The 144,179-nt window shown below is 38.5% G+C and overlaps 10 protein-coding genes and 1 long non-coding RNA gene across 11 annotated transcripts in view; 3 read left to right on the forward strand and 8 right to left on the reverse strand.

Annotated features, from left to right (window-relative positions):
• Positions 1–14,078: 14,078 nt before the first annotated feature.
• On the reverse strand, positions 14,079–75,342 carry tyw1 (tRNA-yW synthesizing protein 1 homolog (S. cerevisiae)). The gene is made up of 16 exons (XM_041995166.1): positions 75,125–75,342; positions 74,748–74,875; positions 74,401–74,532; positions 73,679–73,780; positions 72,651–72,845; positions 72,234–72,509; positions 70,501–70,623; positions 58,267–58,399; positions 53,516–53,568; positions 53,307–53,425; positions 51,269–51,378; positions 45,223–45,400; positions 41,303–41,438; positions 36,173–36,283; positions 25,278–25,445; positions 14,079–15,111 (listed from the first exon to the last, which is right to left on the reverse strand). The coding sequence occupies exons 1-16, from the start codon at positions 75,210–75,212 to the stop codon at positions 14,890–14,892; spliced, it is 2,274 nt and encodes a 757-aa protein (XP_041851100.1). The 5' UTR covers positions 75,213–75,342; the 3' UTR covers positions 14,079–14,889.
• A 1,811-nt stretch (positions 75,343–77,153) lies between these two features.
• Positions 77,154–80,215, forward strand: sbds (SBDS ribosome maturation factor). The gene is made up of 5 exons (XM_041995244.1): positions 77,154–77,393; positions 77,561–77,690; positions 77,772–77,972; positions 78,955–79,119; positions 79,308–80,215. The coding sequence occupies exons 1-5, from the start codon at positions 77,266–77,268 to the stop codon at positions 79,431–79,433; spliced, it is 750 nt and encodes a 249-aa protein (XP_041851178.1). The 5' UTR covers positions 77,154–77,265; the 3' UTR covers positions 79,434–80,215.
• LOC121646326 lies at positions 79,148–82,073 on the reverse strand. Its single transcript, XR_006011602.1, has 3 exons — positions 81,864–82,073; positions 79,275–79,396; positions 79,148–79,161 (listed from the first exon to the last, which is right to left on the reverse strand). It is a non-coding gene; the product is annotated as an uncharacterized LOC121646326 (long non-coding RNA).
• A 1,194-nt stretch (positions 82,074–83,267) lies between these two features.
• cldnj (claudin j) lies at positions 83,268–84,830 on the reverse strand. The gene has a single exon (XM_041995245.1). The coding sequence runs from the start codon at positions 84,818–84,820 to the stop codon at positions 84,185–84,187; it is 636 nt and encodes a 211-aa protein (XP_041851179.1). The 5' UTR covers positions 84,821–84,830; the 3' UTR covers positions 83,268–84,184.
• Positions 84,831–86,494: 1,664 nt separating this feature from the next.
• Positions 86,495–92,869, reverse strand: LOC121646397 (claudin-4-like). The gene is made up of 2 exons (XM_041995336.1): positions 92,296–92,869; positions 86,495–87,929 (listed from the first exon to the last, which is right to left on the reverse strand). Exons 1-2 carry the CDS (start codon positions 92,769–92,771, stop codon positions 87,254–87,256), a joined length of 1,152 nt encoding a protein of 383 aa, XP_041851270.1. The 5' UTR covers positions 92,772–92,869; the 3' UTR covers positions 86,495–87,253.
• Positions 92,870–93,627: 758 nt separating this feature from the next.
• LOC121646447 (claudin-3-like) lies at positions 93,628–103,251 on the reverse strand. The gene is made up of 2 exons (XM_041995406.1): positions 102,734–103,251; positions 93,628–94,810 (listed from the first exon to the last, which is right to left on the reverse strand). Exons 1-2 carry the CDS (start codon positions 103,201–103,203, stop codon positions 94,051–94,053), a joined length of 1,230 nt encoding a protein of 409 aa, XP_041851340.1. The 5' UTR covers positions 103,204–103,251; the 3' UTR covers positions 93,628–94,050.
• A 1,747-nt stretch (positions 103,252–104,998) lies between these two features.
• On the reverse strand, positions 104,999–106,175 carry LOC121646643 (claudin-4-like). Its single transcript, XM_041995762.1, has one exon. It carries the CDS (start codon positions 106,071–106,073, stop codon positions 105,450–105,452), a length of 624 nt encoding a protein of 207 aa, XP_041851696.1. The 5' UTR covers positions 106,074–106,175; the 3' UTR covers positions 104,999–105,449.
• A 6,880-nt stretch (positions 106,176–113,055) lies between these two features.
• LOC121645540 (claudin-3-like) lies at positions 113,056–117,019 on the forward strand. The gene is made up of 2 exons (XM_041994031.1): positions 113,056–113,635; positions 116,058–117,019. The coding sequence occupies exons 1-2, from the start codon at positions 113,056–113,058 to the stop codon at positions 116,744–116,746; spliced, it is 1,269 nt and encodes a 422-aa protein (XP_041849965.1). The 3' UTR covers positions 116,747–117,019.
• A 2,363-nt stretch (positions 117,020–119,382) lies between these two features.
• Positions 119,383–120,835, forward strand: LOC121646626 (claudin-3-like). Its single transcript, XM_041995733.1, has one exon. It carries the CDS (start codon positions 119,545–119,547, stop codon positions 120,190–120,192), a length of 648 nt encoding a protein of 215 aa, XP_041851667.1. The 5' UTR covers positions 119,383–119,544; the 3' UTR covers positions 120,193–120,835.
• Positions 120,836–127,061: 6,226 nt separating this feature from the next.
• Positions 127,062–132,532, reverse strand: LOC121646515 (THAP domain-containing protein 5-like). The gene is made up of 5 exons (XM_041995541.1): positions 132,325–132,532; positions 129,075–129,258; positions 128,015–128,826; positions 127,657–127,843; positions 127,062–127,530 (listed from the first exon to the last, which is right to left on the reverse strand). Exons 1-5 carry the CDS (start codon positions 132,396–132,398, stop codon positions 127,411–127,413), a joined length of 1,377 nt encoding a protein of 458 aa, XP_041851475.1. The 5' UTR covers positions 132,399–132,532; the 3' UTR covers positions 127,062–127,410.
• A 3,148-nt stretch (positions 132,533–135,680) lies between these two features.
• Positions 135,681–144,179, reverse strand: part of ppp5c (protein phosphatase 5, catalytic subunit) — a 10,034-nt gene continuing 1,535 nt past the window's right edge. The window contains exons 2-13 of the mRNA XM_041995365.1: positions 143,195–143,436; positions 142,760–142,907; positions 140,965–141,086; positions 140,820–140,885; positions 140,615–140,713; positions 140,353–140,458; positions 139,976–140,118; positions 139,285–139,372; positions 139,152–139,192; positions 138,883–139,061; positions 137,543–137,624; positions 135,681–136,390 (exon numbers count right to left, since the gene is read on the reverse strand). Coding sequence (XP_041851299.1) covers positions 136,328–136,390; positions 137,543–137,624; positions 138,883–139,061; positions 139,152–139,192; positions 139,285–139,372; positions 139,976–140,118; positions 140,353–140,458; positions 140,615–140,713; positions 140,820–140,885; positions 140,965–141,086; positions 142,760–142,907; positions 143,195–143,436 — 1,379 coding nt within the window. The 3' untranslated portion in view covers positions 135,681–136,327. The remainder of the gene's footprint in view (positions 136,391–137,542; positions 137,625–138,882; positions 139,062–139,151; positions 139,193–139,284; positions 139,373–139,975; positions 140,119–140,352; positions 140,459–140,614; positions 140,714–140,819; positions 140,886–140,964; positions 141,087–142,759; positions 142,908–143,194; positions 143,437–144,179) is intronic.

The raw sequence follows: 144,179 nt of genomic DNA on the forward strand, positions 1-144,179 counted from the left end.
AGTCTGCACATTAAGTCCCCAGATGGAACCAGGAACCTTTTTTCTGTGAACTAAACACCACACCACCGAGCAGCCTGTTACAGGTCACAATCACTGCTCTGCAGATTGATGCAACCAGGATGTTATTTTACACTGTTTTACTTTCAGCAGAATAAACCAGGAGAGAATTTAAAGCTCATAGTGAAATCTGACAAGATGGGAATGCAGAAAAGGATAAAACTCTGTATTTACTTCTCATAAATTCCAACCTTATCTGGTCTGCCTTTACCTTCATTATAGCCAAAGAAAAAGATGAAATGTTCTGCTTCTATGAACCAAATCTATTTGTTAGCAGGTGTTCAGCATCATTTGTCTGGTCCTGTTGCTTTCTTACCTTAATCAAATCCACTAGTTGAAGAAGTTGCTTCTTCTGTGGATCAGTTTGGTCTCTTTCTCCAAATATCTGCGTCAACTTCTCACATGGATCTCCGTGTCCTCTCTAATGGAAAGGTTAACATCATTTTAGCTGTTTATTTACTTGAATAAAAGAACTCCACATTTTTAAAGGTCAGACTTCCTGTTAAGTCCTTCAGGCTCACCTTCTCAACAGATGTCTCCATCTTCTTTCTCCTCTCATTGTGCCAGTATCTTGAGCCACTCCCCTTTATGCTTCCAAGCAGCCAGACTTTTATGTCATTTTTAAAAATAGTCTTTAGCAAAAGTTCTCCAAGCTTTCTGAAGGACTTTCAGTTTATTTCTTTGTTACTTAACACTAATGTCAAAGGAGTCTAACTCAAGGATAAATACCTTCCACCTCTGCAGACAGATTGGATCTTTGGTCATGTCATGGCCAGCCTGTTGCAAAGACACATTTGTTGCCATTTATTTGGTTGTCATAACGTCCTGCAGAAATGGGAAGAAATCCAGTAAAGATCTGACACAAGACCTGAGAGATGCACCTGTATCTTATCATAAATCATCTCCATGGAAACATAGCTGTCAAGAAGCCATTTTTAAGGAGGGGAAAGAGATGGAAAAGGCTGAGGTATGTCACATGACACAAGACCTGGACTGAAAATCAGTAGCGACAGGTCTGACAAAGGATGAATCCTCCCCAGAACTCAGATCTCAATATTATAAAAGCAGCGTGGAATCATCTGGACAGAGAACAGAACAAAAGACAGAAACACCCAAAGAAGAGCTTTGGAAAGTCTTGCACCATGTTTGGAGAACTATTGTTGAAAATTCCTTAAAGAAATGACATAAAGGGGTCAGACTGTGTTGAAGAATAAAGCTGTTCAGACCAAAAAATGGACTTTCAAGCTCATTAGGAGGTGGACAAATTCTGTTTTTGCTTCATATACTGTGTTTATATTTAACCTTTGTAGATTCCTGTTTTCAGAAATGAGGGATTATTTTACAAACCTGCAGCCAACTCAGGGCTATATTCCTTTTAGTGGTTGATTGCTCCTTTCATTCATTCATATCCTCCCAAGATATTATGCAAAGTAAAACAAGTCATATTTGCAAAAGTTTAGTTTTTCATTCATCTTCATAACAGAGGACCAGCTGAAATCTGCACTGGAAATTTTCTGTCATCATTGGTATTTCAGGGCATTTCACAGAACACTTCCAGTGCACTTCAGTCATTCATTCATCAGTTATTCCAAAGATTATCTGTTCAATTTCTCTACAGAGCAACGGGCTAATTTGTCATGAAGTCTGATTTTTTTCCCCACTTCTGAAATGATTCTGACTCTATTTCTTGCATCAATGACCAGTTTCATAAACTCAATGAGATGCAGTTTATCAAAGCTGTGTGTGTAACATGTATTTTTTAACTAAATGCAGCCCTTCATCACTCAAATTTTTTCTGTAGCTTTTGTTTGGAATTTGATTTAAAAAAATTTTGCTACACAAAATCTATAAAAAAGCAAAAAAAGTTTCCACAATAACAGATAAAAAGTGTTTTGGATGATCTGTACTAAAGATAAGAAAAGAAAAATCAGTAGAAGAGATTTTCTTGAAGAAATCAGTGTTCAATTTCGCCTGTGAGGCTGATGGCAGAGCAATTCCTGCACACCCACTCTCTTTCTGTATTCTTACTCCTGTCAGTTCAATCAAATGAAGGCTTTTGTAGGTGAGTATTTTACATTTAACAGTACTATTATAGACTCAAGGTAATGTGCCCACTAGGAATGCGAGCAGACAAAATCCTTGCCAAAAACACCTCCTACATCAGTAGGTCTTGGTTTCAGTCATGGTTATAACAGTTATTTTCCCCATTTTTGGCATTTAGATAGTTTACACTCAGAGCAAGTTATTGTGAGTCAACAGGTAGACAGTGTGGTTATTGTATACACACACACTGGACATATTACATGCAGTAACAAAAGTACCTACACATCACAAAACCACCTTTTGACACAGCTGTTTCACTACATGAGATTACCAGGATTAGTTTACCAGGAACTTCAGGAGTTAATAAACTTCTATAAACAATTTGTCAACAGCAACATACTGAAAGTGCAACAGAAAACAAAGAAACAGAAACAACTCTCCAGACGGGGAGTAAAACCCAAAAGGAAACAGAGACATCTCCTGAACTTCAAAGGCGATTATATAATGTGCTGTATGTAATGTAAAGAAACGTTTAATCCACCAATTATATTTTTACAGAGTAGCGCTGCAATCAGAGCACACAGAAAAAAAAGCTCTCTGATTCACCTGATTGTAGGTTCTAGTCTACAATTTCTCTTATTTACAAGCTGACTGACCCTCATGTTGTCCTGGCAGCACAGTAGGACAGCCTGGTAGTCCAAACTAGCGTGTTGTTGGGGGCAAACTTTCATTTAAAGATAACATGATGATCACTGGCTGAGATTCTCCATGAGCCCTTTCATTTAGCTGTAATAATGAGCTGGGAGGACACTACCTCCTGTCTAAACTTCATTCTATTTGAAATGTTGCACTGGTTTGTTGTTTTATTATTAAACTACATCATCCCAAACACACAACTACACATGGATATGCTACCGTTTATATACACTAGCTCATATTTGGGGTTTCCTGGTAAAACCTCAATAAAATAAAATAATTAGTTAATTGTTTGTGTTGTTTTAAACTGACAGATGGATATTTTGATACTTTGGCTGCTTGGCTATAACAGTCTGTCCACATTTACTGTCCACATCTGTCCCTGTCCACATATACTGTCCACATCTGTTCCTGTAAAACAGACAAGTAGTTGCACAGCTGTGAGAGTGAAGAACATTTCATTAGTCCAGGTTAAATGCTGATGAACAATTTTTCACTGTTTTCACTGTTATGAATTCACTTGTTTTACGTCATGAAATATTTGGTGGGTTCTGCTGAAGCAAACATGGCTCTACAAGTGGGCTGAAAAAGTTTGGGAACCCTTGATGAGGTTGGACAGTGTCTTATCTTTTTAAGTTGAATCAACTTTTCATTACAAAGTAGCGTGTTACAGTAGCGTGTTACAGTAACGTGTTACAGTAACAAAATTACTTTACTGGACTACAGTAACGTGTCTTTCTGCGTTACTCGAGCCGTGTTTGCCTGTGTGTTCTGATCTGTTTTAAGTGCTGCTGCCTGTGTGTGTGCTTACCTGGGCACGTTGCCATAGAGATCGATTTGCATGAAGTAGCTGATTGTGTGCCAACTAAAGAGAAAGAAAAATGAAGCTGTAGAGTCGGAGATACAGGCTTTTGGTCAGTGTCAGGAGACGTGCTCCCTCTGTCGACTATTGAATCGCCCAGGTTTAGAAAAATACTGGATAAAATGATTATGAGACAAGTGTGCCCATTTCTTCCCACAGACAGGGATGTTGTTTTTGTGGTTTTAAAGCCATTTAGTTTACAATATACAATAAACACTCTGCAGACAGGCGGTGACGCTTCGGCTGTGATGTTTGTCCATGTCTACACGGTGGATTAAGAAATGGTAAAGTAATAAGTAGTGACGTTATTTTTCAAATGCAGTAATTTATTACAATTTACAGATGCAATGAGTAACTAGTAACTATTTTTTTTTTTAGAGTAACTACCCCAACACTGCAAGTAAGTTTGTGTCTGGATGAATTCGGCAGGAAGTTAGAAAATAAATTCAGAAAATCAGAGCTTAAGCTATTTAGAGGAACCTTCAAATAAAATGCAGCAGCTACAGTTTCAGTAGGTTCTCATGTAAGAGTCAGAGTAAGCTTCTCTGATACTTCGTCTAACAGATCTTCACACAAATACACACACACACACACACACACACTACCACACACACACACACCATCTATCACATATCCAATCTGTGCTCAGTTCCTACAGCAGTCCAGCCTCAGAGAGCTCATCACCATGAGGTGTGTGTATTGCATGTGTGAGTGTGACTGCATGTCTGAGCATCTGAGTATGCATGTACTGCATGTGTGTGTTCTTGACAGAATGAGTCACAACGTCTCTGCTCCTCCTACGGCTTCATCCAACTTTTTTAAATTTGAATCCAGTGCATCTGTACCTTTTTTCTGCAACAAAATTAAAATCCTGGCTCAAACCAGCTGCTGAGAATCACAAAGTTTCTGGAAGCTGGAGAAGTTTAAGCTTATTAAAACAACCAAAGGCAAAGTTTAGTTCATTGTTATGCTGGGTTGTGACTCAGAAGTAAAAGGAGAAGATCATAAAAGAAAACAAAGGTAGCAGGTAAGCAGGAGTCATGGAGGTAAAAGCATTTTCCAGCATGCATCATCAACAGTAGGGGCACCCGGGACAAGCTGCAGGTCCATCACAGCCAGCCAGTTCAACACATTCACACTGAGATTCACACCTCTAGGTAGTTAAAAGTGTTTCCAGTTTCCACCAGGTCCAGAAACAGAATCTGAAGACTGGCTCTACACTGATTCTTTCTCTGAGGAAGCAGGAGGAATAAAAATGAGTAAATCCAAACCAGTCAGAAAAGAACTTGGTTATTTTAGTAGTTTGCTCATGAATGTTGTTTGTGAAAAACTTTTGTGAACACTGAGCGGTCCACTGATTCTGTCCAAAGTTTTGTCAGACGTTTTGGAGAGCTTACTGCTTTTACAAAGATTTTATGTTGAGCTTTTCACTTATTTTGTTTCCTGGCTGTCATTTCTGGGCTAGACCAGGAGAATAATCAGCCACAGCAGATCAGCAGTAGGATTCAGATTAAATGCATTTTCAAAGAATAAGTCCTTTAAAATAACTGATGAATATGGAGGCAATTGTTCATTATTACACTCAAGACTCACACCTTCTCTACTTCAGATATTAATTACATTTATTGGACTAGATCAAGTCCTCACACTTTGATTTTGAGTTTCAAACCATCACAACGCCAGTTTAAGAGATCAGCTTAATTTTGCTGGTCCTCCAGGAAAGAAAATAACACAATCCAACTTTTATGTTACAAAACAAACTCATCCATTTCTCCACAGGGGAACAAAAGGGAATTACTTACCTCCACCACCTATTCAGAAATAATCAATTTATATAATTTCCCATACTGATACAGACATATGAGATCAACAGAAATCAGTTTCTCTATTAATCAATTAACAACTGAAGTTCAAAATTAAAGAAGAGATTAGCATAAACCATAACAACTTTCATCAGGGGTGTCCAAGTCCAGTCCTCAAGAGCTACTATCCTGCAACTTTTAGATGCATCCCTTCTCCAACACACCTGAATCCAATGGCTGAATTCCCTCATCCACACATCATTCAGCTCTGCAGAGGCTTCCAAATAAAGATGAAAACATCCTCAATATTTCCAACTACAACTTCCTGGTGTCAAGCATAGCACATAGTATAACATATGTTAACTATCTGGTCATGTTTAACAGTACTCCTTTTGTCACATCTACCTCGTCCACCTGTCCATTTTTTTATTTTTATCTGGCCCCCCACCCGTGTTTGTTCCTGTTTAAAAGAATCAAAATAACGTGAATATATCTTCTTTGCCATTTGCCATTCCTCCAAAAGGGGAAGAAAAAAAAACGAATGGAAATGCGTCGTCAGTCAGTCAAGAGTTGGCAAGAGTTACGTTTCCTGCTGCTGAATCAGCTGTTTAATCCAAGTGTTTAAATTTCTTGCCACAGTATTTCTCACATTTCACAAAGTTCATGAACTTACTGCCAAAGATTTATTGTCTTTTATACATTTAAACTCTATACTTCTGTTGAACTTATTATTACTCACTAAGTCACTCTCAAATGACACTATCACCTTCTTTCAGTGGAAAAAATGTCTTGATTCAACATTTAAATTAGAGATGTTTCATTGACATACAAAAGTGTTTTCTTTTTTTTTCTCCATGCTACAACAATCATGATCATCGTCAGTAGATTTTTAGTAGATTTCTTAGATTTCCTTCACTTTGAGCATCCTTTGGCTGTGTGCTCAGAATTTCACAGTCATCTTGCACCTATATTTGGTCAGTCATGTTTCTGCCAGCTCTCATCACAGACGTAACGCTTACAGTACGCTCAGTTTCTCCGAACAACCAAATGTGAGGCATCTGTGTTCTGTGACTGGTCATGTGTTCAATGTGACCATGTGCAAGGAAAGGGGCTTCATAGCCCATCTAAGCACTCCCACTAAAGCTCATATAGATTTGTTTTTTTCTTTTATCCAAATAAATCTATTTAGCAATCCATTTTTAATACAATAACACATACTGCCAGTTTAATTGGCTCAGTGGAATATTTGCCTCAAAATCTATAGTAGCAGTGTTATTCCCAAATATTGAGGAGGAGAAATGATGTGCAATGCAGCAACAAAGAAAAAGATGCAGGTAACGCGCAGCAGAGGAGATGAAGATTAAAGAGTTGTTTGATTCACTTTGCTGCTGCTCTGCTCCCACAGCACTGAAATAAATACCCATATAGGCTCACTAATGACTGTTTGGAGATTAACAGCTGTTCTCTATTCACCAAGTTTGAAGCTGGCTTCTTCAGTAGATAAAGATTTCAGTTCACTTTGTTTCCTTTCTGCACATCATTACTGTATCCTACCTGGATCAGGTTTAGTTGTGTTTTCTGCTTTCTCCCTCTTACAGCAGACTGATTTATGCATTAAGTGTATGTAGATAGTTTTCCAGTTTGAATAAAAGTCTTCCACTGACATGTGCAGGACAGCGGTTATGCACCAAAATAAGGTGGGATGCAAAATTATGCATATTTTAAGTTGCATCAATAGTTCAAGTAAATTAAGTTTAAATTCATATTTCTAGACAATCTATAAGCAAGCCTTCTTTATTTAGTTATTTTTGGCAAGGCCTGGCTTACTCTTTGGCAAACTGTCAGGCTACTTAGTGATGTAAAGTGGCTGTGTGACAACACTCTGAGGAAATTAAGGAGTAAAAAAACTGAAACCCTGAGGTACTTTGTGAAAAGGCAACACAAAGAGCCCAACAAAATGAAGTAAGAATGCTGTATGAAATGTGTATTTATGGTTAGATGCTGAAAACATCACACTTGTGCATACTGCAGTATGACAGATATACAACCAGCAGCTGTCAACTTTAGTCAGCTGAACAAATTCAGGCTCTGAACTGATTTGAGTGTCTTTATTCCAATATGTTTGTGTGATGGATAATAATCAGGTTAGTGTGATTCTGCTCACAGAGTCAACTGGCTTCTCGCCCACTGACCTGCCCGCGGTTCATTCATCAATCAAACTCTGAGCACACAAGCATAAAGCTGCCCACAAGACTTAAAGGTTACAAACACTCGATACTTGCCAGAGGTTTCTGTCTTCTGTGTCCACATGGTCATGCTGTCCAAGGGAAAGTCGATCCCACAGGGACTTCACAGTTGTTTCCATCTTTGTTTTATCTTTTACTCACCTTTTGGCATGTTTTATTGCATCCGCCAGATTTATAAATCATTGTTTTCTGTTTTAAAATGTTTTGAATCCATAAATATGGCGAATATGATTCAAGGACAATCATCATCATCATTTACTGCTGCAAAAAATATTTTTAAACATTTGTAACCATGCATGATTTAGATCTTTAGTGAACATTTTCATGACGATTACTTTAAAGCAAAAGTAATCATATAAATCGACTGAATAACCTGTGCAATTATGCATGGGAATGTGTGAGCATAAACATGAGCAGCTGTACTTTGATGCAGACTGATTATCTGTGCAACAACATCTCTCGCTCTTTAACATAATGATCTAATTGACAAATGATGGTTGGCATTGTGTAGCTCTGTATGTACACAAAATCATAATTGCTGCTCTCGTGTTTGGCAGTGTGCATCTAATTAATTCTTAAATTAATGATAAGGAGAAAATACAGAGGAAATCTGCATCTTCAGGTGGTTTGATTTTAACAATTTATTATTGAAAGATTTATTTCAGTGAGGTCATTGCGAGGTTATCATCTAAATGAGCTTTTTTTAAGCTTCTAATTTTATTTTTCAAATAAGCATGATATTGTTTAAAAAAATAAAAATGTTTGGTATTTTCAGTGATCTTAGTAATAGTTATATATCTGAATGTACCTGGTAAATCCAGATAAAGGACAAAAGAAAAAGGGCTTGACCTTCAAAGTGATCTTTTAATTGCTTCCAAAGGGACAGAAATGGTGTAATATTTCTGCATGGCATGTTCCCCTTTATGCAATGAGTTGTGAAATAGACCATATGACACATGAGCCTGAGGAAAGAAAGAATGATTCAGGACACACAGCAGGCAATTAGCACATCTCTCTCCCCTAATCTCTCTACACCCCTCCCGCATTTCAACACTGGTTTTAGGGACAGATTTTTTATGATTCATCAGATGTAGATGTGATTTACCACCGCTTAGTTTTCAGGAAAGAAAACTCAATCCACCACAAGAATACAAACACTTCTTAGAAAACAAAGCATGGGAAGGTGACACCTTCATTAGACGGTCATTTGGTTAATAGAGTTGCTTTGCTTGAAGAGGATTAGCAAATGAGCTAATCAAGGTCATTTAACACAGCTCTTCTTTCACAGCTTTGGAGCAAAAAAAGAAAAAACATGTTGCAGCCTGACACTTGTGGAGGGAAATGTCAGTATCGAGGCTGTTGCATGAGCTAAAGCAAGTGAGAGCAAAATTCATTTAGCCAACATCCACAAAAAAGGCGGTCAAGTGTGTTTATCTATCTACAGAACATCAATGTTGATAGTTTTTCATTAAGTGTTGAGCTCCTCTAACAGTTCAAGTGATGTGAAAATCATACAGAAAGAAGCACTGGCTCAGATTAAAAAGAAAAGTTCAGGTGACAGAGAATCAGTGCTTTCCTGCTGAATTCTGCTCTGTAGGTCATTCAGAACGTGCAGAAATTTTTTTCTGCATTTACATTAGGACGTTTGAACAAATTGCTGCACATCTTTTTGTTTGTTTTCCTGCTAAAATAATAAAAATTGCTTGATTGTTTTAAAAAAAATTAACAATAATATATAGATGAATGCTTTAGCTGTTTCATGATATAATAGAGGAGAATCTAAAGGTATTCATAGGAGAAGGATTATTAAACCACATTAAATGCAGCATCCTGTGAATCTGTTGGAAATGAAATAATGAGTGCTGTCTCTGCAATGACACACATTTGTTTTGTTGCAGACATCATTTTCAATCATTTCCTCTCTGGCTGAGAGCAGCTCAACATTTGGCTCCTGTTCCAATCAAATTTGTTGGTCTGAAAGTGAGCATAAAATTAAGCTGTAGATGTCGAAGGCATTTTGTACGGACAGCCAGTAAAGCCATGCTCATTCACAGATGCACCTGACTGCACAGGAACAGACAGAAACACAGCTGGGTGCATGCAGGTTTATAGGTCACTCTTTCCAGAAATTTCAGACTACAGATATCTGAACACTTGAGCAAAAACTTAATTTGAACAGGTTGAGATTAAATCACATGAACATGCACACAAAGATGCCTCTTACTGTTTTTGTTGATCCATTAAAGAGAAACTGGTGAGCATGCATGATATTATAAAGATTAATACCATAATATTGATGAGAAAAAACAAAAATCAGTAAAAGGTAATTTAAATTGCATATAAAAATTCAGCCGTTTGCTAGAATTAAGTTTTACAAAAGAAAACAGCACAGAATCAAAACCATAACTTCAATTTCAAATAAAGGAAATCTTGTAAGCAATCAATCGATTGTTCCCCAGAATTTACATAATATTAATTAACAATAAAACTGATTTAGTAAGATTTGTTGACAGTGAATGCATTGAAGGCTGGTTACAGAGATTATCCACAACACCTGCTGAATAAAGGAGAGATTACAGATGGATACTGACTGTCAGCAGTGGAAGGAAGGATTGTCCTCCTCACCACAAATTACACAGATATCCCCCAAAACATTTACACCCATCTACAGGAACCATTATCACTTTCACACCTTGAGTCTAATGCACATTAGGAACGTGTGCAGACACACAACTCAAAACACCACTTTCACGTATATTAATTTATATTTTGGTCAAACTGGTGAGTGGAGATTGCAAGGCAGAATGACACATAACACAAACTTATTACAGCTTCACAATCACTGGTTACCTTCATCCTGTTTACACCAGTGAAAGCAAAAAAAAAAAAGAAAATAAAAAAAGGGTTGGAGGACAAAAAAGAGAAAAATAAGTGTATGGATATTGATGTGTCTCAGCAGACTGCTGTTCTAATGATAAGATCAGATCAGATGAACCTTTACTGTTTTGGCTTCTGTTGTGTAAGCCTGCAAAGCTGGAGAAATTCTAAACAGAGATCAGCTTTTCCAGATTCTTTGTGCCCTTGTCTTTAAATAAAACCTTATCTGCATCAAAGTGGCTGAAAGAGCGGCCTCATATTTTGGACGAACTGACTACACGGAAGACGTGTCGGTAGGAGTGAGAAGGGCTTCAAAGTATTCCCTCCACCGATCCACAATCTCCCAAGTCGAGGTCAGCAGCCCCCCATCCCCACTGTACACAGTGTTGATGGAGCACTGCTCCGCCCTCCTGAGCCGCTCGACATGGTTGAAGCTCTGCCGGATATGGGAGTTGAAATTCTTCCTGACAGGGGACTCAGCCAGATGTTCCCAGCTGACCCTCACAACACGTTTGGGTATTCCAGGTCTGACCGGCATCCTCCCCCCACCATCTGAGCCAATTCACCACCAGTCAGTGATCAGTTGACAGCTCCACCCCTCTCCACCCCTATCATCGGATTTGTGGCTGCAAGTCCGATAAGAAGGGCGGAGAGGCCTAGAGTGTCCTGGTGCCAAGTGCACATGTGGACACTGTTATCCCTGGTACATGGTGTTCGTTATGAACAAACCATGACGAGCACAGAAGTCCAATAACAAAACTTCACTCGGATTCAGATCAGCGGGGCTGTTCTTCCCAATCATGCCCCTCCAGGTATCACTGTCATTGCCCAGGTGAGCATTGAAACCCCCTAGTAAAACAAGGGAGTCCTCGGAAGGAGTGCTCTCCAATAACCCCTCCAAGGACTATAAAAAGGGCGGGTACTCTGAACTGTCAGGACCCGTCCCCCCACCTAAAGGCGGAGGGAGGCTACCCTCTTTTCCACTGGGGTAAACCCCAATATACAGGTGATGAGTTGAGTGGCGATGAGTATGCTCACACCTGCTTGGCACCTCTCACCGGGAGCAAATCCAGAATGGAAGAGGGTCCAGCACTTCTCAAGGACAGTGGTTCCAGAGCCCAAACCGTGCATCAAGGTGAGTCCAACTATATCTAACCCCAACTTCTTAATTGTGCCCACCAGCTTAGGGCTCAGGCACCTCTCCCCAACAGAGAGGTGATGTTCCACGTCTAAAGAGCTAGCTTCTGTATGCGAGGATCAGATCACCAGGGTCCCTGCTTTTGGATGCCTCCCAGCTCACTGCACCCAACTCCTACGGCCCGTCCTCCAAGTGATGAGGCCACAGGAAGCAATTTGTCACAAACTGGGGAAATGTGGCCATTTCACATCCTTGTGTGAGACTGCTTTAGTTCTGGGTATTAAGATGTGGAAATGAAAAATTAGGGGGGAAACGAATAAAACTTACAGAAGTATGTAGGGTGTGTGTCTAAAAGTCAAAAGCTATCAAAAACATTTCCAAATTGTATCTTTTATCTTCTTTTTGTTCGTATTTCAATTTTTAGCCACAAAACATGCACATTTTTTCTTAAAAAAAAAAATAAAGAAAAAGTTCATTCTAAACATTACCTCTAGAGGATGGCTGTTTTAGGTCAATAAAAATATGTACCATTCATCACTGGATTTCTTCCCATAAATTTGTCTCATACTTTTGGGATCTGCTCACTGTACCTTCTAAAATGTTTGGAATACAAAACTGAAGTCTGTATCATGTTAAAATGGAAGAACTAAGAAGACAATGTTTTAAGCAAAGCACTTTTAATTGTCTTGTATATGAAATGTGCTATTTACCTTGCCTAATCAGACAAAGTGCATGCGTTATTGTACAGTGTTTTTTTGCTCATCTTTTTTTCTGTTCCTTCTTGTTCAAGCCTATTATTGTAAAGCTTAAACTTTCAATAGTAACTGCAATATTTACAACAATCATCCGGAATTCATTAGGTTAACATAGTGTAGAGCTTTCTGACTTCAGCTGGTGATGGGAGACTGATCACCAGAGAAGCTTTTAAATGGACGAGTTTAATACATCATAAGAGCACCAAACATCCTTATGATATAAATGAGCAGATGCCAAGCATTCATCAAGTATTCAAGTGTGGGCAGGATGACATATTTTGAAATAAATATATATGTTCCTTATTTGATTAGTTTTTTCATAATCACATAAGAGGCAGAATAGCAGGAAACAAGTTTTTCTCTGTTGGTTTCATTTAGTAAACATGCTGCATCTGTCCAAATAAAAGATATGACAGAAATTCACACTTATCTTTGCAGGTTTAAATTAGAAGACCTACAGAATTCAGTGGGGTGTATCAGTGACGGACAAGAAGCTGAGAACAGGAAACTGGTTAATAGTCTTGTGATATGGTGCAGAAACAATCACCTCAGATTCAACACAAACAAAACGAAAGAGAAGATAATGGATTTTAGGAGGAACAGGATTAAACAAAGCACTGGGAGCAGAGTTAGAGGTGGTGCACGATTACAAATACTGGGAGTTCAGCTAGACAACAAACTAGACATATTATTTCTCCTTGTATAGATTTCATGTTTTTATTATACTATTAGAAACAGTTTTAGTAGCAGCTGCTGTGATTTTGTCATGCACCAAAGTATGATGACAATAAAGTATTCTGGTTAGGATGCAGATTCTGGCAACACTGAGGCCGTCTACAGGAAAGGACAGAGCAGACTCTCCTGGTTAAGAAAGCCAAGATCCATCAGTATCTGCTCCAAGATGTTTCATATCTTCTACAAGTCTTGTAGAAGATATGAACTTTCTTGTTGTGGGAAGTTCAATCTGCTTTGCAGCTACCAGTTGAGGCAGCAGCATGAGAACCAGAGACTTAAAGAAATGGAACAAACTGATCCAGAAGTAATGGAGACTGGTCTAAAGCTCCTGGAGCTGATTGCTGGAGAACAATGCTGCAGAAGCTGCTGCACATGATGGACAATTCTTTACATCCTCTACACAACACAGTGTGTTTGGTCAGAGACTTCTTCAGATCTGCTGTAAAACAGAAATATGTGGGAGGTCATCTTTGCTAGCAGGCATTGCCCTGGACTAAAAAAAGGACTAATTTAGTTTTTCTTGACAACTAAAGATTTATGATTAAAAAACATAACTGCAACATTAGAATTTTCATTGAAAAGAAATGATCTATTTTTAATATTTAATTTATTTTATTAAAAGAAAATAGTAATAAATTAAATCAAAAGTATGTAGCAGAAAATACTGTATTTATTTCACATCTTTCTCCACGAGTTTAGTTAGTACCTCTCTACTGGTCTCCAAGTGCACTCTAGAAAGTTGTTTCCTCAATTTTATTGCTTTAAAATGCCTTTTCCTTTATTATTGATACAAAAAGGACAAAATACTTTTCTGAAAATGTCAGAAAGTAGGTTCTGAATGAAATCCAGCTGGGACAAATGAAACTATTGAAATAAATTTATTACAGTGAAACATGCACAGCCTATCTCCAACAGAGTCCTTGCAACTAGACCTTTGAAAACAAATGAAAATGCACTTAAACATTTACAATTACTAAATTTACAATTTCTAAAATTATAAAGGTGTTAAGATTTACATCAAGACAATCAGCACTGCTTGTTTCAGTGACAAACCCATTCAGTTGATCCTTGTCCTTCCTGTTGGACTGATATTCAAACATCAATAAACTGACCAGTTAAACCAAATAAAACTGACATTAATAAGAAACAATTAAACTCATGAGAGCATCACAAAGAGAAGCACAGCCTTGATTCTAATTAGAAACAACCACTGGCCAAACAGGAGGAAGCACAAAGGAGCCTGGGAAAAATGTGCTGCTCCCACCGATGACAGGAGAAATAAAGGTGCCTTTTCTCACACTCTTATCATATCCGTTGCTGTGCAGTTGTAACATGGATTTAAAAAATGTGCAGATAATTATCTGCTGCCAGATAATCATGGAGATCAAATACATTATGACCCATTTAAATTGTGGAAGGCATCAAATATCTATTTTACATGCAAAGCAAAAAAAGCACTTTATGTGAGGGGAATGTCTACAAAATAGTTTTAGGATAATCAACAATGAAAATATTGGAAATATGAAAAGGCGGAGAAAGAGTCCACATGAGGATGAGAGAAGCTGTGGATACCAAGAAGGGAATTTTCATAACTACAAGAAAAAATACATTCTTTAGCATTTTCTTCAACTTCTATTCACCCGAACCCTTTGTCCATTTTTGTTTGTGATTTCCAGTATCAGCATCCAGAGATATCTTTGGTTTTGTTGCGTCGCTGGAAGCGAGTGTCAGCAGGGTCAAAGCCTTGCTCGTGTGCTCCGAACAGAGCCCAACTGGGTGTCTTGGCAACATAGTCCAAGGCTGAGAAGCTCTGCTGTCCCCCACTCTCCTCATGAGCCTGGACCAGCTCCTGAAAACGCTCATAGTTGATCCACGTCCACCACTCACCGTCCACCTTGAACTGGAAACAAATAAAAAGACAGAATAGGTGATCGATGAGGATAAGTAAATAAATAAAAACTATTACAACTCATCCTCATTTAACCAAAAAAACTTTGAATACAAACAGAACCACGGTAAACATATGATGCTGAGAATTCACATCAAAGTCATAGTTTTCTTTCAGTGAGTCACATAAGGCAAGGCAAGTTTATTTGTGTAGCACATTTCATGTACAGGACAATTCAAAGTGCTTTACATAAAACAAAGACATTACAGATATTTAGAAATAGTAAAAGGTATCAACACATAATCACAATAAAATAATAAATTACATTAAAATGATTAAAAGCAAGATAAGTTAAAAAAGTTACCGTGCAGATTTCATGCATAGCCGCATGAGAAAAGAAATGTTTTTAACCTGGATTTAAAAATGTCTACATTTGGTGAAAGTTTAATCTCCACTGGCAGTTTGTTCCACTTGTTTGCAGCATAGCAGCTAAATGCTGCTTCTCCATGTTTAGTCTGGAATCTGGTCTGGACTAGTTGACCAGAGTCTTTGGATCTAAGAGCTCTGCTAGGTTTATATTCTCTGAACATATCACAGATGTATTCTGGGCCTAAACCATTCTGGGATTTGTAAACAAGCAGAAGGGTTTTAAATTATATTCTGTGACTGACAAGAAGCCAGTGTAAAGATTTTAAAACTGGTGTGATGTGTTCAGATCTCTTAGTCCTGGTTAAAACTCTAGCAGCAGCGTTCTGGATGAGCTGCAGATGTTTAATGCTCTTTTTAGGAAGTCCTGTTAAAAGACCATTACAGTAATCCAGCCTACTGGAGATGAATGCATGGATGAGTTTCTCTTGGTCTTTCTGGGAAACTAAACTTTTAATTCTGTTGATGTTTCTGAGCTGTTAAAAAGCTTCTTAGTGAAGCTTTGATGTGGTTGCTGAAAGTCAGGTCTGAGTCTATCAACACTCCAAGGTTACGAACTTGGTTGGTGATTTTAAGAGCCCGAGTCTCCAGGTGTTTACCAATGCTGACCCTCTTCTCTTTGCTACCAAACAGAATAATCTCAGTTTTGTCTTCATTTAATTGTAGGAAATTCTAAAAAGCCAAAAAAGTATCATGTGGATGGGTAAAACGTACCATATATAAGCATATACCATATATGCCGTATAATTTCCTGCCGGTTTGTGCAGGTCCTTATGGAGGACACTTTGTTTGTTTTGTGTATTTGTTCACCTGAAAAAGGACACTTTCAGTTGAGTATTTGTAAATAGTTTTATTTTTGTAACTAAAAAGTTGATTATTTTACTTCTATTTCCGGCTCGTTTGTGTTACAAAACCCTTTCCTCCCCTAGGCTAGAAGGGGTTTGTAACAGATGTATTGAACTTAGAGTAAGAATCATTTTTAGCTCTCCTGGCTTCACAGTGTTCACAGAGGCTGCAGCAGGACCACAACTGAGAATAAAATGTGGCAGAGAACATTTAGTATGTTTTTTACACATTTATTTGGCTCAGGCGCTGTGAAAAGCAATAGTAGAAAATGATGGATTCTGAAAGTTCGGTCAGTGAATGACTTCTTTAATAAGTGCAAAATCAGTCAAAAGCCAAACTCTGCTCTTTGTTCTATCTGTTGATTTGGATGGATGCAGCTCAGAAATGTTACAACCCCGGGCCGATGTTTACCATCATTAACTTTACTATGTTCTCTTTAATATGTAAAAACCAGTGTTTCTACAACTGGTCTGACTGGTTCAGGGCCCAGTCATTACAAAGGCACTTTTAGCTCTCCTCGACCGTTCTGCCTGCCTCCAACAACAACTGATTGGTCGATGTCCAGCCCTCCCAGCAAATCACAACATCTCCCGTTTAAAAGGGCTGTCAGCCTGGTGGCTGTGAACTGGTGTGTGCAGCTCGGCTGGTTATGCTTAAACTCTTAAGCAACAACTTCTTGTTTGGTACTTGTTTGCTGAGATTAAATGCTACTGAGCTTGTCTTTAAAATCCCTCAGCAGAGTTTCACTTTTGTTGTGACGTTTTATTAGAAAACAGTTTTCTTTTTATTAGCTCAAAGTTAGAGCCCCTTAATGTTTTGATACTTTAGTTAGTTAGTTGCCATTTGTTTTCTTTGTGCTTTGCCCAGTGCAGGCAATAAATCTATGAGAACTCCTCTTATACATCTTGGCATTTTTATGCATTTATTTTATTTTTTTATGTTACTACACACAGACCCCAGCAGAGCGGGGTTGCAACACTTGAACCGTGTTAAAAGTAAAAAGTAAATACTACTAGTTTCCAACAAGACAGTCATCGAGCATGTTAACATGACACTAGGAAAAAAAAAAGAATAGACCAAAACTAAATTGTATAAATTCAAAGCTCTCCGAACTGGACTAATGCACCCAGATAACGAAGTTGGGATGGAATAATTCCTTCTCGTTTGACTCGGATGGGCTGAGTTATCCTGCATGTGCTCCAAGTTCAACCTTTTTGCATCTTTTATAAAACCAGTAAAACATAATTGTAAATTAATTCACCTAAATTCCAGACAAAGCTGCACTCCTCCACATATTTTTGTTTATTTTGTCACACAAAACAAGTTAAATGAATCAGAAATTGTGCTGAAATGATGCCCATTAAGATTACATATTAAATATGAAATATGTTTGGATGGAAAAAGCAAATAGAAAGAAAAACCCTTCAGGAAAGTAACTCAAAACAGAGGTGTTCTGGATGTTGAACTTCACATTGAAGAATCTACCATAGTAAAACTCACAATAAACAAACAGCTTATTGCTTGAGTAGCTATTAATTTAGTCTTTTATGTGGTCCACCTTCTCCTTTTTCCTTTTATCTTCTATTTTATTAATCACTGCCTCTCATTTCAACAAATCCACCATCCATCTTACTATAAAGAGAGAAATTTAAAGAGATAAATGGACTGAGGAGCGTGCAGCCTAAAGAGTGTGTTTAATGAGAGAGGGTGAGCAGCTTGGTGTCTGATGGTGAGGAAAAAGACATTAACCTGCCTGAGTCTGGTTGACCCAGCTTTCCCAGCATGCAGAAGTGTTAATACAGGATTATGATTCCTCTGTTATCAGGGAAGCTGGGAAGAGCTGAGAGGAATCAGACAGAAGGGACGGCAGCAAATGTGTTAAATAAAATATTCACCAGGAGTTTAGTGCTGTTCATGGCACTGAGTTCATACTTCCCAGTCCAACCACTGACAGTTGTGTCTGAGTCATGAGTGGGATCAACGCTGCTGTCAAGCTGCATGCTACAACAAATTTATTTCATGCAGCACATCACTTTAAAAATCTAAAACAGATCAGTTAGCTGTTAAAAGCAGGTGTGCTAGTTTAAAATACCATAAAATGTAGGTGTTTGTGTCTGGGGGGAGGATAGGGAAGACTGATCACCTTTATCACAGAAATCAAGGTGCAGGAAATGTGTTTATCTTGAAACAGAGGAACAACTTGGCCAGGTTTGATCTGTAGTGCCCAAAGTAGACCTTGGTGACTTAAACTTAGTCCTGGGTACAGTTTGAACCCTTTTATAAAATATAAATGGAGGTAAAATGCTGCAATGTTGTCACTGGGGACAACTGTTGTGCTTTAATTTCTCAGTATTTGACATTTAAAAGTGCCTTTTGGTTCATGGCTGCTTTGGCCGAACCCAAATACATTGACCTTTGTTTCTTTACCATTTACAGACTTGCAACAAAATGCTTCCGCAGCTAGAAAACAGAAGTTACTATTCAAAAGACTGAAAAACAAAACCAAACCAGCACATTGTGTTTTGTTGTCTCTCCATTTTCTTTTTTAGAAACAGCAATTAAAAACAATTCTAAATGTATTCATGAAGGACTAACACTTATTTGCACAAATAAAGACCTTCCTGCAGAAGATGACTCACTGGGGGAGCAACAACATGAGGAGTTTGAGAGGAGATACTTTGTGTTTGCCTTGGCCATTACAGGAAAACTGTCTGCTGCATTGCTAATGAGGCTTGAGAAGGGGAAGGAAAAAAACCTTTAAAGTAGCACCTATTGGGAGTTAATGTTTCTGGTAATGAGAAAGGATGATATTTATTCAGCCAGCATCTTGGAAACCATTTTGAGTCTGAGTAACAAAGCAAAGCTGAGCTGTCTGGGAAAAGGACAAGATGGCCGGTCTTTGTCTTTGTAGAGGTTCATGGCAAAGATTTAGGATGGCTTTTTCACCCAGTTTCAAAAGATAAGTCTAAACGTACAACTCAGTTTCCAGTGTTTAAACATCAGTGTGTGTGTACGAATACTAGAAAAATATGAATAATAGTATCAGAACCAACAGAGACTTTTACCACATTCAAATCAATCAATGTTTTTTTCTTTCTGCTGAACAACAGTGGAAATGGTCTGTTATTGCTAAATAAACACTGTGTGCACGTTCAGTTATCAGTATAATGTACCCAGAATGGACTAAAAGAACACTTCTGCTGGATCCTTGAGGATATTTTTGTTCCTAACAGTAATGATGAATTTTAATAAATGTACAGCAACGGCACACATTTTTTTTTTAGAAGATCTGGAAGAATTGTGTCTTCACTGCTGATTTCACTGCACCATTATCTTAGAAAAGTGAAAGAAAAAAGACAGGGGGATGGGAAGGAAAGAAGAACGAGGAGAGATGAAAGGGGAAGAGACTGCCAGAGAGGGTAGAATAACGAATGAGAGAGAAATGGCTACCAGTGGCTGAAAGGGATCTGATGATGATGATGCACCAACGCAGCCACATGCTAGAGACACACGTGCATACCCATACTCACACTGCATGCACAGCTGCACACGCAAAAACAGGCTGTGATGTATAGTGAACTCTGCTGTTACATAAGTTACAACAACTTATTGTGCCTCGCTGTTCCGGTTAGCAAATGTGTTCATGAGACAGCAAACAACTTTAACTTGTCACACACAAACTCTACTTTCTCTTCACCTTTAGTTCAAAGATGTGGCCAGGTCGAGTCAAAAAAGATTAATTGGGAATCATGACTCAAGTGAGACCTCTGTTGACAGAGCAGAAGTTTCTACATGTACTTAAAAAACACCCCAAATCCCGGTATAATGTGCAACGCTCAACCACCCTTCTGAACTGACAAACTATGTCATCTTGAGCAGGTGCACACTGAATGTTCTGGGCAACATTTAGAAGTCAGCTTTATGGTCTGTCATGTCCACACGGAGGCAAGTTTAGGTGTATCCACTATAGTTTTTAATCATTTGGACATTTTATCTTCATGGAGCCAGAGTTTTGGGAATTTTTGTAATTTTTTAAACTGGGGGGAAAAAAAAAAAAAAAAAAAAAATCTGAAAACACCACAGTTTGATTTTTGTGTTTACAACCCATGCACATTATTCCTGAACCATTTCTCCCTTAAAGTAGCACCGTGTAGATTTCTGACCTTAAAAATACACATTTAGGACATGTTTTGATTGCACAATGAGATTTATGTACACTTCTGGAGCCGTCACTGCCCAGCAGAGTCCCAACGCAGAGAAACTGCACAGCTTTTTCCTCTGGGACATCACATTACAGCTGAGCTTCACTTTGCATACTGCGTCACACGCTAGCAAATGGATGTCAACACATTGGCCATTTTGAACGTGCTCCCTGGTTGATTCATTAAAGAAAAGCAAGATGACATTATTGGAGTAAGTTACAGTGTTGCTTTCATGCTGTACAAGAGTAATGAAGACATGCCATGAAGGACCTTTAAACTCCAGTTTAAACTCCATGGATAGCTGCTTAAAGGACATTAAACACAGGCTCTCTCAAAACGTCCTCCACCTAAATGATGACAAAACCAAATGGATTTTGTTTGATGCCTACAATAAGCCAGATACTGCTGTTCCCAGTCTAGGTCTTTCAGCCCCCCACTTCAATCAGGTGGTTAAAAATCTGGGGTAAAACTGGTCTGTCACTTGAAATTGAACAATCAGGTTGATGCTGTTGTGAAAAGTTTCTTTCAGCTTCGTCTGTTGTCCAAAGTAAAGCCTTTCCTCAGTCGCAATGATCTGGAGAAGGCCATCCATGCCTTTGTGAGCTCCAGACTTGACTACTGCAATGCTTTATATGTTGGTAGCAATCAATCTTAAATCTCCCATTTACAGCTTGTACAAAATTCTGCCGCTGGTCTCCTAACCAGCACTCAGGAGCATGAACATATCACTCATATCCTGTTAGCTCTGTACTGGCCCCCGGCTCAGTTCAGGATACAGTATAAGTAGTTGCTGTTTGCCCCCCCCCCCCCCCCCCCCCCCCCCCCCCTTAATTATCATAATTGTTGTAAAACTACCAGCTCAGCAGAGATTTATGGTCAAAATCTGGTAGAGGTGCTTGGTCCATGTGCAAGAAATTTGGGGGGATTGGTCCTTTTCAGTGTGAGGTCCAACATTTTGGAATACTTTTCTCCACGAGCTAGCAAATCTATGGTGAGGTTAGCTGTTAACACTCACAAGAAGGCAGCTGGAGGGTAAGGTTAGGTGAGCAAGAGGCGAAAGCCAATGAGATGTAGCCAATGGGTTCGGGGGAAGCAGAAAAGGAAAATAAGGGAACATAAAACAACCATAACCAAGCGTGTGGTAAAGAAACTATGGTAAACTCAGGAAACTAAGCAGAATTTAGTTAAACGTGGGCATGAACACATACTGTTCCTTGACATTTCCTGTACCCATTATCATGACAGACTCAAGAGAGAGAAGCTGTGGAGAGAAAGTGCCAGTTTTCCCTCAACAACCATGCGAACAAAACAGATGAAATCACAAGCCTCTTGTATCAAATTGTTAAATGTCAAGTAGGCAACTTGTCTGCAAAACAGCTGGAGCTGCTTGATAAAGTCAACTTGGGGTTCAGTGCGTGAAAAAATATTTTAGTGTATGACCCCATGTTGGAGAACACTGATGCAGTGTGAACCCACCAGGACTGGAACACAGAATAAAATCTTTCATTGTGAACTTGACTTAAATTAACGTATTCCAGAGAAGTAAAGAACCTGAGTCTGTGAAAACATTGTCAACATACCAAGTGGCATCACCTGAGCATGTTGATCAGTGCAACAAGACAGAACTACACTAGAAAACAAGTTCTTTTCCCTTCAGCATTCAGCTTTTCCCTGCAGACTGGGACAATGCCAAAGCAATTACTGATGCTGCAGGGGTGTTTGTCGATTTGAATATGTAACTACATTCTGCCCCTCGTGTGCTTTCATACCCTGACTGAGGAGGTAAAATGAAGTTCACATAATCCAGTACAGAATAATAACAAAGTCTGAGTAATACTTTGCATTAAAGTAACAAAAACAGTAAAACATATGGAAATAAAGAGTCAGGTAATTTATTCCTTTAGTTTAAAATGAAGACATGATAGGATATGTAAAACTGCAAAGAGACAGTGGCAGAATTTTCTTTATATCAACATCCTCCTTGGCAGGAAGCCAGTCTGTATTTTATTCAGATTTTTTAAGCTTAAATTTATTTATGTACACAACAGAAGACAAAGATGCAAAGATCTGTATTAGGTGCAGCAGATCCACAGACATTGGAGTACGCAGTGGATGGGTTGTAACTCAAGCTGCAGTAAGAGAAAATCTAAAGCTTCCATCCTTCCAGAAACCTGGCTCCATCACAGCTTGATGGGCGGACTGTGTTCTGGGCTGATAGAGCGCAGGACTCCAGATTACGAGATGTAAAAATACACAACATGTAGCAAACACCATCCATCATCCCCAGCTACAACTGAGCACCAAGCATCACTGGTGTTTCACATCAGCAATGTCTCCCTGACTACTTGTTCAAATGCATGAACATATGCAGAAAAACACATATAAAGGCAGTAGGGGAAGGAAAAAAAGAAGCTTAATTGGAAGAAAAGTATGTGCTACAAATCTCCCTCTAAAGACATAAATAAATAAAGCAAAAAGTGCAGTTATTTTTTGTCATGGTGACACAGACAGAGCTCTTATTCAACAGACTTCAGAGCAATCAGCACTACAACCACAATCTGATGACAGAGCGAGACAGCAGGGAGCAGAAAGGGGGCAAGCAAATGTGTTTGAGGGTGCATACTAGGCCATTCTGACAGCTGAAAGCGAGGAGGTGCATATGAACTGAGGTGTGCACAAATGGCTACTGTTATATTTCTGATGCAAAGCTGAAGGTAGAAATTAATTTGGTGAAATATTGAGCTCATGTTTAAGAAAAGAATAAATTAAGAGATACAGCAGTTTGAAACCTTGTTTTTTGTCCTATTTCCTATCCTGTGTGATCACTAAAACTATTCTAAACAGCATTGATACCATTTACTGTCTTGTATAGCAGCTTAACTGTACAAATCAAAACTGCAGTTCCAAATTACACAACAAATACCTTAAAGAATATGTTTGTTTGGCCCTTTTTTTTTAAATTAGCATTAGCAATGATAACAGTGGCAGCCAACAAATGATGCTGCTACTATAAATTAAAAAACAGACTTATCACAATAATCAAGCACTTTCAAGGATGTATTAAAATAATGAATGTTGTTACCTTTTAAATGTAGTTTAGTTCATTCTGTTGATTATGGATCTTTAAATCACCTTTAAATAATTTGTATTTCTATGTTTTAGGGCAAAAAGGGGACAGTAATTTGTTTTCCTACTTACAACAAGCAGATGGGTGATCAAAGAAAAGTTCTGATCCCTTCAGTAAGGCTATCTTGTGGCATGGTTTATAACCATCTGTCCTCTTACAGGTAATTCATACTTTCCGCATCAGCCCCTGCCTGCGTGATGTTATTTTCATCGTCTGTACAAGTCTGCGAGGGTCTACTGAGCCCTTCTGCAGCTGACAGCACACCACCCAAAAATCTGGAACCATGCAGACTGAGCATGCCAACTGTGCATGCTCCAAGATCAATGTCACGTACAGAACAAAAAACAGAACATGGATGCTTGTTCAGAAGAGAGATTTTGCAGGTGAATCTGGATCATCAACATCTTTACAATGAACTGCAGACTAACCTCATACCCATGCATGAAAAGCTTCAGTGTACCTGACCTGAAAAGTAGTATGAATACATTTGTTTGCATGTCTGCAGAGTGGTGTGGAAACGATGCAGCAATCATGAGAAAATAAATCAGAGGAAACAGGAAATGAGATTAGGCACTTGAATAAAGTGTGATAATTCATAAAGCCCAGTAAAGAGTTCATGTGCATGTGCTGGTGAGATGGGGAGGTGTGGGTGCCTAACTGGCTTGCTTGAATTTCTACTTTTTCGGATGTAACCCAGACGGCAATTAATCATCATTAATTATTGACAGACAGTTGCCTTAGCAGAGCACTGACTGATATTTTACTGGGCAGTGTGCTTCAGCCAGAGTAAAACCACTCTTACTGCTGCACTTTGCCAAAAAAAAAGGGCTGACATGAGGTTATATTAAATTAATGATCAAACAAGACAACTAACAATTTAAAAACTTAAGAACCTGCAGTGAACTTCTAAGCTGTCTGGAGAGATCATTTCAAAGAGAAACGTGTCTAAAATAATTAACGACTGAACTGAAGAGTGTGCCAGCAGTATAATATTCAGTTAACCTTGTCAAGAATTTCAAATTTTAAAAAACAAACTAAGAAAAATTTGCAAAAAAATCAATAATTTATAATGAAAGCTGAGGGTTTAACCTCTCATTTCTTCTGACAAGGAGCAACAAAAGGTTTTAATAGATAGGTTCCAATTTCCTGAAAATTCCCCAGTTTTAAGAATATTGTTGGTCTTCTTTTTTATTTGTCTGAATGAGTTTAAGTCTTTACTTAATTATACACTGCAGCTGATCTGACACTGGCTAAGGGACCAGTTGTTGTTGTCCAGGTTAGTACAAACTTTGAAGATCTACACTAAAACTACAGAGCAAATTGACCCTTTCAAGCCATGATAATTGCAACTATGAACTCTTGGGATAGTTTTAAAGACAGCTCTGTGTGCACACGCAAGTAGTTACAACAAATTTTCCACCTCTTAAGGTAAAAAGTGCAGAAATATTCAAGACCCATAGTCTGTGTCTAAACTTGTTTTCAACATGTGCAGATGTTACAATTTATGTTTAGTTGGGGTGTGATGCAAATGTTGTGTACTATTAACATAAATATGAGTTTCACAGCTGTGTTCTTACCTTAGTGTGTGCAATGAGCAAACAGTTTGAGTGCTCGTGCTCACAGGCAATCTCATACTGAGGCAACATGTCAGCCAGCTGCTGGACGAAGGCGACCACCTCCTGGTGCCAGGGAACGTTTGCCATGGTCAGACTACTGGCAGAGCTTTCACCACAGTACGTCACACCCTGGACATATATAAGCACATAGTCATAAAACAAGCACAGGAAAAGGCAGAGCTTTTTAATATAGTGACCAACAGAAACAGCAAGCACACAAGAAACTACACCTGAGTCATCTGTTGGTGTATTTAACATCAACAGAGCAGATATTTGTCTTCAAAACTTTTAACTTTTCAAAAAGATAGAAAGAATTAATTTAATATGTTTAAGAACCACATTTACAAACATAAATTATGCAAAAAAACAAACAAACAAACAAAAAACAAACAAACCCCAAAAAACAAACAAACAAACAAAAAAAAACCACAGGTTTAATTACTCATCACCATTTACTTTGGGTGTCAGCCAACGTACACTCCAGACTATGGCTACCCCATTAAAGTGTCACCTTTAATTGGCGTAGGTTTAGGGTTGTGAATTGCAAAGGTTCTAAAATGAGTTTATAGTATTACTGTAAGTGCATCATAGTAGCTCTCTAGCATCATCTCTGCTCGATAATGTGGCTCAAAAGTGCAAAACTTTAGATATTAAAAGGTAACAATCAGTGGTGTGTATAATCGAAGCATCCAAGCCTGATTTATAAAGAAACTAGATATAAAATATTATGTTTGAATTATATTTATGACTCTACAGCAAGTTCAGAAAATTCTCGAGATGCAAACATACATTTACCCTTGTCCACAATTCAAAATGGCCACATAACCATAATTTCAGAAGATAAATCACAAACTGGAAGATGTACATGTTGTATTTTGATTTGATATGTCTCTGTGTAATAGACTGGCGACCTGTCCAGGGTTTACCCCACCTCTCGCCTGCTAAATGCAGGGTTAGACTCCAGCTTCTACCTGAGCCTGAACTGGAATAAGCGGTAAAGAAAATCAATGGATAGACGGTGGTTTACGTGGCTGCTGCAACACATTTCCTTTTAAAGGATCAGTAAAGTTTCTATATTATCTTATGAACCACTAGTAGCTTAAAAAAAGTGGAATGCTCCACCAAAGTTATTTATTTATAAATAAATAAATAAAGTTTGGAACATGACTGTGCAGACTGTTTAAATAAAAACACCCTTGATCAAAATGATGAAAAAGTAAAAAGGAAAGTCTGGAGAAAAACAAGGAAACAACATCAAAAATAGCTGATGACCCCAAAGCAAAGTCCTGTTTGAATTTTATCCCTCGACACTGGCTCTGGCCACTTCATACATACTCATTTACTTGATGAAGGAATGGATGTAGAGACACGCAGGAGTATTTTACGCTCTTAGATTCAGACAAATGAAGCAAATTCAACTAATTTAGATTAAATATAATTCAGCAGAGTAATAATCCTAAACATACAGCCTTAACAACCAAAGCTTTGCATGTTAAAGAAATGAAATATCTTTGTGTGTGTGTGTGTGTGTGTGTGTAATAGCTGAAGCCTGAAAGCAAACAGGTCCAACAACAGATAATAGCTGAAGGCAGGTGGAGTAAAGGGTGGGTGATGTTTATCGACTGAGGACTTCAGACAACCAACATTACATACAAAATATGATTTTTTTTTTCTTTAATACCTCTATAATGCCAAAATGGAAATAATATATTGTTGCAGTATAAATAATCAAGTTATATCCATTAGTTATAAACAACAGTGTTTCTCGATCCTGGTACTAAGGACCTACTGCCCTTCGAGTTTTAGATGTTTTCTTCCTCCAACACACTGGATTCAGATTAATGGACCTCCTCGTGTTCATAGCAGTTCTGTTATTGAACCACTTATTTCAGCCAGGTGTGTTAATGTTGGGAATCTGAGGACCAGAACTGAGAAACACTGATAAACAGATAGTGGGTTGGGTTATGGCTGTACCATTCTTCATTATAGCAGAGACGAAGAAGCCTCTGACTGAAACTGCTGTTTAATCAGTATGAGTTTTTTTTTAAGAGTTGTGTTAATCATGTTAAGCAGGTGCGACATACTTTCTTGGCTTCCTGGTCATAACAGGAGTCCCCAACACAGAACCAGCTTTCTTTCATCATTGTTCAGTTTCTTTGAGCTCTGATGCTGCTGCCCCCAAAAGATGGCTGAAAAGCAAAGTACTCTCTCCACCACAGATCTATAGAAGATCTGCAACATCTTGCCATGAACAAGAAAAGGCTGCAAATTTCTCAATAAGTACACAGCAAAAACTTCTGGTTATTGCCATCAAAACTGGATGCTGACAAACTACAATTCTGCAGTAAGAGAAAAAACATTGGAGTAATAAAGCATCTGGCCTTGGCCACAAAAATCAATCAAAAACAGCAGGCTGAATGTCTGATCAATAGAAGCAGAGGGTCTGAGAAAAGAACATGAGCCCCCCATGACAGAGACAAACGACTGATTAGTCCGGCTGAGAGCAGAGAGGAGACGCTTGCTGCAAACTGATACCACTGGATTCAAGAATTTACTCAGCAATTAGATTAATTATGAATTACTTTAAAGCCTGAAATCAAATAGTTTTAGGAGCTAGAATCAGGTCCTTAAATGATCATATAAGCAAAGGTGCTGTGGTTAACTGTTTTTTGTATTTCCATGTGAACATGGAAAAAGAAAGTTAATTAAACTACAATTAAAATTTGTTAGTAACTTGCTTTTCTTGAATTATATACCAAAACGTCATGACGTTACAGATACACCAGATTTACAATATTTCTAAGTTGTATAGGTTTATATTGAATGGATTTCTAAATATCAGTGCTGGGTAAGCCTCACTTCTAATGAAGCCGAAAAGAGATTTTTTAAGAGCGGATTTTGATGACGATAAAGGCCATAAATCAGAAAGTTTGACAAATGGTTCATCTTATAGGATTAAAGATGTTCCCTGAAACTAATTTTTGGTAGAAATGGTTGTATAAAATGAGTTTAAAACAAGAGGGCAAACTAAATATGTATCCCTGAAAAATGTTTCCACAGATGAAAGCACTGATGTTTGCATGGCATGGAGGACTCTCAAATTCAAGGATTATTTACAACCAAACCAGTTTGGCTCAAAATTCAATCACAACAGGACAGTGGTTGGTTTGGACATGCTTTCATTTTGGCTCAAACATCATCTAAATATGCATTCTTGTAGCCCCTTACACTGACCATATCCACAACAACAAACATGCTCAACTCTTAACTACAGAAATATTTGTTTAAACTCAAATTCTGTCTAAAACCTCCTGGAAACGAACCTTTGTAGGAAGATAGATCTCCACTTATAGCTTTACACCTCCAATGCTGCAGCATGTTCCTGTGAGTCCTGTCAAGAATAATAGTTTTCTTTGAGCTTTGGAAACCTGTAAAATTAATTTAATTACCTGATAATTTAAGACTCAGGACCCACAAACGTGAATAACATAAATATTACTGAGATATTTAGTTGTATGTCTACTTCACAATAAAAGTCACAACTAGACACGACTGCAAATGTTAATGAGTCCAGAGAGAAACGTAGAATTTCTGAGCAGATTTGCTATACAATGTTCCAAAAATCAAAAGCTTATAGCAAGTTGTTTGTAGCAAACTTTACCACAGTATAATTCAATCTCACTCTGAAAGTCTGACTGTAAGGATTACATGCTCAAGGAAGATAAAAATGTACTATCTAAAAATATACAGTACATATGGAAATAACGCCAATACGATGGTTGGAGATAACTCCCCAAGTACAACAAGCGGAAATTTCTAAAAATGGAGGCATTTAGTTGATTTCTCTTGTGGCAGACTGAACAATAGCCAATCTTACAACTGATCCCTTTCTCCTATGTGCCGTCTATTCAAAGAGCACCATTTATATCTATTCTTTGCTACCCACTTGGGGACTGTGGAAAGTAACCACATAAGTCTTGTAGAGCTGCTTGCAAATCCACGGCACAAGCAAAATGAAATCAAACAGAAAGTGAAGTGTATCATTAGGGGTTGTGTTTGCAGAGACTATACGGGGGTGGCTGGGGGCAAGGCGGGGCAAGAACACTGCACAGAATTGATGACAGACCTTGGAGTTATCAGCCTTGCCTGGAGGCCCGCTGAATAAAGATCAACTATCCAGGACTCAGTATAAATCAGCAGGAATAGCCCAGGAAGAGGGGGAGAGAGCAATAAGAGAGATGAAATCTTTCAAATATATGGAAGGAATTAATGTACTGTATCCACTGAGGAAGTGTGTGGGAGAGGACATATCAAAGACTGACAGCCCTTCACCTGTTCCAATAATCTATTTCTTCCCCCTATAGTGAGAATCATAAATGTTGATCTTCAAAGCCCCACTCACTGTGGATAACAAACTTCTTTTCACTAAATTTATCTCTGCACATTTACAACCTTGCCCAGTGCTTACCACCCTCTCTTTCTGCAATCCATTTCCTCAATCAAGTGAGGGACCAGTATCAGGTAAGGGGTATTAATGCTGCTCTGAGCCAATAAATCAGTCATTGGTTAACAACTGAACAGTGGACGGTAAACTGTGCAAACCGAATGTGTTGCATAAAATGATAAACTAATAACTAATGGGTCGATAACAAAGGTCTTGCCACTGGAAATGGTGGACAAGCACATACCAATAAATCATTTTTACAGGCCAATACTTAGGTTGATAAAAATAATGCTCAACACTTGCATCTATATAAACAGATTGCTTACAACTTAAAAAGGACACACCTGAATAATGAGGCGCACACTTAGGAAATCTGGAGAGATTTCTCTTTCCTGGTTTGGCTCTGCTTATCTTTCCTTTTCTGCAAATAGGTGCACGCTTTATTGTCTTTTTTTTATGTTTATGACTTTTTTAGCTGATTTTTTACCTAAAACACCTCAATGTCTCTTTTGTTGTGATCTCAGAGTTTGTGTAATGTGACTTAAGATTTATTGCTCTGCTGGACCCAAATATCTGGAATGAATTCTTGAGGATAATTTTCTTTTGACTTAGTGGTCAACTTGTCTGTTCATAGATATTACACTATGTCTGGCACTGATGATAACACTGTTCTATATAACAATCTGAAAACAAGTAAACGTCCACATCCTTAAAACTATTAAGGTAATTCCGAGTAAACTGGGTAATGTAAAAACCTAGTTCTCCCATCAGTCAGTAGTGACGGCTAATTTAAGTTTCTTATCTGATAGAGTAACTCCCTCTATCATACTGTCACCAGTCCATTGTTGGATCCACTAATTACTGGGCTCATGATGCTGAAGTCGATAGTTTGCTCACAGCTCAGCAGCCAGACAGTTTTTATCTGTTCAGAAAGAAACAATATAGTGCTCATAGGCAGGAAGCGAGAAAGTAAGGGGGCAGAAAGATAAGAGGAGAAAGAGGAGATAATTACGTAAAAAGAGACATGAGAGAGATTAAGAGTGAGAGTTCACCCTGACTGTGACCCTGGACCTGCAGCACTGAGACTGGCTTCAATAATTGATTGTCAGGATGTGGTTAAGATTTTACAGTTATTTTTACTCTTCTGAAGGTCACACATAATGAAATACTTACAATTTATGCCAATAAAAAAATGTTGCAAACACCTTGGAATAAAAGAGGAGCTGTTCTGGAGCTGGATGATGGACAAATGATGGGCCAAAATCAAATATGACAATTAAAACCACAGTTAAACCACAAACTTTGGGTTCAAACTAATTTTCTATCTGTTTTCTTTGTAAAAAACACAAAAAAAGTAAAAGAAAAAGACTTGCCATTGTTTAATTACCTCTCTTAGTTTGATAAAGGAAAGCAGTGCATGTAAGAGTGAGGGGTTTGATTCCTTTAAACATCTCGGTTCTTGTGTGTAGTTGAACAGCCACATTTATTGAGATGATCTGAGTGCCAATCCACTGCACTCCTCCCAGCTGTCTTGTTAGTGCTGTGCTCACTCTGATAACAAAGTGACATGTTGTGGCAGATCAATACACACAGCTACCATACGAGAAAGGTCAGTACAAAGGCTGCTCTCAGCAGATAACTTGAACTAAGAAGCTCATTTATAAAGCCAGAGACTTATATGATGACATATATCAGGACCCACTGTCCTTCATGTTTTAGATATGATCCTACTCCAACACACCTGATGCAGATTAATGAAATTCCTGATCAAGTTCTTTGCAAACCTGTCAACGAGCCATTCATTTAAGTCACGTGTGTTAAAGTAGTGGCAGGGGTTCCTTAGGTCCCAGATAAAGAAACACTGACATATATGATGAACTCTCTTCTGCAGGCTGGAAAATGGCCATGGCACACACATGTCCATGTCAAGCATTGTTGATCATGAATATTTTATTTCTATCTTGATTAATTCACTCGAGACGCATAGCAACGACATCCAGCAGCACTCAATAAGATATCAATGTAAGACATTTTAATGGTAGAAAGAAAACTATCAACAGTTGTAGATCCTTTATTATTTTCTCTGCATGCGTAAATTTACTGAAGCTCATCTGAAAATATTTGATAACTTTTTTTTTTTTTTTTGCATATAGTTAATTGAAAATAGAATAAGCATCTGGTATGTTGAAGGAATTAAAAGGTGAAACTACTTCCTCTATCTGCCAAACCATTGTCTGTATGATTCAAAGTGTATTTCTGAACATTTATACTGTGGGGTTATATGGTCTAACAGCCTGTGCTGTAGTACTGCTGTAGAGGACAATAGTTTAGACAGCTCATGCAGCAGAAGTTCTGTGTCAGACTGTGTTCTTTACAAGAACAAAGTCTTCCTCTGTTTTGGTAATAAATTTTTAGGTACCACTTAGTGCTCTCAACAAGCCTTTGAGAGCCTAATGTTCTAAACCAACATGCGTCACCCGGCCTATCAAGAGAAAAAGACACCAGAGGAATAACAGAAGTTTGTTCTTGGTTGCTTTAAGACAGCACTTTGCTTGCAGGCAAGCTATGAGCAAAGAAACAAATTTTCTCACATTCAACACCTGCACATACAGATTATTGATGCCAGTTGTCCTGTGAGAAAGTTATCTGCTGTCAAACCTCATGATTTGACTTTCGAATCCCTCACTGTGACACCAGATCCTTCATTTTATCTATTAAAATATTTTCCTTCGCAGTAAATATTAACACATAATGCAATATGTCTGTTCAAGTGAATGGTTGGGATGAGAAAGTGAAAAAGATTGTGATGCCACACAATCACCACATCTGAACTGAAGAGCAAAGTCTAGCCCATTTATCAAAACAGACAATGAAAATTGTCTCAAGGTCCATTACGATGTTGTTCTTCATTTTAATTTGTCACTGATGTGCATCAGAGATTTAAAACTGATGCTGGTTGATGGTATCAGCAAAATGCATTTTCTTCTGCCCTTCCTTTCTCTCCATGGAAAAGCGTGAAATTCTTTTTTTTGAGAATAAACAAAATACTTCAAGGAAATGTTTGAAAAAGCAGTAATAAATTAGATTTAATTTATGAGAAACAGAATTCATGAAAAGAAAAAAATTCCCAGCAGCACTCATATAAATAGTGAATCATTTTATGTGACATGTTACTGCTTCAGAGTTCTGTGTGGTGAAGGTTATAATGAATTTTCATTGTTGTGATTAAGGATGTAGTTTGTGCATGGCATCACAAACTACATCCTCTGATGACACAAGTCATGTTTTTCTAGCATAGTGAGGTGGCTTTCATGCAGGTGAAGAGACTGGACGTCCCCATCTCATCTGTACCAAATAACCTGGTTGTATATGTCGCTGATATTAGGCAGGAGAAAGATGTCATCTGGGATTTGGCTTTAAGTTGGGATGTAGCAGCCAGAGCTATGTGAGACTGCTAAGAGATGGTGGTTAACTCCATGCAGTCACGTCAATACTTCCATCTGCTGCAGTTTTCAGGACTTCGGTGTCTGAGACCACATGGCCAATTGTGACAGAGCTGAAAAATCTGGTTTTTGGTCTTGTTTACCAATCAAGTAGTGAACAACCACCCTTTTATCTCGTAATTGTTTGGTAATTGTTTAATACGCTATGCCCAGATTTACATAGTATGAATATGTAGGCAGTTTTTAGCTGATACCAGTAATTCAGTAGCACACCAGCTTAATGCTTATTGCACCACAAATTCCTGTCTTTGTTTAATTTGTCGTAACTCTTGTCTTTTCCTGGTCTCCCTGACACCCAATAATAAGGCTGTGGTCTACTTAGTGCATGTACATTTACACGTTTATATTCTTCAGCATCAACACTCTTTTGTGGATCGTAAATTTCTTAAATTTCATGAGCTGCTTTGGAGTAAGTTCTGAAACTAAAACAGCTCAAAATCTTCTTGTAGTTCACAGACAGTTTTTCAAAGATTTGATTCTCGATTCATCTTTGTATGCTTTTAGACACTAAATACTCTTAAGTCTAAGATACTACAGAACTGTCTGACAGATGGTTGCTGTGTACCAGATGTAGTTAAGTGTAACAGGAACCAGGCTGCTGCTGAAAAAGACCATTCAATTCAGCAAGCTGTGCCTAGATAAATGAAGGTTAAACAAAGTAACAGCAGCAGTAGCTGAGAGCAAATGGATCCCTGTGGGGAGTGTCCAGTGGTAGAACTCTGTAAAGTAGCCCAGATATGAAATATGCACTGGATTATGAATGAGATGATGTAGGGAGGTATTCCCGTCTGGGGCTCTGTGTGGAATAAGATACTTCACGGGTTCTAACTCTGTCTGTGGGAAGCCTTTTACCTGTTAGTTTGCCTTTTTATCAGGACTTTTAGGATGATAGATGCATGAAATGAGACTCACAAGGGGATATGAGTTGTGCCTTGATGTGCGTAATCTTGTGCAAAGGCACAAAGGCTCAAAAATGACCTGTTCAAACCAACTGGGTAACACCTGCACAGTGAAATTAAAATAGAATAACATTAAATATTAACTTTGGTTGACTTCAAAGATCATGTCTCTCTCTGATCTCTACTAATCGAAGTAGGGACAACTAATTATGCTGTACTAACTGCCATAAAATGTAGGTAGTTTTCAAAAGGAGGGAAAAGGTCAACATACTAAAACTGTATTTTCTTCTTATTTTCTTATAGTTGAAGAAACAAAACCTTTTTTGAGCGATGTTCACCTGATTCTCTTATGTCACTGTATGATTCTTTGAACAAACAAGGTGAGAACTTTGTGCCAAGACAAATGAATACAAAGAAAAATAGTTCAGCCGAACATATTACTGTGTTTCAGTAAAACACTTTGCAGCTCTGATGACTGGTTTATTACCAAAGTCATTACTTCATGGAAAAAAAAGTAGCTATGTCAGTGGTGTCATGGATGTACATTTTGCAGTTTTAACATTCTGAGTCTTAAATTATTATTCAAAATATCAGGCATGCATTTTGATAAGCACGATGATAAGGAAAAATCAGCAGGACAAAATAATTAGAACCCCCTTACATCACATCCGGAAAAGGAGCTTTTAACCTTTACATTAAAGAAATTATTTTTAGATTCTGCTGAAAATGAAAGAAAAGCTTTACTAACTCAATCTTTTGCTTCTTCCTCTGTTTCTACAGGAATCACACCTTGATGTGATGCAATGAATAATGAACTCAGGCTCAGGCACATTCGTCACTATGACAACGGTAGTTCAGGCTGCCACCAGGTGCCACCTCCAACACTATTAATACCATGCACACCGAATGACCAGGATGAGGTCAATGTGGTTCACAGCCCACCCCTCATGTGAATTATCCCACTTATGTTGAAATGTAGGATTGTGCAAAAGGTTTTGGCACCTTAAATTCTTAAATTCACACAGCTATGATTAAAGAGTCATGGCGGAGTGGATATCAGTATAAAACATAGAAAAGAATGAAGCAAACAGTTTTATATCTAAGGAAAAAATTAAAAAGACAAAAACAACAACAAAGAAAAACTAAATTATCATTTGTTTAATTGAGGTGACCAGTATGAATATTAAATACCATCTACATTAATACAGCTGCAGCTTTGTCTGTTGTGATCTTGACATTAATCAAATAATAACCTCTTTTATTATCTCCATGTTCAGTGTTTACATTTTGTAAATCCATGTTTGTGTTTCCAAGTAGAATCTTGCATTATTAAGTGTAATACACAGGTATGGGAAACATTACAACAGCGGAGATGGTTTATACATGATTGCCAGCTTACAAAAGCAACTACAGTATATTTTTAGCCTCCTTGTCCCCTTTGTCCTCTAACTCCATAGTGCAGCCTGATCGCAGGTGAATAAAGTAAATACGATGCGACACAGACTGCAGCAGTAGGAAATCAAAGACCGCTTTGCTGCGTCCTTACAGACCTGGCTCCATCACAGTTTGATGCATGGGACATGTTCTGAGTTGACAGACCATGAAACTCCAGTAAGAGGAGCAGGAAAGCTTTAACATTTTATATCACAGATGCTTGCCACTCAGACGAGGTCGTGATGATAGATGGTTGTTGAGTTTGTTTTTTTTTTTTTTTTTCTTCACATTAGTATGTTAACCATGTTGTTTCCAGAGTATTCCAACAGTATATTTCTTCCTGCGGTTTACCTCCCCCCCAAAAGTGAAATTTACTAAAACTTTACTAATTTACTGTCCATGAAAACAATTCACTCTTTACTGAAACCAGCCAAGACCTGGTGCTGCTGTTTAATTGGTTCAAAAAAAGCTTATGCAGCTCATTATCCAAGCTCTTGAGTGAAAAGTAATAGAAGCACGTTCAACTAAGAAACATGTAAACGAAAAACTGGGTCTATAAGTGTTGCTTAGACCTACCTTGACCTCAATAAAGTCAGGCTGTCCCAAAGCAATGAGCTCGGCGTAGGCCTGCATCTCCTCCACATTCCAGGCCTTCACAAGCGTCAGTCTGTACACCGTCCTCTGTCTCTGGATGGACAGATCAAGAATATGAGAATGATGAATACGTAAACAAGTGAGGGCATATAAAACCCCTTCCTCCCAAAAATGTGATACAAGATCACTACAGAAATTAACAAATCCTCCCTGACAAAGATCACATGCACGTGCTGCTTCAAAACCTCTATTAGCTCAAAAACCTGCCTCCACAAACGTTTAAGTTTAACACGTTGTGTTAATTAGTGCACTGCTTTAGTAATTAGTATGAGTTGTTTTTTATACATGTTTTATGGTGATTTCCAATACAGAATTTTATGTGTCTATAATTTAGAGCTTAATCAGCACCTAAGATCACTCATTTTTAGTTTTTAATCTTGCCCTTTGCAGTTTTAAGAAGCACACTTCATTTAGTGTTCTACAAGTGTAAGTTTGCAGGACTTTCTTCATTCAGATGCTGAAGTAAAATAGTCCAAATGATACAAATGATTATTTACATAAAGACATTCATTCATTCATTTATTTTCTATAGCGCTGGAGAAGCTGGAGCCTATCCCAGCAATTAGCAGGCAGGAGGCGGGGTACATCATGGACAGGTCACCAGTTTATCATAGGGCTGCATACGTAAAGACAGAAAACTTATAAAATGCCTTAAGCCTGTTTAAACAACATCAGGTGTTGATTTTAAGTCCTTTTATGTTGTTTGCAATGCACAGCTGTTTTCTAGTTAAAATGAAAATAAATGATATAAATGTGCTAGATTTCATTTAATTTAGAAAACTCTTTAAGATTAACTGTATCTGCAGCTTTGGATGGAGCTCAAAGAAAAGAAAATCTGACCTACACCTTGTGGCAAGTTAACTTTTTCTGGATGAATAAAAGAGATGAAAAGGGCTATGTGCAGGAATGTGAATTACGCTGTCATTGCTAGCAACAGAAAGTGGAGTATTGGCAGTGTGATGAAGAGGAGAATAAGCTAAGAAAGACAAACGTAAGATGAAGGAAAAAAGAAATAGAAATAAACAACATGACAAATGGTTAATACATAGAAACAAGAGAAGGACATTGGGAGACGAAATTGCACTGAAAGGTTATCAGTAACACAAGGTCCTTTCAGCCCAGTAGGGGAGGGATAATTGGCCAGTGGCAGCAGGGAGGTGAGGTATTTCAAGCTGCCACTACTCCAAAATCTGACACATAGGCACAACTCTTTCACTTCCCAGTGCAGTGTCAGGGAGGCCAGGTGGAGGAGAGGGGGGAAGCTGTCAAACACACAGCAGAGAGGGAAAAGTGCTATGTATGTTAGCATAGATGGAGATGGAGTGCACCATGAAATGGTGAAGCAGCCAGAGAATATTGAGCCGAATGAGAAATATGGTGATCGCAAATGACACTGATTATTTTTGGAGGAACAAAGAAAAATCACATCATCATACTGAGGTGCACGAACACAACTATAGTACTTCGCATAATAGTATGGATCTGTACTCGAGTGTGCCACAGGCCAAACCACGGCTCACATTTTGTTATGGTGCTGCAGTCAGGGACAGTCCCATGGACGGATCAAAAGCAAACACTATAGTACAAAAAATAGCTCTTAAAGAGCACACATAAACATGCTGATACATAATATTTTTATGTTAAAAGTTTATTCAGAGAAAAAATGGAAACTCTTCCCATGGTAAATGTTTAAGTCTGTGTAAATTTCATAATGAAGACTTAATTTATTTGACATTGAGCCTCACTTGGAAGCAAATTTACATGAAAACAGGGTTTTTGTGAACTTTGAATGTTTACAGCACAACCATCAAGTTGTTGGCATTATGGGCTGTAAGACTCAATAACTAAATCGCACAATTAGAGATATTTAAGTTAACTGTTATAATAACAGAACGAATGTCACAGCGGTCTTTATTCACTTGTATAATAAAAATGGGTAAAACTGTCATATTTCTACACAGTTGTCTAGCATTCAATACAGATGCCAAAGCTATAGAGTCAGTGTTCTTTATATGCCATCATCTCATTGCATGCCTGCCTCCTGCTGACACATAATTATACGCCAAATACAAATTTTGTTGAGAAAGCCTAAAAGAAGAAAAAACAAACAAATGTTTATGTATTTATTTTTAATTTATAGCCGTTACTCTTTAAAAGAAGCATAAGAAACATTAAGCTAAATAAGTCTTAGTAGGCTTAAAGTATAATAGTGACAAAATACTAAACAGACACAAATTGTTAATTACAATTATTTGAATGTTAAAGAAAAAATTCTTCTACTAAAATTTCTGAATATTGACAAGCCCTTTTACCACCTGGAGTTTCTGAGATAACCAACTTAATAAGGATGTCCCCTGTTTTGATGAGATTTTTTATCCATGCCTTCTGTCTCATCATGCTCACACACTTGTAACTTAGGCTAGTGGTCATAAAATATCTGAGTGAGCGGGTGTCCTCCAACCAGAAGTTCAGTTAATCGATCTCCAGCTCTTCTATGTCATTGGGCCAGACACTGAATCTCATTTTACCTGCGATATGCTCATCAATGTGTGGCTGTAGAGAGTGCAAACAGAGTGCAAATATAAAATAAGAAGTGCTATATGAGTGTTTGTGCAAATGAGAAGCACATTATAAAATGGCTTTGCAGAAACTAAGAAGGTTGAAAAGACAATATATGGCTGTGGACCATTTACACAGAATGCATAAACACACTGTATCACAACTAGTTAAAGTAAATATATTACTGTTATTACTAACAATGGATGTCAGTGGCGAAAATCTTTCTAGACATGAACATGTTTTCATCTGTGAGTGGATCCAGTGGCCTCAGGTGCAGGCCACTGGTCAAATATGGCAGCTGCCACGTATGTAAGCCCACTACTACTTGAGTAAAAACATGTTTTGGTAAAGTGATTAGATACCAATAGAAACCGTTTTTTTATATGTTAAATTTTTTTGTCATTGACTTTTGATTTTGTTACACACTGCACCTTTAAGGAGTACTCGCCTGTTTCATCAGCACTCATTAAAAGCAACATCTTACCAGGACCGTTTATAGGAGTCTGTACTTTCTGTATGTTTCCATGTGTAAATTATACATTATATATATCAAATAAAATTTATGATATACACATATTATATCATATATAAATAAAATAGTTCTTATATATAGTTTACAGTATTGTATTTATTTTCATAATCAAGAGTTAAGATTTATGCAAACAGTTCAGTGGTGTTCGGTGTCACAGCGCAGAACATTGAGCATCTTAATTGTAAGGATGTTGATTTTTTAAAATCCAGGATATTTCTGGTTCTACATTCATTTAGCAGAAGCGCTTAACCCAAGTAGAACACAGAAAAGGCAGTGTGGAGTTTCATACCTTGCTCAAGGACATCTGCAACATGCAAACCGGGGAAGTTAGGAATATAACTTGTGAGGTTATGGTTGAAGAATGACTACCTGAGCTGTTGAAGTTACCCCATGTTAATATTTCCCTGTTAGAGTACAGTAGAAATGATGATCTAACTGCAGTTAGAGTGCATGATCTATTCCCTAATATTTGCCTTAAAGTTCCATTTAAAAACACCTCCAGCAGAGTAATGAGCTTGTCCACTGCTTTCTAAAGCACTAAAGGTGGGGGAGCTCATCACAGAGGCTTTTAAATGAGGACCCCTCAGAGATTTTACAGCTCATATCTTTCTGATGGTCATTTGATGGTTCACCAAAGCACAAATGTTTTTTCTTGGCTTTGAATTTTTACAAAACACACTAACTGAGTGAAGTGATTAACGCCTGATGGCTAAAGAAGATGAAGCCTGTAAAGGTACCGGATGCACTTTCTAAGCTGTGTAAACGCAGAAATAGACTTGAAGTCAACCTGTGAGCTGAATGAGCTCAGAAAAGTAAAATTGACTTACTCATATCATATGTCCACCAGTCTGAAAGTGAGTTGGTATTAAAAGACCAATGCTGTTAAAATTGGTTGTTCAGTAAGTCATATGAGGAAAGAGAAGATAATAATCAGTAAGGTGCAGTAATGAAATGGTGAAATTTGAAGATTGCATTGCTGCAAAAGAGAACCATGGTTTTATCTAGCTTATATGGTTGTCATGATTGTTTGAGGCCAAGAGCATATTTAAAAGACAAACAAATTAGAAAAAAACCCAAAATCAATTAAATGTAGAATGAAAGTACAAACAGTGAGGTAATAACAACAGGAGTCAAAACACTAATGATTTCCAGGGGAGAGTTCATTCCAAATGTAATTATAGACTGAAGAGCTGCATTGTTTTGCAGGAGATAATCTAATCATGTCGGCACTATCGAATATCCAAAGCTAGGTAAGACACTTCATTAAAACTGATATAAAAATCTATTCTGAGCTGGGACAGCACAAAGCTGCTTAATGAGTGCTAAAATATTTAGTTAACTTTAATAATACAGACAACAAAAGTGCTTCATCATCTATTCATTAAATCTTTACTATTCACTGACAGTTTAAAACTGATAATTATAACTTCTGCTTCATATTGACAGGAGCATGTGCAACAACACACTGATCTCATAGGGAGATGTGTTTTGTGCCAGGCTTTAGCAAAACTACTGATTTCCACCGGCAGTCCCTGAACAGGAAAAATGTAGATTAAGATAAAATAAAATAACATTAACATGAAAACATCTTGAAGTTTGTGCACAAGATGAATTCTGTTGGAAGTGAGTTCACCAGACCTCGGGTCTATAAGAGCAAGAATATAGGCGAAATGAGGTTTTATATCTACGAACACTGAAACCAGCTGATTTTAACTTGTCATTGGGGATTAACACAAAGCAGCCAAAGAACACCAAGTTTGATGATAATAGTGAAAATACCACCACCAGACTGGGAGTGTCGGCATTAATGTAGCGCTTAAGCCTTTTACAACTGTAAACCAGTGGACTTTTCTTCTTTTATCTAGCTAAACGTGTGTGAACAGATATGCCTTTTAGCAGCTAAAACCCTTACTGGTATGATCGCATGGGTGAAATCCAATTTAGTGAAGTGGGGAGCTTACCTTCTCTCCCAGGGCCCTGAGGCTGTTCAGGAAGCGGGACCAGAAGTCCTTGAAAAGTGGCCGGTCAATCTTCTTTAGACTATCTTTGGTGCTGGCATCCACACTGACATACAACTGAGTAACTGGCATCAGGCCTCTGGAAATGAGAAGAGAGGAGAGTAAGAATGATCTATTCTGAGAAGAACGCTTGAGGAGAAAGGCAGAGCAAAGTCTAGTCAGGCATTTGGAGAAAATATACATGTACATAAATTAATTAAAATCAAATAAACATTTTTTAACTGATTTTCTTAAGCCCAGATCTCCCTAAATATCATCTCTTACGTGACCACTCCACAGCTCTGTTCAGACACAACAGTAGAACATATACAGTTTCATCAAACAGCATTCAGTCATTAGGCTTCATTTACAGAAACATACTGTATGTCATGTAGAACAGGAAAAGCTTTTCATCTGAGGATAGTTTCAATACTTTCATCAATATTAAGGAAAGTGTAGCTTAACTGGTAACTTCAGTAAGAGCAGCATGATTCAATGCAGTAGCAAAGAGAGCAATACAAGTGTAAAAGATTTATGTGGCTAAAAGTTAAACAGTACCTTGTTTTTGTGTCTTTAATGGGAAACAGCTGCTATGCAAAAAACCAAATTAAAAATAATTAATCTCTTTCTAATCATCCATTCACTAGAAGCTAATTTTGACAGATGCCTGAACATAAAAGTGAGCATTCCCCCTTCAGAATAACTTATTAAACATCAACAGCTTATTTCTCCTCAGGCTGCTCTAGAAGACTGGAAAAAAATGGTTAATGACTGGTCTCACCTTGCCTTCACCTTGCTGGATGAGCAGGTGATAAGTAAGAGGAGAGAGACTAGTTACTGATGTGTTTATGTCAGGGTATGATTACTCCTGACAACATGGAAGAGGCTCAGGATTAAGAGGCCAAAGGACCCAAAGTCTTTTTATAAACCATATAAACATCTAAAATGTTCTATTTATTGTAACATTAGTCAAAAAGTTGGACACCACTTATTCAAAATGAATGGCCTGTGTGCAAACTTAATTGGTACTGTATGCTGTAAGCACAATGGCCCTTCAAAAAGTTTTATTCAAATAATTTGTTTTTGGGATCTGAAAAATGCTCCTTCATGAGGCAAGTGTGGTTTAAAGTAACTCAAATATTAAAATCTGGTATAATATACACTGTCTAGATCAGGACAACTCAATCTGGTCCCATGAAGGCTGCAGTCCAGCAGGTTTTTAATGTATTCCCGTTTTAGCAAACCTGAATCAAATCAATGGATCTAACAGTCTATCACAATGGCTCATTAATTTGAGTCAGGTGTGTTGGAGCAGGGATACATGGAAAACTTGCTGAATCGTGTCCCTCATAGGACCGAATTGAGTAGCTTAGGTCTAGATATTAAGAACTGATATGAATTAACAAATATTTATTTTTGAAATTTTTATCTCTTGGAAGTCAACAAGTAAACAAAACTGTCCATCCTTCTTATGATAAATTTATCCTTGAGTAAAACATAACCGTAAATATAACTTTTGTTTAACATTTTTAGAAATACCACAGCATGATGTTTCAGTATATATGATGGTGTCCTAAGAACACTGGTTTTATTGTTTAACTGATTAATTAAAATACTTATTTAATTGACTTATTCTTGTACTTATCTTTATTCTCATTGTTTGGTTTTGATGTTTTTTCTGTCTGTGGGTGTGTTGGGTTGACTTGTTGACATATCCAATCCTTTTTTGTTTTGTTTTTAATTTTGTTCGGTACTTTGAGCTACACAATGTATGAAAAGTGCTATATAAATAAATATTAATTGATTGAAGGATGGTATATAATCACTTCAGTGCGTTTTCTCCTCAGAAACAACAAGCATCCTGTCTTTGAGTTGCACTAAGTGTTATATTGCATCTTGTATGAGGCTCACTCCTCTTCCATCTTCCCAGTATCATTAAAAATTGCAGCCCCGTTCCAACTGAAAAAGTTATGATTTCTGGAGCTCTGGACAGATGAGCTGATTGAAGTGGCACAACATGTACTGAGGCCGAAACTCCTTATTGCAGCCGACTGGGTTTTGGGCCCCAACCTGTAGTGCTTTCACGGCATGTCACTTCAGCACATCATATTATCATTACAATTAAAATTGTTTACCTTTTGGCTTAGGGGATACCAAGATTTACTGAACTTACAGCTGTAATTGTTTAAAAGTAACAATAACAGCATCATCATCTTACTGAAGGGCAAAGCTGCAGGGCCATCATAAATCAGAGAACAAAACAAGAACCCTCAATGCATCATTTTCCCCTCATTTAGCTCAATTTTGGTCATTAGCTTTACTTGCAGTATATTAGTAAGGAAAAGCAATGAGTAAGAGAGTTTAGACAGCTGTATTATCTATTTATTTATTGACTGACTTAAAGATACCAATGCTGTTGGAATCCTCTGCCATATGTCACATTAGGTGTGACTAACTATGATTGTGATTGCATGCAGTTGAAAGATTTCGCATAAAGCTTGGTCTATGCAACAACATTAAATCAATGCAGAGCTTACAGGAAAACCTCCACAAATCATCTGATGTCTATGTAAGCAGTCTGCAAACAGGATGTTCAGAATTCATAACCTTAGCTGGTGACTGGTCTGTGCTGCTTTAAACAATAGCGACTAAAACAAATTTACTGGCTGTATCTAAATCTATGAATGAAGTAAGCTGAAGTTTAACTACAGCCACTTTTACTGAAACACTTGCAAAACATCAAAGAAGGGAAACATACAAGTGTTGAACTGAGTTTTTGTAGCAATAGCAGCTCAGGTTTGTTTTCCACATATTTGCCATGCAAAGACATAGGAGGTGGGTGTCATTGTTATGGTCTGCATCTTAGAGAAAAAGCACAAGGGTAGATTATAACAGTTTTCACTATTTTAATAGCAAATGATGCATGTCTATAAATGAGCTTCTAAGATATGCCTGCTGACTTCAAAGTCTACAAAATCACTGGAATCAACACATCAACAATCAGTAATGTCTTAAATTCAGTCCACACATATTGAAATATCCCCTAGACACTAATCAGTCTGCTGCTATAATCAGCTTCTTGAATATTTTTTAAAACCAAGCTGAAAATGGTTCATTTCTTCATTTGCACGTCTAAGTAGCCACTTAGTTTTCTTTTATTCATTCTGATTTAAACTTGTTTATATTCTTATTTAACTTGTCTACAGTTTTTATTAAGTTTAATATTTTCTTTTAATTTGATTTTATTGTTTTGAGGAGCACTGTTTTCATCGTTTACATCACAGGCTTTTATTGCCATTTTCACATTTTATGTTTTTTATGCTGTTTCTCCTGCTAGAAGCACTTGAAACTTCTTTTGTGTATGAAATGTGAGACATAATGAAACTTGTTTCTACTCTTGATGTTCACTAGCTTTCCTGGATACAAAGCACAAAGTAAAAAGACGTATGCTTGAGAATTATATGTGTAACCATTTTAGATAGATTTTTATGAAGCCAATCTAAGTTCATGGCATCTTAGACCACATGCAGTGGGGTTCGGTGTACTACCTGTGGTGAAGAAAACAGTGAAAGAAACATGCGTTTGTAATAGAGTCTCTGAGGTTTTTGTGTAAAAATACACCCAAGCAAAGCCTTTGAATCCAGTAATCAAGTTTTAAAGCGTTACTTCACCACTGCTTTATAAAACATGGCACTTATCCTTAAGTTCATGGTGACGATGGATGAAAACTCCTTGTACTAGTGCAAACCCATTCACTCATGCTCCATGCTTTAAAAGTATCAACAACATAGCCATTATAATAAGCCAAAAAAAGAGTTGTTTTGAAAAATAAAAACAAAATGACAAAAGCCACACAAATACGTACATGCAGATTTTGCCCATACCTGATTTCCTCTGGGAATTGTGCATTGGTGACCAGGAAACTGGAGATGTGGTGGCGGTGGAGGAGGCGAATGAAGGTGTTGATTTCAGGATACATGATTGGCTCACCCACCAAAGAGAGGGCACAGTGTTTGACTGCCAAACCTTCCTCATACCGCTCTGGCTTCACTCCAGGGACACCTGGAGAGAGAAGAAGGTCAGCGGCTGAGCACTTGACAGTTTTTGCAAGTCTTAATCGATATCTCCCCAAAATATTGATTCATAAGGGTCTTTATAAGTGGAGACATGAATCAAAGTACTGCCAACTCTGGGGCGTATAGCAGCTTGGAGTAAGGACTGAAAGTGACATCAAATAAGTAATTACCTGTGAAAGATAAAATGTGATGCTCGTGAAAGATGAAAAAAAAAGAAGAGGATGAGCAGGGAATGAAAATGAGTGAGGAAACAGGTTTGAGTCCTGCCCATCTATCCATCTCTTTACTGGCCAAACAGTTCAGCTCTGCAGTTAAAAAAGATGAACTAACAAATGGCTAAACAAGAAAACACAAAGTCTAATCTTCTAAGTTAGGTCAGTTAAAATTACACCATTCTGTAACTTGGTTAAATCCTTATCTGGATCAAGATACAAATTAGATAAACTGGGAAGACAAAACAAGAAAAAAGAAGAAAGAGAGAGAAAGAGAGAAAGAGAGATGTGCTTTGGAGATTTAAACAGGGTGGTGCCTTCTCTTGATGGTAGCAGGTTTTAATAGCTACATGACTGTAAGGATTTTCAATGGAGAGAACGAACAGTAAGAGTTTGATGAAAAGTTTCACAGTCGTTTAAAGGGATTTAAAGCAATACTCCTGTAGCTGCAGCAGGCATAATTTAATTTTACAGTAATACATCTTTGGATTATTGCCTTCATATGTTTAATGAAACTGTCCATTGATTCTCACAACAACTGCAAAGACATCAAGAGTCAACTGTCTCCCACGAGAAATCATACTACAGCTGGTTTTCCAAGAAAGCCAACTGAGCAGATGGTCAGCAAGAATGAGGATGAGTGAAAGCACATTAAATATATACAGTGTTGTCGTATTGAAGATGTTTTTTTCTGTAATACTATCACTGTTTATAATTTCTCAATCGATAACTGTAACTTTATACATTAGAGGTGAGGAGAAAAAAAGAGAATTATAAATTAGTTAACAGGACAAATATTGTTTTCAGTTGCTTCCAACTTTTAATGAAACCCTAGAAAACTACATGAAGTTGAAATCAGAAACCAGTTGGTGCCTGCCATCCCCTCTAAAGAACACAGTTTGCATGTTCTCCCCATGTATGCGTGGGTTCTCTGGCTTCCTCCCACCATCCAGAGATGTACATGTTAGGTTAATTGATCACGCTAAATTTTCCCTAGGAGTGAGTGTAAATGATTGTTTGTCTCTCTGTGTTGGCCCTTTGATGGACTAGCGACCCTAGCGTACTCTGCCTCTCGTCTGCTAATTGCTGGAATAGGTGCAAGCTTCCCCACAACCCTGAATTGGAATAAGCGGTATAGAAAATGGACGAATGAATGAAGCTTACAAGGACTTTGAAGGCAGTGTAAGTAATGAAACTGAAGACGAACATTAACCCAGAGCATGACACTTTCCCTCCACTGGCTTGTGGCATGACAAGGCATTGTTTAAAATAAGCACCTTAGTTGGATGCTAGCATCCTTTTTTTGCTTGAAAAAAAATGTAAACTAAATAGGAGTCTGTAATAGCTGGAATGCTAAACACAAGAAGGACAGTACTGGTTGGCGTGCAAAGCCATGGTTGAGTTAAACGTTTCAGTCTATGGAGAAGACCGACAGCAGAGGCATTCACTTTGGAATGTTAACTGAAAAATGTACACCATGGACTGTTCGACTAGCTAGTCTATGAAATTACTAAGCTATGTTCTAAGAGCAAGGAGAGGCTTTGGTGCTGCATTGCAGTGCATGCTACTTAAATTTAAGGTAGTGTTCCTTTTGTTTGACCTTTATCTTACCACGTAAAACGTTTGAGAACCAATTCTGACTTTGCAAGCACATGATGTGGATGTCACCAGCCAGATAGGAGATAAACACTTCTAAAGACCATGCAGAGGGGAGTATTCCATACAGACAAGAGTATAAGAGTATAGTGCTATAAAAGAGAATTCAAATAACAGCTTGTTGTTTAATAAACATTTTTTCTTTTCAGTTTTAAATGATGACTTATAACTTCTGTAATAAACTGCTACTTGATGTTTAGCACCACAATTAAATGAGATATTTCAAGTGATGGAGTGTCAAGTAGTCAGTAGATGCTGACCTGTTTAATCACAGTGAAGGCTTGTCAGAGGCACATCTGGATAGTCCATTGTCAGCTATAAATGGAGTTGAGGGCAGCATAATGTGATTTCATAGAGCAACTGGAAAGTCAGTTATGGCTACGGATAATTTATGTATGCTAGTGCTTTGCTCTGGTAAGATTCAACAAAGAAAAGCAGTTTACATATTTTAAATGTGTGTTTTATGATGATGATTTTCTATTCAAAAGTCTAATGAAGCTTGTTTAATATTTCTTTTCTATTTTACCCTCAAATGAACAACAAACACTTTTGGTCAACATCAGCACACATAAGCTCTTGTTCCATCAGAGGACCTGCAATGAAACACATCCTGCATAACTGCTCTGAGAATGATATTAACACAAAGGTCCTTTGAAGAAGAACTGTCTCAGAGGCTTTAAGCATTTGGCATTCATATATCATTACCTCAGTACAATAGTTTCATTGTTTTATAATGGGAAATGCAGGAGCATTGAGGTTAGAGATGCAGGGCTCTGACTTCAAGGCTACAGGACCAATCCAGAACTTAATACTTGGATGGAGGTACAGTTGTGCATGTTGGTTAAGCAGATGACATTTTTAAAGTAGTCACAATGCAGACTATGATGTAAAAGCAGTGTAGTAGCATGGACTTATGCATATGTTCATCAAAATAAAGAACAATTAGCTGACCTGGAAACGGGAACATTTGGTGAACTGAAGGGTTTTAGGGATTTATTCATGCTATGTATATATAAGGGGGGAGTGGTAGCCTAGTGGTTACAGAGTTGGGCTTTGGTTTGGAGAACCTGGGTCCCCTGAGCAAGGCCCTCAACCCCCAACTGCTCCACAGGCAATGGAAGACTGCTCCTAACAACTAGGGTTAAATGAGAGAAAGAGAAAAGTAAAAGAATTTCCCAGCTTGGGATTAATAAAGCATAATAAATCCTATCACTATGTGATAAAAAATTGTAATAAACTATAAGTGACCCTGTGTGTGTGTCTGTCAAAACAACAACAAAAAAAGGTCCTATTCGACTGCATATTAAGCATTGATAAAAACTGTGTCTCCTCACATACACAGTGTCTGGGGGGAGCAGACACAAGGACTTGAACACACACAGAAGCAAGTACCAAAAGCTGGACAGGATGAGCCATCTACAGAAAAGCAAGCAAACTTAATTCAAGGGAGAACATACACTATAAATTGATATAACGAAAGCTCTGTAGATTAAATAATGTAAACAAAGCAGTGTGTTTCTGTTCTTCAGTAAAATACTGATGAAAAGAAAAAGAGATTTTATATGACGTAAATTTGGTTGTTTGCTTTCCGTCGCCAGTGTTGCATCCCTCCTTGCGAACTTGCTACACTGAACAGCTAATCAGAGTGAATTCTCTCACAGCCAGACCCCCCATCCCACAGAAGAAAAAAACAAAATCCCTTTGATGAAGACCAACAATGCCAATGGCATGTTACACACTGAAAATATTAAATAGTTCACCGAAGCTCTACATGTGCACGATGGCCGATTGTGTATGTGGGTGGTTATACAACAATTTCCCATAACTCCTTGCTCACCTGGTTAATAGCATTGATCGTGTCCCTCTGCACCTGCAGGACTTCCTCTGGGGACATGGCTGCTGCGGTGCTGTGTGGAGTCTCTGGCCTCACCTTCTCTAACCACAGCAGCAGCACTGTCAACCCAGCTGGAACACCCCGAAACTATAAAGAAATATTATTTAACACTAACTAAACTGGTACCAATCTCAGTTGTATCTATACATATTTATTTTATAAATTAAAATAAAAAAACTAAACTACCGGCATGCCAGGCCTCTGGCGTGTCTTGCCCTCTGATGTAGTGTTTACAGTGTCTGTCACTTGCTGCCCTCCTCTGCCTTTGTGAGACTGGTAATGGCCACGCCATCCCCATAAAATAAAACCCTTTTCCGGTTTTCAACGTGGTCCATCAGGATCTCAGTCTCGCATTTTGATAAAATCTGCTTCTTCCCTCTTTTCCCGTTCTGAGCTATCATGGAAATGATATTGATGAATATTTATTATAGGCGTTCACCTTTTATTGACACCATAAGGGCGGTGGAGCTCACCCACATGTGCCAACTTTAGAGTTAATTCTGATTTATAAACAGAAACAGACATGGGACGTGCGTGCGCGCTCTTTTATAAATCTGGAAGGTTTTGTGCTGCGCATTTATTTTTTCCTTACGTATGCCACCTGTAGTCGTTTTTGCTACACAGTTCTAGAAATGAGGCCCCAGAACTTTGAGAATGCAATGTATGTCCAGGTTTGTATGGCTTTACCAGGTCAAATAGGTATGAAGTTGCAAAGTCATTTACTATTTTATATATAAGGAGCAACACCATAAAATCTGCTCTCACCTGAACAGAAAGTCCATGGAGCAAGGTCACCACTGAAGTGATCCTCAAATTTACTTGCTCCGGTTAAAAAGGGGGCTGCTGCATTTTGAACAATTTACAGATCCTGGACACTCTTTTTTGGTAATACAGATAAAAGGGTGTTTCATTAGTCCAATCTCAATGTTACAAAAGCATGGACTAATATCTCTGCATGCTTTCATTTTAGAATTTTTTCTCAGATGAAAAAGGCAACTCTGTCTCTGCAATGGATAGCATAGCACCATCATCTAAATAACTCTGCCTCGCTGGTCCAGTAATGTCCAGGAATGTCTCAGATTTTCAGGAGAAATTTCTGATAATTTTGCTGTTGACACAAAAACATCACAGTAGGCCACTTTCTGCTGGAGATGTGCTCTCCTGGCTGGATATGCAAGGACGTAGTTGCAGGGAAGCCTTTGTCTAGACTGTAAAGAAGGCAGCACATGATGCACAAATAACGCTGCAAAAACCGCTGTTACCTTAAAACATGTTGAGAATAACAGAAAACACTCTTAATTGTGTCAATATGAGTACTGTATGTTAAATGGTATGGATGAGTTGCTACAAGACAGAACTCATGAGCAAAGAAAAACACAAGAAACTTGAAGACAACCTCTTGGGTTTTCTGAAGGTGAAGATCTTCCTAAAAACTTTAAATCTATCTAGAAACAATCATAATTCTTTCAATAGAATTACAAGAAATGCTCACTATGTTTTGACAACATTTCTTGAAACCTCTTAGAAAAAATCTGCTTAGAGCACACTCACAGACTATCATCTAATTTCTGTTGTCACTTATCTGTCTGCCGCTTACCAGCCACACTCTCTTAGCCAACACTTGCAGTTGCCAGAGAAAAAGTCAGGCTGCAGGTCTAAATTTTTCATCCTTGATCGTTAAATACTCCCATAATTTCTTTTTAGAGAAACCTGTGTCGAACCTTAAGTGACAGAAGAAATGTTGATGAATTTTGAGAAAATAAAGTAGCAGAGGTGCCAGATGGGGCAATTAAACATTATTAAATGTGTGCACGTGCATATGTGTGTGTAGGGTGTGTGGCAGTTGAAAAGTGATTTATGAGGTAGTATTACAAGGGTGTGACGGAACAGCAGAAAACAGCATTTTAATCTTCACTCTGCTTCATTACACACAAGGATGTAGGAGGTCATAAACAGTAAACTGAAGACAGCAATGTGCTCGGTAAAAAAGTTGAACTATTGTGTCCATGTTTCCTCAAAAAGAAGAAAGCCTGTTTGTGATGTTAACAATATAATTGGTGGCTAAATAAACTAACAGTCTAAGAGACTTTACCTCTGAACTGTCGTATCATGTTCTGGTGCTTTTGCAGAGCATCCTCCAGTATTTTCTCAGCAGGGTCCATTTTCCAGCGCCACTCTGTTCCAACAGGGTTGGTGTGATGTCTGTTTGTGGGTTATAAACATGCAAACATGAGGAATAACAGGTAGGATGTGTTTAAAGGCAGAGTATTACCCTTTATTTAGAGGTTAATATTAGAAATTAAATAGAAGGGTTCAGATGCAACCTGCAAGTCTGATACTTACAAGAATTACTACTAAACTTTGGTAGATTTTCTTTCAGATGTTACCCCTAACAACGACTAATTCTGCATCCATCTTGCATCCTACCTATATTCTGAGCTATCTCCAGATAGTAAAAGTTATTCCAATATTGGCTCTTGTCTTATCTCTTGATCTGTCCCTCTCTCCCTTTATTCCCTCTCTTGCTTTGATTTCTTTTATGAATCAGCACATTCAAAACCTCAGGACCCTGTTGTTCAACGACGGCTCCAGAAGAATACATAATGCATGTCACTGTGCCATCAAAATAAGTTAGAAACACGTATTTTTAAGGTCTGTAAAATTCCATAATGTTACTTCAACTTTAATGAAAAAAAAGTATCAGGAAGTGTCAAAAATCGCTGCATCAGTCTTTAGTCTGTGATGCTGCTGTGGTGTCAGATGACAGAGAGCACTGCCCTGTGGTATAAATCTGACTTTTAGGCAATTAGACTGGGCTCATTTAATACAAAAAAAGACATTAAAGACTTCAAAACACATTAAAGAGATCAGAGAAACATTAATCTGAAAAAGTACTTAAATATTGAAAATAAAGATTTTTATTCACCAACTGCAAGTGAATTATGCATATTTATGTTCACTCTACAGAAACAGGGCTTCATTAGAAAGTATCCTATTGCCCTGACTTTCAGTTTTCTGTTTAGTTCATTACATTAATACAGTGCTCATATACAGCTAGATACAGTCCATTTCAGTCCCATTATAATTTAATTCAACCAGTTTATTCTAATTAAAAATATAATTCTGTATGTATATATATATATATATATATATATATATATATACACATATATATATTCATAAAAAGTTACCTTGTAAGTGAAACAACATGATTGCATCAAGCCCTCACTTTGACTCTATTCAACTTTCCAAATGTCCAATAAAAAATGAAAAAAATTAAAGGACACATCACACGTTTCTTTTGATGCAGGCATATCAGATGTAATGATACTTCTCACTAAGTCTCATTCCACCTGTTGCCTTAGAGAGGTCAATGGTGAATGCAGCAGAAGAAATTCATTTGTGATCTGAAACTGTTTACTTCCTGTCATCCCTCATAGCTGCCTTCAGAGAGGCTGGCATATCTGCAGCGACAGGGAAGCAGTTTGCCATGGCACATCCTGACAGCGACCTTTCAGAGCTAAGCAGAGACGCCTTTTCAGAAGGAATTTGGGGGGAGTAAAAGCTCCTTTCTCTCAGTGGTGTCATGATGAATCAGTGTCCAGATGTAGGCCATTCAGTTATACTGCCCATTTGTATTCTCCATGTGAGTCATTAACCTCACTCACCGATAGGGAGTGGTCTCCACTAATGAGACAAACAAGTTTGCTGCAGACAAACAAAGAAAGCAGGCAATAAAGAGCAAATGCTAAAAAACAATAGGATGCCTGCCTAACCTGTGTTAAATAAATACCACTTTGTGTTTTCCTCTCTTGAAAAGCATAACTTTGAATAAATACAAAACCTGGTTTAGATAATGTCACAGCAGTATTACTCTCATTATATTTACAGCTAGAATAATCATTTTGCAGCGAACAGTTTAAGAGGTGTGAAGCATCTGGTTGTCCTAGCAGTATTACCCAGATCCTCTTTTGGTAGCAAAGTTAAAGAAAAAGGACAATCAAATACATTCTTTGGCTTCTCCATATTCTCCTAAATGGAATAATTATTAGTAAGCTAACTGAGGGAGCTGAGAAGGACAAAGAACAAGTAATAATAACTAGCCCACTGGACTTTGTGGTGGTACTTGCCTCCAGCAGAAAACACACTTGTTTGCACAGGCTAGACTGGGCGTCGTCTCCATGCAGCGGTGGGACTCAATGCCATAGAAAGTGTGTTTGTAACAACCTCCTCTTCCTCGCAACATGGACTGAGAACAGAAACAATGTGATTTCCTCATCAACAGTTGTAATGAAAAAATCATGAATGATATTTAATGATCTAGAATAAGTTCCATTACCTTAGTCCATCGACAGAGCTTGACTCCCGAGTGACTTCCAATTAGTTTATATCCTGCACAGACAAATGAAGACAAGGATTTCATAAGGCATGAAGAATGACGTTTTTAAAATCGGTAAACATCCGGATAGAAAGTTGTATTGTCTTGAGTGAGCCCTCTGATAAAGGCTCTGGAATATCTCCAACAAAGAGCCTTGCTGCTGGTAAAGGGCATACCAGTGACAAAGGAGGAAGGGCATTTTAGATTTCATTTTAGTACAAAAGAGGGACAAAGTGTTTCAAATGTACTTCCTTCACAAGGCTTCTACTCTATCCTCTTTCATTACTGCATGGTCTCGAACCACTGGCTATGAACGTTTGCGTGAGTCAACGCCGGCTTCTTTCCTTTAACACATCCTCCTCTGTGGTATCTGTCAAAGAGAATATTTTTATCTGTATTACATAATGTGCTCAAGAAGTAGCAGAGTATGATAATGGGACTGCTTCATCAGAGACACCTTTATGCCTTTATAATTCATTTAAAGTGGCTTTCCAGCGAGGAGATGGATGGTCTGATTAAAGTTTTAACTTTTATACTGAAAAATTATAGTATATTTGTTTTAGCAGCTATTAAACAAAATAAAATGATAAAAAAAACAAAAGGAAATTGTTCCAATTAGCTTTATCTGCTTCCACAGATCTCACGTCTGATGCTGGATGAGTCAAAAACAAATGTTACTCATGAAAGCTGAAAATACTCTCTTTAATTCAATACTTGGATGGAACAGCTTGCCTGTGATTAATACTACTCTTGTTTTAGAGGATAAAATGCCAAACAAATGCACAAACACCAATTTTATCCAAACCAATGTTTGCTATGCCCTCTTCTTTTTGGGAGAGAACAAGATGGCATGCATAAAAAGCTTTTGTCCTCCCCTTAAACTGTTCCTAGGAAGTACCAATACCTGGTTACAATTACTGTGGAAACAACAGAAAGGAAATGGGCCTTCAGAAGTAATTGGTTTCTTCTGTTATCAATATAAATGTTCCCTGTTATGTTCAGTTGTCAGCTAAATTATTCAACCTCCATGATGGTTGAATTATTTTAATTTATTTGTTAGACTCAAACAACATCTTTCCATAACGAAAGAACAGAAACGATAATGCTAGGGCAGGCGGGCAATTACTAGCAACATGACAACTCTACTTATTAGAGTTAATGAGATACATATCCTCAAGGGAACTATTTTAGGCTAGTAGCATCTCAACCAAGGTGAAATAATAAGACTTTTCTGACCCTCCTATAGAATATCACAGAGGGAAGCTACCTTTTCCTAATACACCCCACAAAGACTAAACTGACCTCTGAATGGTATAAAAAAACAACTAATATTCAGTCACTTTGAATCAAAATAAACAAGTTTTTCTGTGCCATTGATCAAATTTATCCTCTACTATATTTTCTTTTGTTTATAATAGCTGTGTTTGAAAGTTTAGGTCTCCTGAGCTTTGTAAAGGCAAACCATATCTCATCATGTGCATCAATAGTTTAAAACTTTCCTGGATTGTGCACAAGGGTTTCAGTAGCATGTGACTTTTGCATCCATCCAAAACAAAGCTTCCCAAGACTGAAAGCCATTAAAATTATGCCAAAACTTTCAACCTCTATTCTTTTATTCCAAATAAAACAAAGTACCCAGCAGGACTGACTCCTGCCAATATAAACACATGAAATGGGTCAATATTTGGTCAAATGAGGGGAAGTCTTGCAAACTGCATCCTATTTATAGTGTGTTGTGTAATCTAATAGTGTGTGTGTGTATACAAGGGGTGTGTGTGTGGGGGGGGGGGTGTGTGTTGGGGTAAATAGTACATTGTACTTATATGTACTAATATATCTAATAAGTAAAAAACAAATGCGGTGGAAGTAGGAGATATAAATTTAGGACTATAGAATTTCCTGCACATTTCTGTTACTGACTGTGCATTTGCAAAGACAGATGTTTAAATGTGTTATACCAAGTCTTCCAATTCCACTTGTCTAACTCACTCCATTAAAAAATTATGTTTTGTATTTGCACAAACACAAGCAGATGTTTCCTTCTCTGTGAAGAGCAGAATTGGACTGCATCGCATCATTATGTCCCATTAGACAACACAGAGTTCCCAGCTTCACACTTCTCCTCACACAGCACCTTTGATTAATTTAAGTAATAACTGAAAGCAGAAAGAAAGGAACAGGACGTCATTTCAGCACCTGATTAACTGCAGGTCCATGTGTTTCAAAGCATTAAATCTGTCTAAGCAGTACAACAGTAAGTTCTCGAGACCAGTGGAATTCCTGATTACTTACAATAAGTGTCGTTTGAATATTTGCAAAAGCTTTCACCAGGTTTGGCTTTTTTCCCATTTTGCCATCTTACAAACTGGAATGTATATTCATGATTTAGAATTTTATCTAATTGACTTAAACTACTGCAAATTGTTGAGTGAAATGAAAAGAAAGATGTCCTAAAAATAAATAAATAAAGCTCCACTGAGGCTCCACAAACAGGTCAGGAAGACAGGTTCTGGAAACTGCAGATTAGGCCAAGACAGAGCCAAAATCAAAGACAGCAAAATTAAATTCAACATTAAAAGAAAAAAAAGTATATGCCACTACAACAAACCTGCTATGACAGACATGAGCAACAGAACTCATGTATCAGCTGAGTAATGCATAAATCAGGTAATCAGGACAGAAGATTAGAGAGTCTTTCCATTTAGTCATAAACCACAAAGTTGAAAAAGTGGCCACTGCTTGAAAAATTAAAAAAGGATAAATAAATGCATGTTTGAAGTCCATCAAAAGACTTTTGAGACAGAAAGTACTCTGAACAGATGAGACTAAAACTGGAAACTGGCCTTTAAGTGCAACCTGACCCCATAACCCCATGCCACAACGAAGGTGGGAGCATCATGCTGTGGGCTCTTTGTCATCAACAGGTCTGAAAATGGTCAGAATTGAATGGATAATGGATGGTGCAAAACATTCTCTACATATTTCTGAGAAAGACCTGCTTCAGTCTTAAAGGATTTGAGATTGGGCTAGATCAATCAGACGATGAACCTGACCATCCTGACAAAGCAAAGCTCGAGTGGTTTCAAGGAAGACAATTAAACATCTTTGAACAGCCGAGTGAAAGTCCTGAATTAGACCTGACTGAAAGTATGTGACTTAAAGACTACTGAACATCAGCAGAACCCACCCAGCTTAACAGAGCTGGAGCAGCTGTGTCTTGAGGAATGTGGGAAAAAATCCCAGAAGCTAGTTGTACCAAAATTATAGAAACAAACCCCAAGACTTGTTCCCACAAATACTGCTTTTGAGGGATTATTAATGTATTTTCCGGACTATAAGTCACACTTTTTCATAGTTTGGCTGGCAGCAGCATTCTGGACTAACTGCAGCTGTCTGATGAATCTGTGAGGACAGCATTACAGTAGTCCAGTCTACTAAAGTAAAAAGCATGGACAAGTTTTTCTAAATCCTGCTGAGTCATCAGTCCTTTAATCCTCACTATGTTCTTTAAGTAATAATAGGCTGACTTCATAACTGTCTTAATATAACTGCTAAAATTCAGGTTTGTTGTTCTTACTCTCAAATGTAAGTCGCTTTGGATAAAAGCACATGCTAAATGACTGTAGAATAGAATAGAATAGAATAGGTTTGAGTCCATGACTACTCCCAGATTTCTAGCTTGGTCGTCAGTTTTGAAATTGTTTCAAGCTGAGCACTGACTTTTAATCTTTCTTCCTTGTCTCCAGTTCAGTTTTGTCTTCATTTAACTGAATCAGCTCACCAATCAGCTGTTCATTAAGTGTTATTTCATATTTAGCGTGAAACTTTATTGGTGGCAGAGCGGGGCTGTGAACGCGGCGATGGCGGTGTCTTTAAATGCCAAATATAAATTATATATTTTCTTCTGTTCTCAGCACCTCGATCAGCTGTTTATTAGGCGTATCAAGGAGACTATTTCTCCCTCACAATTTAAACAAATCCTGGAGGAAACCCTGATGTTACGTTGTACATATACGGTACCTGTGTGCAGACTCAAGTTTAGTATTTTTTCGATCACTTGTATCTGCTTTGTTTGACGTGTTCATGTTCAAAGAGAGCACAAAAGAACATAATGATTAAAAACATCATCTGTTCAGCTACAGGAGGACCTTCACGCCCACAACAATGTTTATAATAGCTAAAGACTATTGCTTGTTTATTACATTGTAATGATATCATTTCGTCTTAAGTACTAATAATCTATCAAATTCAGTGTTAAATGTTTTGAACAAATGATAGAAATCCAAGCTTGTATGAAAAAAAAAAATCTAGACTGGCTTTTTGGCTGACAGTTTTTTTTTTTTTAGATTAGCTGCTAAAAGTATGAAAAGAAAAAAGCGTAGCATCTAACTGAATCATTGCTGGCTTTGTGGAAAGAATAAGGTGAAATATAAAGCAGCTGGAGGGCTACATCTCTAATTATAAAGCAATTCAGCCTGATAATATGAATAAATTGCACACAGTCGCCAGTGACACCCACCAGATTCTTTTGGAAGGTGTTACACATAAATCAAAGCGTCATAACATTTTGCCACTGACTAACTGAGTTATCAGTCAGTTATCATCCAGATGTCCTCTTCAGCTGCATATCTTTTTTTTTTTTTTACTGTTCTTTTATTATTATATGGCTATTTATTTATTTTTTCTGAATCCAAAGCTGTTTTTCCCCTTACCTTGCCTTGTCAGTGCTTCCCTCAGAGCAGGAGTGATCATCTCTCTTCTTTCCTCTTCATTTTCAGCCTTCTTTACTCCATTTTGTTTGGACCGCTTCACCATCTGACCATCTCCGTAACCATGTTCTTTGACCTACGGGTGACACAAAGCTTTCAGTGTTTTAAACTTCCAAATCATACAAAAAAACTATGGCGCTGTTATTGGCATTTAGAAACTAGAAAATCATGAACTACAATTTATTGTTATAAATGTTTATTGCATCATGTTATAAAGTTTAAATTAAGGGAAAAAAATAATCCATGGGCAGTCTGAGACACCTTTAATAACCAACAAATAGATAAAGTCAGGCCTGTACATTTGAAACTAAGTAAAACCCAAGATGAGCTGAGAACACGGGAGATTACACTAATTCAGGTATTTAACCAACAGTGTCCTTAAACATAATAAATATAATAGAATGAATTGCTTACTTACAAACCCAACATTAAATATGGTGTAATATTATACATACTACTGCACATTAATCACAGCAGTTATTGCTGTAAAAACACAGCAAGGAATTTTATTAATAAAACTACAGAAGATGTAAACTACATTTCAGGTAAGTAAGTAAACTCAGCAGATATTTAGTCTGTGAACATCTCAGTTAGTTAGTAATCCAACAAGTCCCTTTCATGCAACATAGACCTGTAAACGTTTCCTTAAAACAGTTAGTAATTGTGGCCAAATAAACCCAATTTATTTGTGCACAGACCTTGTTTTTATAAATTCACTCTGGTTTATTAGGGATTAACTTTTCGTTACATTTGTTTTGTTTTGGATTACAATGGTTTTGTTAATGGTTTCTCCTGAGGACACCTCCAAGTTGAACTTGTTTATGCATTGAGTAAGCAGAATGAAACGATGCACGACTATTCTTCAGCCTCGCTGCACGTCCTTGGCAGATATGAAGGTTTGTTTTGCCATTCCCAGCAGACAAATATGCTTTTTTTAAACTCTTACAGATTGATGGGCGGGGCAAGCCGTAAGGGTTGTGGTATCTTTTTACATCCTTCCCTGACTTTGAGGGCAGCATTTTGATGCTTAACTTCCTCTTAGATCTGCCACTGATTTAGGGAGCTTTGGTAAACGTTAAGGTTTTATCATATAAAAGAAATTCTCTAAAGCTTAAGAACTTTGGATAAAGGCCTTCCAACAAAAAAGGTTTAATGAGTTAACAAGGTCATGAGAGTTTACTAGTAGAAGGTTAGCCAAGGCTTAACAAACAGGGGATCATTCTGTTTAGGTAAACAGCAAATAGTCTGCAGTGCAGCATGATAAATCTTAGACAGCCATTGTGATGCAAGTTTTCTTTTTTGTTGCAAAAGCTTCTGAATCCCATTTGTCTGAGAGATCAGCCGGAATTATTTAACTATGCTGTCCACACAAACAAGACTGATTAGATTCTAAAAGTTGCTGTGAAAATAGGAACAGGTATTACTTTTCATAAAAGTGTGATGGATGACCTACCTTTAAGGTTAACCAAGTTAAATGACAGCTCCACCCAATTACTGTACTGCTGCCACTTCCACGGCTTGTCTATAGGGATTTATATGTCACCTCTGTCAGCGCAGAAGCACTGCTAAGGAGCTCATACCATGTCAGCAAATGTAGGTGACTGTTCGCATTGTTGGTGTATATTCCTGAAATACTAAGACAGCTCACTGATTCCTGTTCAGGGAACTTTAGGGCAGCAAACCTTGTGGCTACAGGGACCAAAATGCTCAAAATGAGAGTAAATAAGCTCTGTGGGCTTCAACAAAGTCAGTGAGATGGATGTTAGTAAACATTAACTTAAAACTTACTGAGATAAAATGTGGAAATGGAAAATGAACTTAGAAACCAGATTGGCGAATTATCAAGAATTAGCCTCTGCTTTTCTATTTTACCTGTAATAAATAAAGAAAATAATCACTTCACATCCAGGACACTAATGAATATTGTTAATGACTTCTAATTTTTTGAATTACAAAGACCTAAGCATGAACTGATTAAAAACCAAATTTTGCCATCCTATTATCTTTGTAAAAGGACCAAACATGACGTAAAGGAGAGCCCAACATGAGCAGAGCAAATAACCTGCCACTGATCTGTGCAAGCATGGCTTCTAATGTCAAGAGGCTATCTGTTTCTGCAGCACAGCAAACCTAAAGTGGTACACTTTCCACCTGGAGATATCAAAGCCCTTATGGCCACCTAACAACCCTTTCTGCTCAATGCTCACCATTAACAGTCATAGCCTCAACTCCAGGAGAGCTTTGCCCTTGACAGCAGCAGCAGCTCCTGAGATTAGTTCCTTTCTTGGCGGGCTGTTGTGAATAAGTAAGCCATCATGCTGTGTCAGAATACTCTCATCTCTATCTAAGATGGAGTATTTTGCTGGATGATACTTAGGGTAAAATTATGTCACAGAAAGTTGCATGGAAAATGTTTTACTTTGGGAAAGTTTGAAGAAAATTATAAGCCATGATCTATTCTGTTATCATGGCAGGTAAATGACAACCTAAGCACGCAGGAATTCGGGCTAGCATACATCACTGCATGATATTATGGTCCAGCGGATGGGACTCAAGTAGCTGTTAAAATTCATCAGATACCTACATTTGGGGTTAAAATGATGCAGTTTGCAATTTAAAGCAAAAAAAGGGATGAGACTACTTTTCTTCTTTCGGCTACCACAAATGTCCCCTTCATTTAAAGCATCTGTGACATGTACAGTTTAGACAATATAAACAACACGTAGCCAACAGTGAAAGAATCTGTCCCCGAGTCGTTTGCATACACCCCTGGCGATTTATATGTCCTCAGTTCTAGTTTCCGCTGCACAGCTTTCACCTTTGCTTGAGAGCTCCCAGACATCCAGAGACACCCGGGACTCCAGACAAACAGAACTGGGATGTCTCACAGCACTGTATTGTGCTCTGAAACAATGACAACGTGGAGTTATTGCAGATGTACACACCAGCAGCAATACACAGATTGATCATGTGATCAAGGTAAAATCATAAAAATACAAAAAAAAAACAATAAAGGGGGAATGGACAACCCTCTTATGCATGTTCTTTTCTTTTTCTTAACACTCCATATTTATTCGTTATGCTATTGCATAAAATAATTCCTAAAAGATTGTTGCTTTAGCAATCGTAGCCTATAAGCAAGACATGACGACCAGCTTGAATAATAATATATCTGCTTATTTTTGTCATTTCTTCTTGTCATAGTTCATCATAGGCATAGTTCTTCAGGCTCCTTTAAGGAATTTTCAAAGTTCTTCTTTGGATGTTTCATTTTTTTTTTCCTCAAGATCCCATGCTGCTTTAATTATGCTGAAGTCCAGGTTCTGGGGAGGATTGATCCCTCCATCAGACCTGTTGCCACTGATTTTCAGTCCAGTTCTTGTGAATGCAGCTTTGCTCGGGATAAATACATTAATAACCAATCAGAAGCTGAGCTGGGTCTTGGAAAACGTGGGGTTGAGAGACCCAGTGGCAGTTTGAATCTACACTAGACCACAGATTGGTACAATAGAGCAAAGACGTTGATGAATAGCTGTAAATGTTAAACAAAACTACGACCAAACTACGCTGCGTCAGTTTTATCCGCAGGATGGAGGGTAAATTAGCGTTATTGTTATTTTCTGACACTCTCAATCAAAATAATTAATAATTAAATAATAGTACTAAACCATTGTAAAGAGCTGATTTCTGTTTATTTTCATTATATACCAACTAAGTAATTCAGTACATTTCTATGTATTTTTAAAAATTAGGAAAGAATTTTACATGTAAAGTTTGACGTTCCCTTATACAAAAAAGCTCTCAGTCTTTTCCACACTAAGTGAAAAAAGTGGATCGATGCATCCCTAACCAAACACTTCTTGCAAACACTTGTATTAGCAAGAATTTGTGTTACAATTTCTATTCTAGGACTTCACCAAGTAATCAATAAATTTCTCCACATGAATCATAAAAGCCTCGTAGAGGGCAGCATTATAAACGTCTATATTGCAGTAGCTGCTAACATGTCGTAACTAAACTTATAGAAACCTGCAATAAACTTTGTGTGCAGGAGACTTAACTAGTTAAACAGGATTTGGAAAGGATAAACTCCATACAAATGAACTTCTATGGAGCAGGGTAATCTACCACTGACTGTAGTACCAGGATACTCTGTGGCAGAATTCCTGGAGGTGTTGAGGCATAAAAAGTATGACCAGCTGGTCCAAGTGCTCAGGCTGGATGTTGACTGGGCTATAGGACTTGAGTTCTGTTGTGGGGATAAAAAGGTCCTGATACTAAACATTAATTCACCATATAAATGCTCTGAGAATGGATGTATGAGCCTCAATAGACTGGCCTATATTATGGCTTATATACAGGACAATGCATCTAGCAGCATCTTCATTGTGGGAGACCTGAATGTGGATGTCTCAGACCACAGGTCCTTGTTTGCTAATCATTTAAAGCATTTCTGCTCAGATAATGGACTCTCTCTCTCTCTCGTGAAATACCTCTGCCTAAGAACTCCACTGTATATGTACCAGTGATGCTTATAACTTTGATGCATCTTTCAGAATTAACTATGAATGTGCCACTTCTGATCATGTGCCTTTTTTATTGTCTATAAATGTGGGCAATGTGCCATCTCTTACGCCCATGAGCAATGACACACATGTAAGGTAAATTAAGTGGTCCATCTTAGATCAAGAGGACATTTGCAAATATTCTATTCAGATTGAGACCATGTTGGGGAGGACTGAGTTGCCCAAACGCGCACTCGTCTGCAATGATATTAAATGCAAGAATCTGAAACTGAATTTTTGCTCATTGTATAATAAAACTGTTGACTCTCTTCTTGTCTCAAGTCGGCCTCTGTATAAGACAAAGATGTACAAAGCTAAACTAGGCTGGAACAAGTATGTTTAGGAGATCCATGCTGAGGATAAAAGGGCTGTTAAAGCCTGGGCTGAAACAGGAAGACTTAAATGTGGCCCTATATGAGTATATGAAGAAGGCAAACTCACATTTAAACATGACCTACGGTTCATGAAGAGAAATAAGAACAATCTCAGGGCTGACTCACTGGCAAGGAAATTACAGAGTAATAGCCCTGCAGATTTTTGGAAAGAAATTAAAAAGCTGAACAGTTGTAAAAAAAAGTTGTAAAACAACCTTAACAACAAATATTGATGGCATAAGTGGAGCAGAGAAGATCACTAAACTGTGACAGAAACACTACTATGACATTTTCAACGCTGTCAAAAGTAATCCATTTATTTAAGGCAATATTAATAAAAGTAAAGCTGTGAATGTGTCACCCACAAAAGGTCTGAGGTAGTGATGAAGCTGGATAACAATAAGGCATCTTGTGCAGACAAGATAACCACTGAGCACTTAAAATATGCGAGCAGGAAATTGTATTCCCTGCTTTCTATTTGTTTGTTTTTTACGGGATACATCAAATTTTACCTGACATGTTATTGTCTGTCATTTTAGTTCCAACTGTAAAAAATAAAGCAGGCAAAATTAATAGTAAAGAAAACTATAGGCCCAGAGCTCTGGCCAGCACTGTGTCTATAAGGTGTTGTAGAGGACTATTTTGACCAAGATGGAAGAGTTTTTGCTGACCTCTGACAACCAGTTTGGCTTCAAACCCAAACATGGAACAGACATGTGCATCTATGCTTTGAAATAAAGCTTAGAAATCTTTGTACAACAGACACAATACGACAATTTTTATGTGTTTTATTGATGTCTCAAAAGCGTTTGATTATGCAAATCATGAAAAGTTATTTTCCAAGTTATACAAGAGATGTGTCCCTAAATGTTTGGTAAGAAATCTGGTCTATTGGTATGCCCATCAGTCTATGTTTGTAAAATGAAGAAACTGTTTATCTGCACCATTAGTGTGTCAAATGGAGTGAGACAGGGCAGCACTGGTCTCCCTTTTTGTTTAATGTATACATGTACAATAGACTTTTAAATGACTGTGGAACGGGGCAACAGTACCATCAAGCACTTAATGTACGCTGATGATCTTGTGATATTTTTGTCCTTAGAGTGCTGGTCTACAAAAGCTGTTGCAGACGTGGTCGTCAGTATGGAACAGACTTTGATATAAAATATAACTCAAAGGAAAGCATCATCATGATAATTCGGAGCAGAGAGGATTCAAAGCAGATGTTTCCTGACTTTGTTCTGTCTGGTAAGAGACTGAATGTCAGTGGTGAGTTTAAATATTTGGGGCACTATGTGACTGCAGACCTGTTTGATGATAAGAGAAATTTACAGACAATGTCGAATGCTCTATGGACAGGCCAACATGCTAATCTGCAGGTTTGGAATCTGCTCACCAACTGTAAAGATTAGACTCTTTCAAGCCTATTGCACTCCTATGTATAGGGCCCACCTGTAGAGGCACTACAAAAACAGCAGCGTGCAAAGACTCATTGTGGCATTTAATGATGATATGCAGATGCTGCTTAAGGTCCCACGATGGAGCAGTGCAAGCCAAATGTTCATAAATGCAGATGTACCCACTTCCACTGAGGTTCTGTGCAACCTCATGTACAGTGGTATGTGCAGGTTGTCAGACTGTCATCAGCATTATCACTACATTGACCAATCTCAGACTGAGCTCAGTACGTTACTTTTCTATTCTATGAAATACCTGGAGTTTAAAACTAAATAGAAAAGCATTTTAATTGTTTTGTGTGTGTGTGTGTGTGTAGTACATATGGAGCATATATCGTCTCTGAAATAAAGTTTTGAATTGAAAATGTTGTCTTAGAGTGTTAGTTACAAAGAATGATGCAGTGATGATGGCACTTTTGGAAGATTTTCTAATCATTAATTACTTCTATATATGTGTGTAAATATCAGTAAGTGCCCTTCAGTGAAACCGAAACTAAAATACAATAAAAAAATAAAATAAAATAAAAAAAATAAAAAAAGAGGGGTCTTAAAAAAATGTAGCTGAACTAACTCAAAGTATTTTGTCCATGAAGAAGTTTCCTGGTCTGATTATCTAACAGAGGAGAGACTGTATGAGAATTGCCTGACTGTTTTAGCCAAAACATTTGGCATACAAGAGAGAGATAAATCATTTCAACCTCCACCAACACCAATGTTTTGAAGTTACACAAAAGACCTTTGAGTCACAGCAGCATCTCTTTCCTGCTTTCTCCCAGTGGACAGTAGCTTGAAAACATCAAAACTGAGCCAAGAATAGTGTGCAGCAGGCCAGGTTAATGATCCATTTCACACCAACTCCTATATGGCAACAGTCCCACAACATGAAACAGACCACTCTGGCAGAAACAGAAGCCTCTCATGATGAAGTTTCAATGCCAGAGCTATGAATGCTTGTGCAAAATCAATTAGTGCAACAATGGAAATGAATCTCGCTGACATTTGGCAGAATAAACACAGAACTGCAGCCAAACACTGATATAGATGGATATAGAAACCCTGCATCCAATCAGAGCAAGAAAACCTGTCTATTACTGGGTAGATTTGAAGAAAGTTGTGGCAAATATGTCTTCATCCCAAAATTTAACTCATTTCAGCTTAGGCTGCACGGATGGTCATGAAATCATAAGAAACCATCCCATTTAGTAAAACTCTGAACGAAACTGTTCTTCATTTTAACTAAATGAAAATGTCTTAAAAGCAGCAAGACAAAAAGAAAATGACTGGACAGACAGGACAGACAGCCTGCTGAAGTTCAAACTGAGCATCAGAATGAGGAAGAAAGGGGATTTAAGGGACTTTGAACATGACATGGTTGTTGGTCTGAGTATTTACTGGGATTTTCACACACAACCATCTCTAGGGTTTATAGAAAATGGTCTTAAGAAGAGAAACTATCTTGTCTGGACCAGAATGTCTTGTTGATGTCAGAGGTCAGAGGTCAGACTGGTTGGAGATGACAGAAAGGCAACAGGAAGGCAGATAATCACTGGTTCCAACCAAGATATGCAGAATAGCATCTCTGAACACACAACACATCCAACCTCAAAGCAGACGGGCTCCAGCAGCAGAAGTGGCTGGATAGCTCAGTTGGCAGGGCATCTGCTGCCCATGGGGGTAGACCTAAGATCGAATCCCACAGGGGATGAATATTAACACCTTCCATACCTAAGGGTCCTTAGGCAAGACCCTTAACGCTACTGCCTTACCACGTTCCGATGTAAATCGCTTTGGAGAAAAGCATCTGCTAAATGACTGTAGAGACTGTCTAAGAACAGGAAACTGAAGTTATGATTCACACAGACTCACCAAAACTGGATAATAGAAGATGGAAAAATGTTGTAGGTCTGACACGTCTCTATTTCAGCTCCACATTCTGATGGTAGACCCAGATGAGCTAAAATCAACATGAAGGCATGGATCCATCCTGCCTTGGCTCAACACTCCAATCTGATGGTGTGGGGGATATTTTCTTGGCCCACTTTAAACCTCTTAGTACCATTTTGGCCTTTTCAACTTTACTAAAGGCCATGGGTAGCAGAACGATAGGAGTTATGCACTTCGGACAAAAAGGTTTAGAGAAATATAACGTGTTTATTTCCATGAACAGACAAAAGCAAAAGTAAACAAAAATCAGCAAAAGCAAATGAAAGTAGACCAAACTAATAGAAAGTGGTCAAAAATCACATAACACCTAATGTCACGTCACCCAACATTGTTTGCTGGAATAAAAACCTGTCGAGCCATCTGGATGTGACATAAGTAGCCTAGTAGTAACAGACCATCAAGGTGTGTCCACAATCCAAACCTCTGTCCCCAGGTGAAATCTGCCATAATAATGTTAATCCATAACTTATTACTTAGTAAATATTACACATAATAAATAAAAGTAAATATATCTAATCAAAGAAAACAAAACTATAGAAATAGCTGCTACCGTACCAGCATGGCCTGGTTTAACCAGCACAGCCTACCTGAGTATTGTTGCTGACCATGTCCACCCATTTAGGACCACAGTGGAGCATCTTCTGATGCTACTTCCAGCAGGATAATGCACCATGTCACAAAGCTCAGTTAATCTCCACCTGCTTCCTAGAACATGACGATGAGTTCACTGGTCTCCAACGGCCTCCACAGACACCAGATCTCAATCCACTAGAGCAGCAATAGAGTCATAACTTCAAATTTTTATTCAACTTATACATTTTCCTGAAGGGGGAAAAATTAAGATAATCTTATCTTAACTATGGTTAATAACTTTTTTGTAATACTGTGATACACCCAAAAACCCACTCAAAGAAAATGACTTTTCTTTAGTTTCAGCACAAACAGCTCAATAAAACTATAAATTTTAGTCTGGTGTTGTCCCTTAAAAATAGTTATCTATAACTGTTGCTCTTTTATTACCTGCAGAGCTCCCTAACTAATTCAGTGTACATTTTATAACAGCGACTTACTTCTCCTGAACACAAGCTCAGTTTTGTTAAATGAGGGCTGTGAAAGTCAATAGCTCTTAAAGTCATACGATGGAGTGATATTAAGTGTCAGGTGTTACCAGCAGGTCACTGAGCGGACAGCCAATAAGAGTCTCTGCCATCATCTGCTGGACAAAACCAGCCAAGGTGACAACTGATTTCCAGCTCTGTTTAAAAGCTACATTATGTATTTAGATCATTATTTAGTCGTTGTAACCCAATATGTCAGTTTACAAAAAATAAAAAAGTAATAACTGGTACAATTCTTCTACCATATCTGTGAAAAACAGTAACTTCTGCTCATCAGCTGAGCGTAAAGAGCTAACGATCAATAATTCAGGCTCAAACATGCAGCTGGGCCATGTATGTGTTGTCTCTTGGCAAATCTTTGATGTTCAGGCTAATTACATCTTGCACTGACAGCGCTGTGTGACAAAATTATGCAAAAATTAACACTAATTTGTAAAGACAGAGAAAAATTATTATCCAAATGTGATGATAGAAATGAGACCAAACAGCATCCATCACGGAATACATTAAAATACTCGTATTAGTTTATCTTATAAATGAACAGATCTTCTCAAGCTCCTGAAATCATCAAAGGTTGTCTATTAAATGTAGCTTGTTTAAGCGTGCCGGAGCTCACATGTGATTCAATGTAATCAAAAAAAAGCACTGATCATATAGCCTGAAGTTAGGCACCAACAGATTACCAGCTGGAGGAATTCATTTTCCACTCAGGTGCCATTACACCACAAGAGGAGGAGGCGCAATGAGATGACCGCACCAAAAGAGTCAATCATCCCAACGGGTGGAAATAAAGTAGAAATACTGAAGGAATTCTTTTACTGCTAGTTGAATTCAGCCATTTTATATCCTGCTGATTGGAAACAATGATGGAGATTTTGTAATCAGTGTGATCATTATGTAAAAATTGTGACAGGCCTCATCACAGGATGAGTAATGAGGATGGTTCTCTTAGCAGATGGATGAGGATCTGGTACTCATGTATATCTGTGTGCCTTTGCAAACTGAAACAAAGTAGGCTGTGTGTTTGTTAGCTTATAAAGTGGGGAAGTTAAGTTACAAGTGGTCATGTGATGTAAACGGAGCCTTTACTATAAATATGAAATTATTTGTGTACCACTCTGTGGAGGCTGCTTCGACTGACTACATAGATGAATACATGACATCCACATCGTTCAGCACCTATCAAAATGTTTTAAAGAAAATATTCATATAATATGATTATATATAATAATAAATCTCATAAGATATGATAATAATGATATACATCAGTTGTCCTCAGAGACTGAATTTGGCAAATGGTGTAATACAAAGTCTATGCTGACAGATGTTCACGTTTCTTGCTACATTTTCATCTTTCCTACATTTTGTTGTTATGACCTCTAACGTTTCCAGTCGTAACATGAATGTGTGATTTTTCTGTCCCATCCTTGAATCTGTAAGTTGTTTTTGTCATTGTCACCAAGACTACCTGTAATGTGATGATTATGCGGAAGATATGACTCCTCAGTCAGTTGTTCCCACATTTTGTCCTTTAAATTGGGTAAAATTCTCCTTTTCCCTGTGTATAAATGACACTTTGTGGCATAATATTGGGTCTTTCCTTAATGTTAATGGAAGTGAAGGATATTTAATTAATTATTTTGTTTGTATAAGTTGAGGAACAATAAAAATTTGGTTATTTATGTACGAATTTCTAAGTTTACAAGCTGCTCTTAAATGCTTATCATATACAGTATAAATCAGTATAAATTTCAGAATTCATAAAGTGCACCTTAAACCGACACGAAGTCTGCGTTTTCATTTACACTGACAGATGGTGCTTTTTACCTTTTATTCAGTTGCTTAGTTTCCATTTGGCGACAACTTTACTGAGTTCAGCTGCACGTTCGTGTAGCATGACTCAGATTAGCGTCCATGTGCAGCTTCCCAGCAGCTGCTTTACGTAGATGAGGGAAGAATGTTCCTGGTGTTCTGGTATCCCTCTAGAAATGGCCTGTTCACTGTGTTTCTATATTTAACAAAGTTGCTAAGTTTAAGTTGTAAACACCGAGGAGAGCTTGCAAGCAGGTCTGCAACTCATCATGTCGCTCTGAAAAAAAGGAGGAAGATAGGGCATGGCTGCTCTGTCAGGGGGGTGAAATATTCATGCTGGCGCAGCTTTACAGAAGAAGTAGGTTGTCTAAGGCAGAGCCAGATCATTTTAATATAAATGCTACTGCCTGGTTTCATATGTCATCTAAAAAACAAAAAATATTTGAAATTCAATATTCCATCCAGCCCTAGTAACAGTTTCTTAAATTAAATGACTGAAAAAACGTAAACGTAATGACTTCCATCCCTTTACGTCCCTATAACGGGAGACTGATGATGTCTCTTTCCTCTCATTTTTCTGATTTTCTTGAGTCACCCATTCCTTACAAATCTGTGAAGTGGGCGTCCTTGAGATTACGCAAGCCTCCACTTCTCGCCTGCTGGGGTCTGGTGTCTATCAACCCATCTGCCATTTTTCCTTCAAAGACGACATTTTTTCTTTGTACTGACAAATCTTAGAATGAACGAAGCGGATGGAAACCTAATGCCTCGGTGTTTCTGAAAATAGACCCGACGTATGGTGACACCGTCAAGTTCAACGTGACTGAACAACCATCTACTGTGAAGTGATAACGAAACACACACAAAACAAAAAGTGGTGTCATCAAGCTTGTCGGCAGAGTCTGACCTTTGCTTTCTTAACGCTGCTCATGATGTTGCCCAGATCCTCCATGTCCACCACAGACCCTGACTTTTTCTCATCAGGAGAACCAGACTCGTCTTCATCACTGCTGGACTCTATCAGATCCACCTGACACAGCAAAGAGTAAAAACCACAAATGTTTGTTAAAACTATTTTTTGCATTATTTCCTCTTGGTGTTAAAAAATAAATGAATTAAATTAGACCCTAAATAAAATTAAAAAAAATATATAAATATTAAAAATAAGAACATGTGGATGCTTCATGTGTGCACTGAGAACAGGATGGAACAAACGGGGGCGCCCGAGCCACAGCTGTCAGCTCCTCTGGGTGAACTCCGGCTGAATGGCACCTCTTCAGAGTGATGCAGACAGACGAGAGAAAGTCTCAGCTAAAGCTGCATCAGAGATGTCCGTTACCATGACAACTCATCATCTGTCTGTGATGACCTTTATATGAAAACTGTGTGTGAACATATTAAATAGAAAACTGTGAATGTGTAATTTCGGGAAATTAATGAAATTTTCATATTTTGGGAAGATGGTCATCACTGACAGAAAAACATATCATGCAAGTTATACTCATAATTTTATGGAAAGTCATAAAACTGAGACTCGTCTAATAAGGTTGGATATCTGAAGAGCCCATGTAATGTCAATTTCCCTTAATCTGTGAAAGCCTGCGGGCTAAAAGTTCAATGAACGATTAATTTTTCTCTATGTAAAGTTGGGAAGAAATAATTGTATAATATCATTAAAAGAAATTCTGGAAAGATCTACACTAGGGAAGAGGCCAAAAACTCATTTTCAGTGGCCTCGAACTTCAGGGCCTGAGGCGGCAGCACATAAACAGACATGAGTGGAAATCCCAGTGTGAGCTCATCTAAAGTGGGAAGCTGCTCTGTGGTGTGAGCAATAAAAACCAGAGGGATCATCCAGCTTGTTATCAGTTTATAGTTAAAATCCAGCATCCATGATGGCTGCAGCAGCGTACGCAGCAGACGTTGCACAGCAGTGAAGGTACCATGAAAGATGAAGAACACACTCAGGTGGAGCCGCATACGGTGCCATCCAGACTTTGTAGAAGATAAACTTCATTTTTCATTATTTAACAGCATGACTGACATGAAAATATATATATATATATATATATATATATATATATATATATATATATATATATATATATATATATATATATATATGATTAAAAAATCCATTAATAAGATGCACAAAATTGCTGAGCTTAAATGATCCCATTTTACACAATCTACCAACTTCTTGGGAATCTAAGTTTGTATTTACTTTTAGTCGTCTCTGTGTGTTTCCAGCATCAGGCAGACATGGCTGGAGTCATAACAGAACAAACAGAAGATTAACTATGTGCTAACATATCCAGACAAGCTTGTGGACTGACCTGATCTCTACTGGTTTTCATCCTCTGCTTACCACTGGGTTTATTTAGGGTTTAACTGAGCAGCCACTCAAACTGGGATCTGTAAATCACTATTAAATCAGAACCTGGTAACCTTGACAAGAAAGTAGAGTTGGATTGAAAAGCCTTTCAGCCTCATCCTGTAGACATTTCCCCATGGACCCTCAGCAGGTGCAGAGTGCAGGTTATTATGGCATTTTTTTTAAATAAAAAAATAATAAATGAATAAAAGAAGTTACCCAACAAATGCAATGATGCTTATAACACTGTATTAACCTGTTATTACCTCAGAGCTGTTATCACGTGAGGCGACCTCCTCCTCGTCTCGTCTGTCTTTCTTCTTGTTCTTACAGGAACCCCCATTCTTACAGTTCCCACTACAGCTCTTCTTCCCTCCCTTTGCCAGAGCCTGGATGCGACCCAGGAATTTGACCTTCCAGGCCTGAAAGTCTGCTTCGATGCTTCCATTACGACTCTTCACCACGTTGCAGTCGCCCTCTCCCCTGGTCATGATTCGCTCTGCGCTCAGCATCCACAGCCATTTGTCCACGTTTTTACCCACCTGAAGAAAAACAGGTGGGATATGGTTTAGCTAATAAAGTGTGGCTGTACAAATGTTAGATGAAACTTGGAACTAAAGTACTGAACTGCACTGAACTGCGGAGTCAACTGGAAATGCTCCAACATAGAAACCATTTCTTACTGTGTTATAGTGACCAACGTAGACAGAGTTGCCGAGACCAAACACTGCATATCTGAGGCCTTTCAGGTAGGATTTCCCATATCTGAAATCGGTGGACGCTTCCTCCAGCCACTTGCAGAACCATTCAGCGCTCTCTGGGGGCTGTCCATCAGTGTAGGTGGCAACCAGAAACACACAGACTGACTTACTGGCACACTGAATGGAAACACAAAAAAACACAAGCTGGTGAAACAACAGAAGACACCTGTGACTGTGGTGTCATTGTTTTTGTTAAATTAATAAAAGAAAAAGCAACAACAGACACTAAAACATACTTGAGAACCAAAAACTTCCTGCTACCGCAGCATGGAGTCGATCTAAGTCAGTGCAGATTAAATGTCAGACAGACATCATCTTGTTTCTTCACTGATGGCCGAACCATGAGTCAGCATGTTAAGGGACATCATCTGCTCTGGTTCCTGCAGCTTTTTAACACCATCCTGCTGCTTGAATAAGTATTTTTCTCTCTGCTGCATGCCAGCCAGCCACAATCTTACTCAGCTCTCAGTGCAGCGAACAGGGCCTTTGCCCTCAAATTAAAAGAAGGAACACTGATGGAAATAATCCATCCATCTTCAGCCGGGCAGGAACAGAAGAATCAGGCCAGTAGAGAAAAAAAATGGCTGACTTGCATAATAACCGTACAATTTGCTGTCATGACTGCAACATAAACCAGATGTGATTTATTTCACTTTGATTAATTCTGTTCATGTTAACCTGCGTGCTCACACTGCCTGCTCTCCTGGGCTTGCAGACACATTTTAAAGCCCAAACACCCTAAAGCAATCTGTTATTACAAAGTAAACATGCTGCAGTTAACAGACAGACTAACTAGTCATTTAGTTCATACAATGTCTAAATTCAGAGTTATAGCTGTGAAGAACGGCTCTGGAGTTGGTCCTCTGTTTATATCATCATTAAACAGAACACTTTCATTATTTCCCTCTCATTTAATAACAAACAAAGCGCTTCGTTTTGGACTTTGTTACCTCCTCTGCAAGTTGATCGTCTGGATCGTAGTCCTTCATGTCAATCACCTCAGCTGGAATATCTAAACTCTTCACCTCCTCGAACAGTTCTTTTGCAAAACCCTGAACAAAGAGTTTCAGTCAGTACAAACCAGACAAATCAGGGTCATAAATTCAAGATGTAAAAAGCTGCCACTTATCTTCTAGCTTTGATTTAATCTATCATAACTTCAATGTGAAATTTGCTACAACTCATATAACGTTGGTTTATGCAAAGCTATAAAAAACCCAAGTAATCTAGTTCTACGTTTGAGTCATTTTCATTGAAGTGGTCAGATTTTGGAGGCACTATGACACAGATAGAATTTATTTTAATGCAATTATTACACTTGGCCATTGCTGCCCTCTTTGTAATTAGTATTCTACAAGTGTCGATCCACCCCTTATTTATTTATATTTTACTTCCAAGTAGCAAAACTTTCTTCTAATCCTTTAAAGTGGTCACGATCCAATAGTTCCCCAGGTTTCCTGAAGGCACCGTCATTGTGCCTGTTTTCTGTTTTCCTGGTAATTTACCAAAAGGTGAACGGCTTCTCAACACATTTCCAAAGTGCTGCAACTGAGTTGGATAAAATATCATGTCCAGGTTATTTGGCTGCAACAATTTTACAACATGTTGCATCATCATGTCAGTTTCTTAACTTCACAGGGAGGATGTTTACATTTTTAGCAGATATTTGTACCTTTGCTGTTCCAGTTTGAGAGCTGTAGAAGATTTTAACTCCTGAGAGATGAACTTCAGCATCTTTATCAGAGGTGTCCTTGATCTTTGCAGCTTTGTGGACCCACAAGTCTACACTCTCTGGAAAGCTTTTCTGCAGGCATAATAAGACACATAGTTAATGTCAAAACACAGTGCACAGTCAAGTAGGAAAAGCTTCCTTTAAATGCAAGACCTTAAAATGTCTGTCAACGTGGAGGTGCATGAATACTAAAAACTTGCTCCTACATTGGACGAAGTTTCTCAAAAACAGAAATATAGTCAACAATTACACAGAAATAATGTTAAAGAATGAGCGACTATACTCACCTTTTTCAGTGCCACCTTTAGGGAGAACCAGATCCCAAACACAAGTGCAGCAGCTGAATAGACGTACAACCTGTTGTGCCATATCAACATGAAGTAGTTCTCGATGGGACTTTGGGCATCCTGTGAGGCTGAGAGAAGAGAACACATCTGACTCCTCCGTTTCAGACCAACACAATTAATAACAATGCAATGCTTCTGTCGTGGAAGAGCACACATCAGCACGATGTAGCAAGACAACTTGATTAAACTTCTACCTTTAATAACCTGCTGCAACTGGAAGATATTGAGCGTGATTAGCAACACATGCTAGCTAATAGCCCCAGCTAAAACAACGTAAACTAATGTTTCCGTTCATTTAAAAACTTAAACAAACTCACCTTTAGTATCCACTGTAGACACATGAGCAGTGAAAAGCAAAAATATTACGAAGAGATTTGACATTGCTACAAACGGTGAAAACAACATTAACACAAGAACTCATCAGAAGCTAGTATCTTAGTAAGCGTCCATATTGGTCGACCGATGGGCACGCTGGGATATGCAGTTCTGGGTATGGTTAGTGACAGAAAACAGTTTAAAACGGCTTTTGAGCAGTTTTGTGGCAAAAGTAAGCAATAGCTGGGGGTGAGGGAAATCGTGCTTTCACATCGAACCAGGACGAAGTTTCTCTTAGTTTTAAATTTCTATCACTTTCTAGAATACTTATTGAGGTCTTATTTTTAAGGGGTAACCGGAAGCAGTACCACTCTGTTTATGTCTCTTAACGTTCTCTGCTGCGAGTCAATGTTTATACACCGTCTTCCATGCGAGAGCTTGATTCTGCACTCTTGTCCTGCTCAATTTGCTCTGTTAAAAAAAACCCGTCGTTATGATTATTGTACCTGGCGAATAGCCAAGCGACTGAATTATGACTGCAAAACAGAAAATGTTTAAAGAATGAAGGGTATTAATAATGGCCAATGATGTTTATAAGTTACACTAGTTTTATAGGACAGTTATATTATTTCTATTTGCCTATTTTTTTTTTTTTTTTTTTTACAGAAACGTGTTATTGCTCTCTTATGAACATTAATGGAAGATCATAAGTAAATTCGCCATTAGCCATCAGTGTATTTTGATAAAATACCAACGTTTCCAAGTGAATATACTCAAAAACGGCGTCACATAAAATAGGAAAGGAGAAAAGACACAACAGAACTGAGATTTATTTGTATTTTCAAGCACCTTTGTATTCCCATGTTAGCATTATCTCTGACAATAACTGAAACGTTCGCCGTTACGTGCGTGATTTACTGTTACAGGGTTATAATAAACTATATGTGATTGTGCTGCCCTCTTCTGGTTATTTTAAGAACTGCAGCATTTATGTTCAATGTAGAGTTAATGCTAATACTTTGAAAATTATCTTTCACAATCATTTTTTAAACAACACTCCACTTCTTTCTGGGAGAATTCAGTTATTTTCTGAAAAAAAGACACTTAGAGGATGCAGGTGGCACTTCAGCATATTTTCTCCTTAACAGCACTTTTGATAAACTTCTGGGACTTAACATAGATATGTTTATATCTACACAAATTAATCAATCAAATCCGACTGACAATGAGTCAGGATGTTTGATTACCCTAATTGTCTTTCTCTCTCTCTCTCTCTCTCTCTCTCTCTCTCTCTCTCTCTCTCTCTCTCTCTCTCTCATTTCATTTCTTTTTTTCTTTTTTTTCTTCCCTTTTTTTTTTTTTTTCTTTTTGCTGTCCTCATGTGGACATTGAAGGAAATGCATGAGTAAGTTTGGCATATTGCCAAGATTTCTGGGGACTGTTATGTATTTGAATAATGGGCGCAAAATAAGAAACAGAGCAAACTAAAATTATTTATTCTTGTATTATTTAGCAATGCTGAACTCACTCCGGAAGGGAGTGAAACGTTCATTTATTCTAGCTGTTTGTTTGTCTTTGCTGCCCTCCTCTGGTGATATGGAGAACTGCAGCATAATGTCTGTCAGGTTAAATTTAATGGTATGTTAAAGCTTCCTATTTTTATTTTCAAAATAAAGTTATGTACTTGTCGCACATCCAACGGGAGAGCGTAGATTGTGTTTTTAAAATATTATTTGGAGTTTGTACTTCTAAAATATCTATTTTAGCTGTTAATATTAATAAAAAGTCTTTTATTATTTCTGGTTCTCTGGGTAATACAGACATAATAGCAATACTTCCGGTACTTAGCTAGCGAGTCTTTTCTTCTTTACTACGTCAAGATTATGCTTATGATTTTATATGCCTTAATTACCAGTAATTATAAATCATGCAGGATTTGTTTTTAACTTTTGAATAATTTATTTGGATTAATAATTGAGTCCATGATGTCGAGTGAAGCTAAACGGAACTGTTCAGGTTCGATGTTTCACGGGGGACACTCATTGAAAACACGCTTGGGTGGTACTGACGACGCAGCTAATGACAGCATATTTTCTTGTTAATAGCACGTTTGACACATTTTTGTGACTTATTAAGCACAAACATGTCTATATTTACGCCAACGAATCAAATCCGGCTGACGAATGTGGCGGTGGTGCGGATGAAGAAAGGAGGGAAGCGTTTTGAAATAGCTTGTTACAAGAACAAAGTTATGAGCTGGAGATCAGGAGCGTGAGTCGTATGAAACGTTAACGTCCATAATATTCAAATTAATTATCAGCATTGACATGAACTTGTTTGTTACGAGTTAAAACAACTGATATGTCAGTTTAAGCCGTTGTTAGTTTCTTTCAGGTTATAGGTGATGGAAGTTAAACGTCTATCTTGTTTTCTTTCAGAGAGAAAGACCTAGACGAGGTTTTGCAGACACACTCTGTTTTCGTTAATGTGTCCAAAGGTCAGACTGCTAAGAAGGATGATTTGACTAAAGCTTTTGGAACAGATGATCAGACAGAAATATGCAAACAGGTAAATTATAAGAGACTGCCTCTGTTTTAAGTTCAAGGTGTATCACCATCTCAGCCCTTCTCGCTATTTGCTTCATTCCAGATCTTGGCCAAAGGGGAGCTCCAGGTGTCAGACAAGGAGAGGCAGACTCAGCTGGAGACGATGTTCAGAGACATCGCTACCATTGTGTCAGAGAAGTGTGTCAACCCCAGCACCAAGAGGCCATACACAGTCAGCCTCATCGAGCGGGCGATGAAGGACATCCACTATTCTGTCAAGACCACCAAGAGCACCAAGCAGCAGGTGAGCAGTTACACACCTGAGTTTTCACACTGATATGCAATGTACTTGTGTAGACTGGAAAAGTGATTTTCCAGTTGGAGGAAAAACATTTCAGACCTGTCTCAAAACAAAAGTAGAGCTCACCCTAACTGGGTTCTGAGGATTATTATACACAGCTCAAAGCACAAAATGTGTTGTGATTTAAGATTGAACATAAACGTTTCTCACCAGGCATGAAGACAATGTTATACAGATTTTTCTTTTTATGTTTTCACAACACTAATTTCAAACTCTGAACTAAAACATAGGGGGAAAAAAACACAATAATTAATTTAATTTTCAATATTATGAGGGCGTAATAGAAAATTAGGAGGCTTTAAATGTTTTAATTTTTGACTTGTTTTGATGCCAAACTGGCATTTATTATTAAACATTCCTGGAGATTTCATTTCCCTGCGGCGTTCTGAGGCTGAGAAACCACAGTTCACAACTCATTTTTCCATTTTGGTGCATCACTTTACAGCTGAGTTTCACTTTATGGCACCATGTCACATACTAACGAATGGATATTAATGCACTGGTCAGTTTGAATGTGCACCATGGCCGATTCATTAAAAGAAAGGCAAGAGGACATTATTGGTGGAAGAGAGAAAAAGAAAAGAGAGAAAGTGACAGAGCAAGAGATATGACAAGAGTCAACATCTTATTGACTTTTAGTGAGTAGCAAGAGCTCAGAGAAGAGACAGGATGCAAGACGGATGCTGGATTAGCAGTTGTTAGGGTAAAAATCTGCTTAAGTTAAGGGGAGGGGCTTTAAACTAGCAGCAATGGTTCTTCTAACTGAAAATACAAGCACTAGCACAGAAAAGATCATTAACATTGAAATACCATTTGAAAAAAGTAGTCATTCATAGGAGCTGAACATTAAACAGGAGAGCTTTAATGTTTTTTTTGTTTTTTTTTTTAATTTAATCTTGAGTCTAGTCTGTCTCGTTGCTCGTAGGCTCTGGAGGTGATCCGGCAGCTGAAGGAGACCATGGAGATCCAGAGAGCCCACATGAGGCTGCGGTTGCTGCTGCCAGCCAAGGAGGCCAAGAGGCTGAAGGAGAAGCTGAAACCTCTCCTGCAGGTTGTGGAGAGTGAGGAGTTTGATGAGGAGCTGGAAATGGTGAGTGTGTGGGTGTGGCTCACCAAGCACATCTGCAATAGACTGGATAAGAAGAACAGATATATTAAGACTCTGCATCCCTGCAGTTCAGCTGGATGCTCATGCTTCAGATGATTTTGGTTTGTAAAATCCTAAGCGTGCTTCTGCTTTCTCACCTTTCTACTGTGTGAAATCTTCATCACGCTCAGGTGTGTCTGGTGGACCCCGGCTGCTTCAGGGAGATCGATGAGCTGATCCGCTGCGAGACCAAAGGCCGTGGTTCTCTGGAGGTTCTCAGCTTAAAGGATGTGGAGGAGGGAGATGAGAAACTATAGTCACCCAGCCAGTCCGGACTCTGCACCTTATCTACACTAACACACTTCACTGGAACACACCGCCTATAAACTCATATAAAGGACTGTTTATGATCTGATTAACCTCAACCCTTTATTATCAGCAGCCATGTTTGAAGAATTAGTCGAACTGTGGAAGGTTTTATTTACAAGCTGTGCTTTGAAAGCAAGTTTCAGCTTTTATACCTAAACTTAATGATCAGTAGTTGTGACCTGGATTCCTTTATTTATTATTTTTATTAATGTCCGTACTTCTGGACAGTCTCTCTATTTTCTATTTTTCAGCTCTTCTTAAACCCAGTTATGTATATTAATAAAAAACAAACTTTTTTTTTCTTCCTGTGTTTATTTACTGAGATTTTTCTATATCAGAGTTTTGCACAGTTCCCGATCAAACAGAAAAACATGGAGACTTTGAACCCAAACAAGCTACATTTATATCACATTTCTGTTGTATCCATGATGGAAAAAGTGCTGAAGATATTAAAATGTGTAATTATATCTGGTCTATCTTTAGCCACAATGAAAATGTGGAACGCAGCCTCATCACAGATGTAAGTTGGTAAACAAATGTTTTTATTAGTAAAATTACAGCTGGAGTTGCACATAAAACTAAAGTCAATCAGAAATGATTTTTCCCCTCCTTTAAAAAAGAAATAATTCAGAGTTAAAACTTATTTGAAAAGTAAAGAAAGGTTGTTTTCTGTCAGATTTCATCTTTAATAGTGAAGTTGGAACAAATGAATAAAAAATGAATGAACGCAGTTAAAGTGTGTTGTTTCCTAATTTTACGGCCAATTCCTTCCTTTCTTGTTGTTTTTCCTAATAGGATCCACAAAGTCCTGCTCCACACTTGTTAAGCCTGCACATCTTACTCAGAACACGTTGGTTCATTTCATCATACATCCTATTCTTTTATTTGAAAGAAAAGTTCAGTATCAAAGACTCTAAAATCCATTTGATTCAGATATGTAACCATTAAAGATAATTTTAGATCCACTTTATGCAACCATGTGATGTAATTATAGGTTGTTTTATGTTTTTAAGTCCACCCACCTGCCTAGAGATCAAAGGTGGAAATTAGTCACTGGCTATAATTTAGCATTTTCACATGTAAATGTCCATTAATATACTATTCTTAAATAAAAAAAATTGAAATAAATTTACTTCTCAAGTCTTTACCCAGTCACGTGGTCTATGGTGTAATTAGTTAAACTACAGTACTGAATAATTTAAGTTAAAAACTGTAAAATGCTTTTTCTCTCAGTCCGCAGGTGCAGAACAATTCAGATGCTTGAAATAACATCTCATCCATTCAGATGTTTTTAAACAGCGAGACTGTTCGCTTCCGTTCAGATTTAATATGAGCCAACACCACCTCTTCCTGCTGACTTTACTTGCTTAGTTTTGCTTAATTCTTGACATTTAAAGTCGAGAAAGTCGAAGATAATCAAGATTTATCTTTGCGCATGTGAGGTCTGGGTTTGGGTAAAGCAAACTGAACTGATGAATCTCAGTGGAACCAAAATCAAACCAGTGTTGGCTGTATGTCAGCAGTTTTATATTTCAGTGACCTTCCTCATTAAGCAAATGTCTTTATCCAAAGCAACATACACTGAAGAACAACGTTCAAGCTTCACCGTGAGAAACCCTGGCTCATGCACTGGGTGCCAAATAGGTTACAAGAACAGGTACAGAGGTGGAAAGTAAGTGCAGTTCAGGCATGTTTGAGTGTCTTTCTTAAACATGTTACAAAAGGTTTTCCACAAAGAAATAAGCTTCAAGAAATTCTTGAAGTTTAGGAGAGCATCCCTGCTCTGGTCAGGTCTGGAAGCTTGTTCCATTATCACGAAACTTCCAGTGAGGAGAGTTTGGACTGAAACTGTCTTGTTTAGGGATGGCATGCCCAGATGACTTTTCTGATAGGAATTCAGTGATCAAACAGAAAAAAAACAAACACTTTCTTAAATCCTCTTATGGAGAGATGGTTGAAAAATACATTTGTAAGTTGAATTTTGGAAATGAGAATTGATTGTTAAAACAATTAGATGAAATGTTTTCAGTTTGTTAGAAATGAAACAACACAGAAAATCCAGGTTTAGTCCTACACAGTCCTACATTCCTGAAAATAAAACCCATCACAACTAGTGCTGTGACTGCTGTCTGAAGTTAAATCCAAGTCAAACAAATGCATGATGATACATGTGCGGCCCCATTTTTTCCTCAGCTGGTACTCTATCCATCCATTTCACATGAAAATGATTCTGCAGTTTAATCTCACACACCCAGTTAAAACTTTCATGTCAGTCCTCTCAGGTGGGCTCTGATCTGCGTTCGTACTGGCTGTGTGTGAATGTAGTCCTGTTGATCCTGCTCAGTGGGTGACTTGCATCCTCCTCTAAATTTGGGTACCTGCTGTTTTCAGGTTGCTCCGCTCGGCTTTCAGCTGTGGGGCATCTGGTGGTCAGAAACGCCCCACCGGCCACCATCAAGGCAAAGGAGATCCATCCAAGATACAGGGCAGGCCCCCAGTCTCTCCTCAGCAGCACAGCACCCTCCAGTGGCTGACTCGTGTGATGGCACGTCCAGGCTATGGGAACCAGCATCAGGATTCCTGACAGAACAAAAGCACTACCAGAAAACACTTTGATCTGTCCTCGCCTGGGGACCAGCAGCAGCCCCAACGCTCCAATCACTGCTGCAAAAGCCCCAGCTCCGATAGCCGCCATGATGAGGGCTCTCCACGTCCGAAAACTTCCAGAAAGAGACAAAAGAGACTGGTAGAAGGAGCAGTGCAGGCTGCCATCATGGGCCAGATCCCAGTGATCCCATTCTAGCCACACCCCATCCCAGTAGGCAGGCAGAGTAGCCGTGGAGTTGTCCAGTGTGCCGCTTACCTTCCACAGGGCCAGGCAGCGGGTCAGGATGGAGCACAGCCAGCCTGCCAGGGCCACACCAAAGGCAGCGAGCTCCAGCTGCCTCTCCATGACTCCAACCGGTCTCGTCCTCCTCTTCACTGCAGGCCCAGCCAAACCAGACACAGCTGGCAGGAGAGCGCAGTGGGGTGGGGTGTTTTTTTAGTGTGTGTGTGCATGCATGCCTGAGGCAGAAAGAGTTTGTGTGTGTGTCTGTTTTGCATGTGTGTTCAGAGAGGGGAAACCAGTTTTCTGGTATTATTGTGACGAAGATATTGGCGTGGCTGCAGCTGGGTGGAGGGAATGCCCTGTTTGCTCTGCCATGGTTTCAAAACAATCCCTTTCTCTCGGTTTTTTCATCGAGGAAAGAACAAAGATTTCACTGTGCTCCAACATTTCAGCTGCTCGGCTTTAATTCTAACAGGAAATTTCATTTCAAGTGTCTCAAGTAAATTTAGAAAGTTCCCTCTAAATGCATCAAGCAGAGCAGAATATCATTACTGTGAACTCTTTTCATTAGCAAGTTCTTACTGGTGTTGATGTTTCTGTTCTTTCCAGCTGGAGTGTAGATGACTCATCTGTAAGTTACTGGGTCCAGAACTGACTACAGAACAAGGTTTCGAATGACACAGCTAACCCTTAGTTTTTATTTGTGCAATGCAAACATACATTTCACAACCAGGTAAGCTTCTAAAATGGAAATTATTTTGTGTAATTTCACTTAAAAAGTGGCTAAAATGGGGCTGATATAATTTTCTACAGAATGAAACATGTACATTCAGCTACAGGATTATACTCTATACTCTGGGTTAATCTGAGAGGACTTTGAAAAAAGATTTAGAGATTTGTTCAGAGAAACTGAAGCTACAGTGTTTAAAACCTGAGATTAAAGGCCAAGAGAGAAAATTTCCACATTTTATTGCTTCAGGTGCATCTTACAATGATTTCTAATCACTTTGTACATAATTCCCAACAATGACAAAAACATTTAATATCATTTAACTGATTTAAGGAACAAGGATTAAACCATTTGGCTACAATTCCCAGTGACATTTTTGGATAAATCAGGCACTGAGCAGCAGCTCAGTAATCATGTCATTATGTTTATTCTAACTGAATAACAACAAAGTACAAAGTAATGTTGCTGCTTAAACCCAACCAGGAAGTGATGGAAATGTTTCAGCATTTAAAACATTTAAATCTAGACGTTATCATGTCTGGGTAACAAGCTTATCCACCCAGGCTTAGTTTGCCTGGAGGTAAGTCTAAATACGCCCAGACACGGCTCTGTGGTGGTGCCTTGCATATGCACGTCTACTTGTTAATGCATTCGGCAGTGTGGGAATGGTAAACCAGGGCAGCAGTGACTCAGATCACTGCCGACGGCTTCAGGTGAATGCATGTCTGTGTGTCTTTGTTTAACATTAACCTCATATCCTTCAGTCTGCCGGCACTGAGAGCTACGCAAGAGTAAAATCAAGTGTGAGAGCCCTCAGCAAGTTAAAGGAAACATGCTTTGAGTTTTGACAGAAAGGATCAGGAAACGGTTTAAAGGACAACACAATAGCTGTATTTGAGGCAATAAACCCATTAGACCTGTTTTGATTGGAGGATTGTTAAGAAACATCCAAACCCAAGGTCTTTCTGGCTTGAAGGTGCCATTGCTGGTAAAGGTACTTTAAATACAAAGAAAAGGATGTAAATACTTAGCTATCTATGTAGATATGTGTGATGATAAAACATGCATTTAATCTATGTAAAATATTTATATTGTCCTTAAGTGTCCTTGCTCTGATTTTTGAGCTCTCATTCCTGACTTTATACATAATTCTTGATGGCGTAGCTGCTGCGGGTGGGTGTCTTGGCCATAATGTACCCACTAGAACGGAATCTGGCCCTTTGTGGTGGGCAGTTCATGCACAAAATGACCCCTCCACAGAAAAGCAGCCCGGATGTCACAAAGCCAATGTAAATCGCTGCTCCAAGCTCTTTCTTCAGCACCTCTGGGACTCGAGGGTTGTGAAAATCAGTAATGATGCTGTTGGCTGTCCAAGAAACAGCAACTATAGTGGTGAGGGCTGCCAAGCAGAAAATGGCCCCAGAGCTGAGCACCACCCTGGCCTTGATCTGAGGGTGGCTCAAGCAGTTGGTGCAACGTGCTCCTAGGATGAAGATGAGAAATCCCAGGCATCCCAACACATTGCTGATGCAGATGAGGCCACGAGCTGCCTGGAGGTCTGGAGACAGGTCTAGCAGGGCATCGTAGAGTTTACACTGCATCTGACCTGTATACTCACTGACACAGGTCATCCACAAACCCTCCCAGAACACTTGCATGACCACAAGGTGGGTGCCGATGAATGCTGTGACCTTCCACATGGGCAGAGCGCAGATCAGGATGGTTCCAGCAACGCCTGTCATGGAAAGACTGATGCCCAGCTCCTGCAGAGCCATGGAAGACACCCCAGAGTCTTTCACCCTGTGAAAAACAGAAGGTTGACAAGATCAAACAGTGTGAATTTATTCAGGTAGGATACCTGTAATCCTTCATGGCATTATCCTGGTGGGACTCATATGACATGTCTAATTGAGATGAAGAAATGCAGTAATTAACAAATAATGTAAACCTGATATTTAACGAAGTAAACAGGATAAAAACACCATGCTAAACAACTGAGCTGAAAGGTCTAATTGGTCTTGTACTGATATGTTCCACAGAATAGTTTAAAGAAAATCTGTTTTTTTTGTTTGTTTGTTTGTTTTTTGTTCTTCTGTCAGACATTATAAAAAATACATGTACGGGTATTTCACTAACGGACACAGAGCTCCACTAGGTGGCAGTGTGACAAAAATTGGACCGAGTGCTCTTTAGTCATCATTGTTTAATCAGCCTCTTGCCTCGCCTCAACAATAGTTTTATTTTTTATGCTTTGCAGTCTGTACAAAAGAAATGTACTTATTTCTTTCCCATGAGTATTCACACAGCAGTGTCTTGACTGAAAGGAGTGTGTGGTGAAGTGGTGGGGTTAGGAGTTGGTCAGCTTCAGACAAACCCGACTTAGTTGGGTTAAGGGAAAATTAAATGTTAGATTACTAGGTTCAGTGTTCACTTAGGTTCATTCTTGGCTTTGAAAAAGAAATCCAGCATTATTGGAGGGAAGGAGGAAAGAAAGAGATTTTTGGCACATGTGAGTCAATTCAACACTTTGTTTACTCTGATTGTTTTGTAGATTAAAAAAAAACTCTCTCCTCTGGGCGTTGGTCATGATGGGGTTGTAGAAATACCTGATAATGCTGTTTATAGACCTGCAGCTGATTATTCAGCTACAGGTGGTTCAGATCTCAGCTACCAGACTTGTAACTACAACCAAAAAGAGAGAGCTAATTACTTCTTTTAGACTCTTTGCACTGGCTTCCAGAATGTTTTAGAATTGATTTTAAGATTTTACAATTGACTTTTTGTGGAGTTTCACAACTATATGGGCCTGTGTGAAGTCTGAGATCCTCTGTCAGACAACTTTTACTTGTTCCAGAGATTCAATTTTAGACTAAAGATGATCAAAGGTTTCTGTTTTTCTTCTTACAGACATGATTAGAAAAAACATGTGTAGACTTCCTACCCATGCAGACAGAGTGCCACTAGGTGGCAGTGTGTGACAAAAGTTAAACTGAGTGCTCTTAAGTAGTACCAACTTTTTGTGGTTTTGTTTACACTAAAACTATATTTTATACAAAAAATATGTTTCCAGGTGTTTAAATGATAAATTTCAGATAAATAATTTATCCTCATCCAGCTACTTTTTATAATCATTTAATCCAACTCAGGGTCACTTACAATTTACATTCCAAATCTACTTAGTCAATGTCTTGTCAAGGGCACCTTTCTTAACTGTAATAATTATTACAGATTTATTATTAGTTTGTGCCATTCAGTATGATTTCATGGAATACTTTAAAAGTGATACTAAGTAGGGCTTTCACACTTCATTTAAGTTTTCAAGTAATAAAACAAACAAACATAAATGTGGGATTAATGTCTCCATGTGTTCTCCACGTCCATCACACAGAACTGATCTATTTAACTTGAAGCCCTTATTGATACTAACATTTATCTTTAAGTCTTTGCTGTTTTTTTTTTTTTTTTTTTTTTTTGCTGTTTAATAACGGAAAAGAACAGGTTAACAAGTCGGGAAACATCAACATGTCAAGTCATCTAACCAAAGCAAAGTGAATGTTTTATTATTTAGATTCTGAGGGGAAAAATTCACATTAACAATGGTTTTAATTTTTGTGACATATTTAGTCTTTGTAAGTCTATGTCTCAGTACTACTGAAACTAAGTACAAGCCATATTTTTATACTTTACAAACACTTCAGCCAGCAGGACTGTGATTTTGGTAAGTACCTGAAAAACAGGTTTTCACCTTGTTTGGTTTAAATCCTCACAGCTCCACCTCCTGACAGCAAGTAAACAAGTTCTCTCACAGGAAGGTTTCATAATGGTTTGTCATTTATTAAGAAAAAATAATATCAAAATGGTTAATAGTGATGTTAAAAAACATTTTGTTTCCATTTAAACCAATATTTTAAAAAAACACAGATAAAACATAGTTTGTATTTCTTGAATTTATCATGTAATACAGATATAAATTATTAAGAGTAAAGCAAGCTCAGACTGCAGGGGTCTTCATTCAAAGTGTAATTTATATTATATACCATAATGATAAAGTGCAATAAAGTTATTTGCTTCCTTGTAGGTTGTATGTATGTGTATCAGTGTCCTCCTTCATTTTGCTTCTCAGTAGCTGAACACCACCAAGTCTCCTTTATTTCCTCTGGACAGTAACAATCCACCCAGTTTCTACTTGTCCCATTGACGTTAAAAGCTCAGATATATGTCTTTGTTGGTGTATCAGACAGGTATGACTCTCCTTTGCTGTTTACTCCAGACTTGTTTATGAGGTATTTCACAGAGGGGCTTTTTTCTTCCTTAGGGGGACAACTGGTACACATAAGCCCCCCTCCCAAGATTAGCAGTGTTGCAGCTGCAAAGCCGATGTAAAGAGAAGCTCCGATCTCTCTTTTCTGTGCTTCAATGACCAGAGGGTTGTAGAAGTCCCGGATAATAATGCTGGTTGTCCAAGAAACAGGGATGAGGCAGAGGATCCCGCTGATGATCATCACCACACCTGCTCCTATCGAGGCCTTCGCCTTGGTCGTCTCTTCTGAAATAAAGTTAGTGCACTTTCCACCAATGAAAGCAATGAGGAGTCCTGCAATGCCTGTGATGATGGAGACCACCACCAGAGCTCGGGCCCCCTGGAGGTCTGTGCTCAAAGCCAACATGGAGTCGTAGACCTTACACTGCATTTGACCAGTGCTCTGTACCATGCAGCTCATCCAGATGCCCTCCCACATGATCTGCGATGTCACTATGTTGTTGCCAATGAAAGCGGTGACTCGCCACATGGGTGTGCCGCAGGCAATGATCACCCCAATCCAGCCAAAAAGGGCCATGGCACAACCAAAAATCTGCATCCCCATGGAAGCCATCGTTGTGTCTCTCTGAGAGTCTCCGGGAAAATGTGAAGAGTAGATCAGGTGTATATGTGCAGCTGAAGAATGGGAGGTGTGAAAGCCAATCTGCTCAGGAAACATTAGAAGGGTTGCCAAACAATTCCAGTCTTGCAAGTTTTGTTGTGTGTCAAGACAAGAAAGTTTGGGGTTTCAATAATTCTTCAGGGTAAATAAGAATGTCATCTTTGCCTGAGGTGTACCTGGAATACTTTCAGCAAAAATGCATGCAACTGAAAGTGTGTTAACTCACAAAAGTATAAAGTGTGATTGTTGGTTGATTGAGCTTCTGAGAGCATAACAAGTATCACTTTAATAAAAGGAAGGCACACAAGTCTATAAACAGCAGCAGCAGTATAGTCTCTCTATAAATTGTAGTGTAAAGAACAGTTTCACCAACATATTTTAGTGTGTTGCAGCAGGGAAACACCTAAAACCTGCAGGACTGTAGGACCAGAATTGATGACCCCTGCTGTAAAATATTCCACAAAACAACCCTCTCCAATAAAAATCAAGTTTTTAACCTTGTTATCTCATGTGTTTTAAGTACTCAGCTAACTTAAGAACATTAATTTATTCAGCTTCTTGTATTACAAAGTACATCTTACATTTCACAGTTCATGGCTCAGTTTATCAAAGAAATGCAAGCGGACATTATCGGAGGAAGTGAAGAAAATAAAGCGAATGTGACAGAGCAAGAGATAAGATTCTCTTCAGACTGGCTTTTACTGTCTGGAGAGAGCTCAGAGAAGAGATAGGATGAAGACAGATACTGGATTAGTCTTTGTTAGGGGGAGCCAAAGTCTGAAAATCTACCAAATTTTATTAATTTGGCTTGTCATTTACACAGTGGTCAACTTTTGTTTCTCATCACTCACTCAGACATGACGGGACAGTGTGCACCTGACATTTCTGATTCATGCTAGACTGGACAGTGTATGATGTACTGTATCATTTTACTATGCAAAGCAAAAGTGACTGGATCACTAACCTATTTAGTAGGGCTCAGCAGATTGACCTAAATATCAATAGTATTGAAACCAAGGCTAGTTTTAGTATTGTTCAATACCAGCGTGAAGAGATCAATATTTTCCTTTGGGGGCAAAAAGCCCAAGAATGTGAATAAGAGCCAACCAATAGTTTAGCTAATTTGCTTTGTTTTCTGAAACTGTTTTGTGATAAAAGAGAACGAGTTAATTTATTATGTTGTTACATTGTTGATGTTATTTTGTATTGTTTACAGACAAAAAATGCTTACATTTAAATTTCTCATTCTGTCACTGAGTTTGTTAATAAAATTTTTTTACAAGAATCTTTGCACCGTGTTTTATTATGATCATAATTATGATCCATAATTTTAAAAATTATTAAGTGATTGTGAAATTTAAAGCAAAAAGTATCAGCATTGGTATTAGTATCAGTATCAGCGATACTTGCCCCTGGATTTTACTAATGTGCACCAACGTCATCAACACACAGAATTGTGGGAGGAATCAGCATTTTGGATGTACCTGCTGTCAAATTACATGGGTTCAGCAGTGGCTCTCGTCCTTTAATCTCAGTCTTTTTAAGATTTTCTGATGAATATTTCATCCTGACATTTTTTCCTGCAGCAGCAGCTTTGTGTTCAGCGTACAAAAAGGAAATTAACTAGCAGATTTACATCCTCCTTTTCATTTTACTGCAGTGCAGTGAATACGCTAGAGAAACACACCCCAGAGAACAGTAGACTTCTGTAGAAAGTTTTCCAGGTGATGTGCTTCTGGCTGACAATGGGATGGAAATAAAGGACAGTTTGGGCTTTATGTAAGCAGGAGTAAAGATGGCTGCATTTACAACGAGTCAGCTATGAACAGGAGGAAGACAGGGCAGGTGAGGTGCTTGCCTACACCCAAGAATTCTTAGAAAGAATTAGTGGCTACAGATGAAGTAAGTATGTCATTTTAAATGCAGCAGTATGCAGATGTGCAGATGAGAACTTCACATTCCTCCACCAGACTGTGAGTTTGTTGTTCTGAACAGATTTCACCATCAAAATATCAAAACAATAAATGTTTAATTAATGACCAGTGGTTTAGGAACGTACACCAAATGCAAGGTAAACAGCGACTTCAGAGACTGAAACAGGTGGCAATGCAGCTAAATCTGAATCTGAGCAGATTGTAAGGCTCTAGGTTATTAGAGCCTTAAATGTATTTTTAAAACTGTTTACTAGTGAGAAACCTGAAAGTGTCAACAGAAACAGTAGCAGGGTCCCCCCAAAATGGTGAAGAAAGCCCTGGTGATGTCCCATGTGCATTTTCTATAGGATCAATACCAAAATCGCTGAGCTCTACTAATTAGGAGACAGCAGAATTCCTAGGAAATCAAAAACAGAACCCACAGACAATGACAACCTCTGAATATATAAATAAATATATGTATATATTACTTTTTTTAACAGATCATGTGGGCACATTAGCTTATCTTGCAATTAAATTCAGTTTATTGACTGTATGAAGTACTGATTATTCAGTAGTGGACTACACAATGATGAACTTATTCCACTGCTAACAACAGCGACTCTGGCATGCATTCATGTATCTTGAACCGGTTTGAGGAGATTTACGCACCAGTTTTAGAAGCCAGCCAAAGAATGTGATACTAGGAACAACAGAACAGGGTGTGCTCACAGCAGTCAAACATTCCCCTGTGCTACAACGAGTATCATGCTTGTGATAACTTAGGACACAAACTTAGTTTCCTGAAAGTTGGACTGTGGGGACCATGATTACCCCTAAATTTGTTTTCCAAACTAGCTGAAAATTTGTACAGTTACAAACCAACAAAGTGTTAGGTATTTGTATAACTCATATACTTTTTAATCAATGTCATCAAAGAGTAATACATTTGTCCTGATTGCTTATTTGTTCGCAGAATTACTCAAAAAGTGAAAAATGGGTCAGAATGACAATTTTGCTGGAAATGACCGGACAAAGGGGGGAAATGAATTAATTTGTTTGTGTCACTGGAAGAAATGGGCCAGAATGAAAGTGTAAAGGTCCCTTTCTGACCCAATTTAATAATAAAATTAAATAAATAAATTAACTATTGCTTTTATTTATTTTTTAAATTCACCCTGATGTTTAGCCTCATAAAATATCTCAATAATGTTCAAATACTATATATTTACAAACCACATCTTTGAGCCACAGCTCTGCAGAGTGACATGTTTTCATAATGAAGGCTGATGCATCTCTCGCACACTGACCTGCTGACTTTAGTACCTCAACACGAATACTCTGAAGTGTAACAAAAATTGTAACAAATTTTTTTTTTATTTAAAAATAAGCTATTGGTTTTTGAATTAATGTAAATGTTGGTGTGACTTGTTGAAATCAACCAACCAAAACACAACTAACAGGCTTTCATAGCAGTTTACGTTGTAAATCTGGGTGAACCAGTTTGGACGGAGCCTGGTGAGTAAGTTTGTTATTTTACTTTGATCCTGTTTGTACTTTAAACCAGAAATGTAGAAATGTGTTCTTTATTCTCTAATAAATAAGACTTCATTAGAGTCTGACCAAAGTCTAAAAAAAAGCCTAATTATTGATCTGTCACTTTGCAATTATAAATATAGATTAAAAGTTTTTAATTGATCTGAATTTGATTTCTTATTTATGTCAACCGTCACCTTTATACCCTTCAAAGTACTCATTAAAAACCAGAAAAAACCTGATTGACACTTTTTGAAAGTCGCTCCACTCATCCTTGACTGATCTAAAAAGACTCAACAAGAAATAATTCAGTGTAAATGTTTTATTACAAATCAGCAGTTTTCCAAAAACAAAAACAGTTCTTAAATGATTTATGATATTTGCAATACAATATTCCAGTGCTACTGTACATATTTCATTTAATCATATGACATGTTAAATTTGCCAGCATATATTCAGAGAATAAACAAGTTTCATCTCAAACAACTCTCATTTTACTCCAGGATTAATGAAAACTTTTTTGACTTTGTGTTAGTTCACACCACATCTTCGCACTGTTTCTTGTAACTTAAGAAACACTCGCTCCATGTCCAACAAAGGACTCATAGTTGTTCACATTCTTTCTTTTCTTTAACCTGTGGTGTCATCAGAAATACAGATTCAAGGTGTGTTGCTTGAAAATATTAAAAGTATTTACAGTCTTTTTTGGTCTAATGGAACTCTCAGACGTAGGCCCGACTGGTGGCTGTGGATCTGGCACCAGAATACTTGACAGGATACTCTGGACTCTCCTTGGGAGGACATGAGCTGCACAGGAGGGCACCACCCAGGATGAGTAGTGCAGCCGTGCCCCAGCCCACATAGAGTGCAGCTCCCAGCTCTCTCCTCTGGGCATCGGTCATGAGGGGGTTGTAGAAATCCCTGATGATGGTGTCAGCAGACCAGCACACAGGAACGAGGACAAGAACACCAGCACAGATGAACAGAACTCCAGCAGCAATGGCCACTCTTGCTTTGGCATTGGCCTCTTCGATAAAGTTTGTGCACTTTCCCCCAGCGACACCCAGGATGATCCCAAAAAAACTAACAATAATGGCAATGACCACGAGAGCCCTGGCAGCCTGGAGATCCTGAGGTAGAGCCAGTAGAGAATCGTAGATCTTGCACTGCATCTGGCCTGTACTCTGCATCACACAGTTCATCCACAAGCCTTCCCAGATGATCTGCGCTGTCACAATGTTGGCTCCAATGAAGGCTGTCACCTTCCACATAGGCAGGGCACAAACAATGATGGTCCCCAAGAATCCAATGATGGCGAGGGCAAAGCCCAGTATCTGTCGTCCCATAGACACCATGATGAGGTTCGGGTTTGAAGATGAATGAAGCAGAAGAGTCAAAGAAGCAAACTAGCTTTGGTCGTGAAGTTGAATGAAAGCTGTTGCACACTTCCTTCAGTTATAAAGATGTTCTTCTTGAAGGTGGAGCTAAAACATCCAGCCTGAAACCAGTGGGTGCAGCGATTAACTGGTACAACCAGTTTCTTAACTTTGTCCCAAAGTGGACGGGCCATAGTTTCGACGAGATGAGCATCAGCTTGTGATCAACTCTATGTAAATTAGTTATTTGAAAGAGGTGGTTTCCTTATTCAAACAATGCTCTGCCCATAGCCAGCTGCTGATTGAACAGGTTACTGAAGCGTTATGCTCAGTAACTGGTTCAAAGTTTAAAAAAAGAAAAAAAGAGAACAGAAACATGAATGAGAGTTTCACCGGAAGTCAAAGCGGTTCCCCATTTATGGAGCATTTACCTGTTTTTCTCATTGCTTTTGCTCAGTCATCAGCTTAACACTAACAACTATTAATAAAATAAAATAAAATAAAATAAATTAATTTAAAAATAATAAAAATTAAAGAATGAAAGAGCAGTTCTGACACTGATTAATGCTACAACTGATCACACCGCAACAGAAACTATTTTAGCATTTAAACAAGCTCTTTGGACTTTAAAGTAAACTTATTTTTCAATTTTTTTCTAAAAAAATAGATATGAGAAAATTAGAAGAAAAGGTTGATATTATATGTTTCTATATTTGTCTTTTATACATCACACATATACAGACACAGAGATGAGGAATTCTTTCTGAAATGTTCATTTAAATTTCAGTAGATTTGATGACTTCAACATACAAAATGACAAATTGATGGAAAAAAGTGAAAATACTCTTATTTTATTGAAATTCTTTTTATTTTTCTCAAAAATGAAGTAGCATTTACAGAAGAGAGATCTAAAAAAATCAACATCTCTAATTAAACATTTTCAGTGTGCAAGGAAATAAATATGTGGACAGTCACTTCCTTATTTAAAGAGATACATCACAGGTGCACAACCATGAACACACAATAATGCTCCTATGTTCAAGAGTTTTACAACAGAGAAATATATTTTTTAAAGTTTTGTTTTGGTGAATGCTCACAATGATTAAATACAGTAAATGTACATGAAAATATGTTAATATACATACATTCTCATTAATTAACATGTATTTTGGTACAGTTTTACTTGTTTTTATGGCAACTTAATTTCTTGAAGACGTAGTGGCAGAAATTTCAGTCTTTCAATTTTTACCCTTCAGTTTTAAATAAACTGTCGAGCAGGGTATGTGGTGGGTGCTGCATAAGGTTTGCTGGGTATGTATGATCCCGTGCCTGTGTATGGAAGGCTGGATGCAGGAGCATACACAGGGCCATATGGTGCTCGATTTACAGATGAGTATGGGTACATTGGTGCTGGTGGGTAGTTGGGGTATAGTGGTCTTTGAGGAGGACAAGAGGTGGTCAGGATAATCCCTCCAATCAGAAGCAATACAGCAGAGCCCCAGCCGATGTAGATAGCACCTCCAATCTCCCTCTTCTGTGTCTGGATGGTCAAGGGGTTTTGAAAGTCTAAAATGGTAACAGCTGCAGACCAGCAGACAGGTATCAGGACCAGGATTGCAGCTATGATGAGGAGACAGCCACCTATGATCACCACAGTGGCATTTGATGACTCTTTCTTCAGGCAGCTGGTGCACTTAACTCCAATAAACGTTATCATAAATCCAATGAAGCCCACCACAATGCAGATGGCCATCAGTGCTCGGGAGGCCTGGAGATCCGGTGACAAGGTTAACACAGACTCATTTAGCTTGCACTGCATCTGCCCGGTACTCTGCATCACACAGTTCATCCACAGACCATCCCATACTATCTGGCCTGTCACAATGTTGGCTCCGATGTAGGTCGTCATTCTCCACAAGGGGACCCCACAGGCCACTGCTGCCAAAAGAAGACCAAGGAAGCTTATTACCTGACCAGACACTTCCTTGCCAATCTTTCCCATGGTGAAGATGCTTATTCTGTGGCAGGAGAGAGTATTTTTTCAGCATGCAGGTCTGGATAACTCACGGAGAAACACAGCTCTCTCACCTGTTGTTTGCCACTGAATGTGAAAGAGGAGGGCTGTTGTGTTGTCAGGTGAGTTCCACTGGTTAAACAAGATTCCTCCGCCTCTAAGTAAGGGAGTGGCATTAACTTAAAAAAAAACAAGCAGTGACTCAGTCTGGGTCCTGAAAATCATATTTTTATATGCAGCTTCTTTCTTTTCACTATCTATAGGTTTATTGACTGCAATTAAAAACTAATCTTTAAATTCAAAGGTATTAAAACCATCTCAGATAAAGATGGAAAATTATTGATAAATCATTTTTCATTGTTCTTTTGTAACAAAAAGCTTCTGGATCATATTACAAATTACACAAAAAGCTAAAGTTATCACTTTTCTCTGGGAAGATCATGCTTTAATTTCAATTCATAGTAAATGTCTTTAGTAGATGCTGAGTGATGAAAGTATATAAAAATAAAGAATTCTTCAAGACTTACAAGACCTCACACAGCGACCATTTTAGAAAGAAAATGTATAAAATACAAATGAGGTAAATAAATGAGGTAATTATAACCTCAGATAAACAACAATACAACACTGTCTCATTATTTTCTGAACAAAAACTGAGCCAAAATGCAGAATCAGTTTGTGAAAAACTAAGTTTATCCTACAATTCATCAGCTGGTAGAACCAACTAGCAGAAATAACATGAAGCCATGGTTTTCTGTATGATGTCATCAGTCTCTCACATAGTTGTGATGGAAGTTTGGTCCATACTTCTTTCCAACATTGCTTCACTTCATTGAGGTTTGCAGTGTTGGTTTCTGCATGGCTCTCTGAAAGTCCCACTACGGCATTTCATTCAGGTAAAACCACATCAGCACCATGATTCCTTTCTTTTCAGACATTCTGTTGTAGATCTGCTGTTGTGTTTGGGATCATTTTCCTGCTGCATGAGACAGTTTCAACCAAATTTTAGCTGTCAGACAGATGGAGTCACGTCTGACTAGAGTATCCAGAGGAGTTTATGGTCCACTCAATGACTGCAAGGTGTCCAGGTCCTGTGGCTGCAGGAGACACCCATGCCACCAGTCCTCCACCACGTTTGACAGTTGGTATGAGGTGTTTGTGCTGAAATGTTGTTTTTTTGGGTTTTTTTTTCTTCATTGTACTGCCATGAACTTTAACATTTAAAGTGCTAGCTGAGTCATGTAGAGTCTGAGATGTAGCTCTTGGGTTTTTCACGGTTTCTCTGAACATTGCAAGGTCTGGTCTTGGGCTGAATTTGCTGGGATGTCCATTCCTGAAAAGATTGACAGCTGTTTTACACTTAAAATAATCTCTCTCAGATTGAGGTGCAGCAACAATTGCTTCTCTAAGATCACTGCTGATGACTTTTTTCCTTCATATTATGTTAACAACAGTGCAGAGCATCAAACAAACAATATTTCAGATTTTATAGAGGAGCTCACACTGATTTTTGGGGATGTAAATGTCTCGTCAATAAGTGAACCACCAAAAACCACGTTATCCTTCTTATTTGTGAAAATTCTGACAGCTTCCTAGCCTTACATTTAGAGGATGCTGCAAGATGACCCGTTTGATACGCCACACAATTAATCACTAAGTTGTCGCATGCTTCTTATCGTGGTGGTCATGGCTCAAAAAGTTTGAAATCACCATTTGGTCTGACTAAAAACTGGTTATATATTTTACATAATTCTTAACTTATTAAGAAATAGCTGCATCACTTACTACAAATAGGACATTTGCCTTAGTTTGTAAAATTCCTGTATATATATCTATATATATATCTATATATATAGATATATATAGATAAATATATATTTATTTATATATATATATATATATTAGTGCTGGGCAACGGTTAAAATTTTTAATTGCGATTAATCACGATTATTCACATTGTTACGTGCAAATTGCCTCTTTCCTTTAAAAGAAGGTCTACTACTATATAAAGAAAATGCAGTAAATTTTGGTTTACAAAAACTAAATCAGGGTGTCCAACCTGCGACTCTGGAGCCGCAAGTGGCTCTCTGGACCTTCCACAATGCCTCTAAATACGTGGCTAAAATATTTTTTACTTTACATCATTTTACACAAATATCCAAATATCCAGGGTAGCAGAGTCTGGGGTAGCTGGTGCTGGCTCTCCTGTCTCTGGGGCTGAGGTCGCTGAGGTGGTTAAAAAGCTCCTCGGTGGCAAGGCCATGGGGGTGGATGAGGTCCGCCCAGAGTTCCTTAAGGCTCTGGATGCTGTAGGGCTGTCTTGGCTGACACGCCTCTGCAGCATCGCGTGGACATCGGGGGCAGTTCCCCTGGACTGGCAGACTGGGGTGGTGGTCCCCCTCTTCAAAAAGGTGGACCGGAGGGTGGGCTCAAACTACAGGGGGATCACACTCCTCAGCCTCTCTGGTAAGGTCTATTCAGGGGTGCTTGAGAGGAGGGTCCGTCGGATAGTCGAACCTCGGATTGAGGAGGAGCATTGTGGTTTTCGTCCCCGGTCGTGGAACAGTGGACCAGCTCTACACCCTCTTTGGGGTCTTTGCGGGGGCATGGGAGTTTGCCCAACCAGTCTACATGTGTTTTGTGGATTTGGAGAAGGCATTCGACCGTGTTCCCTGGGGACTCCTGTGGGGGCTACTCTGGGAGTATAGAGTGCTGGACCCTCTTGTACAAGCTGTCCGGTCCCTGTACAACCGGTGTCAGAGCTTGGTCTGCATTGCCGGCAGTAAATCAGAATTGTTTCCAGTGTGGGTTGGACACCGTCAAGGCTGCCCTCTGTCACGATTCTGTTCATAACCTTTATGGACAGAATTTCTAGGCACAACCGAGGTGTCGAGGGGATCCAGTTCGGTGGCCTCAGGATTGGGTCTCTGCTTATTGCGGATGATGTGGTTCTGTTGGCTTCATCAGGCCGTGACCTTCAGCTCTCACTGGAGCGATTCGCAGCCAAGTGTGAAGCGGCTGGGATGAGAATGAGCACCTCCAAGTCTGAGACCATGGTCCTCGGTCGGAAAAGGGTGGAGTGCTCTCTCCGGGTCTACAATAGGGTCCTGCCCCAAGTGGAGGAGTTTATGTATCTCAGGGTCTTGTTCACGAGTGAGGGAAGGATGGAGCGAGAGATCGACAGGTGGATCGGTGCGGCGTCTGCAGTGATGCAGACTCTGCATTGGTCTGTCGTGGTGAAGAGGGAGCTGAGCCAAAAGGCAAAGCGCTCGATTTACTGGTTGATCTACGTTCCTACCCTCACCTATGGTCATGAGCTGTGGGTAATGACCGAAAGAACGAGATCTCGAATACAAGCGGCCGAAATGAGTTTTCTCCGCAGGGTGGCTGGGCTCTCCCTTAGAGATAGGGTGAGAAGCTCTGATCCGGGAGGGGCTCAGAGTAGAGCCGCTGCTCCTCCACATCGAGAGGAGCCAGATGAGGTGGCTCAGGCATCTGGTTAGGATGCCTCCTGGACGCCTCCCTGGTGAGGTATTCCGGGCACGTCCCACCGGAAAGAGGCCCCGGGGAAGACCTAGGACATGCTGGTAGGACGGACTACAGCCTGGGAACGCCTCGGGATCCCTCTGGATGAGATGGTGAATGTGGCCACGGAGAGGGAAGTCTGGGTTTCCCTGCTTAGGCAGCTGCCACCGCAACCCGACTCCGGATTAGCGGCAGAAAGTGGATGGATGAATGGATGGATCCAAATATCCACAATATCTTCCATCCATGTACGTTCAGTGCTTCATTATCCAGATTTCTGGCCTATAATTTTTCTAACCTTTCATTTTTAGCTTGACTCCACCTGCAGCCTCCGCTGCCAGGAATTAAGGGGTTAACATCTCGTTTCCGAGTGTAGCGTCAGGTCTATAAATGCAACTATAAACATGTGTGGTATCCACAGAAGGACCAGAATCTCAGCTACCAGCTCAGTAAAACCATTTCTAGGACTAACAAACACAGTTAAGACAACAAACATTTAAAAGACAAGGTACACAAAGTCCGAAAAACATGTAAACACAGATGATGTCTCCCCATGAACACGAACAAACGACTCCTCTACTGAAAGCTCACATGTCACAGATTCCACAGCCGGAAGTTTCATCTCGCTATGACCAAGATTCACCAAACCAGAGGGAGAAGAAGGCCTAATTTATGCTTTAAGTTTGTAAAAGTCAGAAAACATGACTTACCTTTGCTGTCTTGCCTAAATTAAAACCGCATTTATTAAAAAATAAATAATTTTGGGAGAAGTTTCCCATCCAAAAATCATGATGTTCTGCCATTTGCATAGGTTTTGACAGACAAAGAGAAACATCGGTTCTTTTCTTAAGTTCCAGACAGAAAGCGTCTCTTCATTTTATTAAACCCGCTCTCTCCTGATTACATCAGACGCACCGCTGCAGCAGGGAAGGGAGACATGGACACCATGTTTCTGTGGTCAAAGCCAGCGGCCAGAAAAAACCAAAAAAAAAAACAAAAAAAACATTAATGTGCAATTAAAAAATGAATGGCATTAATTAAGCTTTGCCTCAACGCGCAATTAACGCGTTGACGTGCCTAGCCCTAATATATATATATATATATATATATATGTGTGTGTGTGTGTGTGTGTGTGTGTGTGTGTGTGTGTGTGTGTAATCTTGGTTATTGGATGAAGGACAGTGATTATTATTTGTATGTTTTTGGTTCCTACCCACCCCTTGTTTTTAGGGGGAAGAGAGAGAAAGAGGGACCGGAAGTTGTTGTCGGGAAGTGAGCGACGGAATTTATGGCTCTTTGAATGGAGCCGGATCTTGAGGAGCCGTTCCTTTTAAAGAGCCATTCAAAAGACTGGCTCGTTCTCACAATATATCACAAAATTTCACAATATATAAGAATGACAAACAATCAAAATATGTACCTATATGAAATCTACTATACAAGATTAAAAAATAAAGAAAAAACTTAGATAAAAAAGGATAAACCTGAGCAGTCTGTGCAAATTCTAGTAAATGTTTTGGATATTTTTTTCCAAACAATACTCTCTGCCCATAAATGCTTCACTTGAATGGAGCGTGTTGGATATCACACTTCTATGATGTCACAAATATTATTTATTTTATTTAAATTTTACTCAACTGTACTACTTCTTATTTACTTATTTATTCATTTATTTATTCATTCAGTCATTTTTAGCTGGAAGGTTGGGCTTGGCGTGTATGTATAAGTGTGTGCGTGTGACTGTGTGAAAGATTTCATGGTGTGTTTTTATTATGTTTTTAATCATGTAAAAAACTTTGTGTTGCCTATGGCATGAAAGGCGCTTAATAAATAAAGTTTGATTTGATTTGTTTTCGTGAAGGCAGTCTCAAAAATGTGTATATAAAAAGAATGGCTCACAAATGAACGGCTCACAGCTGTGAATCGATTCCCATCGTTCATTTAAAAGAGTCGTTCAAAAGAATCGATTCGTTCACGAAAGTCACATCTCTATGAGCGACACGAGGCTGGTTGGGTACTGCTGTTCTGCTGTGTTGGCTTTAATAAAGATATATATAAAACACCTCCAATGTAGCCCGCTTTAATCCACAGCCTTCTGAGACTGCAGTCCACGCTACCCACGTGAAGAAAGGAGGGTTACACATATATGGTAAATGGTCTGTATTTATATAGCGCTTTTCTGGAATGATGCCCAAAGCGATTTACATTATACATCACATTCTTTGGTATTCTGTCGCAATATTTGATCTGATCACAAAAGCAAGATAAAACTTCACAAAAACATGTGGAAATCTGTGGAAAAACAGCTTTACAACAGAGTCAAATTTCAGGTCTAAACATGATTAAAAGCAAAAATGCCAAAAATTGTCATATAATATGAAATATTTGTTTACAAAATATGGTTATCCATAGATCAGAAAAACTGAATTGAACAAGTACAGGCTGCATAGTGGTGTAGTAGGACTGTCTCTTCACAGCAGGAAGGTAAAACATATTCCGATGTAAGTTATTTATCTTTCTTTCCACATATATTCACAGTGTATAATTTGCTGTTCTTCTGAGCATGACCCACTCTCAGTAAGATATACAGAAAGCAGAACTCATTAACCAAAGATCAGAAGCAGAAACCTGCTGTCCCAGCAAAAGAAAAATTAATCACTGGCAGCGATCTTTAAACCACATTAAAGTTGCTGGTGTAGGCCATTGTTCTGTTGCAACGCTCATTTTCAAACAGGTTTTGCAGGCTCCAGGCTGCACCTGACAGAGTTAAAAGTCATGCAAATTATCAGGTCTGTTATGCACTCGGATTTTATAAGTATCAGAAGTCACATAAGTTGCTGGCTGGATGTATTTTCCTCATGGCCTAAGTTAGGTGGTGTAAATTAGCAGAATCTGAATTTGTGTTTGTAAGAGACAGCAAATGAAAGACAGTCCTAAGTTGATAAATGACCATGCAGCCTGTAAAGTGTGTTAAATCAACTGGTACAAGTATTTCCTGATGATCAATTAATCAAGGATGTTTGATTAGCAGCAACTGGCTGCTATTTATTCTTTAAATTTCTATATAATCAGTAATGGCTCAGTGTTGGTTATTTACACTCTTACTCTGAAGAAAGGAATGGACATCAAGCCTGTGCCAAGACTGGGACAGATAATAAGCCACAGGCTGAAGGAAGCTCATTTGTTACGCTGATAGCGGCCATGTTGCTGAGAAGACAGGAAACACAGCTCTGCAATAAAAACACTGACTACGTCACATGACAGAAACCTTCTGTCAACTGATGACTCACACCTCTGACACCTGATACTGCTCCAACAGCAACTTCCTTACCTTGTGATCATTAGAAAACAAACTCCTTACTTTCATTATTATATATTAATTTAGTTTTGTTTAACTTTTTAAAACACAGAAGTTTAAAAACTTGACTAACTTAATACATCCTCAGTAAATAAAGGAATAACCATAGATGATCCAAAATGTGTCCTGTTTCCCATAAGCAATCAACTAAACATTATTACTTACCCTTACATGTTTGCAACCCTTCTTTAATCTCCATAATTACATTGAATGACTTGACATTGACAAATCTAAGCAGTCATAATCCAGTTATAATATAGTTTATTTACAATGATAGAACATAATAAGAAACACAAGCATGTGTGGAATACCAGGAATGCCCTGATTTTGGGAATTTTCAGGTTGTGAAATGACAGGATATATATATATAAAAAAAACTAACATATTATAAAAGACAGAAAAATTAAACACCCCCCCGTGTTATGAAGGCAGATAAAGTTAAGCTGTATCTATTTTTTCTTTTATCATCAGGTCAAGAAGTAATCAAGTAAACAAGTAATCAAGTGAATCTACAATCATATACAATCCAACATGAAGTTTCTGAATTATTATTTGAAAAGAAGAAGTTATTTAGACAACATTTAGACTAATCAACAAAGGAAACGCGCAGTGACAATAGTATCATTTGGTTTCATTCCATCTCTGAGCAAAGAAACACAATCTTACTGGAACAACTACATGCAATACAAACAATTACAGCCTGAGTTTCACGTGGCCATTTGTCTGCTGTCGAATAATTTTGACAAACACAAAATGCCATCAAATGTTATTATTTTGCTCTTGGAAATCTGTGATTTCATGGAATATTTACATTTCCTGTGAACATATTTCTTTAACTCTTGTGACTCTGACAGTCCATGCAGGGCTCGGGAGCCATCTTACACATATTCTTTAGATGAGGAGGATGTCTTTGGAGGTGTGTATTTGGGAATGTATTGAGGATGTTCCTGTTTAGGAGGACAGTTCCAGCAGAGTAGTCCCCCTCCTATTAGCAGTAGTGCAGCAGCTGCCCAACCGATATACAACGCTGCTCCTATCTCATACCTTTGGGCTTCAATCAACAGTGGGTTGTAGAAGTTGCTGACGATAGTGTTGGCAGACCAGGAGACTGGAATCAGGCAAAGCAGCCCTGAGACGATGAAGGAAACCCCAGAACCAATGCAAACCTTTGCTTTGGATTGCTCATCGTTAATGCAGTTAGTGCATTTTCCTCCAGCAATTGACAAAATCACACCAACAATTCCCATCAGGATGGAGATGATGATCATGGCACGAGCTGCCTGCAGGTCCTGTGGTAGAGCCAACATGGAGTCATACACCTTGCACTGCATCTGGCCGGTACTTTGCACCACACAGTCCATCCACATACCCTGCCAGATGGTCTGTGCAGTGATGATGTTGGCTCCAATAAAAGCAGTGACCCTCCACATGGGTAAAGCACACACTGTGATGTCCAAGAGCCATCCAAGCACAGCCAACATCATACCAGTGATCTGAACCCCCTGAGAGACCATCTTGCCAGCTTTATTCCTCACATTTAAAAGTCAAAAACAAGGCAACTGAAATGATGAAAACTTGTATTTATACTGTTGTGTGAGATGAGGGAACACTGGTATGGGGGTATGATACCAAAGTCATCAGCTCCTATTGGCTAAAAGGAGTTTACACACAAACAGATCCAGCGCCCTTCAACTGTGCTGACCTGCCACAAATTTAGAGCTTCAAGGTCAAATATGTACATGCTGTTCACACAATTATGGCCAGTGTTGGTATTCTCACTTCAAAATGAAACTAATATAAAAATATAGAGGGAGCATTAGCATAACAGGGAAGTTTGACATCCAAAGTTCCAGAGTCACTGTCCAGCGTTAAAAGGCTGCAGACGAAACAAAGTTCACATTTGCTAATGTAGTTGTGATGTCTTAAAATCTAAAAACCAGAGTCTGGTTAAATGACCTTTGTTTATTTTGGAAGGTTCCTGATTTCATGAATTTTACTGGGAAATGTGCCAGGAATCGCCAGTCCATCACAGAGACAAACAACTGTGCAAGCTCACGCTCACTGCCAGAGTCTGTTTACAATAACCATCAAATCTAACATGCATGTTTCTGGGCAGTCTGAGGAAGCCCAGAAAAAACCCACGCATGTATGAGAACACGATAACTTCCCACAGAATGGCCCCACTCGAGATTTGTACCAGAACCTTTCTTGCTGTGAGGCAACAGTGCAGTTCAAGTTTCATTTAATGAAAAATGGAGGAATATAAAAAGAAATTTAGTTTATTATACAGTATTTACAGTATAACTACTTTAAGACTTTATCTCTCTTGGCTACTTTTGCCTTAGACCTGGTGTTTCCTTTTTGATGAGTATTTTGTCTTACTATAATTATCTCCTCATCTACTTGTCCATTATTACCTAGTACACAGACAAAGACACTTGTTGAATGAAAATGGTTTGTGTGTGTGTAACAGAAACTGCAGGGCGTGTTCTTTTTTCCCTCTTTTTCTCTACAGCAAGAGGCAGTGTTGCACAAGTAGTTACGCAGATGAAGCGCTTTGTTACAAAGCATCAGGCTTTAAAAGCAGGGTTTTCTAAAAAGATATAAGATAAAACATTATGTTTTCAACCATGGGGGATTTTTTTCCTTTTTGTAAAAACATGAAATAATGAATTTTTGGTAGATATAATATCAGCTGTGATGTTTCTTATCATTTCTATGAAATTAAAAAAGAAAATAAGACTAAGTTTCCCATAATGGTAGTAGATGTGCAGAGGAGTATTTTGTTGCTAGATGTTTATAGCTGCTTATTGTTTAAAGTTATAAAAAACAGAAATTAAGCTTTTTTAAACACTTTTTTGTCTGCTTACACATCCAGAGTATTGAGTGTATTAGATTAAAGTATATATTTTTGCAAAACATGTAATGTATTATTAGTCTTATCAGTTAACATCTTATTAATATTATGGTTCTATATACATATAGAGGTTAGATGTATTATGGTGTATATATATATACATTCATACACATTATCAGTTATGTGCAGTATCTCACAGAAGTGAGTACACCCCTTGCATTTTTGCAAATATTTCATGATATCTTTTCATGGAACAACACTATAGAAATGAAACTTTGGTATACAGAATACCAAACTATAAAAAATTAACTTTATTCTGTATGTCTAAGTTTAATTTCTATAGTGTTGTCCCATGAAAAGATATAATGAAATATTAGCTAATAGGACATGAGGTATGGTATATATGTAAACTAAAGCTAAAAACACACACAAGCTGCATGTGATGTTAATAGAAAAAGTCTTTATTTACAAAATTCAGATAGTCAAGGTAATTTGAATGAAAATGTGTAAAAGGATTCAAAAAAGCTGAAATGAATGAGAATAATGGAAATAAGTAAAAACAAAACATAAAACAAAATCAACAAACGTATTCATCTGTTACATCCAATTTCTTTCCAGTATATAAGATACCAGATCACCACCACAGATCGAGCATTTGTGCTGCAGACATCGTTTTTCTCTTTTTTTCTTCTTCTTTTTGTTTGGGTGTGGTTCATACTTTTTGTTGATGAATGAATCCTGAAGGGCAGTAAAGTTACAAGACAGCATCAAACTAAACACTGGGCACAGTGAAATCACTTTAAAAATTCTTAATGTGGAATCATGAATTCATTTCATGGACCAAAAGTATTAATATGAAGTCTGTTCTCTTTCTCTCTGCTTTCTCATTCAGCTTCTTTCTCCTCAGACGTAGTCTTTGGGTGCAGTTGAACGGGGAGCGGTGTATTTGGCAGAGAAGTTATCTTTAGGAGGGCAGTTGGCACAGAGGAGTCCACCGCCGAGGATGAGAAGGGCGGAGGACCCCCAACCGATGAAGAGTGCTGCTCCCAGCTCCATCTTCTGTGAGGCATATAGTATTGGATTGTAGAAGTCCCTGATGACGTTATTTGCTGTCCAGCAAACAGGGACAAGGCACAGAACACCAGCAATAATGAACGCGACACCAGCTGCTATGCAGATCTTGGCTTTGGAGCTCTCATCCTCTACACAGTTGGTGCACTTGCCTCCTGCGATGGACAGGAGGATGGCGACGATGCCAACCAGAATAGAGACGATGGTCAGGGCACGGGCTGCCTGGAGGTCTGAAGAAAGGGCCAGCATGGAATCGTAAACCTTGCACTGCATCTGGCCTGTGCTTTGGACCACACAGCTCATCCAAATGCCTTCCCATGTAGTTTGTGCCGTGACAATGTTCTGGCCGATGAAGGCTGTCACTTTCCACTGGGGTGTTGCACAGACAATAATTGTCCCAATCCAGCCAATAATGCAAAGGGCAATGCCCAAAATCTGAAATCCAGTTGACACCATGTCTGATGGTTTCTTGCTGTTGTCCAAAAAGTAGGTCCAAAAAGTCTGTCTTTGGAAGTCTTGCTTGAGAGATCCACAAGATTAAATGTTCATGGAGGGCTGGAGTGGGTCTTTTATATGTTTAACTCAGAAGGGAGTTGACACATGTTGACTAACTGTCACATAAGATCAGTGACGTGATTTCTGCCCCCCCTTCAGCACAGGCATGTGCCATCATGTCAGGTTTTGTGTTGGCTGGGTAAATAACTCAGGTGGAAATGGCACACTATGACTCACATGTACTAAGCTTGGTATAGCTGAGCAAAAACGGAAGAAAAGAGCAGCTGACCTCATCACAGTTCTAGAGTTGCGGCAACAGTGACTAAAACTCTGAGCTCAGAATGTCAGATTATGAAGACTAGAACTTCTTAAAGATTTTTGTGTTTTAAAGTAATCCTTTCCTCTTAAATCACAAAACACTATAAACTTTTATGTTATTTTGAGGGGATTTTTCAATACTCAGACACGTTAGGAAGAGCAAAATAAATATTTTCTCTGATGTCTAAAGTTTTAAGAATAGTTTTTTAGGGACAAATATCTAACTTGATGTTATACTCTGAACATCTCATCTGCAGAAGTTCCAGTTTGAAAAAAGATATTGTCCAAACCTAATTCATCTACAGTGTAAGTGCCCAGACAATGAGAGTAGATGTTGCATGTTTCATTAAACTAAATGTCACAAAATGACAAAACACAAAGTGACAAAACAATTTTCGACTAAAATAAGAATATTTACTAGTTTTAAATTAAGCGCACAGAATTACATAAAAGACCTTCGAATCAAACCGGCTTTTTTTAATATTTCAAATTCTGACTATTGTTTAAAAAATGTACTTAATAAAAAGAAATCCTTCTTGAAGCTATACATGTCAGGATGTAACTTTATGGGTTGTGGGTAAATAGTCAGGGCAGTCTGATAAGTCATATTACTTAATAACCTTCTTTTATGTCCACAAATGTCTAAACTCATTATACTGATTGAAACAGACTTTCTCACACATTTATGTAACAGAAAAGCACTCGAAAAGACATGAAAATGTTTCCATATTAGCAAAGAAAAATTAAAATTAGGAGGAAAAAAATATTTCTCCTCACTTTTCCCCCACAAACATATTAATCCATAAACAGAAAAGCACTTTGTAAGAACATGCAAGAAAAGACAAACTGCTGACCTTGTAGTGATGTCAGTCCTGCAGCAAGGTGGACGGCTTGTCCTGGGAGAGAACGTTCACTCTGCCGTCAATAGCTAAAATATAAATAGTTCTTCCACAGAAGTGAGAAGACATCAGGAGGGAGATCTTTAGGAAAAAGCAAACATTATGCCAAGGGATTCCAGTTGTTAGACTATTGCAAAAAAAGAGGGAACAGTCAAAGGGGGCACAAGGGGGTAGAGAAAGAATCAGATAGATTCAGGAATGAATAGAGGCAGTGTTTAGGAGCCAGAACTACCGTTAGGACTATAATACCTCTATTTTATCCAAGATAGGATCATTAAAGGTACTTGAGCCTGGCTATGGATATTAGGTTCCTCACATAAGGAGGCAGGGAGGAATTTCCACAATTAAGACTCTGAGGAGAGATGGATTCAGGCTGAGATTAGCCCTGATGTAGAGCTACTTAGAAAGGCTACAGTCACCTGCTGCACATTTATGTAAAAATCTCATTTAGTCAATAAAGTGACTTTAACTTACATTTATGAACTTAAATTTTAAAAGGAAAGTGGAGTCATGCAACTACATGTATAAAAACAGGTTGGGTTTGTGAAAGTTAAGAACAAACTGTCAAATTGTACATACACTTCAGAGTTTGTGAGAAACTGCAACAGCTAAAAGATTTGATTCCAGGAGCCGTGAGAAAATGCCAGAGGGAGTTTTAAGTGACAAGCAACAACAAGTAGTCAGAGGCAAGCCCAGCCTTTAGAATAACGGCTGCCTGAGTACACTCAGGTGTCCTACCCTTCGGTTAATATGATTGGGATACTACACTGTCAGGGAAAGGTCTGAAATACCTGCAGTGCAGACAAGAGTTCATGTTTGGACTCAAACCAGATTTCTATGAACTGAAGCAACAAATGTGTCCTGACAAAGTGGGGTGTTGATTCTCAACATTTAATTTGTATTTCTGTCAGTTCACGTCAGTTGAATCTTTGTTTAAACTACAGTTTATATTTTAACCACCTATAATCTTTTATGACTTCCCCATTTGAACAGAACTGAAAATTAGGAAAAGTACTTCAAACTCCTTGTTGCTATGGTGATTTCGTGAAGGCTTTATTTACACAGTTTGGTCTGGACACCTGTAAGGAAAACAAGATAAAAGATAAGAACATTTTTATGTAGCAAAGGTGGAAATATGGGCGTAACCTGTGTGATGTCATCACAGTGAGTCTGAGGCCATTTTTCAGGGAGAGTCATAGTTTCAGTGGTCTATTTATGTATCATAAATACTGCCATGTCGTTCTGGACATGACTCACAATAACATGGCACAATCTTGAACAATGAGTTTTCCTAAGTTTGTAGATGAGATAAAATATTAGAGATGTTGTAGAAATGACACCATCAAGAGTTTGACAAAGCTCCACATAGCAATAGATAAATAAAACACACTGGCCGGCCACAGAGATGTAGATTTTCAAAGTTAGATAGTTAAGAGACAGTTTGTATTTTGGTCTGGGGAACTGCCTGTTCAGGTGGAACTGAAAAGGATTTTAGCTTTGAACAAAACACAGGAACAAGTTTTTGCTTCCTCATTTTCTTATTTGTTTAACTTCCTAATAAGTTGTGGTTGACTGCTCTACACATTGTTTTTGTTGTTTTTGTTTGTAACAACTTATATAAATGATGATACACTAAAAAGGACGATCAATAACAAAAAAAGTTTCAGTTAAATGTGGACATGACTGAACACAAACGACTTTAATTGTAGTCATTAACCCCTTATAACCTGATGCAACACATGAATGTATCTGTGTCCTTGTTTAAAGAGTGCTTTGGGTATCATTGGGTTAAAAGTGTAGAAATGATTACAACATGAAAGTACTTGGGAACTGGTCTAACCAGTCCCCTCCTCCTACAACAGACAACCAGCAAAGAGAGCTACAAGCTGCTACCTGTGTGTTTCCAGGAAACAGGTTGCTGCACCTGCTGCAAATGTGGTAATCTCCTTAAATAATGAATGCTTACAGATAAAAACATTCAACAAAGGCTTGTTATGCAGGGACTGATTGTAACCTGCATGGAAAAGGTATAAACTGTCTAATAGTTTGTGGTTTAGAATTCTGTTTACTTGTATAAATCAAATACAGTTACTATAAATGTCAGTTGTAAATTAAAATAAAATGTATTTCCAATTTTCAGATCATGCAAGAAATGTTAGATTTACCAAAAGTAAAGCAAAAATAAAAAATAAAAAACAAAAACACTGCAAATTTTAACATACTGATTCAAAAAGATTAGTTGCACTGATGAAACTTAGCTAATTGCTTTCAGTGCTCAACTAAATGTTAATAAAGACAAACAGAACAAAAGAGTGGGAAAATAAGGAGGTTGGTCTCAAACTGATATTTGAGTGTGTATCCCTCTCCAAGTCCCATCTGAACTCATTACATTCACTGTTACATAAACCTGCTCTCTAAATTCTTCTTTTCCAGGCAACTATTGGTATATGTGAAACATTTACTGTATATAAGGGGATGTTGGTGTGTACAAGTCAGGCGTCTTTGTTAAGAAAAACTGCAACTTCCCGGAGTTCACTTGTGTGCACTTTACCAGTAAATATTTATCACATAGAGAATGTTTGTTTACAGGTGGCGTATTTTTGTGCATGTGTGTGGGTAAATTTTCATTCTCATACCCTAACAGGAGTTACCAGCTTGGTGTAGCATCAACAAACTCTTTCACGTGCTTTGCTGAGAGACGTTGGTTGTGCTTGCAGTGTGCAGCAATCCTTTGGGTGCGTTTCATTATTACATAGGGACACCCTGATGTGTCCTGGCAGGGATATTTGCATAATATAGCAGTTTTGTTACCCCTTCAGAAGACAAAAGGTTAATATGCAACTGCAGAGTTACTATGCTAAGGGGTACCCTGTGTGTTAAGCACATACACAATGGGCCAATTCTGACACATCAACAACGTGTGTCAAGTTAGGAATGAGAATATTAAACAGCAGCAAGCAAAATGAGTTTTCCTAAATATTCTTAAAACAAAATTCTACCGCGTCCAGGGCGTTATAAAACAGGCTAGTTTAAACAATACCAACAGAATGGGTGTTGAAATCAGGTCTCCACAAAGGGGATGAAAGAAATACTGGTATCAAACTAGACATATTCATAATTATGAATTTAGAAATTTTTAATGAGTGTAAAGTGAACAAAAAGGAGAAATGAACTTCCTACAAGTTTACGCCTCAGTTATTTGTTGTTGATTTGTTTAAATGTTTTGTCTCCTGTAGAGAGCCACATCCTCTAAATCCAACTACTAAGTTGGTCATTTCAGTTCTGTCTGGTTTCTGTTTAATCTAGTGATTCACAGAGTTGCAATGTGCTTCAAACTTTAGCCAAGTGGTAGAACAAGACGTTTTTCTTTGAATGAAGTTACTCCCTAATTCTGGGAAGGCTTGGTAGAGTTGCTGCTGACAGCTTAAGCAAAGAAGCAAAGAGGGTTTGGGATGCTTTTTCAAAGTAGACAAAGATTTCGACACAAGCACAGCGTGCAAAAATGGCTCCCTCTGCTTGTGAAAAAAATGCATCAGCAAAATTGTGCACATAGACAGCTATTGTTTATTAAAATTACATAAGTTTGTCCTATCATGCTTTTTGATATACCCCCACAGTCAAATGTTTCTAAAAACTCTAAACTCTTTATTATCTGTTTAAAGTTTTTCATGTGTTGTGTGTATGAATATTTATGTGCATGTACGTGGGTGCAACAATTATATATTTTAAAGAATAATTTATGATCTTTATATGTAGGGATGTGATGTATTTCTGTATATAGGTAAACGTATTTGCTTTTACATGTCTATATATTTTCATTATATTTCAAAAAAGGACCCCAGGAAAAATATCTGCAGCTGGTTGCTGCAAGCAAATGGAGATTCTAATACAGGAGAAGTATATGCAGTCCCTGAATGTCTTGTGTGCACAATATATTATTATATGTACATAAAAAAGATTTTTTTTGTATGCACAGGATAAAATAGGATCACCAATGGCCATTCAGAGGCTCTGTAGTTTAAAGCTAATACTATGAATTATGAATTCCCCAAAAGTAGTTCAAGGATTTTGCTGCTTTGAATATTGTTTTGACCAAACATGAATACTCCTATCAAAGGAAATCATCACTTAGAGTGTACAGTTATTTGAGCATGGTTTCTATTCTTCACCAAATCAAAAAATGCTTCTTTAAATCTGAAAGTGTATCGAAAATAGAAACCCGAGGCCAATTAACTTATAAAACTATAATAACTCACAATTCAATAAAACTGCTGAAAGAGTGTTTGCCAGTGTTTCTGTGGGAAGATGTGTGTGTGTGTGTGTGTGTGTGTGTGTGTGTGTGTGTGTGTGTGTGTGTGTGTGTGTGTGTGTGTGTGTGTGTGTGTGTGTGTGTGTGTTGTGGGGATGAACACAAAGATAGCAGAAATGCTCGCCCTGACTACTGACCCAAGGTGACCTCTGTTAGATAGTGGAATCCCTTTAATGACAAAGAGCCGGCTTGTTAAGCAACCTCAGCACAGGATGAAAAGATATTTGGGGGATGTTTGGAGATATCTCCACCTGCTGAGGCATTTCTTTAACCCTAAACATTAAAAAGGGAGATGTTGACTCAGAGAATGACAGGGACAGTTGCAGTGTAATCTTTAACTGCTGCATGTTTCTGCATCTAATTTAGTTTTTTCTGGTTAGTTTAGTGGGTAATTTTCAGCTTTATGAACGCCATAATCTAGCATGAAATGTAGCAATGTATTTCTTTTTGTTTAGTTTACTGACATGTGCAAACAAGAAGAAGATGGCCTGTTAGGTTCCCCAAAAATTTTGCACACAATTGTAGAATTTACGGAGAGAAATAGTTAATAATTCAGTCTCAGGGATGTATTTTAGGTTTAACATTTGTCACGATGCATCCAGAAGAAAATAAAAGAACACTATCTCTGCTTCTATTTTTTTTAAAATATTATTTCAATATACAGCAGTTTGCCATAAATAAAAAACACTTAAAAAAAACTAATAAAGAGGCTTTATGGTGCTTCTTGCTCAGTTTTTTTCTCCTCTCAGAGACGAATATGTGCATGACCAACTAAAAACAAGGCCCAACATTGTTGCTCTTTTTTTCTTGCATGAATCCTTCATTCACCACATGATTCAACATTTTTCCTCCAGATTGTCACAGACATGCAGCTATACATTATTTCTTTAATAAAAACGACTTTAAAGTCCCATAAACAGCTAAGTATAATCAGAAGGGAGTGCACAAAAGGTTGATGAAAGTTCTTTATATGCAAAAATATGGCTTGAATTTAAGATTTTATTATCCTCCAGAATCTTTTATTGTAACATATTACTGTTATCTAATACTCATGAACAAAACATGCTCAACAAGAGCATTAATTAACATGGTTTCTATGTCACGCCATCTCCTGTTGGATGGAATTTTTTGCAAAGCATACGTGTAGCACCATATTCAAAGTTAGCATGAAGGTACATATGATGCCACCTTAAGCTGACTCCACCTTCAGTCGTCTAAGCTGTATAAAGAAGGTAGAATCTGTTTCTCCCTCTCTCGTTCTCTCTCACTAAAAGTCTTTCGCAGGACTTTAAGCCGCAGAGATCCGATATCGCCTTCATCTCAGGAGGGTTGTGCCTACGGACACAGAAGGCCATCTATTCCGCCGAGCCCTGGAAGAGAATTCTGTTCAGTTTGTTCTTCAGACCCAACTCACACTATGCAGTCTGCAGGCTTGGAGATCCTTGGGATCATCCTGGCTGTGGCTGGCTGGCTGGGGGTGATGGTGGCCTGTGGCCTGCCCATGTGGAGGGTCGCTGCCTACATTGGACAGAACATAGTCATCTCTCAGGTGATCTGGGAAGGCTTGTGGATGAACTGTTCGGTGCAGAGCACAGGCCAGATGCACTGCAAGGTGCATGATTCCATGCTTGGGCTGCCGGTTGATCTACAAGCAGCTCGAGCCTTAGTCATTGTCTCCATGGTGCTTTGCATTGTGGGCATCTGTCTGTCTGTGGCTGGTGCTAAATGTACTAACTGTAGCCGGGATGCGAGCAGTAAACCCCGCTTTGTGGTGGCTGCTGGAGTAACCTTCATCGTAGCTGGACTGCTGCTGCTAGTGGCTGTGTCCTGGACAGCCCACGCCATTGTCCTGGGCTTCTACGATCCACTGCTGGAGGAGACGGCGAAGCGGGAGTTTGGGAATGCTCTGTACTTTGGCTGGGCTGCCTCCTGCCTGCTCATTCTAGGGGGAGCCCTGCTTTGTTGCTCCTGCCCATCCAGATCAGCAACAGCCCAAAGTGGTGGTGGCTCTGTGCCCTCTCGGGTGGACTACTCAGCAATCAAAACCTTATCAGTCAATGGATACACCAGAAGAGACTATGTATGAAAACATGACATGAATGAAAGTGTTCAAACATTTGTGGATGATAGAGGCTTTAATCTCAAGTATGACTGAAACATGTTTCGTGATGTGGTTTGGTCATTACTTTTTCTTCAGTAATGTGCTTAGATGTTGTCTTTTTTTTATCTTAAAAAATGAACTGGTGCAAAAAAATAGTCTCATCCTCAAAGATTCTCCCAAAAAAAGAATAAAACTTATTAAGAACTGATTCACGACAAATCATTTTCCTCATGATTCCTCATGAACATTTTACACATTTATTAATTCTTTTACCGACCATGTTCTTTGGTATGCAGAGCTATACACCTGCCAGCTGTAGGTCCACAGCAGCTGACCAATAAGAGCCGTTCTTGTGCATGCCAAAAGCAGGTATTTTATTTCAGAGTAAATGGAGTAAAGAAACAATGGGGGGCTTGTTTTTTGGAGAGCACCTTATGCTTCCCTTCCCTTGAGGCCCGTCATCCATTTGCAAAGTGAAACTGAGTCAGAGATAAAAAGTCTTTGTCTACAAGGGGGATGCAATTTGCACTGTAACAGAGTCTGAACTGAGCCACAAAGACTCTTTTGATAAGCTGGTTTGCAACTGTTTACCTTCCTTCCAAGGTTGGATAGACTAGAGTAAAAGTGTGTCAAAAACCAGAGTAACAAAGCATTTGAAAAGGAATTTGAATGGAATAAGTTATTTTCTTACAGAACTGTGATAAAACGGCTGCTTGAAGCTGCAGGTGGACAGAGGGAACACAGCAGTAGTGGTTGTCAAAGTCATGTGACCGAAACAAAAATGTTGAAAGTGATGTCACACAAAAAAGTGCAGTTTCTATTAAGTTGACTTTACAGCCTGGTGTTAATGAGAAAGTGCAACAGCCAAGTCAGAAGAAATAATGAGTTTGTCACACAACAACTAATTTGTTTGTTGTTAAAGCAATCACAACAAAACCAAAGGCATTAACAAGTAAAACATTATTCATTTAAAATGTACTCATTTTAAGATTTGTATCCATAAAGACTTTAAGAAAACATTTAAAACAAATTAAATAATATTATGTTGTTCCAAAATAAAGTCAAAGCATAATGCCAGAAAAGTTGATTTAGTCCCCTGGAGTTTGAAAGACATAACTGGATGAAACCTTTGATGAAAGATGTTGCTACCATCCCCTGGAAGCATAAAGAGTGTTTTCATATGCAGCACGGGCAAAAATCTCTATTTTATGAGGAAAACCGATAAGACATCCCTCAACTATGTGCACACAGACCATTGTATGCCCTTCCAACACAATGGCCCCTTCTTTTGTTGTGTTTTGGAATGGCTTGCATTGAAATTCCCACATGTGGTCTCGGCGAAAGCAATGAGTCAACTCATGTGAGAGGAAAACGTTGCTTTAGCCTACATACCAAAGCAGGACACAGCTAAACATTATCTAGAATGTGTTCATATTGTGTTTTTTTAATGAATTAAAAGATATTGCTCTTAATTTTGCAGGGGTATTTTCTATAGAGGAGAAAGAAACTTTGCCTTTGTTAGAGCTACTTTTCTCTAAGAACTTGGCTTAAAAAAAAGTAGGTCAAGCTTTGTCCTCGATATGACATGGCAACCATGCTAATGGTGCTTTAATACAAGAAAACTTTCCAAAAGACCACAATAAAAAATAGTAAAAAAAACAAAACAAGAAAGGAAAAAAAGTATTTCCTTTTTTAATCAAAGCTGATAATAGCTTATGTAAATGGGTTTGCAGACCTTCTAAAGAGCTTGAGATTATGTTTTTATTAAATTGAGGAGGCTCTCATGTGAAAGATAATACTCTGAATACTCCTTATAGTTTCCAAAGAACCATTTTAACTCAAACCCACCTCTCAGTACTTATTCAGTACTTCCGTCCTGCACAGCTTCAGTTAAGACCATCCATGAACTAAAACATATGATCAATATTGATGGAAATCATTCTATATTGTTATTTGTTTCTAAATAATAGAATTTATCACACACTTTCACAGAGACAGCAGTTTCAGTTAGTTATCTTGAACTCTTTGCTCTCTCTGTTATCCTTTAACCACGCCAAACCTGAGAGATGTAGACCCACTGTTTACTCTCCCCTCACCCACACAGGTGGGAGACCTACCGAGACTGTGGAGGTTAAATGATTAAACTGATGCCGTTTACATACCAAGGCTGTGTGTTTTTGGCTGTTCAAATGAGGTAAGAGTAAAGACGGTTTGAACTCTTCCCCAGCCAATAACTGAATGGCTCCACCTTCTATGGCAAACAAATCTGCTGCTTATTATAGCTGTTAGCCTTCGAGAGCACTCTCACTGAATCCAAGAAACATCTGTGTGCTTCGACTCACATGCTTCAGACATGCCTTCAGTTGGATTAGAGATACTTGGAGTGGCTCTGGCCATCCTGGGATGGATCTCAGCTGTTGTTTCGTGTGCCATGCCCATGTGGAGAGTGTCAGCTTTTATTGGTGTGAACATTGTCACAGCCCAGACGATCTGGGAGGGCATCTGGATGAACTGCGTGGTCCAGAGTACAGGCCAGATGCAGTGTAAGATCCATGACTCCATGTTAGCTCTAAGTGCCGACCTTCAGGCTGCTCGTGCCCTCACCATCATCTCCATTGTGTTGGGAATTGTGGGACTCCTTGTGGCTGTTATGGGGGCAAAGTGCACAAACTGTGTGGATGATGATGTAGCGAAGGCTCGGGTGATGATAGCCGCCGGTGGTGCCTTCATCCTGGCTTCTCTCACCCAGCTGATCCCTGTGTCATGGTCTGCACACACTATTGTTATGGAGTTCTACAATCCAGCTATACCTGAGCCCCAGAAAAGGGAAATTGGTGCAGCTCTGTACCTGGGCTGGGCTGCTGCTGCTTTCCTCCTCACTGGAGGCAGCATCCTTTGCTCTAGTTGTCCACAGCAACCAGAGAAATGGAATGGGCCTCCATCAAAGATCTACTCCCAAACCAGGTCAGTCGCCCCAAGCGGCTTCGACAGGAGAGACTACGTCTGAGGAGACACCTGCTCGTTTCCCACATATTTATCATCATGGAAAAGACTAATCACAGAGAACTGGAGGGACAATAATATCTTAAAAGTTTGTATCTTTGCTTTCAAATTGAAATATAAAAACTTCATTGTGCATCAAAAAAGGAGAGAAAATGTTAATTATTTTTAGTATTTTTAGTATTTTAGTGTTTTACATGTTGGTTGTTTAATTAAAGGCCTTGTTTTGTTTTAACTATGTTATTGTGATAAACTTTTTTTCTTTTAATCTTTCTTTTAATTTTGTCAATCCTTTTTTTTATTTTAAGCTTAAAAGGTTGCATTTTGAAAATGATTAAATTGCATAAGCATAAAATAACATTTTTATACCCATCTTTCTCCTGTTTATGTAAATCTGAAAAATATATGTTTATTTTTCTATAAACTGAAATTTATTACAATTAACAATTCAAGAGGTTCTATTAAAGAGAAGCTGCATGTAGAATATAGTGCATGGTGATTTATTAAGCCTTTATGACATGGTAGACCGCTAATTTGGTTACACTTTTCATTAATACAGTCAGCCCTTATTATAAATAAAATTAAATGACAAACAGAAAACTTACAACAAATGATAAGGTTTGGGGAAATTTATCAGTCAGTGAACGCACAGTTATAATGTTAAAATACACTGTAAATAGTAGGGGTGTTGCTTAAATCTATTCTCATATCAAAGGATCAACATTTTAGTTATTTGGGATTAAATAGGTAGTTTATCATCAACAGACACAGTGGAAAGTGATACTCTGTAGGAATTACTTTCTTCTACCTGTCATAGATATAAACAAATATGTGTAAGCATCTCAGGGATTCTGCTCCCTCAGTCCAGTTGAACCAGTTAACAGCAATGGCTTAATGCAAATGCATTAATGTCTGAGCTATTTCAGCTCTACAAATAGCAAAGATGGTCTATGTGATATCTGTGGGAAGACAGTGTATTGTGGCACCAGCACAAACCTCATAAAAATCTAAGAATCAATCATGACACAGAATATGATGAGGATATAATGAGGTGAAAGAAGAGGAGGAGTGGAGAGGGACAGGTGCTGTTATAACACAGATGTTACTCTCGGAGTCCTTTGATATTACAGATAGGTACTACCCAGGAGCAGAGGGAAATAATGTTGATGACGTGTTGCCCTGTAATGAAGCTATAATTCAAAATGCACCACTTTCTACTCTGATTTGGCATACACATTAAGATTTTGTAAAAAAGATCAGTATCAGTAATACTAGTCTGAAGGTGTCGGATCAGAAAGGAAATCTGTGACACTGCACATTAATAATAAATAACCCAGGAACCAATATAAAACCTTCTAAAAATCCCTTTAAGTACATTAATTTCCTAGTATTTCCACTGTCTACAATCAGACGTTGTCCAAACACTAACTACAAGACGTCAAATCAAAACCAATATCTTTGTAGGAGCACAGCACAAACAAACAGCATAGATTTCTTTTGTTAAGCTGGGCAGCATAATCATTTATTCTTGTCCGCAGCAGATACAATACAATCTAAGGCCAAAGTAGCAGCAATGAATAAAGACAGCAGAGTTTACCACATCAAACTGGCTTCAAGCAGCAGCAATATGTGGAAAATGTCTGGTGGACTTTTTATGGAGCAGCCATTACAGGCAACGTATAAAAGGAACAATGATCTTTTCTTCTTTCCAGAACTTTACCAGATTTGTAAAGGAACCATTATTTAAGTCTAAGATATTTGGCTTTGCTTTTCCAAAGGAAAACATCTAAAAAAATCCACTGATTAAAATCTACTAGCTCGCCTTTAAAGAGCCCAGCTTTATCCCATTCCTTTAGCAGCATAGCTCTCTAATGAACCTCCTCATACAAAATAAACAGTTAGCCAATTAGACCAACACATCAAAGGATTTGGTAATGTGTAGGATTTTTACATCACTAAATTAGAAGATTTCAGTCCTCTTGTGTATCCAGACTTGAAGTCTGACCTCTCAGACTGTTGGCTTTATGATAACAAAAACCTGCTTTCTTGTCAGCTTCTCCAGTCAGGTATCTAAACCCATTTTCCAAACAATACACCCAATTTATCTCATTCTGGGGGCAGACTAGGTGGTGAGTTTTCTGCCCTACATTACAATATGCTGGGGGTTGGTGGCATTCCTCTGGAGACCATCCAGCACCAAAAAAATCATTGACATTCTTCAGAGAGACAAAGTCAATAAGACCCATCAAACACAACAACACTGGCAGGGGAAAGTCTTATAATTCCAACTTTAAATAACTATTTAACTTTGACTGCAACTGAATCAGCTCAACACAATAAAGAAGAGTTTGACAAGTTTATTTTCTGTGATATTTTCACACAAAATTACGTGCAGTCATTTTCAGCGATGCAGTAAGCATAAATCCACCTTAGAAATGGTTCTTGGGTTGTAAACATACATGCTCACATGCCCTTTGAGCTGTAAAAGGCCTCTTTGTAGCCAGGTCCTTTGTGAAGTTGGCCATGTAAGCTGATAGCAGAAAGTCTTGAGAGTGTCCAGGTCCTTCCTCCCCTTTTAGTAACGTCATCCACATTACTGACTCCTCCCTCCCACCTGAGCAGGCTTATAAAAGGGAACACCGGTCAAGTCAAGGTAACAGATCGTCACTCTTGCAGATTCAAGGCCTAAAATTAACTTAATGACTGGTTGGGTCACTGCTTGACTCCTTGCCTTTCTAGTTATTGCTGTTATTTCCTGCTCAGGTGTAAGCTACGTTCAGCAGCGGAAGAGGAAAAGCTTTCACTATGTCTATAGGCCTGGAATTGATTGGCATTTCCCTGTGCATTTTGGGATGGATTATTGCCATTGTGGCATGTGCCCTCCCCATGTGGAGGGTGACGGCCTTCATAGGTAGCAACATTGTGACAGCGCAGATCATCTGGGAGGGCCTGTGGATGACATGTGTGGTCCAGAGCACAGGACAGATGCAGTGTAAGGTCTATGACTCCATGCTTGCTCTCTCCCAAGACCTCCAAGCTGCCCGCGCCCTCACCGTCATCTCCATCCTGTTAGCCATCCTGGCTGTGCTGGTTGCCATCGCTGGGGCAAAGTGCACCAACTGCATCGAGGATGAGGCATCCAAGGCAAAGGTGATGATCATCTCTGGAGTCCTCTTCATCATATCTGGCATCATGCAGCTCATTCCTGTCTCCTGGTCTGCTAACACCATAATCAGGGACTTCTACAACCCATTACTTACTGATGCTCAGCGGAGGGAGCTGGGGGCTGCATTGTATATTGGGTGGGCAGCAGCTGCACTCTTAGTTCTTGGTGGTGGACTGCTCTGCTGCTCCTGTCCGCCACGTGAGACCAGATACAACCCTTCACGAATGGCTTACTCTGCCCCACGGTCTGCAGGTGGCCCAGGATTAGAGAGGAAAGACTACGTATGAATCAAGGTCAAAGAAAGAAAGACATTACTGAAACTCTAAGTTGCTCTCCACACCAGTGTATCAGTGTGTTGAGGAAAACAAAGTGTTTGATTTTGCCTGTAATATTAAGTATCTGAATAATGTGATTTATTTAAATGTCATTTAGACAGAAAATACATTAAAGGGACATTTGTGTGACTTTTTTAGTGCTCTGACTTTTTAAGATCAACATGTTAAATGTTATTGTTATTGTTAAATCACAGACCTTTTATACAGTTTTAGCTTCTTAATGTTTATGGATGTTTTTTTTTCCCCCTAAAACCCAAATTTTTCACCACCATTCTGTAAGACCATTGTATGAAAAAGGGAAGAATTTGGTGTTAGGGTTATGAGCAGAATCAAACTTTGTAAATACTGTAGATATATTATTACTTATCTCTTGTTACAGCCAAAGCAGATAATAACTGTGTTCATCATAGCCTCTAGATAATTGTGGTGGTAAGAATCTGGGAGATTAGAGGTTTGCAGGAACCGTTAAGTGATTCACAGTTTTGCACTGAAGCAACATGAAACAGCCTGATTTCATTTGGACTGGATTTTTCTTAATGTATTACACATGTATTTCATAAATGTTTTTGTTAATAAATTGACATTTTTTAAGATACTAAATGTCTTATGTTGTTTCATTAAAAATAAAAAAAAGTGTTTACTCTGAAGATCTTAGTTTTTAAGAGTATTTCTGTGTGACTCAGTAACCTTTAAGGAAAATGATGGACTGTGCCTGTCTGCGTAGCTCCATAAGATTACCCCTGACATTCAATCCTGAGGGCTGTGTTACGTCCAACTGGCAACTTACCCCCACACGCTCTAAACAATTAGCTACAAGATCAGCTAACAGGCAGAGGTGAGAAGAGTGAGCACAAAGAAGTGGAATCATTCCAGACCACATGCCTGTTTTTCTTTTTTCTTTTTTTTTAACTCTTTAGCAATCCGGATCTACTATTGTTTTACTGGACATTGAACAGAAACAAAAAAAGAATCATTACCAGCCTCTGTGCTTCAATCTTAAACTAATTCTTCCTTCGGTTATATATCTGTAAAAGGCCTTTTATGGTCATATATAAGTGATCTTTCTTTAACAATTAGATGCAACAAGGGAGCATGTAATCATCTATACCAGAGCACATTTAAAGGAAATCTAAAAGCTTTCAGCTGAATTTCCAGCATGACTCATGCATTTAATCCTAGTTTCAAAAACACATGCGAACACACCTGATGAGGGCAGATACATAAAAAATGCATGAGTATTTGACGGTAAATATGGGGGAGCTTACATAGTGGTATATCATGTTTCTTGACAACTGTTCTGCTCCTTATTCTCCCATATCAGTGTCACCTCCAACTAAGCTCACGGAAGTTTAATATCAGGTCATAATTACAGTAACTACCGACTAGAGCTCCTTTAAATAGTCATATAAACTATACTGGAGAATTTTATCAATGTCAATTTTATTTATATAGCACATTTACTAAAACCCGAGATTGCCCAAAATCCTCTACAATAAAACAATAAAAACACAAACCATAAAACCAATGAGAAAATTCTTTGCAGAAATAAACTTCTTGTGCCTGTAATTTAGGCTCTGAGCTTGTATGTTTGACAAGTTCATCTTGATTTGTTCTCACAGTGTAATGTGTTATAAGATAAATGCTTAATTCTACTAAATAAAATTATATGGCTTAAAAGTACTAAGCCCTTTCAACAGACATATGACAGCCTGAAAACTGCTGTGCATGTTTACTCCGGGTTGGACCACCAGGCATGTTTGATCATTTTTAACCTAATCACTGATTTTTAGACTGGAAGATTTTACAGCCACTCAAAGACAGCTAAATGAACACCTGATTTTTACCTCATATTTTTAGTGTGAGTAAGAACGTAGATTATCATGTTTTGACAAGAAATTTAGACTAGATCTCTTACAAGTTCACAAGTAAACAAATAAACAAGAATAAGTGAAGAAAGACTGATCCTGTTAGCTAAAAGCTCCTGAGGCTGTGATGAAACTCTATCTCATCAAATACCTAAACCTGGATGATTGAGAAAAGAGAAGAAAGAACAGTCTGTGAGTGTCTCTTCTCATGCACCGCCGGTTCTGGCCAGACTCTGCTCACGTGACCGATACTGGGGAATTTGAAGGACAGGGAGGTTGCCTGGCACCTGAGCATAGACAAGAAAAACCACCCCCTTCCTGAGTAACACTGTGTCCACTCAGTGGGAACAGAAACTCATTGAAGTTCTTACCTGCAACAGAAAGAAATCCTAATCTAAATTACACTATTAACTGCTTTGTTATTACCATAAACTGCACACAGACAGTTAATCTTTATGCATTAAAACCAGAATTCACTGTTTGAGGTTGTGTGAAAAGAGCAGAAAAAAATCAAGAAGTAAAAATAACTTTTTTTTCCCCAGAGTATTTCAGAGTATTCTGACCTTGTAAGTTGTTTAATTTGTTCCTGAAGTAATTTAAATGAGAACAGAAAAGCACACGGTGTAAGCACAGAAGCATCTGAGCTTTTACTCTGGCTCACTGGGGAGGCAGAAATGCTGATAAAGCTCCCAGTCAAAAGGAGGAGGTGATGCCTCCATTATGTCCAAGTTCTGTGATACAATTCAAAAGGTTAATTCCAGTTTGGTTATAGCAAAAACATGTATTGAAAAATGACAATTATAAATATAAATTTGGAAAAATGCAGCTGAGAGAGAAATGAGAAATCTTATTCAGTCGATGATGATCAATTAGAGCCGAAAAATACAAGGAATAGAAAAAAATCAACAGCTGGAAAAGTTTGAATCAGTCAAAATACCATCAAAGTCAGATTTGAAGATTGTTATGTTACAAGTTAAAGAGTTTATTGTAAAATTTGTATGGATTTCACATTCTTCTTTACCCTTCCTGCTCTAATGACTGGTAAGGAAAATTTTTAGGGTCAATAATTTTAATTTAATTTTTTTTAATTGTCAAAACTAAAATGCTTGAATCATCTCCACTGTTTGGTTTGGGTATGAAATGAAAATGAAAAGAAAAATATTTTATAAATCCCAAAGGGAAATTGTAATGTTGTTTTTGTTTTTTGTTTTAATTAATTATTTTTTTATTATTAAAAACAATAATAATTAATTAGAAGATGATAATGTCTTGTTCTGGAGGGTGACAACAGCTGGCAGGAATGTATATTTCCATCCTACACTGGATCTGACGAAGCCCCACACTGTTGTTTCTTCATTGTGTTGTGTAGAGGATGCAAAGGATTGTCCATTATTTTCAGTGGCTTGTGCATCATTCTTTTCAGGACAATCAGCTCCAGCAGCTCCAGAGTTATCCCCAACACAGAACCAGAACCAGAACCAGCGTTATCCCCAACACAAAACCCGAACCAGCGTTATCCCCAGCACAGAACATGAACCAGAGCTGTCCCAAGTACAGAACCAGAACCAGAGTTATCCCCAGCACAGAACATGAACCAGATTTATCCCCAGCACAGAACCAGAACCAGATTTATCCCCAGCACAGAACATGAACCAGAACCAGAGTTATTCCCAGCACAGAACCAGAACCAGAAACAGAGTTATCCCCAGCACAGAACCAGAAACAGATTTATCCCCAGCATACAACAAGTACCAGAACCAGAGTTATCTCCAGCACAGAGCCAGAACCAGATTTATCTCCAGCATAGAACCAGAACCAGAGCCAGATTTATCCCCAGTATATAACCAGAACCAGATTTATCCCCAGCACACAGCCAGAACCAGATTTATCCCTAGCACAGAACCAGAACCAGAGTTATCTCCAGCACAGAACCAGATTTATCCCCACCATAGAACCAGAACCAGAACCAGATTTCTCTCCAGCACAGAACTAGAACCAGAACCAGATTTATCCCCAGCACAGAGCCAGAACCAGATTTATCCCCAGCACAGAACCAGAACCAGAGTTATCTCCAGCATTGAACCAGAACCAGAACCAGATTTATCCCCAGCATATAACCAGAATCAGAGTTATCCCCACCACAGAGCCAGAACCAGATTTATCCCTAGCACAGAACTAGAACCAGAGTTATCTCCAGCACAGAACCAGAACCAGATTTTTATCCCCAGCATAGAACCAGAACCAGTACCAGATTTCTCTCCAGCACAGAACTAGAACCAGAGTTATCCCCAGCACAGAACCAGAACCAGAATTATCTCCAGCACAGAACCAGAACCAGAGTTATCCCCAGCATAGAACTAGAACCAGAGTTATCCCCAGCACAGAACCAGATCCAGAATTATCTCCAGCACAGAACCAGAACCAGAGTTATCCCCAGCACAGAACCAGAACCAGAACCAGATTTATCTCCAGCATAGAACCAGAACCAGAGTTATCCCCAGCACAGAACCAGCCTTCTTGATCAGTTTATAATAAAATGTTTATTCAGTCTCTTTAAGTCTCTGGCTCTGATGCTGCTGGTCCAGCAGACACTGCAAAGCTGACTGAACTCTCCACAACAGACTTAGAAGATCTGAAACATCTTGGTGCAGACATTAATGATCTCAGCTTCCTTATGCAGTAGAGTCTGCTCTGTCCCTTCTTCTACATTCCTCTGTGTTGCATTTCCAGTCTATTCTGTTGTCCAGCTGAACTCCAAAGTATTTGTTTTCCTCCACTACTTATGCATCTTCTCCCAGGATGTAGACATTGTTTTGTTCCTTCTGAAGTCAACAATCCTCTGTCTTTATTATGTTTGTGTTCAAGATGAGGTGATTGTTTCTGCACCATCTCACAAACTGACAAGTTCTGTGAACTCAGCTTCTTGTCCATCCCTGATACTCCCCACAACTGCAGAGTAATCAGAGTATTTCTGCAAATGAAAGGACTCTTAGACACACAACCTTTTAGTCTCACAAACCTTCATCTGTTTGTTAAGTAGTCATAAATCCAGGTGGTGGTGGAGGAATCCACCTGGAATTTATGGAGCTTCTCACATAACAGAGCAGCTGAATTTTATTAAAAGCACTTGAGAAATCAAAAGCATGATCCTCAAAGTGCATCCTGAATGGTCCAGATGAGAGTGTGCTCTCTGAAGCAGGTAGATGATGGGTTTGTGATCCGTTGGGCTTGTTATTGTCCAAAGGAAGAGGAAAAATGCATAGAATAATTTCTCTTGTTTTTGTCTAAGTGTGAACTTTCAAGGTTAATAGGGAAATGTCTGTAACAACAGTCTTTCAGGACGTGGCAACATTACAGCTTTGAACAGAAAAACAGTCCAAGATGCCCTCTAGTGGCCAAACTGGAAACATGCGGAAAAAAAATCAAGATTTTGACAAGATTGGAAAAAAGAAAAATAAATAACACTTGTACTGTGCTATATGTTATATGCTGCTTTTCCCATGCAATATTGATTTTTATTTGTGTTTTTTTTATTTCAAGGACTTTCCTAATAAAGTGATTCTATTGAACCTTTTTGTCAATGGACTGAGACCATTCCACTCCTTTATTTAGATCTATTTGGAATTTCTTATTTCTTTTTCCACTCAGGGGCAGTGACCACTAAATAAAAGCAATCACCATTCCTACAAAGGTTATGCTTCACATTTTTGCTAATATTCCATTATATCTTTTCATGGGACAACATTTTAGAAATTAAACTTTTACATACAGAATAACAAAGTTTAGTTTTTATAGTTTGGCATCCTGCATATCAAAGTTTCATTTCTATAGTGTTGTCCCATGACTGGGAAATTCTTTCTCTGCATTTAACCCATCCTAGTTGCTAGGAACAGTGGGCTGCCAGATTCCAGCGTCCAAGGAGCCATTGGGGGTTGAGGGCCTTGCTCTGGGACCCACCGTGGTTTATCTTAGTTGCCAGCCCGGGGACTTGAACGCATGTTCTCCAGACCCAAGCCCACCTCTAAAACCACAAGGCTACCTCTGCCCTCCAGCCCCAAAGCCCCAAAACTAAAACTATATTGTAAATAATACCCAAGTGAGAAGTCACACACATGTGAATGTCAATCAATAAAACTTTACAATAGATATTACTATTTTATTGTTCAGTTTTTTATGGTTTTATATTTGTTTTTGTTGTTTTTTTGTCTATAAATCAGGGATGTGCAACGTTGGTCTTTAAGGGCTGCAGGTTCTGGACGTTTCCTGCTGCACCAAACTTAAATCAGATTAATGGGTCAACATACAGAACTTGAAATTTAATTTAATTCGAATCAGGTGTGTCAGAGCTGGAAAAAACTAAAACCAGCAGGACTGCGGCCCTCAAGGACCAGAGTTGCTGATCCATGCCTTAAATTCACCATGACTCAAGAACTTACAAACCTGCAGGTACATATGTGACCCTAACGAGCGAGGAACTAAAAATGACAAGCCAAGAACCAGAAGGAAGCTTTTTCTGGTGTGATTGTTTCTACGGTTTGGGTCAGAGGGCAAAGATGACACATTCTATCATAAACCAGGAAGATGTAGCTGACTCTGCTGACATCTGGTGAAAAGGAGAGACAGCATGTCAATACAAGGACAAGGTCCTTATGATAGACCAAAGCTGCAGAGCATAGGAAAGGTTTGATTCAATCAATCATTGTTCAAATCCATGAGAAACTTTTTGGTCAATTTTAAAATCCTTACAAAAAACCAGACTTCTTAGATTTCAGTTCTATGGAAACAATCCTCTCAGCTACATGCTGAATGCAGTAAACTTGTTTTTAATCATTCGTGTTTCATTCAATGCTAAGTTGTTAAACACCTTCCTTTAAAAAAATCTTAGTTAAAAACTTTATTTACTTGGTTTTATCATTTTTAACTTTTTTTTATAGTAACCATTAAAATAAAGACAAATGAACAATGTTATTTTTATTGATTCGCACATTATCATAAACAAAACCAATTTAATAAACAGAACTTAAGTGTAAAGAGAGATGTGATAGAAAAATCAAAAATCTTTGATAAAAGAAAAAAAAAACATTCAAAATAATCCCATTTTACTCCTCTATGTTAGTGCAAAGCTCCAAGCAGGTGAGCCAACACAAGACTTTTCATTCACAGATTTTCTTTTGATTTGATGTAAACTGAACAGATCTGATTTTAAGTCAAGTAAACAGCAGAAAATAATGTACCATTTTTGTTTTCGATAGCATTTTCCCTTTTGTTTTTGGCACAGTGGGCAGCACAGACACGATATCTACGATCACAACATGCTCTCTGCATCGCTCAGTGGAGTATATAAGAAGGCAGCATTGTCCTCCTCGTATATGATGGCCACAGTTTCACCAGTATCTGGAACTGTTGCACTGTTTTGAATGTATGCCTGAAACGAGGGAAGACATCGAAAAGTGAGTGGAAGGATGTATTTACTGTAAATAAAAAAGAAAAATGGCTTTATTACAGAATGCAATAACAAATTGAAATGTTAGAAGGTAAGTGAAGTAAATACCCTCTCCAGGAGCTGCAGCCGCTCCTCGTTCAGCAGGTTACTTTGTCGCAGTTGGCAGACCGTGTTTTCCAACCCGATCAGCTTCTCCAGGTGTCGGCGATGTCGCTGCTGCAGCACTTTCACCTTTTTCTGCAGCTCAGCCACGATCGCCTCCAGCTGCTCCTTACTCAGACTGTTCTTGTGGTAGCTGCAAATGGGAGAAAATGAAGACTGCAAAACTTCTCCATGGGAATTGAATTCAGGAAAGAAAATAACCTAAATGATCCGATGCTGATATAGAGCAATTTTCCGTCTGCTGTATTACTGAATAGAATAAAAGGACAGAAAAATCTCTTTAAAGCCAGGAGTTGGTGCTCACCAGTGTTCCTCCAGCTGGTGTTCCCGCTGCTCTGAGTCATCCACCTCTGACAGGCTCTCATCCCCCTCGCCTCCATCTCTGTCCAGTCTCTCCAGAGTGAGGACCAGAGATGGTGGAGACGGTGGCATGTGTTTGGACACGATGGGCAAAGTAGATGAGATGGGTTTGGAGCTCAGGGCGGACGACAGAACTGTATCTGGGGAGAAGGTTAACTGGGTGGAGGTTTCACTGGGGAAAACATTTGGTATTGTCTCAAAGTAGGCAATGACTTGAGTTTCATGACCTTCATGTTCATCTGAGAGCTCTTCAGTGGTGTAAGTGACATCCTGAACTCCGTTAGAGCCCACAGCATCATCTGTACAGCCAAGTATGGACTCATTCATGACCAGCCTGCTGCCCTGCCTCAAAATGGCAGCAGTGATTTCATTCACAAGCTCCTGTTGTCCCTCCTCAGAAGGGCAGTCAGACATCACCACCACCTCTGTGTTCTCCCCATTGTCACTCAGACCATCTACTGTCTGGTACAAAGTTAAAGGGAAGCTTACACCCGTCTCGACTCCGTCCACTGATGCCAGAGAGTCTGTCTGGAGAGAACAGTCAGATTTTCCAACGTCACTCGAATCCACAAAACTGCTTTCTCCTGGTCGTGAGGGATCAACAGCAATCTGAAACAGGTGCACCATGTGCAACCCACTTTGAGTCTCTACAGCATCAAAAGTCGTCGTCCTGTCATCTGACTCTGTTACGATGTGATTCTTGTTAGTTCTTAGCCGCTTTGGCTTCCTCTCATTGTGATCCGTGGCTTTCCGTTTCTAGAAAAATCAAATGTATGTTTATCAGAGGCAACATGACAGGGTTTACCGTTTCATTTAAAGCTGTTTTGTGCCACAGATGCAATCATTTCCAATTAACTTCACATTTTATCAGAGGTGGCAGAAGCAGGGCTGGTCTCTGCTCATTTTATTCTTGTTAAAGCATCTAGTAATACCTCTTGTTTAATATTCTTTACAAAGCCCTAAATGTTCTCGTAGGATGGTGGAAGGTTTGATTTGTTTCTTACCTCAGTCTCCTGGAAGACTGTTGGCACAGCATCACTATCAAGGTAACGGATCCCCCAACGCACCTTGAAACATGAAGGTGCAAAATGTTCGTGGCAAATATACTGGTGTCTGGAAGGAATCCAGTTCTCACGGCCCATGTTCCTCAACCACTGCTGCAGGCGGATCGGGTCCTGAAGTGGGAACCTAGAAAACAAAAAATACTACAGCTGTGATATATTAGTTATAGTTTGGGTATTTCTAGTGAAATATGATTGTTTGTTTAAAGTGATTTGAGAACTAGTACAACTGCAGCTTAAAACACAGTTAAGTTTAAAATGATGGATTTACATGACAGCCTACATACAGTATTTTTCTGGGATGGTTCAGTCTTGACACCCCTTATTTATTCACATTTTGCTTCCAAGTAGCTAGACTTCAGTAATATTTTACAGACATCTTGAGCAATCGTTCTCCAGGCTTTCTGAAAGTCTAGTAAAGTTTCACTTTGGACATTGGCTGCTTGTTTACTTATTTTCAGGCGAGTCTTTGTGCCTGATTATGTTCAGAGGATTGTTTATTTTTCGCTAAGACACTTAATCATGGGCTATTAATCATTCAACCATAAAAAAGGCACCAAACTTAAGCAGTAAACTCAAGATACTTTGTGACTATCAGCCTGTAGCAAAGACATACTACTTCTTTAGTTGTATCTATAAAGAACAGCGCAGATAAGACAGTTTGACAGACAGAAAATAAGATTTTTTGCAGCAACAAGCTGATACCCAAAGAGCTGGAAACTTGGCATATCTCAGCGTGGTATGCAGTGTGTCCTTAAACATAAGAGGAAACAAAATAAGTGTCAACTATCAGATGAACAGGATCTGAAAGTGATGTCCTGAAGAAGTAGAACAATCCAGCAAAGACCTGACACAGGGCCTGAGGGATGTATCTGGACCTTAAGTTGATCAATCTACTGTTGGCTGAAGCTTCATCAGAAATGGTCTCCATGGAAGAATAGGTTTTAAGAAGCCATTCTTAAGGAAAGGAAACAGTGAGAAAAAGCTGAAGGATACTCAATGACACAGGAACTGGACTGAAGATTAGTAACAACAGGTCTGATGGAGGGATGGATCCTCCCCAGAACCTGGACCTCAACATTATTGAAGCAGTGCGGGATCATTTGGACTGAGAACAGAACAAAAGGCAGAAACATCCAAAGAAGAGCTTTGGATACTCATGTAGGAAGCCTGGAGGATGTAAGCCTGGAGGCCCATGTACTGTACTACACAAATAAACTTGCCTTGCCTTACTGTAAGTGTATATGTAAACATTAACAAACTAGGACAGTTCATAAGAAATTCAGAGCATCAGATATGATCAAGTAACTATTTGAGACGATGAACTTAGGCCTGTCACGATAACAAATTTAGCTGTACGATAAATTTTCTCAGAAATTATCGCGATAAACGATAATATTGCGCAAAGCGCTAATGTGTCATTTTGAGACCATTCTCAACTAATATAATAATAATAATGCAAGTACACATTTTCAAAGATCAATAAACTAAATAAATAAAAGCGCCTTTTTCACATAAGCCGGGACGCCGGCCCAAAAGTAATGCAGCCCACTGGGAATCCTCCCAAACCTCTCGATTAGCCGGCATTGCTCTTAATGTGTATTTTGTCAAATACGCTAGTGTTAACCATTCCCGCTTCTTATCCGCCGATAGTAGTCGGAGGACACGGGGGAGATCCGTCCTCTCCAGGGCCGAAGTGGAGTTGGCTTCGGGGTTAACTCCCAATTACTCTCTTCTCTCGCCGCTCACGGCGTGGAGCACCATAAAAAAAAGGAAACAGCGGTTGTGCTGAGAAACGGCTTTATTATAACGCACCGTTATTGTTTTTCCTGACTGTTCTGCCTAACCGCTCCGTCTCTTCTCTTCACACCTTTTCTTCTTCTGCTACTCTCGTTCCTCATAAGCTCTTCTTCTCCTCCCTCTGCGCTCACGCTCACTCTCACGCGCACTGAGCTGCTGGATCGCACACACAAAGTTAGACACATCGCACAACACTAGTATATAGGCTGACTCTATTTGCGTAATGTGCCTGCGGATTACAGGGGTTATTACGTTAGACCAGGAAGTGGGGGCTTTGTACTGACGTCGTAAGCTAGATGTGTGTGTTCTGCTTACATGTGGGGAGCAGCGAAATGATAAAAGAGGAGGTGCTTGCATCTATTATTTCTCCATTCGACTTATTTACATATTTCAGCATGAGAATCGGAGGTTTAGCGCGAGAGCGTGAGAAGCCACTTAAATGCGCAAGTCTCACGGCCATTGCGTGTTGGCAGCCCTGCAAAACAAATGCGGCTTACCGGCTCGTGCTGCAACATGCTGCAGTCAAGTATGACACCAGAGAGATCACTCCGCAAGAAACCAGAGCGTTTAGTCGAAATACTCCATAGTGAAACCTATTGTCATACACAGTTTATGGTAAAGGGGGGACTAATAAAAATTATCGCGGCCGGCAAACTTATCGTGCTCTTATTTTCTTATCGTTCAATTAATTGACTTATTGCTTATCGCGACAGGCCTAGATGAACTAATCACATTTTAGCTTGTGCTAACTTTGTACTTTCTGTACAGTAATGTAAGCAACTCTACTTTCTTTTTAAAGGTGCAACATGTTATTACACGTCAACTGAAACACGTTTTCTGCGAACCAATATCACATGATTCTGGGAAATCTATTAAGACACATAGTACTGTTCCGTTGAATTTTTAATTCCCTAAAAATATATAATATTAATAATAACAATAACAGCAACAACAATAATAACAACAACAACAACAACAATAATAATAATAACAATAATAATCTGTGGATCAACCCCAAGAATAAGATGACATCATTATTGCAGTGGTCCCATATACCATGACTCAGACACACAAAAGTACACGTTTCCAAATATTAGTGCGTAAATTTGTCTTGGAAGGCTCAATCGCTTGTTAGCCGAGTCAGCCACACTGGTTCCAAGCCCCCCACATTTTTATTCAAAAGTGTCAAAGGTCAAAATAGGACTTCCAAACAAGATAAGTCATATACAATATAGACGTGTCATAACAACTGAGAGAATGTAATTACTCACGCAGTCAAGGTGACTCCGAAGAGAGAAAAAACAAGTTTTCCGTTAAAAGACGCCTCATAATAATAATTGTATATTACAATAACTCGGATTTAACCGAGCACACTTCTTAAAAAGTAGCTTACTTGTAAAAGCTTTTCCTGCCGTTGCCATTTCCAGAGTCATTCTTGCAGTTCGAGACCGAGCAGTATTTTGGCATCTCTGGCTGTGGATGTCGCAGCTGCGATGTTCCGACTTCTTCTGTCCGACTACGTTCATAACAAGGTGAAACCAAAGTCCTCCCCCACCCCCCGCTGATGTGTCTGCTCAAACGCGTGCTAAGTGTTGTCAAAAACGTGGCGCACAATTGACGGACGAAGATCAGCTGTTGAAGCGTGTGACGTTATAATTGTGCGACTGTCAAGTTTTCAGGAAAAGGTTCTGATTGGGTGTTTTGCTGTCAGTCAAATGGTGACGTAGGCAGTTGATGGAGCTAAACGACTCCAACTTGCTCCATGTTTTTGTTTGTATGGTTACGTTATAGTATTTATTAGGGTCCGAGCCATACAAAGTATGGCAAGGCCCTATTGTTTCTGCTATGTTTATTATTATTCTCCTTCTCCTCCTCCTCCTAAGCATTTCGACGCCAAATTTGACCCCCTAAACACCCATGAAAAGTTGTGAAACTTGGCACACACGTCAAGCCCGGCGAAAATCGGATATTCTAAGGTCCGCATACTATTCAGTGCAAAATTGGCTCAACAGCGCCACCTACAGTCACCAAAAATCACCACATGAATGGGGAACAGGAAGTCTACTTCAACGTAGGAAGACGAAACTCGGCACACACGTGTACCACCCCGTGTTGACCAAAAAACTCAATGTAACACATGTTGCCATGGCAACGGGGTGCCCGCCATCTTGGCGTGTGCGGCCATTTTTTTTGCCATTTTTTCCACTTTACACACATCGTATTTGAACGAACTAGTCTGAGGGGATTCGTGCGATTGACTCCAAACTTGATGGGAAGCTTCCTGACAAGTTGGGGACCAAACGCTCCTCAAATCTTTCTAATAGCAGAAAGCATGTTACCGTGGCAACAGACGGAAAAACGCCTTCTCGCCATGAAACACGGTTTGCTTATATCTCCATAGAAATAGATGGGATCTCCACCAAACTTCACAGTATTCATACGTGTGACACCCCAAGTACAGCAAAGAAGTCAATCAAACACCTGTTACCATGGCAACGGGTCGCCCGCCATCTTGGATTTCACTGCCATTTGAACGAACTAGTCTGAGGGGAATGGTCCAACCGACTCCAAACTCGGTGGGGACCTTCCTGACAAGTTGGGGACCAAACGCTCCTCAAATCTTTCTAATAGCAGAAAGCGTGTTACCGTGGCAACCGATGGAAAAAGACCTCGCCATTAAACACGGTTTGCTCATATCTCCATGGAAATACATGGGATCTGCACCAAAGTTCACAGTAGTCATACCTGTCACACCCCAAGTCCAGCACAGAAGTCAATCGAACACCTGTTGCCATGGCAACGGGGTGGCCGCCATCTTGGATTTCACTGCCATTTTAACAAACTAGTCTGAGGGGATTCGTGCGACTGAGTCCAAACTTGGTGGGAAGCTTCCTGACAAGTTGGGGACCAAACGCTCCTCAAATCTTTCTAATAGAAGAAAGCGTGTTACCGTGGCAACCGACGGAAAACGCCTTCTCGCCATGAAACACGGTTTGCCTATATCTCCACAGGACTAAATGGGAACTGCACCAAACTTGACAGTATTCACACACGTTGGGTCCTTAACGCATTACACCACCTGTTGTCATGGCGACATCGGGTGGCGGGGTCCAGGCAGCTCGGACCTGATGGATGCCGCTTGCGGCTTTAATTCTTAATTATTTTCGTTTGTGTTATTTTGTATACTTATTTAATGTACTTAAAAAAGTGACGTTATATTTTGTTTTTACCTTATTCTTACTTTTGCCTTTACCCAACGTCACTTTTTATTTAAACTTTATTTTATTTGTTTTAATATCTGTTACTGTTGTATGCACTGCTGAATCCCAAATTTCCTTCAGGATCAATAACTGTCTATCCATCTATGAATACAATAAATAATTAGTTTTCTAAACAAACGCATCTATCATGCAAAAACAGAGGAAAGGTTGTTAGTTTAAAGAAATATTCCTTCCAAAAGATTACCACTTCCGATAATCAGTTCTTTATAAAGGGGATTCTACCAAGAGGTTTATTATGCTAATTAGTACATTTTTTTAAAACAATCCATTCATCATGAAGGCAATCCGAGAAGTAAAAATGGTAGGGTTTCAGAAAAAGTACTATTTTTATTTTAAAAATTAACATGCATAAAAACAAGTGTTCTTACAGGATAAATAAAAACCACCTAATTAAAGATTATCTAAAATACTGGTAAAATTCAGAACTAAATTGCCAATTCTCTAAATTTCAACTAAATTAGAAGAACAAATTAGTAGATCTTTTGTTATAAATTTATCTTTGCTATGTAAGTTTAAGGTAAATGTTTAACATGAACATTAATTTTTAGACTGGAAAAAAAAACTTTCTACCAAATTTGTTCAACTATAAAGCTAATAAAAAACATGTTTCCTGCTGAAAATGCAGTGTGGCTGCATAAAGTTGAATGTGAAGCTTTGTGTTCCGTTTATTTATTTATATATATATATATATATATATATATATATATATATATATATATATATATATATATATATATATAAGCTGAATACCAAATATAGTCGTTAATTCAATTAAATACGTTTAAAAATAAAAGGTTTGAAAAATGCATCATGGAAAGGACAGCTTTAAAATAATTCCTCTAAACAGTAAAACTAGAAGGAAGTGCTTTGTGCTCATGACAGCCTGTGTTGGTGAATCGGAGGCCTCAAACCAGAAACTGAGACCTAATTGTGAAACAAAGTAAATTGTAAATCTCAGTAAATTGTAACATCATTTGTTTCATAATAAATGAAGATACAAGCTTGTTTCTAAAATCACTGGACTAGTTTTATTTTTTTATTCAATAATTTTCTCCAAACATTACACAGAATCTTTAAATGATACAGTATATATATACATACACCTCAGTGTATTTATCTAAAAAGTTGAGGGCCATTTGGACAATGCAGCTGTGCGTTTCAAGACAGGATTGTTTTCTGGACAGTTGTGTGATGAAGAAATTCACATATGGGGTTAACAAGTCACTGATAATTGAACATGTATTGAAGCCTAGAGTGCCATCAGTGTTGCTGTACACCAAAGCTAATTTGAGGAATGGACTGTGCGGGAGCTGCCAAGTGAGTGGCACAATGACTATCAAGGATGAGAATATGGAGCGCAACAGTACCTTCCCCAACAGGAAGCAGTGCAGCAGTGCAAAATAAAGGTTACCAGTTAAATACATCACTAATGGCAAACAGCACCTTTATGAGTGTACCCAGAGAACCCTTTTTTTTTTTTTTTTTTTTTTTTTTTTAATTACATCATAATCAGATTTTGAATTCCTGCTGAATGAAAAGTGAGCTGATATACTGATGCTCGGTTTGAGAAACACTGAAACATGTTGCTCTTGAACCAGTTTACAAACTGCTTAACTATGTATGCAGGCCAACATTACAATGCTAGGTTTCAGTCACAAGAAGCTCTTGCTAAAACTGAACAATCATTTTCATTACAGATCTTTGGTACATACCAGCTATTTGAAGACATCTGCTGAGGATATCAAATACTTTAAAAGGACAAGTAGCTCAAAGGAGGCTCATCTGTAATTCTCAGGGTTGGTTTCTTTACCCAGTAATGCAACACGCAAACAGGCAAATGGACGACGGAAGCATGAATTTTTCCAGTTTTAACCAATAATGTGAAAGAATATTACCAGTTCTGGACTGGACTGGTTTAAGTGATGTCTCCCTATCAGAACTACACCACAAATTTTCTGCTTACAACTAGCTCCAGTTTGTTGGGGAATGGGATCTCTTAGGCTAAGCATGAAAAACAGCATGTCCGAGCACTGGAGGGAATGAGGTGGCGGGGATGGTTCGGGTCCGACGGGAGGTCATCAGTGTCACAGACAGATTTCAAATATCGTGCGGCCTCTACATCATCCCCAACTGCATTAGCGTGTTAGCATACGCCATGGGCTTGACATTCGGATGAGGCTGTAAAAGGTGAGTTGAGAAGACAATTAGATACAGTTTCAACAAGCTTTTTAAAACAGCTGGGATGCAAAAGACAAAGCTGACATCCTGCTAATGATCCTGTTCTCATCTGCTTATTATAAAGTGCTATGTAATGTAATTATAATGCATCCCTACAGAAGCTTCAGTAAATGTAATTATAATGCATCCCTACAGAAGCTTCAGTAAATGTAATTATAATGCATCCCTACAGAAGCTTCAGTAAATATAATTATAATGCATCCCTACAGAAGCTTCAGTAAATGTAATTATAATGCATCCCTACAGAAGCTTCAGTAAATGTAATTATAATGCATCCCTACAGAAGCTTCAGTAAATGTAATTATAATGCATCCCTACAGAAGCTTCAGTAAATGTAATTATAATGCATCCCTACAGAGCTTCAGTAAAGGACAAAGGAGATGTTTGCATCTGAAACCCAGCTGATGTCGCTGTAACACTACATGAATGTACATGTCAAAATCAGAACCTTAAAACTTTTAAAGGCATTTTTACTACATGTAATCGATTAAAGACATAAATATACTATATCTAATAGTGAGAAAAACAAATTACCACATAACTACTCACAAAAAGTTAAGAGATTTTCAACTTTTAGGTGAAATTTACAAAAAAATGTAACAAGCTGATGCTCCACTGGTATTTCATATATCATGAATGTAGGACATTTACGGAGATTCATTTGACGGTAATTTCTTCATCTTAAACCATTTTCTGAAACAAAAGCTGCACAACATGAAACATTAATGTCTCTAACTTGTCATGTGTTAGGGGTTGTCTTGGTCTGATGATGTTAAAATGTGAACATGATGAAGAGGACTGTTTAAATACAAGTTGTTATTGAACCAGAACATTTAGTGCTCCGTTCATGGTTCAGATGCTTCTTTTTGTTTGTTTGTTTTTATTGTGGTTAATCTTGTTAGTGAACAGCAAGAGCAAAATTACTTAAACAGTTGTGAATGCATATTCAAAAGTTAAAAAAAGTCAAATTAAGCCTATCCATAAAGGTTACAGTGCATTTTTAGTTCATTCTGAAATCATATTAAAATGACAATTATCCCCATCTTTTTGGGAGTAGTGTATATAATGTACAATAGAGTAAACAATGCTGACCACAGCAGTGAACTGGTGAAATTCTGGCTTGAGGTCGGATCCCCTGAGGTGGATATATGCTCCTTTGTTTCCCATCTGATCACTGGAGGAAACAAGACACAGTCAAAATGTGCAGCTTTGGTAAAACTGAGATAATTGCATGACTGCAAAAAAAAAAGTTTAAAGAGAAAACTATAAAACACTGCAAAAACTAATTTAAGTAAAATTAATTTGTGACTACAATGTGGACCAATGTCGCTTGCTGGTGAGCTGAATCTTCTGGGTGGGACCTCTGTTAGAAATAAGAGTTATCAGTAGCTACGTTTGCATGGACAAAAATTTAATTTATTCGATTAAAAATCAATCTGATCAGAGATTCCAGCTGACACGTTTACATGGACACTACATAAAGTGACCTGATCAGTTGTATTTCCATGATGAACAGATTTAATACGATCATAATGTTTTTGACATGTGTAGTGCTGTTAGTGCGGAAGAAGAAGTTTTTCTTTTGCTTATTTTAACCTTTTGATCGTCTAAATTCTTAATAATCTTGAACTCTTTCTTCTTCTAATAAAAACGTATCCGCCACAGTCTCAGTCTGTTTTGCTGCCACTGAGTTTTAAGTCTTCCCTGAAATGCTGCAACACATAACCAAGCAGTTCAAGAAATCCAAAACAATCGGAACGAGTGTTTAAATGGTTATTTTTTCCTGCTGATCCCATCGTGAAAAGCTTTAAACCACCTCTTTTGATCGGATTGAAAATTCATGTTTACATGACAGATTTTTATTCTGAGTGGACGTTTGATCGGATTAAAGTGCTCGATGTAAACGTAACTACTGTTCCATCTGCTTAATTTCTGCAATGTTTACTCCTCCAAGGGATATATATATATATATATATATATATATATATATATATATATATATATATATATATATAGATATATCTATATATATATGTATGTGTTGACTGTCAACATGCTCAATAATCCTGAACTCTTACAGGCCCCGTTTCCACCACAATGCTGAGACAGCAAAAATTTTGGTGAAAAGTTTTAATCCACCTCTCTCGATCAAGGCTGACTGGATAAACTAAAGTGTTTACATGGTGCATTTGAATCTGACTGGACGTTTGATCCGATTCAGAACGCTCCATGTAAATGCAGCTACTGCTAGGGACAGCAACCAGCAGAGACAATTCTTCAATCTTTTATCGTAGTGCCGGGAGATTCAGCTGCAACCAAACATTTTGGATTCACATTCGAGTCAGAAATCAACTTTACCTGTGATAAAACATGCTAATGAACGGCTCAAACATCAGCTGGACTCTGTGGCTGAGTTAGGCACCATAACATACCAGTAGTTGGGTGCTGAGAACACGGTGATGCACTTTCCTGAGTGGGTGACCTCATAACCCTCTGCTTTCACCTCATGACTACGCACAATGTAGTCCAGCTTATTTTGTTCCAGGAAGCGCTCTGTAACATCCGGCCCGAACTGACAACTCACCCCTCGCTTGCTTATCGACCGGCCGTTCTATAACAGATAGAGGGGATGAGGAAAAAATGATCATTTATTCACAGCAGAAGACAACTGTACACTCATTCCAGTGTGTGGGGAACTGACCTGAGGCTGTGGATCTGACCAGAGAAGGTCACACATGGGACCTGTGGATGAGCAGCAGCAGGTGTTGACAAGTCCATTTCTAGACGTGATTTCTGTTATGGGTTTTGTAAAGATGGTGAATCTAAAGCCCCACCTGAGTCTGGAGGTTGTCTATTCCTATCAATCTTTCTGAGGTCCTCCAATGTGACGCCATCTTCACTGAAAAGTCCCCCGTGCATAACCTGAGATGGAGAATGACGTGAACACACACGACATAGGATTCAATTTCCCTACATCAGCTTCCTGTTAGCCTCAAAATAAATTTCTGTCAGGCTTTTTAAAAAATTTATTTATTGTATTTGTGATATTTTAGATTTATTTTTATTTATTTTGTCTGTGTTTTTTTTCCACATTAAGTTTGTTTTGTTTTCTTTATTTATTTTATTTACCTCATCTACCATTTTTCCACACTGATAAATTCTCCTCAGTTACGTTTTATACTGAGGGTTAAAATCAGATGATTTCTTTTTCTGTCATTTCTGTAAATCACTGAGTTACAAAATATTATACAAAGTACTATGTAAAAGTCTGATTGAAGATTGTTGTCAGGCTGAACAGGTGATCAGTTGGCTGGTGATGTTGAACGCACCAGAGGAGGAGGAGTAGGCATGACAATTCTGAGTTTAACTGTAAATAATATCAAACCTTAGTGCAAAAAAAGGCTGAGAATACTCGCTAACAACATCAGCAGTATCAGATATAGATAATGGGCCTTTACTAATTAGATATATTATATTCCAACACACTGTCGCTAATTTTATTGCTCATAAAACGTCAAATCTTACCAACACTTTGCTGTTGATACACTGTGCAAGTGGAAGCCACTGGAAGACCTCACTGAAAAGCTGAAACATCTGGGCGGTGTACTTGGCTTTGACCTCCCCTTCAAATCCATACATCTGGTTCATGTTGTCCGTCTCGTGGTTACCTGGACGTATAAACTTTGTTATTTTATAAAACAAAGTCCTATTTAAATACTTTAATTAGAAGAAGTATGTAGTTTACCGGTAAAAGCTAAACTAAAAGTGAACTCAAAGTCTGATGTGAATGACTTCAGTGTTAAGCTCTGACAAACATGTAATTAGCATATGATTTCACATGTTATAACAGCTACTACACACAAATTCAGAGACCCACACACAGACACACTGAGTGCTTTCACCTCTAAGCAAGTGGAAGTCACTGGGGTAGAGCAGCTTGAAGCCAAAGAGGGTAAGAATGACCTCAACAGAGAAAGAGCCACGATCCACAAAGTCCCCATTGAACAGCTAAATGCTGTGGTTAAGCACAATGACGCACAAGTTCTGGGTTTGACGCATTTAGCTTTTGTCATTTTAGACCAGAATAGCAAAAACCTGGAGTGACAGCTCAAAACACAAGTATAAATAAATGTGACGTACAGCTGTTTGAAACAGAAAGGATACATAAGGGTTAGTTTCTGAGGGTAACCCATTCAACTTGAAGATGTTGAGGAGATCGTAGTACTGCCCGTGGGTGTCACCACAAATAGTTAATTTTTCTGTCTGTGGTAGAGTGTAATATAAAAACCATAAATAGAGTTAAAACAACAACTTTGTAAGAAAAAAAAAAAAAAGAGTGTTTCATGTACATAAATCTCAGAATTCTTACCTCCTTCAGTGCAACGTCAACAAGACTTGGTAGTTTTGATAGAACGTCTTTAACTTGTACCAAAATCTGAAAAGGTACAGTGAGGATTAATTATGGTTGTGAGAAAGTACAGAGTGTACACCTACATATGAACATGCACATTTACCTGATAGGCGCACTTTCTGTGCAGTTTCTTTTGATCTTTGAACCAGTCCATCATGTCTTTCATAAACTGCAATGTGACCTTTCCATCTTCAAGTTTGGGGCCCACGTAGTCATCCTCAATCGCTGCAATACAAATGAATCTTTACAGTGCATTCATATACCACTAACATGGTACCCAAATGTCTGTTTTACTAGCTGCATATGGGGCTGGTGGCATTGCCTTTTTTTAAAAAAAAAAACCCAACATTTTTAATATCATTGATGCCTTTTTTGTACAATCTAAGTGGAGCTTTCTAGCAAGGCAAATGGATAATAAAAAATTATTAAATTAAAGCCAGCAACTCAGGATGAGTTAAAAGCTAATGAGGAATAATGTGTTTTAAGAAGGGACTTAAAAATAGGGAAAAAAAATCGGCCTGTCTTAACATTCGACGGTAGCTCGTTCCACAGTTTTGGGCCGGTGACTGAAAACGCAGTCCCCTCCGAGTTTCATCCTGGACTTAGAGACAACTAACCTGAGGGCACAGGAGGGGGCATAAGGCTGGAGCAGATCGGACAGATACTATGGGGCAAGGCCATGAAGACATTTACAAACAAAAAGGAGGTTAGATGTTGCCCTAAAGTTTGACAATACAGATTTATCTAGACCAGGCTTCTTAATAATTGGTGTCACTACTGCATGCTTAGAACTTGCCAGCACAACCCCGTTTGCAAGGCTGCCATTTAAAATATTGACCCTGTTGGTGACATGGTAGAAAAAACCTTTTCAAAAAGGCGAGGTGGAAGTGGATCATTTGGAGATCCAGTAGGCTTCATCTGAGTAATTATCTTTTCCAGTAAAGGAAGACTAACAGGCTCAAACTGGTTAAAAACAGCCAAGAATGTGAAAGGAAAGGAGAGGTCATAGGAAGGAGGATTAACATGGTAGCAAACTTGTTAATTAAAAAAAGATCAAGAAATTTTCACACATTGCCCTCGCTGCAAACTGATTGTGGGGCATTGAGAACACCATTGACACGAGGATTGTGACTGAGGCAATTATGTCAGAGAAATGCTTTGTCTTGGCAAATTTTAAAGTTCTTTGATAAAGATGCCAGCTATCCGTCAGCATCTGGAAAGACACCTGTAACTTATCCATCTTCCACTTTCTCTCAACTCTCCTAAATATGCGCCTGGCAGCAGGTGTAGTGTCGTTTAACCAGGGCTCAAATTTGAACTTAGAAACCTTTGTTTTTAGTGGAGCAACAGTATTTGTTGACTCAAAGTGAGAGGGAAGTGTCTCAACATCTAGGTAAGGACACATGGATTCTGTTCAACTTATCACTAAGTTGAATGCCGCAGACAACTGGATAGCAGTGGAAGAACTGTTGCAATGAAGTGAGAATTTTAACCATATGACAGAGGAGGGGCATGTCAAATACCACAGGCCTGTGGTGTGAAAACATCACATCATCCACTATAAGATCAGAGATATGTGCTACGGCCTGCAAAATGTAAAAATAAATGTGTCTTTTTAACAGTGAAAATCTGTTAATCTGCACCGTGGTCAGTCCTGGAAATTCAGATAAATGACTATCAGTAAAATGTCCCATCTATTTCTGGATGCAGCAACTTCTAACGGAAAACAAAAAGCCTACTACCCATGACACGCCACATACTTTTACCATACGCTACTATACTGCAACATATAATGAAAAAAAAACATCAGTTGTGTTAACATTTAGCACATTTGATGAAGAGATATTACAGTTACTTATTTTGGAGTATTTATTTGTGTAACAACAGAGGAAACTTACTCATGCTTTCAATGTCCAGAGAGTCGACAACAGATTTTTTTGTCTCATCACTGGCTATGGCTCTTTCAAAGGCCTTCTGTTTTACAATCTTGTTACATTCCTGATACTTCATCCTTGCATCCTTGTCGTTTGGGCGAACCCTCACTACCTATTATCAGAACAAGGAAAGGATTTGACATGAACACATTTGTAAATCATCAACTTGCATTAAGGTAGACACAATATACAGACAGCAAAGAAGACAGATGTAATGAAAGTACTGAAGCTTAATTTTATGATTACAGCATGCAAATTATCTCCGGCAGAAGTGAATGTGATTTGTGGTGGAGTCTACAAGCGCATGCAGTATAAATCAAGCTCCAACATTAAATATTGACTACATGACAGCTGAGAGAAAACAAAGCTGCTAATAGTTAGTGATGCAACATTTCTTACTGTTTCATAGTCCTTAAGAGCAGCTTTAAACTTGCCCAGCGCCATGTTGGAGGTGGCACGGCGGTAATATCCTTTTATATAATTTTTGTCTATCTCCAGGGCCTTCGTGGCATCCGCCAGGGCATAGCCATAGCACTCTGTGCGCAGGTATGCCAGGCTTCGGTTGCTGTAGTAGATGGCATTGGATGGATTGAGCTCCACGGCCTCTGTGTAGTACTTGATAGCATTTTCATAGTCTTTATCTGGGGGAAAGAAGAAAAAAGGCATAAAATGACTCATTTCTGAAATGAATAGTTCATTACTGGTGGTAATGTCCTCCGCTTTCTCTGTCATATTAATAATTAAAGTATATTAACAATTTTAACCATTTAATGGATCATTCAAAGACAGTAATGGAGATAGCATTTTATGTAACGGTAAATAAAATGTCAACAACATGCCACATGTAATACCATGACATAAAAAACAAAGCAGTATTTCCAATGTGATTAGATACGGAATAAAATGATCAGTGCACAATATACAGGTTTTATGGTTAAAAATTAAATGCACAACTAATACAGTATGGTCTAAGATGTCTAAATGAAAGCAGCCACAATATAAAATTTATTTGAAACACTGTATTTTGCCTGCTTGCACTTGACTATACTTGCCGATTTCAACAATAAACTTTAATAACTTTAAATTATTGATACATAAAGCATTGTTTATGAACAATACAGTAAAGTAAATGTGATTTTTATCTTTTGTGACATCAAAAATCCAAGGCTGCCATCTGTCATAACTTATTTCTTTTACATAATAATCTTCATTTGCGACGAGAAAGAAGGTAATGTCAGTATTTAGTTGGGCAATCAAATGCTCTCTGCTGAAATATCCAAACATATTTTATGCAAAACGCATCAGATACACACACAGCTTCTCCCTTGCACCATCTCTGACTCATCATGACGCTAACCCTGATAATGCTGTTATTGCACATAAA

Source organism: Melanotaenia boesemani, chromosome 9, assembly GCF_017639745.1.
Source record: "Melanotaenia boesemani isolate fMelBoe1 chromosome 9, fMelBoe1.pri, whole genome shotgun sequence".
Classification (NCBI taxonomy): Eukaryota; Metazoa; Chordata; class Actinopteri; order Atheriniformes; family Melanotaeniidae; genus Melanotaenia; species Melanotaenia boesemani.

Coding starts and splice junctions, on each gene's coding strand:
- tyw1 (XM_041995166.1), bottom strand. CDS start 75,212: ATGTTGTTTTCACCGTTTGTAGCAATGTCAAATCTCTTCGTAATATTT. Junction 51,379..53,306: donor AAGTGTGTTTTCTGCTGGAG/GCAAGTACCACC, acceptor ACCCACAAACAG/ACATCACACCAACCCTGTTG. Junction 15,112..25,277: donor TGCTCATTGCACACACTAAG/GTAAGAACACAG, acceptor ATTTGTTTCCAG/TTCAAGGTGGACGGTGAGTG.
- sbds (XM_041995244.1), top strand. CDS start 77,266: ATGTCTATATTTACGCCAACGAATCAAATCCGGCTGACGAATGTGGCG. Junction 77,973..78,954: donor CCAAGAGCACCAAGCAGCAG/GTGAGCAGTTAC, acceptor CGTTGCTCGTAG/GCTCTGGAGGTGATCCGGCA. Junction 79,120..79,307: donor TTGATGAGGAGCTGGAAATG/GTGAGTGTGTGG, acceptor CATCACGCTCAG/GTGTGTCTGGTGGACCCCGG.
- cldnj (XM_041995245.1), bottom strand. CDS start 84,820: ATGGCTCTGCAGGAGCTGGGCATCAGTCTTTCCATGACAGGCGTTGCT.
- LOC121646397 (XM_041995336.1), bottom strand. CDS start 92,771: ATGGTGTCTATGGGACGACAGATACTGGGCTTTGCCCTCGCCATCATT. Junction 87,930..92,295: donor ACCGATGCCCAGAGGAGAGA/GCTGGGAGCTGC, acceptor AGACTCTCAGAG/AGACACAACGATGGCTTCCA.
- LOC121646447 (XM_041995406.1), bottom strand. CDS start 103,203: ATGGTCTCTCAGGGGGTTCAGATCACTGGTATGATGTTGGCTGTGCTT. Junction 94,811..102,733: donor CTGTTGATTGAAGCCCAAAG/GTATGAGATAGG, acceptor CTCCTGCCACAG/AATAAGCATCTTCACCATGG.
- LOC121646643 (XM_041995762.1), bottom strand. CDS start 106,073: ATGGTGTCAACTGGATTTCAGATTTTGGGCATTGCCCTTTGCATTATT.
- LOC121645540 (XM_041994031.1), top strand. CDS start 113,056: ATGCAGTCTGCAGGCTTGGAGATCCTTGGGATCATCCTGGCTGTGGCT. Junction 113,636..116,057: donor CAGATCAGCAACAGCCCAAA/GTGGTGGTGGCT, acceptor ACTGAATCCAAG/AAACATCTGTGTGCTTCGAC.
- LOC121646626 (XM_041995733.1), top strand. CDS start 119,545: ATGTCTATAGGCCTGGAATTGATTGGCATTTCCCTGTGCATTTTGGGA.
- LOC121646515 (XM_041995541.1), bottom strand. CDS start 132,398: ATGCCAAAATACTGCTCGGTCTCGAACTGCAAGAATGACTCTGGAAAT. Junction 129,259..132,324: donor GGCAGGAAAAGCTTTTACAA/GTAAGCTACTTT, acceptor TTTGTTTTCTAG/GTTCCCACTTCAGGACCCGA. Junction 128,827..129,074: donor CAGTCTTCCAGGAGACTGAG/GTAAGAAACAAA, acceptor TGATTTTTCTAG/AAACGGAAAGCCACGGATCA.